Source organism: Lepeophtheirus salmonis, chromosome 2 (assembly GCF_016086655.4).
Source record: "Lepeophtheirus salmonis chromosome 2, UVic_Lsal_1.4, whole genome shotgun sequence".
NCBI classification, from domain to species: domain Eukaryota; kingdom Metazoa; phylum Arthropoda; class Copepoda; order Siphonostomatoida; family Caligidae; genus Lepeophtheirus; species Lepeophtheirus salmonis.
The window spans coordinates 27,122,403-27,244,298 of record NC_052132.2 but is presented as its reverse complement, the minus strand read 5'-3'; the positions used below and the strand labels follow the sequence as shown (position 1 = coordinate 27,244,298).

The 121,896-nt window shown below is 30.9% G+C and overlaps 6 protein-coding genes and 1 long non-coding RNA gene across 9 annotated transcripts; 4 read left to right on the top strand and 3 right to left on the bottom strand.

The window, feature by feature from the left end:
- Window positions 1-10,814: 10,814 nt before the first annotated feature.
- Window positions 10,815-96,370, bottom strand: LOC121113523 (uncharacterized). 2 transcript variants are annotated; one of them, XM_040707318.2, is made up of 5 exons: window positions 96,209-96,370; window positions 53,639-53,693; window positions 18,519-19,930; window positions 11,421-11,572; window positions 10,815-11,355 (listed from the first exon to the last, which is right to left on the bottom strand). In XM_040707318.2, the coding sequence occupies exons 2-3, from the start codon at window positions 53,688-53,690 to the stop codon at window positions 18,852-18,854; spliced, it is 1,131 nt and encodes a 376-aa protein (XP_040563252.1). In that variant the 5' UTR covers window positions 53,691-53,693; window positions 96,209-96,370; the 3' UTR covers window positions 10,815-11,355; window positions 11,421-11,572; window positions 18,519-18,851. The 2 variants fall into 2 exon arrangements, with proteins under 2 accessions (XP_040563252.1, XP_071742826.1); XM_071886725.1 differs by lacking the exons at window positions 10,815-11,355; window positions 11,421-11,572; window positions 96,209-96,370 and having other exon boundaries at window positions 18,705-19,930; window positions 53,639-53,850.
- On the bottom strand, window positions 26,372-30,188 carry LOC121113522 (sodium- and chloride-dependent GABA transporter 1). Its single transcript, XM_040707317.2, has 6 exons — window positions 29,764-30,188; window positions 28,509-29,085; window positions 28,131-28,449; window positions 27,782-28,054; window positions 27,429-27,706; window positions 26,372-27,369 (listed from the first exon to the last, which is right to left on the bottom strand). The coding sequence occupies exons 1-6, from the start codon at window positions 29,932-29,934 to the stop codon at window positions 27,086-27,088; spliced, it is 1,902 nt and encodes a 633-aa protein (XP_040563251.1). The 5' UTR covers window positions 29,935-30,188; the 3' UTR covers window positions 26,372-27,085.
- LOC121113527 (UPF0538 protein C2orf76 homolog) lies at window positions 49,329-49,706 on the bottom strand. The gene has a single exon (XM_040707322.2). The coding sequence runs from the start codon at window positions 49,704-49,706 to the stop codon at window positions 49,329-49,331; it is 378 nt and encodes a 125-aa protein (XP_040563256.1).
- On the top strand, window positions 49,845-53,620 carry LOC121113521 (alcohol dehydrogenase class-3). Its single transcript, XM_040707316.2, has 2 exons — window positions 49,845-51,841; window positions 51,902-53,620. Exons 1-2 carry the CDS (start codon window positions 51,406-51,408, stop codon window positions 53,512-53,514), a joined length of 2,049 nt encoding a protein of 682 aa, XP_040563250.1. The 5' UTR covers window positions 49,845-51,405; the 3' UTR covers window positions 53,515-53,620.
- On the top strand, window positions 69,496-70,413 carry LOC121113524 (uncharacterized). The gene is made up of 5 exons (XM_040707319.2): window positions 69,496-69,577; window positions 69,647-69,736; window positions 69,799-69,897; window positions 69,968-70,081; window positions 70,136-70,413. The coding sequence occupies exons 1-5, from the start codon at window positions 69,505-69,507 to the stop codon at window positions 70,258-70,260; spliced, it is 501 nt and encodes a 166-aa protein (XP_040563253.1). The 5' UTR covers window positions 69,496-69,504; the 3' UTR covers window positions 70,261-70,413.
- Window positions 71,510-72,879, top strand: LOC121113526 (uncharacterized). Of its 2 annotated transcripts, none has more exons than XM_040707320.2 (6): window positions 71,510-71,631; window positions 71,686-71,775; window positions 71,850-71,945; window positions 72,032-72,145; window positions 72,494-72,617; window positions 72,682-72,879. In XM_040707320.2, exons 1-6 carry the CDS (start codon window positions 71,574-71,576, stop codon window positions 72,689-72,691), a joined length of 492 nt encoding a protein of 163 aa, XP_040563254.1. In that variant the 5' UTR covers window positions 71,510-71,573; the 3' UTR covers window positions 72,692-72,879. The 2 variants fall into 2 exon arrangements, with proteins under 2 accessions (XP_040563254.1, XP_040563255.1); XM_040707321.2 differs by having other exon boundaries at window positions 72,494-72,627.
- A 17,210-nt stretch (window positions 96,371-113,580) lies between the features above and the next one.
- Window positions 113,581-114,291, top strand: LOC139904797 (uncharacterized). The gene is made up of 2 exons (XR_011779007.1): window positions 113,581-113,698; window positions 113,767-114,291. It is a non-coding gene; the product is annotated as an uncharacterized lncRNA (long non-coding RNA).
- Window positions 114,292-121,896: the final 7,605 nt, after the last annotated feature.

Genomic DNA, 121,896 nt, shown 5'->3' with positions numbered 1-121,896 from the left:
CGGCTTAATTTAATATACAATCAGGGTGTCCAAAAATTTATCTAATTTAATAGCCTGCCTATTGGTATATATAATAATGTTTTAAAAAAAATTTATATACATTTTCTTCTCGGTGCAAGTCATTTCCCCATCTTATCTCCTCTTATTCATTTTTATAATTTTAGAAACATACATTTCAAAAATATGATAGTTATGATGCTTTAAAATTAAACATCTTTCATGTTAACCAAAATTAAACAACTTAAACTGATTTAAAACAATAGTATGGTTAAAACATCTTACCTTCGCAGTGTGAATATGAATTATAACTATTCAACAGGGCCCATGGAATGTCTCAAAAAGTATTTGGGGGCCAAGAAAGAAATATTGTTTCCGTATTAAGCAAAAATGATTTAATACTGAGTTTATTCAATACATTTTATAGGAAAATCCATCTAATGAAATCAAATATATTGCATACATTACATGATAATTTTCGAAATGTTTTCAATAATACAGACCTCAAGGGCATTTGCATGATTATATATATATTTTTTTTTTTTGGAGGGGGGTCGTTGTTGGATTTTTATTCAAAATTGTTTATGGTTTTTTGACCTTTGAAAGTATGATAAAATGTAATTCTTACATGCAATAGCTACGTTTTTTCTGCAAGACTCACACTTATTTATCTATAATTGAAACAAGCACAAACAGATTCAAATTCCAAAATATACTCTTGGAACCGAGTTTACATGAGCAAGTATTAACATGGATCAATCTTTAAGTTATGTTGAACTTATCATTCCATATGTTGTACATATAATAAATTCTATAATGTATATTCAACAATGGTCGTGCTTATTCAATAACTAAGATTTATAAAAATAAATATTATTATCTTTGAAAAGTAGAGGGTACTGGCTCGTTATAGGTTTGTGCCTTGTTTGAACGAAAATTTATTGGGGCAAGGGGTTTCTCCCTTAGCACTGAGGGGTTTATTGGAGATAATGTTATGTTGACCGGACGTTCTCAATTTGTTCAATTTTGATACTGAATGAGGAAAAATGATGGCAAACTCAAACACAAGTTATTGGGCTAACCATTTAACGCATCACCAGTGAAATTTTTTTATGGCGTACAGATACAACAGTGTCAACAACAACGATCTACAGGTGACAACTACTTGTCCCTGTTTTTATTTCATAATAATGATATTTAATTATTTTCCCTGATTTTTATTTCAGAAATATGGTCAACATAGACTAAATTACCATATAAAAGAAGCAATTTCCCCTTGTAAACGTAACTTGCCCAATAGATCTCTGTATTAAAAGTTAAATGGATGAAAAAATGAAAAATGGATAACATCAAGTTGCATATGAGTTAAAAAAGTTTTCGAGAATATAATTTTCTTATTTATACCAATAGGAAGCCATAAAAAAAAGTTGGGACTAATTCATTAAATTTGATAAATTTTTGACACCCTAATATACAAGAACCAATATAATATAAGATAATATATAAAATAAAACATATGTGAAGAAGTTGTTGCGATATCATCATCCACTTAATCCATTTGGAGATAAGAATTGGGAAAAGAGCGGGGGATCAAGAATTCAATAAATCATATGATGATCAGGGATACAATACAATATGTACAAAGGAACAGATAAAGCTCATATTTATTTAAATATCTATTTGATCTCATGATCATTTTGTTTCGTATTACTTTTGAGGGGAGTTTGGTTCGTACATATGTACAATATAGATACTCAGGTGATCGAGATTATGGTTAGAATTAAACAAACCTCCCTATTATTGGATCAGTCATAGTACTATATAGATTCTAGGGATTTTAAATCCGGAACAAGTTTAAGCCTCAATATAGTCTCTGGCAACTCAGAGATCTATGCCCATGAAAGTATGTTCATCAGATTCAGCCGGCAAAACTGTATGAAACAAATAGAAAATTCTTTAGGGTTTCTGCGAATACACGTGTCTCCATTCGGGGTGTACGCCCAGAGACGCAAATAACTCAATAGATAATGATGCTAGATAACTTAAATTGATGTTAACAGGTCAAATGTCAGGCTAGAATTTTCAATTGGTGTGGTTTGTCACAATCAAGTAATTGGAAACGAGTTTAATTCGTAAAACCAATATTTTAAGACCTTTATGTTTGAGGCAAAGGAAATGTGGCCTCCTAGCTTGCTGGATCTGAAGCCTGATGTGGAGCGTCTTAGAGATAGAGTCCAAGACACGTGCACATAACACTGACGAAGGCTTACTCAAGGCAATGTCCAATATGGACAATGAATCCTTCATCAGGGCCTGGGCCAGTTTTAGGGCCCAGATAGAAGCTGTTAGTTAGAGGGATTGACTTCACAATTGAGCCCTACGTGCAAGAGTAAAATATTTGTGAATTGCTGAAATTTTTTTGGCATATAAATTGTAGTAAAGAGTAAACATCCTTAAATTTTTAGGATTTAAACTCCCCACCCTGTGCATCAGTATGCAGTTAAATAGATAGAATATTTAACACAAAAATAGTCTTGAATAAAAATCAAGGAAATTGAGAAATGCTCAAGTACTAGGGATGTCACCATACCAATATTTTTGAACCGGTTCTGTTAGCAATGGCTATTGGTATTTTGGTACTTTTCGACTAAAAATATAAAACCAAAAATGTATTCGAGCAATTGAAATGCACTTATAGGGGTGTCTGTAGAATTATTTATTGGGGTGGGGGCTGTCCTAAAGATTTGATGACTTTTTTTTTATTTTTGCTTTTTTATCAAAGACAATTTTGTATAGGAGGGGTAAGAAAATTGAGATATTTTTTGTCAACGGTGGGTCCTTTTTATTATTAGGAACTGCAAATATCGGTTCCAATATCTGTTTAGTTTTATATGCGTCAGTAGAGACGCTCGCAAAATTATATATGTTTATGGAATTTTTTTGAAAGAAAACAAAGCAAATTTTAAAAATTTTGGAAAAAAAAAAAATACATTCACAAATTCCCAAAAAAAATTTATTAAAAAAAATTCATACATCAAATTTTTCGTAATAAAACAATTATTCATTAAAACTCATAAAAATTGTATTTTTGGAGAAAAAACAGATATTTACAAAAAATGCCTTAGAATATTTCGGTCAATTGTAAACTTTATATTCAACATTTTGGGATATGTTGAATTGAAATTCAAAAGAGGAGGAGTTCTTATCTATAGTCCAAAAACTTTATTCGAATTATGAGACATCATTTGGCCTTGACATGGTCCCTTTCAAATAGATCTATCAAATTCTAATTTTTTAATTGTGACAATTTATTTATAACACGTCCAAATAATTAATCATCAAAATTTGTTGATTTAAATGGATGATAATTATTTCTTGAAGACTACAAACGTTATCCATCATTTTAGCTTGTATTTGTATTTTAGTATTGACGGCCCAAATATTTGATTTTTTTTAGAATATAATATTGGTAAATAAAGTAAAGATGGCGAACATCAGCTGAACAAAGTAAAATGAAAGAGAAATGATGGCACTTAATGGATTTGCCGAACAATTATTTCTATTAATATATTATTAATGATTTATGATAACAATGTTGAGAAATGTATTTTTCTTTACATATTAATTGATATATATTTTGATTTATCGACATTCATCACCTTCATTTTCATATTCCGATCGCTAATGAGTTTGCTAAATTAAGAGTCAAATCATTATTTTTTTTTTTTTAAAGAACCTCCCATGACGATCATAAAGGCTTCACTTTTTTGTGAAAGAAAAAATAATTAAAATATTCATCATTGTTTAATTATTTTTTTAGAAAAATAATTAATTTAAAAAAATATTATTATGAATGTACAATGGAAACCTAAATCACAAATACATACCTACATCATACTTGGGAATCTCATTTCCTGGGAAACATTTTTTTAGATTTTGGGATCCCTTTAGTAAATTTTAAATACTGTGTAAGTACTTAAGCTATCTCTTTTTATATTTAAAGAAGAAAGAATATATTTTAAGCTAGTCTATTTTGAATACCTATACCCGATTAGACCAGCTACAAAAAAAACCAACTTAAGTAGTAAGTCATGAAAGAGCTAATTTAGGTGAACCTGGGGATAGAGTCATATAATTGAGTAAGACAGTGAGATTAGAAAACTTGAGGTCCTACTGCGGCTCGACTTGATGTCACATTCGCGAATAGGCATAGACCTGATAGCTAAGACTGGCAACGACGACTCGTACTCGAAAGCTCGTTTATACGGAGCTCTACAAAGCCTCAAAACAGTCGCTCCTATATTATAATTGTGCAAATGAGATCAAAATAAGCCCGAGGGTTCTAACTGCATTCCATATAAATATTCAAAGGACTTGAACGGAACTCAATGAAAATACTACAGTGATACTGTGATTAAAGACTGGTTACTGGAATTGGAGTATAAGGACTTTTCCCCTCCTCTGGAAATAATCTGGCCGATCTGTGAGCTAAAAGTCAACTTGTCCATATCTAATTTTTTTTTAATTACAAACATAAGACATTTAAACTGTCACATCTCATACTGCTTCAAAGGCGGCACATATTATAATCCAAATTCGGAACGTTTTTAGCGATATGGCATAGTTTAAAAATCATATATCTGACATATGAATAATGAAATAATTATATGTTGGATTTTTCATAAATTTTTTCTATGTTTTAAATCCCGGGATCACGGGATATTTGCATATCATGAACCTATATTAAACTGTTCCATTTTGGGTTTAATAGTTTTCTCTTCCAGAACAAATATATTTTTTTAGGGACAATAGAAAAACTTATTATGACAAAGTTTGAGGCTTCTTAGGCCATTTTCGTTAGAATAATTGGTATTTTGGGTATAAATTTGCCATTTTTAGGCCTCTTATACCACCGTTCCCAATATGATGCTATAAGCCAAAAATTGGACTTTATATGTATATTTTTTAGTATTTGGTTTATCAGTTAAAATATAGTGAGGCTTATTTTTAATCATTCAAAGGGTTTAGGATGTGTTTCTAAATTATTTGCAGTTTCCCTCTTGTATCAATTTTGACCCAAAAATAACATTTAAAAATAAGTTAAAATGACATGTACCACGCCAAAGATGACCTGAGAGTCTTGCAACTTTGCCAAAATCAATTTTTTGATCGTCTCCAGCAGAAAAGGTATTTGCGCAAGAAGAGATCAATATCAATTCGAAAACGGGACAGTCTAATATACACCTTCAATTTCTTCGACTTGCATATTATAAATAAATCCCAAGAGACACTTAATTATATTTTTTTAAAATACATTTCATTATTTATGAATTGTTATTATTATTGCTATTAGACTAACTTGCTACTTTTTATGAGGTAACTATGTACGGCGTAGAGAAAGAGGTTAACAGAGAAAGGTGTAACTCAATGAAGAATTACAGACGAATGCTGTTGAAGACTCATTGCACTTACTCACTCCCCCTAGTGTACATACCTTGTTAGACCCCTTTCCGTCTACGTACACACATTCCATGATCGGGCAAATGAATCACACATCATATCATCCGGTCATTATGCAATGGAAATGCTTACTAATAAGTTTAAGAATAATATAATATGGATTCTGTCAAATTGCATACAACTAGAGTTGTAAATCGTAAGCATTTTCATTAAAGTAAAATAAATAGATACCGAGAATTAACAAGGTAACCCTAATATTTTGAAAAATGTTTCAGAGGAAAGCAGCTTAGCTGACATGAATTTTCATTAGATTTGCTATAACAGCTGTGACGAAGGGGAGAGAGGGAGAATGAAATACACACGGACACAGACAAAAATTACTCCAATGTCGATCGTCAACTCTACTCTGAGTCCTACGTCAGGAACGTCCACATGGCCTCTAGTCCCCCACCCCACCCCAGTAACGGATTTTTTGTCTTGGTGAAGAAAATCGTTATGAAAAGAGGAGTGGTATTCGTTTGAATATAGGAATTGATCGGAAAGATTATATAAACTGTCTTTGGGATCCGTAAGGAATACTCTTCATCGACTATATGGAAAAGGGTAAAACTATTACAGGTCCATATTATTCATCGTTATTGGACCATTTTAAAACCGAGCTGCAAGAAAAACGCCCACGATTGGCCCACAAAAAAAAATCATTTTACGTTACGACAATGTACCAGCTCACAGATCAGCAGTTGTGTTAGTAAGAAGGGTTCTGTCCTTCATCACCATATCATAGATTTTATCAATTATTTCTGGAGTAGTAACCTCAAGAAGGCGTTCAGAACGTTTAGCGTCACATGTGCCCATTTGGCCTCTCCGAATTTTTTTGAAACAACTTGTAAACTGTTCTAATTAAAGATGCAGAGTCCCATTAATGTTTATCAAGCTTATTTTTAGTCTCTTGAAGCGTTTTGCCTTTCCTAAAGTAATGTTTAATTAACAAACGAATTTATTTTTCGTCCATTCTTTGAAAATCACTCCACTTCCTCGATTCCAACGAATTCCAAACAGGAAGAGATAGATCGATCTGGCTGAGACTTGGTGTGAGTTCTTCCAAGAGATGCTACTACTAAACATAACCTCAATACGCGCCAGTAGTCCATTCACTCGGATATTGCATGGACTTTTCAAACATCACTTCGTATTTTTTTTTAATTTGAAAAAAAAATCTAAATACATATATTATTACAGAATCTAAATTAATTAGTAGTTTCATATTTTTAAAGAATCAAAATTACATCATTTATATATTGGCCATCTAATGGAAATTCAATCCTTGCTTTATCCTCATTATAATTATTGTATACTAAATGAAGTACCCATAATTGCTCGGAGTTATTAGGCGTCGACAAAAAGACGAAAATACAGATACAATTTGCTTATATTAGGTATATAGATAAGTACTTCTCTTTTCTCTTTTAATTTGACGCATTGAGCTTTAGCTGCAACTACTCGTTGCTACAAACATTATTAGTTCTTAGATCAAGTAGTCAGGTAGTTCTAAGAAAAAAAATGCACACTCAAAGATGAGTGGTAACACAGACAAACAGACAGAAAAACATTTTTTTATTAATATAAATCTTATTACTGTAAGTTGCAATTTGTACAAATGGCGAGGATCCCATGGATTGGTAGAGTCGTTAAAAGTGGGATATTTTTGGATTAGTTAGACTACAACTTTTTTAAATGGAGCTACTGAACTGGGGTAAAATCCCCCCAACAATAAATGTTAAATTAATTAATTAACAAAACTTAATTTAAAATTTACAAAAAGTGATTCCTAGCACCAGCTTTATTCAAACAAAAAAGAGTGGTGTATATTTTCACTGTGTCTTTCATTAGCTTACTAAAAAGTTCTAGCGATAAATTGTAACTTAAACGAATTAAGAGGCAGTATATACCATTTGGGATACAGAAAATCCTAGGTCACTAACAAAAAGTTAAAAAAATTGTAAACCAATTTGCAAGGCCCTTTCAAAAGTAAAATATTCTTTGTAGTTTATTAAAAGGACTCAGCAAAAGGATCCTGAAAATGGCTAAACCTTTTTCAAAAAAGTTCATTGAAATTATTTATTAAGGCAGTACTTCAATTTTTTTTAGGAGGGGATATATTTAACCCCCCCCAAAACGACAACATCAACCTAGCAGCAGTCTTGCTTACTAGTACACACTATATACATTACTATGAATATGTATATATTTCTTCAAATTCTGTTTGATTTCTTCAATCTAATGATCCTCATACCTCTCCTGGGAGTCTCTTCAATTGAAAACGATATTCCTACTTCCATTCATTATACGAGACTTATTTTCCCTTCCTTATTTGTGTCAATTACTTTTAATCACTCAGAAGAGCAATTAGGCTGATTGAAAGTATTCTCAGTTTCAGATGTTATTTTGTTAAATTATAGGTTTTTCCTTTTAAAAAAATAATAATGTTTTGTGTTGGTAAAGTTATATTTAATTAAAAAGTGAGGCTTAAGTTTTACTGAATGACCTTACCAAAATACTATGAATTTCGTTGCTGCAAAGCTCTAAAAAAATTGTGTAAATATGTAGTAAGATTTTTATGACAGTTAGGAGGAGTTGACGATTTATCTTTTTTTAAACTGAGTCTGTAGTTGTAGTTTAATTGGATTTAAAAGGGAGTTGAATCCTAGTTGTGAGTACAAATATTAGAATTCGATCATATAAAAAGTAAAAAGATGCTTAAATAATTAAGTTGAAATAAAGGATGTTTATAGTTAAAGAGCTTTGAGTTTTATCATTCCAGACTTTCAAAGTATTTAATCGTTCTACCCGGAGTCACAGTTCACTCAGAACTAAGTGAAACTCGATTCCCTAGTTCTGTAATTAGGAGTTCAAAATTAGTCATTTCTTAATTTGTGATATTAAACATATTTGTAAAGAACTCACACCTATTGACTGTATGTATTACCCGGTGGTTTATTAAAATCTGGACACTTAATAAATTAAATAATTAATGAAGGTTGAGTTATTGAAATTAATTCATATCTCCATATGAATAAAGGATAAACAATTAGTTACAAAACAAATCAAACTTGGAATCTCTATCTTACATACAAGTCGAGAAAATTACACTTGAAGGTGATCGATGAATTTCCATTCTTGCATGCTGGGCGTCTCCAAGACCACCGGTTACGCCGTCAGCAAGTATGAAAGGTGGAAAGAAAGAAGGGTTCTGTCTAAAAGCCCAAACTGTACCCAGAGGAGTTAAAGAAGACAACCCGAGCCAATCCCTTCAAGTCCATGAGGGCCTATGCAAGAGATCTCGGGGTTTTACACAGCAGACTGTCCAGAGAGCTAATACAAAAAGTGGTGGAAAGAGCACTTTGAGGGTGGAGAGACCAGCAATGAAGAAAAAAACACCTCCTCATTTGTATGAGTATTTTGAGTTCTTTTGAAGTTGAAGTCTACATGACACTTTTGTCCCCCAAGTGTCATGATGCCCGCAGCTGGTGCCATATCTTCGACAGCCACCGCATAGAAGCCATCATTGCACCTATGGGTGGATATCCTAGTAATTAAGAGAGCTCAGACACACATCTATTTATATTATTAATTTTGTTGAAGTTCTATTGTTAATTAATAAACTATATCTTGTTGAAGCTTAATATTTACAGTTTTCATATTTTAATGGACTACTTAGTATAATATGGTTAGTCAGCAACGATTTTCAATTTTGACTGAAAATTTACCAACAATATTGATGATGTCATTGGGACAACAAATACAAGAATATAACTATATATACTAATAGAATACTTAAGATACAGCGTTATTAGAGAAGGAATCAATGGAAAAACAAATTTAAATGACTACATTTTTTGAAATTTGTATGTATTACATTTAACCAAATAAATGCGCCTAATGACGTCACTATAAAGAAAAAGAGAGAGTTACTTTATAAATCTCATGTGTTTGTCCTATGATTAGATGATGGTTCTAATTAAAAAGATTAGTCGCTTTAGTTCTAATAAGTTATTACAAATAACATTGGAATATAGTTTCTTCTTGAATAAAAACGTAGTGACTTTTATAGTATCTCACAACCTCTCCTCCGAAAAAAGTGGATAGTTAGTGAATTCTTCCAAACTATGGAATTATTATTCCATAACCATCGTGAATTGTTCAAATCTTAACAATAACCAATTTCACCAATGCATGTTCAGAACACTTATAAGAGGGAGGAAAAGCTCGACACCTGAAATAAAATACAATTTACATTTTTATTTGACAGAGGTAACACCACGATAGGTAGAGATGAAAATCCTGTGTACGTTGGCTATGTTAAAAAAACAACCAAAGATAAACTTGATAACCCTGACAATTTGAAGAATGGATGAGAGAAAGAATAATGCTCACCACGTTTCATTAGATCAACTACAATCAGTTGTTACAAGAGGTGAAGGAGGAGAAAAGGAAATAGACAAAGACATTTCCTAGAATTACTCCGATGACGATCCCCAATTCCCCTATGAGTCCAACAAGGACTTACAATTATAACTCCGCAACAAATCCTCAGGGTTACACCCGTTTTTTATGAGCACACACTACTCAGAAATTAAATAATAATGACGACTGCAAAAAAAAAAAAAAAGAAAATTCATTCTTCAGATTACCAATTCAAAAAAACAATAAACAATACAACGGGCCGGCTAAAAAATTATAGGGATTCTTAACACTTCGTCATCTTCATTGTATCCCACAATCTTTCCTATAAGAAGAAGAGGAAAAGTGACCCAAAAACATTTAGTAGTTAGGCTATTCGTCCCAACTGTGGGATTATTATTCAATACTAGTTAAAAATCGTTCACATCTTAACAAGAGCCATTCAGATTTGCCCACTAATAAGATAATTTTTTGTTAGAAATATCGACAGCTGAGAACAAAATGGAATGTAATTTTTTGTGTTATTGAGTTAATGCCATTTTAATCCATTTTTCCCAAATCAAAAATATATATTGGGAATTTGGAGTATCACTTATTACTAAGAATATGAAATATAACCAATAGAAACTTAAGGGATTTTTATGTACATGTTATTTTCATCAAACACGAATCACAAACTGAGGAACATTAATACTCAAGTCATGATTTTTTCTATAATTACTCATTTAATGAGTCGTAGTTGGATCATTTCAACTTTTGCTCTTATATAACTTTTGTATATATGTTTGATTACTTAAACGAGATAGAGTTCGTTTTTCGTTAATACAAAGATAATGTATTTGATGTTTAAACATACTCTGACCCTCATAGTCGAACGGATTCTTCAACAAAAAGTATTTATAAACAAACAAAAATAGACATTTATTCAAAATATGCTGTAAAAAATAATTTTCTACAATGTATACAAAATATATAGACTCTTAGTAGATATTATTTGAATACTAGAAATATGAAATAAAAGAAAATGTATTAAAATAGTAGTTAATGGATACCTCCATCTGTTTAATAACTTTAGAAATTATTTCTTCATACATAAACGTATATATATAAATTTACAGCAATAAGTTAAAAACATAAAACATAATATGAAAACTCCTTTAGAAAGGATCGGTTGACAAGGTTGCGTGAGATACAAAATAAAAACTTTCCGTTTTTGAAATATTTAGTATTCCATGAAAAACAGGAAAAAGCTTTTCAACATGGCAATTTTTAAGAAGTAGGTTTGTAGATTTTCCGATTAATATTGTAAAATTCCACGGAGTTTCGGCAATTGACTTGATTTGACCAATTACAAACCAAGTATCTCTGATCAAATAATGTACCCACTGGGCATATAAACGTATTTTGTCGTCCTCCCACTTGGCACATGTGGAACGTCTATCATTTTAAAAAAAAAAACCATTGATTAATTATTATGAAAAGTAATATATGCCTATACTTACTTGACAGTTTGTTTCTAAATCTGCATATAAACCAGGATACTCCTGATTAGTACATTGAAAATTTGAAGGTGTGGAATAGAGTTCTAAGAGATCTTTATTATTGGTTACTCTTTGATCATCATTCAGGCCCTTTCCTTTTCGATATTTTTCGCCTATGAAAAATGAGAAAGAAGAAAAAATAGTTATTTTATAATTATGCTATTAAAAAATCGAGAGTCTTGAAAGCAAAAGCAGATTCATTTTGCATAAATATTTCCTGTCATTCTAAAAATACTCATCCGCATATAAGACAATATTAGGAAAGACAACGTATTTTCTAATTACTATCCTTGTTAAGCAAATATCTATTCAACTCCATTGTTAGTTATTAATTAAATCTTTATTTAAGCAATGTTTTAACACAAAAAGAGTTAAATTTATCTTATACCTAGAATCCATCAACTTTTGAACTTTTAAATGATCGTTATTATTGAGATTCTTCAAAATCCCTAATTCAAAAGCCTTAAAACGAAGTAATTACTTAAAAATTGGTATAAATTAAGTATTTTTGCCTTTTTACTGAGATCCCTTGATTTAGTAACTTTTGAAAATCCTAATATCTTTATATGCCGACTAAAAATTAATCTGTGAAGTTATTTGCAGCTTTGGTCACAAGAGAAGTTCATTTATTTGATTATTTCTCTGCCAATTTGAGGATGTCTTAAATATTAAAAAAATTTAAACGTACAATCACTTTTCTGAAATTTTTTATTCCTTACAAATAGAAAATATTATTTTCTGTGTTATCCAGGAAATTTAGGGAAAATATATCTGAATCTTGGAACATTATGTACTCATAGAATCAGAGAAATAGTCTCGAACGACAATGTCTAGAATTCCTGAACATAAGATCAGGACCATAATCCTCGGGAGTGGAAATAGAGACACTTAATACACCTAAACATTCACAGTAGTAGGATTTGTTTGCCCTATTAATGGTAATCATCCACAGTCACTCCAATAAGGTCCCCCTCAATATCAAAACCGTCATTAAAGCAGTGTAAGACTATGAGATAGGTTCAAGCCAGAGCAGGAAAACTGATTGAAAGTTAGGATGTTACATTTGTAGAAATTGCTTCTACATTGTTTTATTCATGAAAGAAGATGCAGTATCTTTTTTTTTTTTTTTTTAAGTGTATAAATATTGAAGTTTGCGAACAATATTTAACATTTTTAATTAAATGGGACGTTTTAATCATACAAGGATAGATAATGGATACCTTCTAACTTATATTGTGCTTTGAAATCTTAAATCTTCGCAGCATTACAAATATTGTAAACAAATCTCAATAATTTAATATTCAATGATTCCAACCTTGAAAAGAAATTTTGTGTCTTTTCTCTTGATAATATGTTTTCTGTGATTCGTTTGTTTTTGATGTTGTTTATTTGTTTGCTTCATATGAATAAACTAACTTTAAAAAATATTTGAAAACTATGAAACGAAAACAACAGGACCAAAACCTTTTACAGGTCTTAAAATTCAAATTGTTCATGTAAAACGTTCACTTTAACATTTTTGTCTATCAAAAGAAGTGTACCAGACATAGATGAATATTTATATTAATGTTTGAGCAGAGATCAATAGTACTTTGTCTAGATTTGTCAGATTGCACAAAAGGGGCAACATTATTTACCTGATTTTTTTTTTTTTTTTTTTTTTTAACATCCTGGAACAGTGCAAGATGTAAGATAGATTATTACTGCTTCTACCCTTTTAAGATTATACAATAAAAAATAAACAATAAAAGACTTGTTATAATAGTTTTAAATGTCTATGGTCCTACTTTCCTTCATATAAAGATTCCTTCACATCGAACACGGATCGACCAATTTTTATTTTCAATAAATCACGCAACTCTGATGAAAGAAATGAAAAAATCAGTTTTATTTAAGACAAATTTCTGCTTTGCATATCGACAAATTCTCCGTATATGTGCCTTGTTTCATTCAAACCAGTTGACATTATCTTAGAAGATCGTAAAAAAGACAAAAAGGTCAAATCGGAATTTTTATTTATTGATATAAATAGCTGAATAAATAGAAAATCCACAATTATTTAAATATATTTATATGCCGTCAATAGTTACTAAATGAGTTATTACTTACAAAACCGACTAAATAATAAACTCCAAAAACTTAGTAACAAATTAAAAAAAATTATGAAATAAGTTTTTCTTTTATTATGCCTTAATTATAATAAGATTTTTTTCTGTTTTTAATTTGACCTAATTTTGAAGTACTTCCAGAACACTGGAACTTTAACATGATGGAGGGTAACGGTTTTTGATGGTACAGGAAAAAAAAAGAGGAGGTAATTACCAACACCTAAACACATCTCATGATCACTGATAATTTTGAATTTGGTCAACTTAAAAAAATAGCGAACGCTCTAGTCATCGTGTTTATGTTTGACAAAAAAAAGTACTATGTCTGAAAGTGAGGTAACCTGTGAGTAATCCAGAGTAGGTAAATTATTACTTAACCAGAAAAAAATACCAATGAGTTTAACCAACTCATACACTATGCGTAGTAGTCAAAAAATCATTATTTTTCCAATAGATGGCTTTAGTAATATGTATCTAGCTGTGTTTACGTGCAATCTGTTTACACTAGATGGTGTTAAAAATATAAGATTTTGTACTAAAGAAACTGTATTAAACATTTTTCTGATTGTTTGGATCAGTATTGTTTGAGGGGTCGTCAAAGACGTACACCAGTAAAGAGAACATACACGGTATTCTGCAGAAAAAAAAAGCAAGCAAGAGAGTTGAAAATGTGAATAGTGTTTATGGGCCTGATATTGCAACAGCCAATGAAACACAATTTTGGTTCCGCATATTCTGTTTCCAGTAATTTTGATGTCAAACATGCAAGGTAAATTATCAAAAATGCACATCAAATCAGAGAAATTTTCAAATCCAACCGTCATATAAACAATAATTTAAATGGAAAGGAGATAAAAAATACTGGGGGGAAAAAATCGATTAAAAATAATGTATTTCTATTTACTGCCTTATTATTTGTTTGTTTTTTAAAGAGAAAAGTTAGATTAGGAGTGTTATGAACAATATTTGTTAATTACTTTTGACTAAATATTAATTGAAAGTTATTATCTTTGTTGTCTTATATAAAAACTTATATATATGTATAAAATATATAAAATTCTTTGCAATTGATTGATAAATCCTCAAATCAGGGGCATACTGTGCTCAACTACGGGAGTATCTTGACTCTTCCGCCACCCCTTAATATATTATTTGTTCTGAAAAAATGAAATGTCAGAAATAGAAATGTATTTTCTAAAAGAATATATATGTGTATATATCTAGGTATTGCTAATTATGTAGTTCACCTCCTCATAATAATACAAATATATATTTATTCTTTTAATTCAGTTGAGTGAAATTTAATAACGATAAGTTATAAATTTCATTGAAATAGATTTAATGTTTGTATTGACATAAATATTAGGGAAGATCTATAGCAATTTCAAAAAGTAACGCTCAACAACAAAGGAAATATTATTTCATTACCTTAACACACTCTAGAATATAAAATATGTTAAAATACAAAAGAGATTTAAGTAATCGATGTAGTAAAAAAAAATCTATTATTTTAATGGATTTTTTTATTCTTAGTTTGTTTGTTTTTTTCATTAATGTTTATCCCCTTGGCAATTAAAACAACACTGTTTTGATTGTTTTATATGACGGTTGAACTCGACAATTTCCATGTTTTTATGTACATTTTCTCATATTGGCCTTGCATCTTCGACATCAAAGTTACCAGAACTGGAATCGACGAAAGCAAAATTGTGCATGATTGACAGTTGGAGTATCAGGGCCATAAACACATTTTCAGCCACCTTGCTTACATTTTAGCCTTTATTGAAGACAAATTGTTAAATATGGCGTTTTTCTCTTTGCTGGTGTCCATTTTTGAGGACCACCCCAGCAATATTGAGTCAAACAATCACAAAACTGTCAGTTAAAAGTGTTTTAAGTACGAAATCTTATCTTTTAAAGTCATACAGCGTAACTGATCACACTTATACAACGTGAGATATACATTACTAAAGCCATCTATAGGAAAAACAATAGATATTTTTATCTAAATCTATTATAACTTTTAGCAAAAGTTTAATCAAAAGAGACTGATGAATACGTAGGAAATTTTTGGTTAGAAGATTAATAGAGCTTATATTATAAATGGTTAATTGACACACCTTCCATTTCGTATGAAGTAAGTACATAGACAGGAATTACTCCATTTTACTCAGAGACTTACAATCATAAATTCTCAACCAATCGTAAATATTACTTACCGTCTTTCATGAGCACACCTAACTAACGTCAAATATTTTAATTATATGTTTTCACCTTAAGAATGAAATAATAACGAAAACAGTTTTGGAAAATAAAAAACACTTTTATGATGGTCACCTAGGGAAAAATATTTTATGAAGGTCATATTTATTACAACTCAAACTAGTGAGATATTAGCAGAGTTGTGTCAAATATGACCTAGAACGAGTGCAAGACATTTATAGTTGCAACCTGATAGATTTTATTTTTATTTTCAAAAGCTTGTCCCATCATTACTTCATTCTTGAAGAAGGAACATCAAAGTATATGGGAACCAATTGAATATGTACTCGGTAATGACGAAGAGTAACAGAGATGATTTTTTGAGAACTTATAAGAGCAATACTCTAAGGGTTTCAGAGTATAATTGAAGTTGAACATCGAAGTAAATTGTTCATATCCTTTGTTATACATGGAGTGGGGTGTGTGTTTATTTCCTTCGTCTCATGGCTGTTTGTAGATAATCTAGTAAGATGTTATTGGAGCTAAGCTGCACCTCTCCAAAATATTCTTCAAATTCCCCGAGTTACTACGTCAATTTTAGGTTTCTTTTTTTAGCATACTGGTAGGTCATTCTGGATATTAGTAACAGTACTTGCAGTGACATTATATTATGATAACATTGGACCGCGGATGACGTAACCCCTATTATTCCATGTAAAAACCCTAAAACCCTTGGACATTCAAAACCCTATCAGGACCGTCCCTAGGGGGGACGGGGGGATCCGTTGAATCTTTGTTTCATAATTTTCTAGGGACAGCCAATTTTTTTCGACTCAAAATTACATTCCTTTTTTAGGAAAGACCATCCAATTTTCCCAACTCAAATATGGAAAGCATTTTTTTAGAAAATACATTTCCATTTCTGACATTTTATTTTTTCAGAGCAAATAATATATTAAGGGGTGGGGGAGGAGTCAAGATACCCCCGTAGTTGAGCACAGTATGCCCCTGATTTGAGTATCTATCAATCAATTGCAAAGAATTTTATATATATATATAGGTTTTTATATAAAGTGATCGTTACATCCAAAAAACGTATGAGCCTCCAAAAGCAAGTTAAAAACTCTTAATCTTTACGGAGGCAATAAACTAATACATAGGTACATGTATTGTTTCACATACGACTGAAAAAAAAAACATTTAATGATAATTAATTAGTTAGATTGCTCTATATGTTATAGAAAATAAATAAATGAGAAGTTTATGTACCAATGTCACAGTTCACCTTATTAGATCTGCAATGAGGTAATGTAATGATATATCATTTTAGGTAATGAGTAGGCCCATATCACGAACTATACAATGGCTTTCACGAAGAGAAATTTGACACATATTTCGATCTTGTGTAGAAAAAAAGTATTTCTAGTAATTCTTGACAATACCAAAGAAACGTGGACAAATTCAGTGTCTCATTAATTAAGTTATTAATTTAGGTATTTAAGAAACAGATAATTCAATGAGGCTCATGAACATCATCCTTTGTATCTTTTATTTTCTTATTTTTTCGAATAGTTTGAGAGTTAAAGACGGTTATAATATCTATTATGCCTGTACATACAATTTATTTCCTACAACTTTAGTCAACGTTCATACCCAATTAACAAAAACACTTGTTAGACAGTGTCTCTCCAGCTTTTTAATCCGAAACACTATACACGAGATAATGTTAAGCTTCAAGCAAACCATTGAACAATTAATTTTAGATAGCAGATACATAAATTTGACTACACACGTAGCTATTTTTTAGGACGCACTAATGAATTGCAGTGTAAACCAATGATATTAGAATAAAGTATTCTAGTTTGCATAAAAAGTAAGAATATCAATCTTTTTCTGAATTGAATCAAAGTTGCACTTCTGGGTATTTAGCATATTATCAAATCTTGCTATATTCGATCTAAAAGTATGTTCCATTAAGGAGAATTCGATCATTTCATTATGACACAAAGAGATACAATTTGAGTATTCAAAGACTTGATACAATTTGACTGAATTTTATTGTAACATCTATTTTTTTAGGCTGGCACTTGTCGTTAAAAAGTAAGATTGATTCAACTTAAAAGCTATCTAGAGAGTAAAAAATAATGTGTAGATGTTTAAAAATATATCATATCTCTATACATATTCTTGTTTTGTATGTAGTATTGAGGGTCTGGCGCTATATAGTGCTCCTTGATGTCCAATTTCCAATCATATCCAATTTTTCGATCTAATAAATAACGATATAGTCGTATTACTGAAAAATTGCAGAATTCTTACATGTAGAATCGAGCGTGTATAGAGGTAGTACTGCTTTTGTTTGCTTTTATTAGTGAGCGCTCTAGAGACTACAGTACTCGTCAGTTATGACAGTTTTTCTTTAACTCTTATTATTATTCTTTCATTCTTGAAGAGGGAACATATATGAATTGATATGGATATTGTGTATCTACTTGTAAGCGTGCACATGAAAAAAGGAAAAGTAACACTGACGATTTGTTGGGAGTTAGCTTCTATATTATTAAAGCAAAATTTGTCTTTTAGCCGACGCCAATGACTCCGGGTAATACCGAGTAGTACCCCGAGTTGATTAATAAATTTTGTTCAAACAATTTCAAAAATTAGATTGAATTGTTTTATTCCCAGGTGCATTAAATTACAAAGGAATTCCCTCCTAATTAAACTTATAATAAACTTTACTATAACTTACCTGAATTGGAAATACCATTTGTACTAATGAACTTTGGGATTTGAGTCTTAGGAATGATTGGCACACGAGGAACAACAGGTGGTCTTCGACCCGAAGTTACCTTGTTATTTGTTGCTCCTGTTCTAGTTGTCCATGCTTGTGTTGATGGAACAAAATTTCCTTCAATAATCTTAGGCGAAGGTTTGAATGGCTTGCTTGGAGTATCGGCATTTATCCTTGGAGGAGTAGGAAGTAGTGGCGGTGGGGGTGAAGGAAGTGGATGTCTTGGAAGATGATGAACCACGTTTCTAGTCTTCGAAGGAAGGCTTTTAATGGCTGACTTATGAGGTAATTTTATTTTCGAGCTAGTTTTTTAAACTTTTTAAACTGATTAAATGGCTTTGAAGAAATTATTTTTCCCTTTGATGGAGCTTGGCTTTGTGACCTTAGATTAGAAAGGGGGCGAGGGAGTTTAGAACTGAGGAAAGATTCTGAGGATAAGGGCAAGGTTTTGACAGAGTTTGTGAATATAGGATTTGTATCTATGGACTGAATTCCAATGAATGGCCTTGAAGTTGATGACGGATAAATGAACCTTGAAGGGGATGTCTTTTGGGATTTAGTAAAAAGAATAGGTGTTGTTTGTTGTCGTATATAATTTGTGGTCTTGATAAAAGGATTTGAAGGGATTTGAGGTTTGTTTGTGGGCGAAACGTTATCAGGAACGGATTGACGAATAATGGGAAGGGATGTATTTTTAGGGATTTTGACTCTAATTCTTTGCCGGGATGGAAGATTTTGAGGTTTAAAGCTTGGAAGTATTTTTACAGCAAGAGGAGTTGTGACTGGACTAACAGTTGTTGAGTGCTGGATGAACCGATGATGCTGTGGGGGTAGAGTGCGAATAGGTGGCGTTGACATTTGAATTGCAACTAGGGGTTTTCTGTGAATTTTGCTCGGTTTTCTTCTTCTCGTGCCCGTGAGTATTCTTTTCTGTCCAACCTGTGGACGTGTAGTGGGGGTGGGAGGCGTTTTCACATCTACTTTTTCATTTTCATCCCTAAGTCCAATCCGATTAAACACGGGATTAATTTCTTGCTGAATCGTTCTTGTATTCTCTAATCTCCTTGGCCTCTCATATTTTTCATAAACATCTTCCTCATGTGTCAAAATATTGTCAATTTTGACAAATTTGAGGGCATTGTGAAACATTTCCATCATGTGTCGAAAAGGATCTTTATGTTTTTGAACGGATTGGAGTCCTTTTTCTCGTGAAGGCTCATTGAGAATGCCAAAGGAGTCATTTTGGCGAATTCTAATATTATCATCCGCCTTTAAATTCTTATTTTTCAGTATTATCCGTTGCCCAAAGATATTCAGGTCTAAATCTACATTGGAATCAAGTTTATTCTCAGGTGAAGCAGATGTCTCACCTATGAAGATACAAATAAAATCATTTTTTTATTAAAGATGAAAAATTATCAAAGGGAATCTTTTAATTTAGTTTTCTCTTCTTTATTTGTTGTTATAGCAGAATAAAGATGAAGAAAAAAATAATAACGGGAACCCAAATGAAAGAGAGTAACAACAAGTATGGAGTTTTCAGACGACTAATAATGCTTTGTCGCATAAGTGAATTTAAGTCGAATATAGGATTTGAATAGAGAAATATAGATTGTTTGAGGGCACTGTTATTGCAGGATTTCATGTCAGCTGTTAAAAAGGAACTTTTTGATTTATATATAGAAACTAAAAATTTTTACTGTATTACAAAGGAAATAAAAAACGCGTGTTATAAATTCCCCAAGCAATAGCTGAGATTACAGAGACCAGAATTAAAAATGGAAAATGCAAGAAGCTTACGTTCCTATTTCAAGTGATACAAGGTTGAGTTATAAAAATGAAATATATGCCTTCTTAAAAAAAAAGTTTAAATTGTTGAAAAGAAAATGATATTATTCGCACCCAAATTCCTCAAAAGAACATTGCAGAGCTCTTTGGAATTGGAGGTTGAACTGTGGGCCGTACTGCGACAAACAAAATAACTGGTATAGATACCAGGAGAAAGTGCAGAACTGGTAAAACATGTTTTGGGGTACCTGGGGCTTTGGAGGAAAATTAATTGACCAATACCTAAATTTCAATCTGACAACGCTTCATATAGAATAACCTGTCACATGACATATGAAGAATAAAAAAAAGAAAAAATGCAGTTGATTTATGTCATTACTTTTAGCCCTGATTTGAGACTGAGACTGAACTGGACGGGTCTGCAGTCCTCAGTTCTAAATAAGGCCTCATACAACATTAGTGATTGATGCAAGGGTTCTTTTATTGAGTTTTGAAAGTGTTTAAGTAGATATTCAGTTCTGTTAAGTTTCATAGAAATAAACGGATCTATCAAAAAATTATTGCTGGCTGAATATTTTGCTGCTTTAGCCGCCATTTTTTGTATTCCACCCTGTAAATCATGTGATAACAGCGCCTCAAGTAAAACTTTGTCGTTCCATATACTTTTTATGGTCGTATGTATACAATACATTAATATGACGTTAAGCAAGATGTTAAGGATTTTGTAAATTTATGTTGCAAAATTAGGACATTAAATATTTATAGAGCGTGAATAATCAAATTTAAAAATTACTTTCTATCTACACCAAAGCCCAATTTATTTACAAATATTGTACATGACACGTCACAAATTAAAATCATATTTACCTATGACGTAAAAGAAAGCAACGGCAAGACGAGATTGGTCATGTAAGCAAACAATCTACATCGATTGAATATTTTTGTAGGGTTAATAGCATATTAACCCTACAAAAATATTCTTTGCCTTATTCATTTGACAAATTACCGTTAGCGATAGTAAAAACCTATATATGTATATTAAAAGATTAAAAATAGACTTTTTTGGGATTAATATTTTCCCACTACTCAAAGTACCATCACAAATATGATGCTATGAGTACAAAAAATGTGCTTTATATATTTATTACTCTTTTGTTTATCCGTAAAAACCATTCTACAGCTTGTGTTTAATAATTTAAGGAGTTTAAGATGTGTTCAATGATTTGTAGTTTCCCTGTTTTATCAAAGATAAAGAGAAGTAACATTGTAAAAAATATTAACCCCAAAACGGGACAGTCTATTCAACACACGAATAAATTTATTTGTTTAAAAATCCCTTTCCCAATATTTTCATAAGAATGTTATTTGTGATTTCAACGGAGATTTCATGTCTTTTTTTAAGCGTAAAAAACGATTTACTATTAATCGAAAATAAATATTCCATTCCTTGAATGTCTAGTTGAATTTACTAAAAGGCATTGCAACATATGGTTCCCAATAAATCTATAGACAAAACTTGGGAAATAGAAGAAAGCCCGGATATTTTGGTATAAAGAGGAAATAGCAAGAAAATGCTTTCGTTGTGAAAAGTTTTTTGCAAATGCGTTAAGTAAGTACCGAGTGATTCATTAATATCTAAACACTTTGAATTTTAAACGAGATATAATTTATTCATGAACAATATAATTTCAACAAAATTAATACTATAAATAGATGTGTGTTTGAGCTCTCTTAATCATTAATGTAGCTGCCCTTAGCGCCAATGATGGCTTCCAGGCGGTGGAAGGCCTAGCACCCTCTGCAAATGTAGCACTCTGTCATGCCCTCCCAATGCTGGCTGACAGTGGCATTGAGGGCCTCGGTGTTCAGATGACGGACACTACAGGTATGATAAAACTGACAATCATTTTCTTTTCCTTTCTTTGTTGGTTAAAAAATAAGTGAAAGCAGATGATATATAAAATCTGTCAATAATTATTTTTATTAAAATAAGTGCAACCAACATAATGGCCAAAACCTTTATGGCCTCTTTGCTATATACAATTTCGTAACGTTGTGTTTTATAAGAAAGTGGTTTTAATTTTTTTAGTGTGTATGATAAAATAATATGAAGATATCAAATACTATATTTATATCTTAAGTGCATTTACAAGAGAGGGGACGTACCTCCTCTTCGAAGGAGTGTGGACTTACTTGTTGACATATTTATTGGAGTAATTTTTTATATGTATATAAAAGAAAGGGCTGGACAACATTAATTTCATTCATGGCATTAATTTAAAAATAGATATACTTCAAATATTGACAAAAATCTACTTTTTGGACAACTAAATTTCATTTTAGATAATGGCTGCTGTCTTTTCAATAAATTATAAAATATTGACAGCAAAATAAATATTAACCTTATCCCTCCAATAGGCACGGTCTGCCTTCTCCCTGACTTAATGGGAGCCTCGCGAATCACTGTTTTAAAACATTTCAAATATATTAACACCATCTAATTTCCCTTATTGTTCTCGTTATTTTCCGTATTTTCTTTAGCATTTCTTGAATTTCCTTGAATGACAATGAATTGACTATTTGACTCAAACAAGGAGCTGTGAATGTTTCTTAATCATTCGTCAACAATTTTGTATCGATTAAATAATAGATGGATGGAAATTAGGATTATCACTCTGTCCAATTTTGTTCAAAAAGTTCAGGGTCGGCCTTTGTTCTGGTGTTGAGACTTGACCTTTAATACCACTTTACAACATTTCTTGAGGATTGGACAATATCTTACGTTGGCACATTTGGATAAAACATATTGGATTATATCCAATATAAACATTTAACAAATCTGTATAATTTATATTTTCTTGAAATATAGATTTTAATTACATAGAGTTAGATATCATCTTTTATTATCCGATTGATTTTATCGCTGGTTTGGTATGCGAGCACGACAATTATCGATTACTGATAGTATGTTTTGAAAGTTTTTCTTGTTTTTTGATGTGGCTAACTAGTCATTACAAGGCTTCACTCCCCTCTCTTGAATATATTAACAACTAAAAATGTTGTAAAAATATACTACAATTATATATATATTTGTAGCGAATAAGGGATATTCGCTTAGAATATACATATATGAACATTAATTGGTTGCAATTGCATCATACCGTCCGATTCCTTTGTTCTTGCATTTTCTTTGTTCCATATATATATATATTTTTTTTTTTTGCTGTCAGAATACCCTCATAAAAATTGATGGTTCACTGTTTTTTTCTTCCACGTTTGTCTTTTGATGTCATGTCCGAGCACCATTGTAAATGGGGTTAAAAAATGAATGGAGGCGATAGTTACTCATAACTTTAATCTTTTACACTATATTTACGTTCAATAGGAAAGTATTATCTTAAAATGAATCATCAAAATCTGATTGTTTTGAAAGTTGAACTGGTTCCATCTAGTGGCTCAGTTTGACAAGGAGATATGTTGTAAAGGAACTTATTTATCAAAGGGAGGGTTTTTATTAATAATATTAATTAATTTGTTTTTTATGTAAAACAAAAATACTAAAAATCGATTTAAAAAATAATCAAAACCTTCGATTGTAACTGATTTTTAAAAAAGGCAAGAAAACATTTTTGTTCTTACAAATGGAAAATAGAATCCATCAAAAGCCCGTGGATTTTGTTACCTACTCCCTCAAATGTGAGGCTCTGTGCCAGTGTGTTTGTGCAAAAAATGAGCCAAATCGGGGGTGGTCTATAAGGCCCATCGGGACTTATAGACTTTATTAAGGCCTTTAATAAATACAAGATTTCAAAACGTGTAATGTTTCTATCAAATTAAAGGTTTTTGCGTGAATAATATAAAAATATACATAATATGAAAAAAATCAATCTCAAAATCAACATCATACAATTTTATATTTGAGAATAGTTTGTAAAGTCCTGTTGAAGCTCAAAAAATAAATGAATAACTGGGCATCTAATTTGATGCACTATACATCAAATTATTTCACTAATTAATTTTATATTAATTTACTAACTATTATTTTACAATAAGCTCTAAGATCTTGATATGGGTTTAGTATATTTTCAATTATTGTAATGAAACCTAAAAAGAATAGATCTACAGGTTCTATGTTTGATTTAAGAAATGCTGTTAAGATAGAAGATCGTACATTGCCAGGAATCCACCTTACATTCTGCAGTCAGGCTCTGAAATGTAGTGTGTGGCACATACAGAAAGAGGTTGGAAAAGGAAAAAAAAATTAGCAACACAATTGGAAATCAGCTTGCACCGTCCTTATTCGGATAAAAGCTTTTTATGACAAAGCAAATATTCCTATGATCTCAAACCAACATTACTGCAAACGAATACTCGACCTTCTTAATGCTAATCAAAATTTACGTCAAATACCAGTGTCTCGTCATGCAACTCATAATTTATTGAAAAAATGGACATAAGAGCATTAGCGGCTCGACAGTTCATTCAATATATAGGCACAAGAGGCAATGAAAATAAAGGATAACGAAGAAAATATGGTTTTTTTTAATTATCCATGAAGTTTGACAGATTAGAATCGTTTGCTGCAGTCGACAGGATAAGGTTAAGTAAGGAACATAGAAAAGAAAAACAAATTGAAGAATATAATAAAACGTTATCCAATATGTAGTTCTTTTGATGCTCAAGGTTTTGCAAATCTCTCCTGATAGTGACCCCAGAATGTCTCGCTCAACAGGTGAAATCATTGCTTTGAAAGCTTTTGATAGGCAATTATGGTATATAATTTCAGAAATGGTAATAATGTGTCTTTTCAGCAACAAAGTTACCAAAGACTTGCAGATGCTTTACTAGCCATACAACCAGACAAATTGATATATACTCCAATACACCGCTACGATTCAATGTATACATTAAAACATACATTTCAGGATTCTTTGCTTACAAAAAATCACTTCAATCCAAATAAGACTTTTAAAAAAAAATATCAACACATAGCAGAAAAAAAAGAAGAATATTTTCAGGAACCAAAGTTAATCATTAACAATATCAATACTGTTAATGACCAATGAAGCTCACACTGGATTTTGATAAGATTCTACAACATAAAAACACTATCAAAATGTCTTGCAAGTAGTAAAAAAATGAACAAAAAATCCAAATATACGAAATTATGAATAAAAAAAATAATCATGTTTGTAATTATGAATTTTTGAACTAAAATAATGTTTAATGATTCTAATTTTTACATTTTGTCAAAGCTATTTTGAATATTTAACTTTAATTTGATATCAAACATGACTATTTTTAGTTAAAAAACAAGAAAACTGAGATTTTTTATGTATTAAATGGTTCAATAAAATATATTAGTGCTTGGTTTTTCCTATAGACCAAGTCCTATTTGGATTTTTTTTTTTTTTTTTGCATAAATACTTCACATTTGAATGAATGGGTAACAAAATACATGAACCTTTGGGAGTTTGATGCACCCTAATGGACAAGGGCTCTGATTTCTACACAAAGAAATCAAAACAATTAATATCATACATATAACTAGTAGTGGATGCCATAAGGTTTAAGGATATGTTTCTTTATTTGATCGTCTTAGAAACTAATTAAGGAGAAAAACTTCTTCTTTAGAAAGCCTTTTGAGATGTTTGCAATAAATTGTTTATATGCGAAAGCTTTGCTCAAAATGGGATATCAAAGAATTTGTATAAAGGATTTTTTGTTGCTCATACAAAGGATATGAATCATATTTGATAAATGAAGAAATTGGCACCTCTCCATTAAAAATTTCCACCATATCATTATGAGAATGGAAGATTTCCAGACATCTAAGTAGTTATTCAACTACCTTAGACTAATACTTCTAAATGAATATATCATATGTTCTTTCCTATGATACAAGGATTAAGTTCTGAGAAAGAGTCACTAAAATAACAGAGGCAAACTCATATTTCAATATTTTGTCTATAAATATACAATCAACAGCTATTAATTATTTTATAAAAAATAATAAATATATATAACAATGATATGACTACATTTATTCTGCTTGTGACATATATTTTACAGGTAATGAATGACAATGCATTTCTATCAAAAATAAACCACAACAAATGGTTTGATATATTTGTATACTTATAGAATGACAATTAAATAGGTGACCCGTCAACACAAAAACAAGCTACAGTGATTTTTCTCAAAACTGAATCCGAATTAAATTTGTATCCTATGTAGAATTACAATCTTCAAAATGATACTACTTAAAGTAGCCCAAATTGATCGCCGATTCATTGATAGACTTTGTTTGAAAGGGATCGTATGAGGGCCAATATAAGTCTCTCAAAGTAGACAAAGGTACTAAGCCTTAGCTAATTTTCTCGTATATCTTAACTTTGAATACAAATCCTATAAATTACTCATATATGTATATGAAATATTAGGCTCTAATTATGTATGAATTTAAAAAAATTAATTGGAATTGTCTCCTTTTCTTGTTTTTTGTTCAAGACTGTTTTTATGTTGACGTACCACATATGTATTTGAAAGGTAAAGGGTTTACTTTTTTTTATTTTGTGTGTGTGTGTGTTTTCTGCATTTATGAGTAATTTCCTTTTATTTCTTTCATGAAACAAAATTGAATATATAACATATATGTGTATAGAGATATATATAATATTTTTATATGACAGGATTGAGATCTATGTATATTAAAATAATATTGAAATAAGATATATTCAAACAGTATCCGGAATAATGTTTGTGTCGTCATTTAGAGTGATTTCAGGTCTTCTATACTGTGGAATCCAATTTCTAGAGCTAAAAAGCTTATCGATCCATCCTCGTAGAGTATTATCATCCGATTCATTTGGAGAGAGTAAAAGTATGAAGAAGTAGAGAGGGATTGGAAGGAGCGAGAATACAACCATAGTCCAACCTATATACTGAATATAATTTGGAAAAACGTAGTCTCCATAGGCGCATGGCGTAATATTAACGAAGTTCACGACCATGATTAATACTTGAGATGATATATATATATGTATAATTAGAGGAATGGAAGATATCTCTACTACTTACTTAGTGTTAATGGTGTGAGAAACTGCCACGTGAGTCCTAAATAGCCTCTAACAATACAAGGGATCTTGACTCCCATTTCTTGTATATTTATATTCATACTCCCGAACCCGTGTATAGCCATGGATATAAAGAGCTCAAAGAAAGAGATGACCATGAGGGACCAAGTAGCGGAGTACACATTAAACAACTGAAAAATGTACACTCCTCCATTTAAGCACATGGGCCATGCGCATAGGAAACAAAATAAACAAGTTCCAACTGTAACCCACTCAATACGTCTAAAAAAGAGTGTAAAAAAACACAAAAAAACAAGTCAAATGATACTCAAATCTCTTATTGTTATAAATTCTTGCCTTCTGAGATGTGGCCAAGTATCCAATATAGCCGTTATAACTGTTTCTGTGAATACAAACTGTGAGTCTAATCCCAAGAGAGCAAGCATCATGAAAAAAAGTAATGACCAAAATTGAGGGAAGGGCAATTGTGTCACTATTTCTGGATACACAACAAAAGTGAGTCCAGGTCCTGATCGAATGACTTGATCAATCGGAACTCCTAAATTATAAGCCATGTGACCCAAAATTGAAAATATTACAAATCCGGCAAATATTGATGTTCCACAGTTGCTGAAAAATGAAGGGATGTTAGACTACTAACCCACGTTTATTTTTTAAAAGATAACCCCGGAAAAAAATAGAATACCTGAATGAAATAACAATAGCATCTCTAAAACAATTATTGTCAAATCGATTATAGGATGCTAACGTCAATAATCCTCCAAGAGTAACTCCTAAGGAGAAGTAGATCTGTGTCACTGCGTCGATCCAAATTCCGGGCTCCATCAATTTAGACCATTTGGGAGTGATATAAAATAATATTCCATCAATGGCCCCATCCAGAGTTATACCTCGGACAAATAAAATAGCTAAGAGCAAAAATGGAAATAAAGCCGTGAAATAAACAATCTTCCCAGACGTTTTGATCCCTTTCATGAGACAAGAGCCCACGACAATCCAGGAAACTAGAAACAATAAAAATGTTGATGCTGTTTACAATCAGATTTCTATTGTATGGATTTACTGGTCAAAAAAAGTAGGGAGTGGGGCTGTATCGACCCCAAATTTTCCCAAGATGAGTCTTCTTCCAAGCCTAAAACGACTTTTGAATAATATTCCTCACTTGCTGACTTCCTTAGGAGTGAATCTATTTTAGTTATGAAGCCGGAAGTGGAGTTTAAACAATGGGTAGTATTCCATGATGTATGGTTGAATAAGTCACAACTCATGCCTTCTAAGGAGGTACAAGTTTTATTCCAGTAAATTGAGTAATTGCCCCTCGAGCATATAGCATCTTGTTCTCGAGTGAAGCAGGATGGAGAGCTCCAGTCCCCACAACTTTTCCATGGAAGATCCCCAAGTACAAGACTGCTGTACATGTAGTTAAATGTCCAAGCAATGATAACATTGTAATAGATGCAAATAAACAAAGAAATTATGGCCATGCACCATCCCATCCCACCTAGGGCTGGGCATAATAGATTGAAAATTTTGATGGGTCCAATATTGACATATTGGCCTAGTACAAGTTCCAGAACGAACAAGGGTAATGCTGTGATCAAAAGCATACAAACATAGGCAACCAAAAAACTACCTCCACCCTAATTGTAAAAAATAAATAAACATGGTGTGCAATGAAATGAATCATCTGAAATTGATGAAGCTTCATTCAAAAAGCATGCTGGCTTTCATTTCTAAATCATTTGCGCCGGGGTTCTTTTGTTTTCTTGCAAAATCCTGGAGACAACATCACATACATTAATTATCTTGAGTTCCATAAGCAGGCTCAATTTTAGAAAATATATAACGTGACAAAATGGAGATATTATATTATACATAAATCAAAATCTACTAGAGTTTCCCTTTTTTTTTTTTTTTTTTTTTTTTTTTTTTGCAAGACTTTCTTTTTCCTTTTTTAAAAAGCATTATGCGAAAGCCTCAAACAATAAAATATTGGTTGATACAAAAGGGCAAAAATGGAAGAAGGAAAAAAGAAGTAAGTCTGTGTCTGGGATAATTAATGATTCAATACAATTAGGTTTTGTCAATTTTGATAATTATTCAATTTCAAAATCCCAAATGGTTGTATTTTTGTGTGTGTCTGAGTTCCCGGCTTTTGTTTCTTTGTTGAAAAATTAAACTTTCTTACCTAAAGAAAGTCCTCGGACCTACTACCTCCTCCTCCTCCACCACCACAAACAACCCATGAACCAAAATAGAAAAAGCATGCACAAAAAAAATCTCTTGATGATTCATTTAATTGCACAATTTGTACGTACATGTTCATAGCAGAGATATGGAAATCTCCAAATATTTCCGAGCCCAACAGCAAATCCTAAGCAAGAGAGAAGGAAATCCCATTGAGAATCCCATTTCTCTCTCTCGACAACATCCTTTTTATTATTAGTAGTACAAATATTATTGTTATTACTCTTTGAGGAGCTACTCATGTTGACAGACAGTGTGATAAGTAGGATGGTAACACATACACAGATTTTATTTAACTAACTTATCAAGAAACTCTTTTTCTGAGATCTATGGAAAACTAGATTGTTCCAGACTAATTGAGTATTGTGAAGCTAAAGGCGAGCGATTACTTATTAAATTGTATTGAATATTACAACAATGATTATTTTGATGAAAAAAAAGGCAGAAGGAAAGAAAGAGGAGAGAAGTCTTCGTATCGTCGTCCTTCTCCGCTTGTAGGTATCGCTGAGGTGAGCATTGTAACTCTCAAACCCTTCTTGCTTTTCTCCTCTCCCTCTTTCTATTTTCATAAGATTACTTCCTTCTTGTAACCAAGCTAACCAACAACCTCGCTTTCATCCAAGCCTAAGGTATATTATTCTATTTCAAGAATCATAGACACCAACACTTTAGTTATCAATTTGTCTGTGTTCGTGGACTCAGACTCCTCTCAGACAAGCAGCGCAGTCATGGATTTACAAGTGGTGAAGGGGGAAATTATATTATGGTAACGTCATGGCCATATAACATGTTATAGTTGTATTATAAAAATATAACACTCAGTCTAAACAAGTGGGCTCAATGTCCCCTTTGACGTCTATAAATCCCAACTAGCTCAGACTTGGACTTGGGGACACATCAACTCAGATTTGCTGTCATTTGCAGAGTTGTAGTACTTTAGTCCAGACGTAGTCATTTTGCCATGGTCTCAGTACCACGTGGACTCAAACTTGACTTGGAGTCGGAACTATGTAAATAAACTCAGAATTGCAGTCATTTCAGTACTAGCATAGAGTTGTTTTTGTTTGAACATGGATATTTTGTGATAAATTTACGCTAGCCTGGATTATAGTATTTCTCATATACATATTCAACTATTCAAAAGAAATTAATCATGCTTGTAGTATATGTTCCGTTTTTATTTTTTATCCGTGGGGATTTAACTATTGGTGGAAATCAAAATTAAATATCAAATAGATTCAGTGGGTATATATTTGTAATTAATATTTGTTCTGGATGGTGCATTATCTTGGGGTTAGACGGAGTTGATGAGCTTATTGCCTTTGGTGACTAAAGAAATATTTGCTGGGACATATGCAGACAGATTTAACTGTCAAGTCATTGACAGCAGCCTTTCTGATCGTCCAATCAGAGACATTTCACCTCTTGCCGAGGTTGCTCATGATGGCTGTGGGCAAGTTTTCAATGGTTATTGTGATGTCGGTCAGGAACTCTACAGTCAACTTATCTGCTGTGTCTACCACTTCAGGTTTCCTTTCAGGCCCTTGTTCTCACATCAATAAGCTACAATGAACCTTGAAAAGGAGCCCAGAAGAGCAACTGAGAAGTTTGATCATACACCATTCTCACGTCAAGTAGAAAAGACAACTTTTTCTTTTTAGCACTCACTCCTACATTGTTACCCAATCAAAGAGATTTTTTTTTACAAAAGAAGATGTTTAATGTAGGTTGAATTGGCATGTAGAAATGTTCAATGATCAGATCCTTTTATTTCTTCTTACTAGAAACCTTGTAACTTATTTTCACATCTTAGTCTCACAAGCTATACTCAGAGCAGTAGCACTCGAATCTAACTCGCGCTGGACTTGACTTGGACACAAAACTAGATGGGGTTGGCTTAACTGTGTCTATGGAAAGAAGGTGGATTGCAATACAGCTCTGCTTAGATGTAACTTGGAATCCCTCATTCAATAAAAGTATCTACATCCCATGCATCAATAAACCGGATTTATCCCAATAAATGTTCCCTGCTTTCTTCTTTTTTTTCATAGAGAGTTTACGCTCTATGAGCCTCTTTTACTTTCCCTTCGAATGCATTTAATGGAGTAAGTAATGTTATCACTCTATAGCTAGAAACATACATTAGGACTCTACTTTTCAGACGACCTCATCCATTTTACACATGTAATGCGTCAACTCAAAAGCAATCTTGAACAAAAATCAAGAAAAGGAGAAAATCCCGATTTATTTTTATAACTTCATACATACATACATCCCAATGTTTCATAGACATATAATAAGGATTGTATTCACATTTGTGGGATGAGTGTAGGTATCCAAGAATTTTAGGTATACTTTAAAACCTTTAAGTAGATCAAATGTACTTTCAAATATATAGGAAGTGTGTACTCATGAATGACGGAGAATAATGTTAGATTTTTATTGGGGAGTAGTAAGAGTAACATCCTGTTGGACTCAGAATATAATTGAGGATCCCCATTGGTGTAATTTATGCCTATGTCCTTTCTCGATATGGAATGGGACTTTTGTATATTTCCTTCCCTTTATTAGAGCGTGTAGCTAATCTAATGAAACGTCATGCCAGCCATGTTTCTCTCCTCCCAAACATTCCTCAAGTTGTTGTCAGGATTGTTATGTTCATTTTTGGTTGTTTTGTTTTTTTACAGACCCAAAATGCTTACAATTTACAAACCTATGCATAATTCCTTCCATCAAGGATACAAATTCCAAAGGGTTTACAGATGAAAAATTATATGTAAGATATAATAAAATGTTCAAAGAATTGATCAGGTAGTATTATCATGATATTAATATGTGAGTAATTACATAGTTGAAGCAAATTCATGCCTAAAAGAAAGGTGAGTGTGTCTATAACGTAATTTTGACGTCATAACAATGTATTTGTGTATATTTCCATGAAGCAGTATGTTATTTTTTCATTGGAACATCAGTGTTAAAAATACTCATACACTTCAGACGTACATAAATGAAAGCCGTCAGATTGAGTATGACTACCTCGGAATGAGGAAAGGAATATTCCTTTGCTTTGTATTCAAATTTTGTTCTACTTTCAAATATAAAGTCGTTCAGCCATGAAAATATATATTGACGTACGGAATCATCCTAGTTTTTTTATACTTTAAAGACATGGATAATCAGACTTTGGATTTCCTTTTGTCTTCACATCAAGTCATTATTAGCAGAGTCTATCTTCAATATAGACTCTGCTAATAATTTTTCATTTCAATTTTATATCTCTCCTTTGGATTGTAGATATTTAGTTATAATACCTATGTAGTAGGTTCATATCAAATTTCAATCATTATAACTTATTGATTTTTTGTCTAAAAACGTTTCTGAATATAAATAAGGAGGTACTAGTGATGATGCGCGGGTGACCTTTTAGCCAATAGAACCATTGATTGGATTGTGTATTTCACAGATATTCAACCTGCAGTTACATTTGATCAAACTTTTCCAAATTGTTGATACAGAGGACCAAAAAAACTTAACTTAATATTTTTTTATTTTAATTTGTAAGTTCTATAATCATTTTTGAAAAAATGATTATAGAATACTCGATTTGAGTAATTCTTTTAGATCAGAAACTTTCTCTACTTCATTACAAATATGTAATCTATGGATCATTAAGTAGGAAAATTCTACTTTTGAATAGCGTAGTAAATATTAAGCATTTTTTGCGTGGGATTTTTGTTGCTGTTGTTAACAATCTCAATATTGTGTTATACTTTGTAAAGTTTTAAACATTATTCTGTTTATCACTCTGAAACCATGCTATGTAATTTCAGCAATCTTATATAAAATGTTTCATTTATTCAATGAAATTGTTACTGTCTACATATTGGCTGTAATGATATGCAATTCATATTATTACCTTTTAAGAAATATAATCATAGTAATATTATACTTTAATAGCTACGTATACTAGTATAAAACAAAAAATTTAGTGAATGTATCATCTCTTAGTTTAATAAAATAGTAATATATCCTTGAAATGTAAACTTTATTATATAATTTAAACCCAATAACACAGTTTAACATGGAATTTTAAAATATCGAACCTTTAAAATGGACTATCTACTAAATCCATCTAATAAATTTGACATTAATAATTAATAAAAAAACCTTCAATCTAGTGTCTAAAATCTAAATCTAAAACTTGCATCTTCTAACTTTAATATTTGCGAAGATATATCCCCCAAAATATTGAAAATTAAATATTTTAGTTCAAATTTTTGTGCAGATAATATGTTTGCGCTCTGGTTTAATGGTATGGTAAAGCATACTTTAACAAATGAAGTTCAATGGAGGAGTAATATTTTGGTTCAGTGATGAGACGAACTGCATAGTGAAAATATCTTCAAAATAATTGCTGGGTAATTGAAGTTGAAGGTGATGGCTCTCATATGTAAAAAATATATATATTTCTGCCCTACATCATGGCCATGGGTGTCCTTACGATCAGTGACAATGAGATAACTTTCTGACGACATGCTAAATGCCTTAAACTCTTTTTGATCTCATATTGAATGAATGATTGCTTGCAGAAGGTGATCGAATTATATTAATGTATAATTTTACGTCTACGCGTATATGTATCGTTCAGTATAATTTTTTGCACAATTTTCTTTTAATTATTATTAAGTACATGTTTAATATTTTCCAAATCTATCTAATTGATCATTTATACGCCATCTTCAATAAAGATCCCTTTTTCAACAAGTATTGATTCCAATAGATTAATAAATACAGCTCCTACTACAGATAAAATGGAGATGGGAATATTTCATTTTATCTAAAGGTGTAACAAAACTTATGGATATTTTAGTTCATTGATTTGTGAGTACAGTCATTATACATACTTGCTTACTTATCTATAAGTAGATGTCTTATTTAAGCATAAATTATGCCTTGCTTTTAATTTTTTTTTTTTACATATCCATGCTAAAAAAGTAATTTAAGCACACAGACACTAGGCTTCTTTTCCATGCATGCTAACATGTACATATAAAGATATAGTTGTATAAAGAAATATTATAACCTTAACATCTTCAAGTAACGGAAAATTCCGTTTGTTTTCCAAATAATTTAAAATCTTTCATCTCTATAATTTTTTTATTATTTTTACGTCATACTATGATTTTATTTTTGTTCGAAAAGTTGTACATTGTAATAGTGTAAAATATATATAGATCATATTATATATATGTTGCCAACTAATTTATTTATTCAAAAATAGAAGATGGTCCATTGAAATCTGAACACTTACTAATTCAATAATTAATGAAAGTTGAGTGATTAAAATTAAAGCCTAAGCAATTAGTTACAAAACTAAGCAAACCTGAGCTCTCTAGCTTACGTATCATTCGAGAAAATGACCCTTGAACGTGATCGACAAATTTCCATTCCGTCACTCCAAGCAGTTGAGCGGCTCCAGGAAAACCGTCCACACCGTCAGCAACTTCGAATCTTTGGAGAGAAAGAGGGGCTCTGTCAAAAAGGCCAAGCTGTACAAGGAGGAATTTAAAAAAACAGCCCAGGCCAATCATCTCAAGTCCATGTGGGTCCATGCAAGAGATCTTGGGATTTCATACAAAACTCTTCATTGAGCTAATAAAAAAATGTGCCAACCCCACCGACTACAACTTTTAGGTACATGTCTCCAGTGTTCTTCATCCAAGCACCAACGCCCTCAATGTCACTGTCAACTAGCACTGGGACTCCATGATAAAGAACTACATCCGCAGCGTGTGATAGGCCTTCCACTATGGAAGCCATCATTGCCGCTAAGGGTGGCTAAGTTCATGTTTAAAAGAGCTCAGACACACATCCATTTATACTATTAATTTTGTGGAATTATATTGTCGATTAATAAATTAGATCCTCTTGAAGTTTAAAATTCAAAGTGTTCAGATTTTAATGGATCACTTGGTATAATAAATACCTATATACCTATTTATTATACTAGGTATGTAAGTATATAATTATCTAAATATTACATTGAGTAGAGCTTGCTTAAGCCTGATTTATAAGGACCGACAAAATCTTTCTAGGTCCGTGACTACCCTCTCTTGACTAAAATCTTGTCAAACTTGTCGAATAGATAACGTTTTATGTTAAAAAATGAATGTTCATAAGTTGTCGAAGATGGATCTGCTTTAAACGAAGATCATAATTATATACTCTTTTATAATAACTAATTCGGTAATTTCCCAAATGTCACCTATAACTTAATTATCCGTATGAAGTTATGATGCCTATTCAGTTTTCACTGTAATTCAAAAAAGCCTATCAACATCTAGATGCAAATTACATGTTCCAATATTTTAATTACTAATGCAATTTTTCTAAGCATTAAAAAATTATTTTATTCGCCTAATTCAGACCTGATCGCAGTTAAAATGAATCACAACATCATTGATAAATGGAACTCTGGAATAAAGAAAGCCTTTTCTTTTTCCTATACCAGTCAATTTTTCTTATATGTGCTCAATGATAAATAAGATTAAATAAGAGATTAAGAAATTGTATTTTGCATTTATAAAAATGTCAAACAACAAATTTCAGAAAAATGGTCTTCCTTGCATTTTTTGTATTACAAATTTTAATTTTAACAATTTAAAAAAAAATAACCTTAAAAAGTTTGAAGAAAAAACTAATAATTACTTACCACGGATATGGTTAAATGCGTTTATTTCCTAAGAGTGCCTCCGAAAAATGTATAAATGTAAATGCAAATTATGCAGTAAGGATTATATTTGTATAAAGCTTATAAAAGATGAAGGATCTAGGACTCAATTGTGGAAAAAATGATGGTGATAGACTTCCACGTATTTAAAACTACATGAATGATTTTGGTATCAAGTATATGATGCATTTCTTTACTTCTTCATTTAGGGAAAACTTTCAATTCATATTGTAATTTCTATTTGTCAAAAATTGGCCATTAAAATATTTAAATAATAATATTTTTTATCATTCAAACGAAACGAAATGAAATGAGCTCATAAATATGAATGTACGTAGCAACAAACTTCAAGAAGCAAAATACCAGTCTTGAGACTCAGCTGATGACCGAATTTCTCCTTGTATTCAGTCTTATGTGACTCATTCTATAATAATTTGGATGGATATTTCCGTTCAGACTGCTATCTCATTTAAAGTCGGAAAAAATGACATCATGTCAACTGGATATTTTGAAGAAACAAAATCTTAGGACCGGACCATTACATAGGGATGCGACTTTCATTGAAAGTGCGAAAATATATCATGGAAGAGACCGGAGACTGTTGCAGCACTTTCTGGACAAATAGTCCATGTTTTTAGTCTAAATATAAAATTGTAATGTTGATTATCTTCCCATATCTCTCGACATCAACTGCCCAATTTCAATGCTACTCATAAGGGACTATAACTCACCACTAACCCATGATACAAAAGCTTATAACACATCCCTTAATGGGTACCCACTCTGACACATATACGGAAAGATTGTTAATAGACCCACGTAATTTCTGGTAAGTACTATTTTCACCGGCTCCCGTCAACTCAACTGACGATCTTCTTGATTCAAGCGCGTTGAGGTGGATTCATGTTGTTTCAGCCATTGTCACATCAATACGTAATAAATCATTTTTATTTCACTTGAATAGCTCCAAATAAGGCTCAAAATCGTCAATGCGTTGTTGTTTCTGGTCCGGTCTGAGCCAACGTGACACCTACTTCAATACTAACTTCTGCCTGCAAAAACTTTCATAAAAAATTGTAAAAACACTACCTTCGGATATCTTCAAAACAATTATGTGGACATTTCTTATGTTTTCCGAAATTGGACCATCAGAGCATTGAGCATCATCAGTGCTTATTCAACCACGTTAAAATGTATCATGTAGAAGTGAATTATATTTGATTTCGGTGGTGCAGAGTCCCCATAGTGCTAATCAAAATGCTGTTGATTTAAAGGGTATTTTCCTTATCAAAAAACACTGTATAATCAAGACAAAAAATGTCTTTATTTTGATTGTCTTAAAAATTACAAAACTGAGGTCACGACTATAACCTCTAAACTAATAGATTGTTATACAGTCTCATTCTTCTGAGGAGTAAGTTACATAAAATGACGTGGACAAACTCCTGAAATATATTCCTTTACATTCACAAATCACATTAGCTATTAATGGTATTTTCCAAAGGTGTTTTTTTTTTTTTGATATTTACCTATATTATGAATTGTATTATTAATTTGAGTCCTACTTTTATCAATAAATAAAAAAAGAGGTATGGATGTTATATACTTCTCTACTACCAACTACACTTGTTTACAGAATTGACCCATTTTACCATCTGTAAGCTTATGCTATGAGATCAAATGAAAAAACATCTTTGAATCTTAGATGATGCGATTTTTGCAAATATAAATAAAGGGAGTAAATCCATGAAAAAATATCAGTTCCCTCTCAACTGTATCATTTGATATAACTGGAAACATGAAATATCTACTACTGCTGATAGGAGTATTTGCCTTCCTTATAGACTCAGGCTGCGGAAAGACAGGAGGTAATGCATTCTTGTACTTTTTATTACTAATTTGTCGTTTTTAATCAATCACACGAGAAACATCCTTATAATCCCAAGTACATATTAATTACCATTACATGTATAACCATGTATCCACATGTAAAAGTTATTATACAGTGTGTAAATCCTTCGGGTAAGTGATATTCCCATTAGGTTGATCATCCTTCTTCCAAGGCGGCCTTCAACATGGATCATGGAAGCGTTAAATTTTTGTACCTCGATAATAATGGGACCTTTATTGTATCTATTAACAATCAAAGACTCGAGACTTGACATGGAATGAATAACTTGGGAAAATCCTTAACGCTGTGGACCTATTAAATAATTGTTGACTTGAAATTATATCCAAGAAAGTCTAAGGACTCGAACTGGACTCCGTGAAAATATTCAAGGATTTGAACTTGTGAGCATAGACTCGTCATGGACTTGCAGTACAAGGATTTTTTTTCTTATCACTGCTTCCCTGAAGATTCATATGGAAAGAGCTATTCAAAGATCGATTTTTTTTTACATAAGAAGTATATATAATTGTTACAAACGCTGTAAATTATTTTTTTTATGAAAGTGAATATGAATTTAAAGAAAATGATTATGAGTAATGACAAATAATAAAAATACTTTTATAAATTTAATTTATGACTTTTGAAATTTATTGTGTCTGCCTCGAAAGATTGGAACCTATAGAAGTTCTGGAAGAATGAGAGTGAAGTACATAAATGGTTTGCAATTTCTTCGATATAGTCGAAATATACTGTTAATTAAATGGAACAATTATTTTGTTTTGAAACCCTTTGGCAGAAGACGTAAAGATGAGCAGTTTTTTCCCCACAAACTGTCATAGAAAATCTCTTTTTAATAAGATTTTCTATGTAAAACAAATAAATCTCAAAGAAAATTTCTTAAACATTGAAAAGATGCTTTGTTAAAGATCTCAGTTCATCCCCTTTTCAATTAATGGCAGAGATTCCACTTCAAACCCCTAACATTTGAATATATTTTGAGGACTTTTTTTTAGGCTTTTTATTATTTTTAACGTAGCTTTTTTTTTTTTTTTTCAGCAACCCCAATATTTTCGATTAATAATTTTTATTTTATTCTAAAGTGATTAATTTATAACCGCCAATAATATTTTTTTGTAAAAAACAATTGTTGATTTCTTTTTGAAGTGAAATCTAAGAAGATAAGAATATTTTATCTGATTTTTATCTTAAATCAGTTCAACGATTTTTACTTTATAAGTTATTTTGAATAAGAAAATCGAAATAGAACAAAGTTGCTAATTTTAAAATAAGCAAGTTTAATATTATACCTGTAGCTAATAATTAAAATTAATTGGAAATTTCTCCCCTTATGATTTTTTTTCGGATCCGAGAAGAATCGGGACTTACTCTTTTGAAGAAGTTTGGAAAAATGAACCTTTTTTTTTTGTCTACGAATTCACTCAATTATCAATCTGCTCCATAGCACTCCCTCAAACTTAGTGTCGGATGTTTTAGCTAGTTTTATTTTAAACTTATCTATGTAATGTGCTAAAATTTGTAACTTTTCGTCATCATGTATACTATTGTATTTAACTATAAATAAATTGAAATTTAAAAAATCCGAACTTTGAAATTCATGCGGCTCCTTTTATTTTCATTTTGTTATAGAAGAAGTCAATACCAATGTTATTTATTTAATAAAAGTCATTACCATATCTTTGAAATCTGTTGGAAAGAGGCTGAATTCTTGTTTTTTACATAATTATGCATTTGGGCAAAGAAATTTGGAAAGATTGTTTTTACGAAGGAAATAAAAGAGTTCTAACAAATTCATTGAAGAATGAACAGTCCACTAATCTTCCACTAACGAGCTTATTCCTGTTTTCAGAAGCTAATAAACGTTTGTCAAGAAATACTTTTGGGTTCATAGTATTGGTAAAAGCAGTGTGTGAGGGAATCATGAGTATAGAATAAATTTTGTTGATTCAAATATCATTCAATGTTAATTTAAAAATCCATTAAAACTCCATAGTCTACCTATTTTTATATTTTGTATTTATTGTTTACTTTTTTGTACAATATAATCTGTTATCAAAAGATTCTAAAAATATTAAAATCAAATCATATAGCTGCTAAACTATACATATTAGAAACAAATCCTCTTTTTTAAATAAAACATCACTTACTCACCTTTCAAATAAACTCTTTCAATTTAAAAACAAACTAAAATTAACTTTTGTTTTCTGAGGATTGTAAAGTCATACATGAAATAAAGTTCCGTATAAAAAATTGGTAAAAAATTATTCAAATAGTATACCCATTTTATTCTACATTACTGATTTTTGTCTTATGAAAAAAGTTTACTCAAACCTATAAAAAGACTCAAAATTAAAATCGAAAATTACCAAAAACCCGTTTTGTTTTGGAAAAAATCATTACAGATTCGTAATCAGTGTGTCAAGTATGTACTACTATAGAACTTCAAAGATATTTGAAAAATTAAAATTTTATTGGCTTGTACTATATTTGATGATCTTCAAAAAAAAAAAAAAGAATTTTTTAACGGAAAAAATTTCTGCGATAATCTGTATAAAGTTCAAATCGTGAACCTAAATTTACACAAGAGAAAATTTATAGAGAACTAAAAGAAGTTACTAATCGTCAAATGATTATTTTGGTCACAAAAAAAAAAGGAAAATATATTTTTAGATACGTGCTAAATTGTATAAGTTAAATAATGTGACGTATTACATTTATCATAAGTTCATAGAACTTAAACTTAAAATAAAAAATACTCAATATCGGAATAAGGAATTATAATCCCGGAAATACAAACTTTAAAGTGATATCAGCGTCATCATAAAGTATCGGAAATGTCTCACCCCTCCCCGCCCCCACCTGAAACCCGCCCCAATGGTCACTTTTCCTTACTGGACCTTTTCATTTCATTTCGAATCTGTAGTTGGAGCTTAAGTACAAATCAAGTTCAAGTCTTGGTTTAAACTTTGCATTTTAAAGAGTTTTTTTTTTTTTCGAGTTCGCTTCAAGCCTCGAGTCTGAAGTCCCAATTTAATGAGACTATATTAAACAGAGTTACTTTTTACACAGAATTAATGATAAAATTTCCATAGGAGACATCATATTTCTTATCCGGGTCGGAATAAGTAGATTTATTCCTCGTTTGGTCACAATTTTTGTTTAAATCCGAATAGGACTAAAAGTAATACATAATTGTTCCGAAAGTGTTGCCGTCTGTACAGTGCCTGAAGCACGATTCAATTTTTTATAGTAATTTCGTACTAATTTGAGTTAAATCTTTAAGTCCAAGTCAATTGTGTAGTTTTTAACGTCAAGTTTGAGTCGAATCGGGAGTTGTAGTTTATTGAGACTTAAGTAAGATTTGAGTTTTGAGTAGCCCTTTATTGTTTTTGAGTCATTTTTTACAAGTTTGATTCAAGTTCTGAGTCTTTTAACTGGAGTTCAAGTCCTCGTATAAAAGGAAGGGAATATATATGCCTAATATATGCATAGTTTATACATAATAATATACAAAGAAATGGAGTGGAAAGAAACACAGATAAATGCAATTTCTCATGTATGTAGATATAGCCTCTAGCTAAACTATATGTACAATATACATATGCATTGTATGGAAACAAAGTTTATTACATATGCACAGTTAATAAATAATTAATTCAAAGACCTCTTTTGACAGTTATACTAAGGATATGATCCACAATTATTCTTCGTAATTCTTTTAGTAATGATATACTCTAGTTGCTTATCACGGCGTTACCTCGCAAAGATAAAAATACCTGATGTAATTTCATTTGATACGTCATGGCTATTTCATGATTGATCCCTTTTGATAAATACCAAGGACTAAATACTTATGTTCCTGTCCAAAATGACAGGAATACAATTTCTTGTTCGGAAGCAAAACGTGGACTGTTAATAAATGCTAATTATGTAACTAAAATAGAGAGGTTTTGTGATTGGTTCCTGCATATTCCAAATCTCCTGTCCTTTCTGCATAAGTAAGCAAAAATAAACATTTCTCAAATCTTTTATCATGAGTGTGCAAGAAGCAAAAACGCAAAGGAGATCAGACATTCTGGATACCAAAATTGAAGTGGCAGAGATTATGGACATAGTGAAGTGCTCCAGGAGCCTCATTTTCAAGGTGGCCAATATGAAAAAGGATGTAAAAGACCTCTCAAGGAAAGAAGGAAGTGGGGACACAACTTGAAAAGGGATTCTGAGTTTCTGGGGACCTGAAGAAGAAGATCAAGGGGGACCCCACAAAATCCATGAATCGCCTCTCTAACAAGTTGTGCTGAGGTTCACCATACCACGATGGCTCAAGGCCACCTACCCAAAGGAACACTACGTGTGGACTCAAGATGGTGCACCTTCACACACATCAGCCAAATGCCAGAGGTTCTGCGCCAACAACATGGCTGATTTTTGGCCCAAGGACATGTGGTCATCATTTTTGCCGGATATGAACACGTTGGACTTTTCTGTGTGGGCACTAAGAGAAGAGGGAGACTCACCGGACATCTCACTTTCTGAAGGCCACCATTGTGAAGGTATGGAACAACTGGTCCGAGAAGTTCATCATCCACTCGTTCAAGGCTTTTCGCCGCCGTGTGGAGGATGTAATTCCTGCTGAGGGTGGCCATATTGAATGAACATGCTCACAAAGGTTGTGTCGCAAAGTTTTGTTTAAAAAAATTTCAAATTATTTCTAAAATTAGTCATTCAGTCCACATTTTGCTTCGGAACCCTGTATATATATCGATCATGGAATATAATGTATACTTGTATTATGTAGTTCATTTATAAATTGTGGAGTAATACTATGATAATCAAACTTTGGGGGTACTAATGAGATAAATAGCAGTTGGTATAATTGACTAATTTGACTAACAACCATATGATTTCGCGCATTTTTCTGTTTCTTTTTGGAGGAAAGATTGTCTGACAGAATAAAGGTAACGACGTGTTATAGAGTGTTTTTATATGACGTGAGCCTGGTTGATATATATGCCATTCTGCGTTTTAGAGTGAGGGGGCCTGGAGCAAAGATAAAAATGGGGGTCATTTTGTATGATTTTTCCAAAAACAAAAATAAAAACAATCCCTTCTCCCCCCCACACACACACAAAAAAAAATCATCGATTATCGTGAAAATAGTTCCCAATTCAGCTTATTATGTTTTATAATTTTTTAAAGATGACGTAAAATTACTCCACATAAATTAATGTTAGTCTGAGAAAAAAATATTCATATTATTAATTACAATGCAAAATAGTTGAAAATATAACTAATACATATATAACTTGTTGCAAGCAATGTTTTTACATTTTATACTATTTTCCTTCTGCAAAACATGATTCTTTATTTTAATTGTATTTGTCCTTAATTTGGAATGTTACAAATTAGAAAAAAAAATCTTATTTTTAGTCGTAGTAGTGTTAACTTTTCTCCCTAAAGAAAGCATTCTGACCTATCTTTGGTGTAAATTCTTTTAAAAATGCTTAATAAAATTAATATATATGAATTTAAGTATAATTAGGATATTTTCCCTACACTAATGCTATTTTAAATGTACAAGGTACTCATAGTGGTAATTCATTTTCTCGTTCAAAAATTATATAACAGGTAGCCAGGCTTGGACATTGAACGAAAAATCGAACGGCCTTCACTCTTTCCGTTTATTTTTTAAATAAATAAACGACGAACGGAAAAAATGAACAATGAACAGGGAAAAAATATGAACGGCGTTCATTTTCCAATTGTCCATAAGATATAGCTTTTTCAATATTTTTTCCAAGATTATTACATCTTTGTTTCTTGATTATGGGTTTAATTATAGTTATTATCTTTGATGGCGGCTAAAATATAGGTTATTTAGTTTATTTTTTAATGCATTGCAGCGTTTAATTACACAATTCACTGGAAAGTAAGTCACTTCAAGATAGCCTTCAAAATCACATATGTGTTGTAATGGATCAAATAACAGGTATACTGGACGGTAATGCATTTATTCATATAGTATTCAGTAAAGTTTTTATTTAATTTGTTTGTCAAAAGTACATAAATTTTGACCCGACATTAGCACCTTTAATTTTTATCACTGCACAATATGAAAGTACTTTGTCTTAATTTTGAACATTTTTTTTTCCAATATCTATCATTACTTGTCTGGAGAGCGGTGGAAAATATTCATACACTCGAATTTCATATTATACAATTCAATTGCAGGTATTTAAAAATATTAACTTTTACACAATACTGTATTCTGTAATTCCTGAAAATTTAATTCAATTCTCTTGATGTTTAAGAAAGTTGTGTTTTTTATTGAAATATCATATTTTATTAGATCACAGATTTTGGTGTAGGAAATTCGAGAATACGAATATCTTCCTACGCTCTCCAGAAAATAAATGAAAATTAATGGAAAAAAAAGAAGAGTTTAAAAATTAAGACTAACTACTTTCATATTGTGCAGTAACAAATATTAAAGGTTGAAATAAGGATCAAATTAAATGGAAACTTTACAAGATAATATATAAATAAATCTTTTTATGTCCAATATAACTTATTTTCGATCCATTATACTCAATTTGTAATTTTGAAGGCTATCTTGAGATGCCTTATTTTCCAGCAAATGGTGCAATTAAACGAAGCAATGGATTGAAAAAAAATTAAACTGGAGGAAATATTAAAAATTTATCTACATTAAATATAAAACCACATGAATTTGATTTATCCCATTTAAGTAATGAAATAATCCCAAAAACACTTCTATACTACCGTGTACACCTCCTGCAAGTTTTTTTCTCTCCATTATCGGCATTCTGTAATATACCTACTTTATTTGCTCTATTTTGGGGAAGGTATTATATGTAATTGACACTTACATTTAGATTTTCATCTTGAACTCCAATTCAAGGTAATTAATTTACTGAAGCTCCAAAACACTATGAAATTAAACAGTCATATATTTGGGGAGCTTCACAACAATAATTGTGTAATAAACCTAGAGAGACATATGTTTTTAAGGCCCGGTAGCATACACAGCTTGATGAATGGGCAGAGTAAGCCGTGGAGGATTTATTATTGCAATATCATTTGTGTTAAACTATAATTAGCAGTTGCAAGTCTTTGGGTACCTACATAATTCTAGTCGATTTTATAGCTTCATCTTCGAGTTAGTTAGATTTAATTACTCAATTATGGACCTCAAGCAAAACCAGTTGAAAAAAAACAAAGCGAATGGAGAACCTTAGACGCTGTCTGGAGATGTTAACACTATAGACAAACTTGGACCACTTTGGGTATATCAGAGATGAACTCGCAAAAGGAATTTTGAAAATTTTGAAAAAATCAGTAAAGCAATTAAAACCAATCAGAGGCTTCTCCAAAAAAATTCAGGCAGAAAATAAAAAAATTAAATCCGACTGGGCCTGACAATTAAAAACTGACCAGACCCTAGTTTTATCGGCGCAACTTGGCCCAACTACATTGTAGGAAAAATTATGCTTGGCCTGAAAGTCGGGTTATGTTCGGGGTCACTTTTTTTTCTTTGCACTCATTATGGCACCCCTGAATGAACAGCACACTTAGCATTTGCCTATATTATCAATGCCACGGGTCAACCTTTCCATTAAATAAGGTAACTCAGTAAAAATATGTCGGTTCAGCTGTTTTTTAAAGGAGGGAGGCTCTTGAAAATAAATCGAAGGTTGCCTTGAATTAAAGTACTGCCCCTACTTTGAGGATATTAAAAAAAAATGAAACAATTTGAAAAAATTGGACACCATTATATAAAAATTGAGAGTATCATTTTAGAAACCCTGGAATCGCCTCTTTTTTTATTGTAAGCTACGCCCTTGAGGCTCATTTTATGTATTACGAAACAAAAAGGCCTTAATATATTAATGAGTATTTTTTTAGGTTGTACTTTTTATCCTAAATAAATATCAAATGAATAAATAAAAATTCAAACATGAACGAATGAACAAAAAAAAATATGAACGGCAAGTTTTTACAAAATTAACGATTGAACAGAAAAAAAGAGTGAACGGGTGCAAACCTGCAGGTAGATGATATCACCAAAGGTCTTAATGCAGGAGTATTATACGTCTCGCTCCCACCTTCCTCTCGAGATGTTATGTCAACTCTTATTTTTGGTACCTCTTACTTTTTTTAACTACATAATATTTCGGTGAAAAATAAATCGAATTTAAGTTCTATTTAATTATTTATATACCTAAATATGTACTATGTAGAGAATCATTCTCAGAATATAAAATATTCATGAGAAGAAATTAAAAGGCTAGTACGAAAAAAAAGTATTTTATCCTTATCATTTCCTAATTAATAATAGATCCCTCTAAATGTAATAATACTGATTTAGCTATAAATTGAAATCACATACAATTGCCGTAGTCATTTTGCTAGTTCTTTTCTTCGTATGAAAGAATAATTTATGTCTTGGTCTATTTGAGCTTCTTCCTCCCTAAGAGTGCCATTTGAGCCTACAAAATCATGAGCAATATGGTCATAGGAGAGGGTCTATTGAACATCTGAAATGAGCATTAAGCATAGATTGTGTAAACGTAACACAATATTGAACGGCGTTCTATAGAATGTGCGTGAATGAACGTAACGCTGTTTTAAAGTTGAATGTTAAAAATGAGATTTTAGCGTTCCGTTCCAATAGTACTTACAAAAAATTCAAGAAATCAAGGTTTATATTTTATTTTTTAAATATGATTTAAAGGGCTGATAAAGCAAAGATGAACGCATTGGAGACCTATTTTGTGGCTGTGGCACAGGTGAGGGTATTTAGCTCGTCGACGCTGGGAGGGGGGACGGCACAGGCAAAACTTTCGACATAGCCCCAGATATCATAGTCGAAAGGTTTCATGTCGGGCGAGAAGGAAGGCCACAAATTTGAAAAATTCTCCTTTTACCATTGATGCGTGTTCCAGGCCTTAACCCCGGGCGGAGTCCTGCTGGAACACATTTTAGTTTCCCTGTGGGTAGTTGGACTTCATCGAAGGCAAAACCACCTCCTTGTCGACGGCCTGGTACTTCTTGTCCCCAATTTTCAGTCCTTTCGGGAACCAATACCGGGATATTGGTCTTCCCGTTTGACGCCACGACTCCCATCATCACGTGGAGGCTGAGAACTTCGTCTGGTTGACTGGCTAAACTTCATCGGCCGCGTAGGTGAGATAGCGGTCGTTCTTGGAGTTTGACAAGTCCACAGTCTAGCTTTTCTTTTCTTGTTGATGTGCTGGGCGCAAATCCAATCGGCTATAATTTATGTGAATGAACCAATTTGAGTCAAATGTAGCTCATCTGAACACTAATATCCATCGGATTATTGTTTTAAAAAATCTTAAAACCAAGTTCTCAAATGAGGCCTCTCTCACTATCAATGTGGAACTCGGGATTTGGTGGCGTACATTGTATATAGCTCTACTTTACGATTGGATCGCGGAACGGAAATAGTGGCTGAACGGGAAAAAATGAACAGAACGCCAAAAAAGCGGAACACTCACAACCCTGGGTGAAAGTAACAGTGACTAGTGGGTTGTTATGTCTGGGAATTTTGCGTCTAAGTTCTACTCCAGTTACCATGTCTAATTATTTACAATAATTTAATACCATTATTTTAGGATTAAACTATATTTTTTATTATAAAAGCAATGTGGTACAAATCAAAAATAATACCTATGATTTAATTATTTACATGTAATTTACCTTGATTAAGTATATGAGCAACCAGAAATAAAGGTTCTTAGCATGAAAAGATGACCAAGTACTTGAATGGTACTTGAAATAATTCAAACTTGAAAATTTGTGTACAACTATAGATCCTAAAAACTGAATCGTTGAAATAGAGAAGTCGGAGGGAGCATCTGCCTCTCCCTGATACCTCACGCTCAAAACTTTAATTATTTTGATATATAGAGCTTTTTCACATGACGTCACCATTGTTGATGTCGGCTATTTTGGGGACCTAAGCAACCAAGTTTTACAACAATGTAAACCCTTTTTTCAGTAATATTAAGGAAAGTAGTGAACTACTGGATGTCAAAATGGGACCAACAAATAAAGTGACTTAAACCTTCCTTTCTTTTAAAAATCTATCACTCTAATGCCTTGTATTATTATACATCACTATAAAATGTATTCAAAATATATCAATATACAATCTTATTTTCATATTGTAGATAAAAAATATTATAATGGAAGGAATTATATATTTTTCTCTTATTATCCTACTTTTCTCGTCCCTAATCAATAAAATAAAAAGTACAAATCAATCTATTTTTAGTAATTATTACTTTTGATTTAATTCAAATATCACTGTTTATCATAAAGTAGTCTTCAATGCAGGTTCTTTTAGGTTTTTATTCTTTTTGTACTCGTAATGCTATTAGATGAAGTTTCATTGAGATTTATTGGAAATTTGTCTATTTGATGTGGTAAAAATACCAACTTCGACCCTCCAAAATGGCGTCTCGTTCCATTATGATACAATTTATGACGTCAGTGAAACAGCTCTATATGCCCTTCCTGCTACTTAGTTTGTCCCCCCCCTGACTTTTTGTCCATAATATCCTAGTCTTCTCGACTAATTATATTCGTAATATCTGTATGCACTATGTATAAAAAATTAGCTTACGCTAATAGGCCCCATCAAAGCCATATGACCAAAATTAAATGCAAAATAAAAAAACCAGTAATAAAATTTCTAATTGTTATTCTAAAGAAAAAATAGATGTATATAATAATATAGTCATGAAATACATCAATAGATCTTAGGTAATATTCAGTCATCGTGGTTATTCTTTTTTTTGAGTGCCAATTTAATTAATTCATTCTCCTTCACTTTTGAGAATCGAACTCTTCCTTTCCATTGCTCTACTGTATATTAAAAGACAATCCATTACTTGTGCCCATTAAGAAGACTCCACCACATTAGAATGTCCTAAAGGAATAAACTTCTTTCACCAAGAAAGCGATGGAGATGAAAGATACTCTTTATAATCTGACATTTTAAAGAAGGAAATCTCCGTTTCGTTCAAAATTAAGGGATATTCCTTGAGAGTCAGATCTGGGCGGGACAATAAGAGTTTATCATCGTCCTCTCTGTTGATAACAGGATCATTTGTTTTGGCTCCAAAGGCATTGTGCTCAATTTTGAGTGTATCAAATGAGTATGTTTTGAAGGGTGGAGGAAGTCCGGACTTCTTTATCTCTTCAATAATAAGCTTCATGAGAGAAGAAACAGTTGTGGTTTCAAAAGGAACGTTATGAAGTGTGATATAACGGATATTCCGATGTTGAAAGGAGCGGATGATTCGTATTCTAAGCGTGTGACTCATTTTTGATGATGATTAATTGAGCTGAGGGAATATTGTCACGTCAACGTACTAATGTTTTTGTTTACATGAATCAACAGCTGATCCAGAGGCACTTTCATTATAATAGGATCTGGAAAGCACCAGCTAGAATAACGCAACCTTTTACTTGAAAACATAATTACGTGGAGAAAGAGCCAAATTGTCGTAATTCAACTATTTACTTTACAGAATTTAGCATGGAAACTCAATTCTATCATTACGAATGATGTTTTATTACAAATATTACTACTATTGTCTATATGTGATCATAGAAGTCTAATATTTAATGTTAAAACCTAAAGATAAATATAAATGATTCTCAGTGAAAATTTGAAAACACCATTATCATATTGAAAAAATGGAGTTGCCAAGGTTAATCAAGCAAAATTGATATTTCAATTTCCACAATTTGCCTCTTAGTCCTCGAATTATACAGCTATAATATTTGTACACGATAACATTCAAAGATCAATTGAGAGTAGAATATTTCATAATAATTTATATTTGAATGAAATTTGCAACATAATAATCTTGAAAACGAAATGAACTGGATACTTTATTTTTGAAGGGCAAATTCATCTGATTAAATCATTAATTAAATAATTTTTTGAACAATTACTTTAGAAAACCCTTTGATTTTTGACTTTGATTCTGTCAATTCATAATTTTTTTTTTTACTCAGGATTGGGGATTTCAAATATTACACTAAAATGTAACCATTGATTTTAATATTTGAAAATACAACTACGACTCAATTTTTTTTTACTTAAAAAAACAGAATTTCCCATCATAAATGAAATGTTTCACCACAAAGGTTTTGTGACTGGACTTAGTGATTCTTTAGATAGTATTAAAACTCATTGGCACGCTGTTTTTATTATTAAATTGTACGTCCGGCCGTACATCTACTCATTTTCATGTAAATTGAATGAGTACATTGTCGAAAATTATAAGAAGGTATATAATAGACAGGAATCTTCAAATTAAAAAGCATAATCATATATTAAATTTGTGTTAAATATATTATTATAATCGTTGACAAGATGAATTTTGTTAATTAGCGGAACTATCAAATTGAATTCGACAACTAAACCTCTCACTTTAAATTCTCACATTTTAATTTTTGTAATTTTTATGTATATTGTGTACTATGTCTGGCATATAATACATATATTAAATCTACAGATCTTAAGCGTAGTTTATAAGTAATATAACAATTCAAAAAATTTATAAACCCTGTCAAGTCATGGGACTGTAGTCTATCTCATTGTGGTGTTCAGTAGACAGTATTACATTTATAGGAGTACTATGTATTGAGAAAGTTGTCTATAAAAAGACTTAGAACCTGCTTAAATAATATGTTAATTATAGTGATATGTCATAAATAGGTTCGATATTATATGACTTATTATGTCATAGGCAATGACTTATGATGACAATATATTGTATAGAATAAAAATGAAGCACTTATTTTGACGATAATAATATGATGCAAAATAAAATAAAACTCAATTCCATCTGATGAATACAACACTAATATCCTACTATCTCCGGCTATCTAAGATCAACATAATATTTCCCTTTTGTTGATAATCCTGTTTTTATTCATAGAGCAGTTAGTTACAAGTTTTATTTAAAAATAATTGTTATTGCATTGGTGTTCCCTTTTTGAGCAAAGGAAATGGCATCTTTGATCTCTGAATTCGCAAAGACATCTGGTCAAAAAATCAAATGTGAGGCGGCCGTAGCTTTGAAGGCCAATGAGCCGATGCAAGTAACTCCGATCTACGTGGATCCTCCTAAGGCTGGAGAAGTGCGCATCAAAGTTGTTTCTAATGCCCTTTGCCATACGGACGTGTACACACTCGAAGGACATGATCCTGAGGGGCTCTTCCCTTCCGTTCTGGGACATGAGGCCACAGGGATTGTGGAGTCTTTGGGAAAAGGCGTGACATCCCTTCAAGTGGGAGATGTGGTCATTCCATGCTACACTCCGGAATGTCGATCTTTCGATTGTATCTTTTGTGCATCCCCAAAAACAAACTTATGCCCCAAAATACGAGCCACTCAAGGCAAGGGGCTCATGCCGGACGGAACATCCAGGCTATCTACTCTAGGTTTGTTTGTAGCACTTTATTTTCCCCTCATACCTTTTTATTAATAGTATTATATTTCAGACGGAAAACAAATCTTTCATTTCATGGGATGCTCAACTTTTGCAGAATATGCTGTCATTTCGGAAATTTCTGCGGCCAAAATCCACCCAGGTGCAAATTTAAGAGAGATGTGTCTTCTTGGATGTGGTGTATCCACTGGATGGGGTGCAGTAATTAATGCAATGAAGATGGAACCCTGCAAATCTGTCGCTGTATTTGGTCTTGGTGCTCTGGGTCTAGCCGTTATTCAAGCGTCTAAAGTAGTTGGAGCTTCTGATATAGTTGGTATCGATATTAATGAGAAAAAATTTAATTTGGCTAAAGAAATGGGTGCAACAAGATGTGTTGTATCGGGTGAGGATATCAAGGATCAGCTCCTTACTGCGAAGCACAAATGGGGATATGATTATACTTTTGACTGCACTGGAAATGTGAATGTGATGAGAACGGCTCTAGAAGTGGCTCATCGAGGATGGGGAGAATCTTGTGTAATTGGAGTAGCTGCGGCAGGAAAAGAAATTTCTACTCGTCCCTTTCAACTCATCACTGGACGACAATGGAAAGGATCTGCTTTTGGAGGATGGAAATCACGTTCAGAAGTACCTAAACTTGTTCAATCTGTAATGAGAGGAGAATATCCCTTAAAACCTTACATCACACATACGTTTGATGGTCTTAAAAATGTTAATGGTGCCATTGAAGCACTTCATGGAGGCTCTTGTTTACGAGCAGTTGTAAATATTCATTTAGGTGATCTTCCTACACCAATTCAGTTGCCTACTTTGGAAGGAAATGTCAAATTGGAAGGGGGGACCCTTCAGCAAATCAAGCATTGGAGTTCAACTCTAAACTGTGCAATGAAATTCAGTATCTTTTTACCCAAGCCTGCCATTGATAGGACATCCAAGTCTCTTCCTCCTGTTTTATATTATTTGTCAGGCCTTACCTGCACTGACGAAAACGCTCGAACCAAGGCTTCTTATGCATCAATTGCTGCACAGCACGGCTTGGCTGTTGTTTTCCCAGATACTTCCCCTAGAGGTATCAATATTGAAGGTCAAGACGATTCCTGGGACTTTGGTTCTGGTGCTGGATTTTATTTGAATGCAACGGAGTCTAAGTGGTCTGAACATTATCGAATGTTTGATTATGTTACGAAAGAGCTTCCAGAATATGTTAATGGTCTCTTTCCCGTGGATGGTTCTAGAACAAGTATAACTGGACATTCTATGGGTGGACATGGAGCTCTAATTTGTCACTTTAAGAATCCGGGAAAGTATGTTTCCGTCTCTGCTTTCTCTCCTATCTGTAACCCCACAAAATGCCCTTGGGGAGTAAAAGCCTTTAAGGGATATCTTGGATCTGTTGACAATGGCAAAGTTTATGATGCTACAGAGCTTATCAAAACGTATTCAGGCCCTAAGGCACCTATTCTAATTGATGTAGGAACGAAGGACGGATTTTTGGAGAGTCAACTCATGCCTAAAAATTTGATCAACGCCGCTGGTTCTGTTGGTTATCCTATTCAATTACGTTATCAACCTGGATATGACCACTCTTACTACTTTATTTCATCTTTTATGAAGGATCATGTGGAACATCATGCAAGGGCTCTGAATTCCATCCACGAATAATTATTATGTTTTATAAGTTTAAACAAAATTCATGGAATCAAAAAAGTCTTCTTTTTTTTACATTTTTATTTACGATTTTCAAATAAATGTTTAATTTTTATTAAAATGAAGTTGTTTCACTTACCTTTCTTGGAGGCCAGGAATATCAATAGTAGAACAAACTTGACTTTATCCATAATCTGAAATATCAAATATAAAAACAATCCCATCAACAATTTTAATATTTAATAAAATAAAATATAGCATAAAAATACTATTTTATAGTGTAGATAAAATCGGATTAAACCTTGATTCTGCTACATTTAATTTTTTAAATAATATTGAGAGGGACGTAGCCTAATAAATGGAATAGTTAGATTTTATGGACTAAATACTCTTAAATCATCTTGTTCTATTTTTCGCATATTAATCCTTTAGAATGTATATTAAACAAGGTTGCTTGTACCTAAATATATTGGTGTGGTAGTTATATTGGCTCTGTTTCTTGAACCGCGGCCAACAAACGAACAAGGAAAAAAAAACTTGTTGCCGAATCTAATAGAAACATGAGAATAAAATATAATTATTTCAACACTACTAACGGTCTTTTGACTATTTTACAACTTATTATTACTAACCTTGCAACTTATCATATTTGTACTTACGTAAAACAATCACTGATTAGAGAGTAATAAGTACTTGCCATCACCGATATTACAGCACTACTAGCCTGTCTAAACGGGTAAGGCGGTTCTGTACTATGAACATAATTCGTACACCTTAAGTAACGTTCGGTACGGTCCCAGATATGAGATAATATATATTACATTTACAAAACTTAATACACTAAAATATTTCCCCTTTTTTTCACGACACTTCTAAAAGTAATAAATAATAATACATAAGAATTGGAAATTACACTTTATTTTCCAATTGGTTCCAGAAAAAGCCCCCGATTCCGATTAATCGTCACATCACTTCTATTAATGTATATGAATAAATTATGACTTATATTAGTATAATAGTTTCCAGTTATTTCAATACATGCAGTAAATAGGTATATCTGGATGGATAAAAAGTTTATATAGATAGTTATGTATATAATCAAGTCTAAGTTAAGTTCGACTTGCAGTTTGTCACTTCATAATTCATGTTTACTTGGAAAATGTAGCATATTATATAAAATGAGAATTCGTTTTCTATTAAAAATTATGCTTAAGAGTTGAAATATTGAAAGTAGATAATATTCTATAAATTAGAAGATGTATCCCTAAACAACCCACCCGAATATATGTAAAAATTATCCTATTTATTGACTAATCAGGATAAATGAAAAAGTGTAGGGCAGCAAACCACACCTCTAGTTTGAACCGATACCTAGACCCAGGAAATAAAAGAATCAAGATCGGAACCGTTGAATCTGAAACGGGTACAACCTTGGTATTATATAGTTTTTTAATTAATGCATCCTCAATTTGTCAACTAGATCCGGACTCATATTCTAAACTTGTGTTTCTCTTAGTAGCTTTAATTGATAAATACAATCACTTACACCTGAGCCTTTTAAGGGAGACTAAACTATATTAATTTGTACTTAATAAATTATTTTTTATGTATGAGTGATCATGGTTAATATTTTAGAGTAATATATGAGTTTTCGAGTTCAATGGATTTAATAGGAACCCTCCATAAAAATAAACCAAAACATAGTTCTATAAAGATCATACCTAGTCAATAATGTTCTGACCTTGGATTTATTGTCCTCGATGATTGATTACACTGCACATGTTGATCTCACAAACTATTGGTATATTTCTAAGACAAAAACCTATCATTTATTTAATATATTCCATATCAAACAACAACACCCAGAGTGATCCCTAGGATTTTTCTTTGGGGTTTAAAAAACTTTTCATTTTATTTCTGTCATTGAATATTTTAACTTTTTAAAAACAACACACTAAATATTATAAATTTTCCGACTAACACCCCATTTTTTTTAGTGACATATACATATCCGTCAGAACGGCCCTAAGAACACCAATTACAGAAAAAATATTGTATAATCTAGTCCATGACATATTTTATATTCATCTACGTGAAGAAGTTCAAACCGTTTTAAGTAGACATGAACTTTAAAATTGTACACCATATGGACGTTACTCATTCATGAGAATTAACTCTCGTTTTACCTTTGAGGGCCGTTAAGCAATGAATCATTTTTAATTAGCCATAATTAGTATTTCAAGGAATAAATCAATTCAAGTTGTAGATAGGTTTGATATGACCATACATATTTTGTATCAATTTCTTTCAAATAATTTTTACCACCATCCCCCATGTGGACTTACTGGGTGATTTTCTTTTACCTTCTGTACAGCAAGGTGGTTGTTAGTTTTTTTGTTACACCCCCCCCCTTGCAACAAAATAGTAATTAATTTATATTTTTATATTTAACAAATGATAATCTATTTTTAAACTTAACTTTTTTGAAGCTCTTGTTATGGCCTTTGTAAAATAATTTCATCTTATGTATATTTTTATTATAAAAAAATATTTGCTTATATTTCTTAAAGTACATTGTTTTAAGACTCTCTTTCTATTTTTTCAAAAGAAACAAAAAACAATCCCCTGTTCCCTATGACGTTATTTATGGCATCTTTACATATTATTCATGTCACTATGGTTTTAGGTCTTACCTTTTTCTCATCACTGGACTTTAGGGCAAGGTCTGTGTTTAACCAATATATAATTCATAGAAATATATATAAATATTTTCGTAGAATAGGTAATAGAGATCTAATCAGTTGTAGAACATTATGCTAATTAAGCCATTATTTGTAATTTAAACATTTTTATAAAAGTTTAATATTCATGGTAATAAAAAAAAATAAAAAATATATATGGTACTTAAAAACGTTTCATCCGTATCAAAGATGATCAATCCATGGTGATAGTGTATCCAGTAATAATGACTTTGTATCTGATGTAACGCAGGGGCTAAAAAGTCCCGGGGTTAATAAATAAAAAAAAACGTTTTTATTCGTTCAAAATTGTCTTTATTCATCAAGAGCAACACAATCATTCCAGCGCCGCTCTAACATTTCAATGTCATTTCTATAAAAAGCTTTATTTTTTTCCTAAAAATAGTCCTCAGTTTTCAGCGATAACCTCTTTATGGGAGTGATATTTCTTAGTGGCAAACATTTTTGTATGTCTGCGATCAGCCAATAGTCACTGGGAGGCAAATCAGGAAGTATTTTTTTGTAAAAAAAGCAAAATTTCGTGTTTTTAATTGGAAATTCGTCTTTTGATCATTAAATATAGCACTTTGAGGACGTATAAAGGCGTTTGAGCAAAGAAATAATGCAGAAGCAATCCGAAGTTCAATTCATGCAGTTTTGCCAATGACTTGTTACACGGTATATTATCCTGATTAAAGATTACTTCTTCAAATGAGGCCATCCTTTCGTGATTTCGTCCTTCAAACATTCTAATAACGCTATATAATATTTACAGTTGATGTTATTTATAGTCTATCAATATTATGACACGCACATCCCAAAATACTGGGGCTATAATCCTTCCACTTGGTTGTTGTGCATTCGGGTGATTTGGACGAAGTTCATCAGTAGCTCTCTACTCAGATAATGATCCTTTTGATTATAAAGTGACGTCATTGATCAATGTTTCATACATTGTCGCATACTGACACAAGAATTCCAGTTTGTTACGTTTAAATATGGCCAAATACTGCTCAGAATCTCATCAGCACGTGTGGGTTTTTTTTTTTGCCCAACAGTGAGGAAGTGCACTTTGAACAGAGCATTCTAATGCATAATTACTTATTAAATAACAAGGCAACACGTTCTTTTGATATCTTTACGATGTCAACTAACTCACTCAACCTCCCTTTCCGTTCATTAAAAAACCATTTGATGATTTTTTTAAAATATGTTTTCTGTTGTTACCCCTATATATCAAAATTAAGGGTGTTTAGATCATGTAAAAAGGGAGGCCTTAATGTTGTGTACCAAAATACATTAAAATATTACTTTCCCTTCCTCTGCAGTCTGTTCTGGGTACCTGTCCTTGTATTGTAATATTTCTGAATTGGGAAACGAAATATCTATCTTAATTGCATTAATTTAAAGTTAATGGCACACTAATTATAGACCACCCTATATATTTAATATATGTATGGATGTGTTTTTAAGTACATAACACGGATGATTTATTCCTAACTTTTAATATGTTTATATTTGTAGGAATATTATATTTTCTTTTCAAATGAATATTCCTCAAATGTTTTGATTTATCTCAAAAGTAATTTTCAAGGAAATAAAAAAAAACATTTCTTCAAATTAAATAAAAACAACTTATTTTTCTAGAATTTGAGGACAAAACACGTTAATACAAACACAAGATGCACCATTACCCCTCAATCCAAACCAACAATTATTACCACATTTTAAATAAATGTATTAAAAATAAACTTCCAACTGTCTGAGTAAATGTTCTTGGTAGTGTTGTGTCCAATCCAATCCAATCCAGTTATAGGATTTTTCCTTAAGACTGTCCTTCCTTTGGACTCTTAGTACAAAAACTGATTAAACAAATAAGAAATAAAGCTGAGTGACGTCATGAAGGACAGACTTTATAAGTTTTGAGGACTGATTTGAAGGACTGAACTGGACTGAACTGCAGCCTTTAGTCCTAAATAAGGACTGGCCAAATACTAGTTTGGGGTGTCCGCAGGATTGGAGGTACTTGGTTTTTGGATGCAAAAAATTTAAGATTTGAATTTTTTTCCAAAAAATTTATATTTTAGGGAATAACTATGGATTATTGAATTTTTTCCCTGTAATTTAATATTTGAGATTTAAAAATATATATATATATATATTTTTAATATGGGAATTTTGATATGTTTAAAAAATCAACCCCACCCCAAAAAAATAAATATATATATAATTTTGCTGACGTCCCTGAAATTAAATATATGAATTCTAAATCAATTGTAGTACTAGACCAGAAATTGTCAAACTATAACAGAACAAAGTTTTATTATGAATAACGATGTTAAAGGTCATTTAAAGCATTGTTGCATAGATTAACTTTATTTTACCAAATGTTTCAGGGGGGTAGCACATTTCTTTTTAAAAAAAGAGGAAAAATCAATACCAAATTCATCTTTTATTTAAAAAAATAACAAAAAACAAAAACATTTGAAAAAAGTTAAGAAGCCGCAAATTTTCTGTAGTCTAGGATTGATAATATTAAGAATGGTTCTCTCTGTGAAAGTTGTTCATGGCCACCCCTGCATAAATCCCTTTCCATACAATATCAATTAGTTATAATTAAAGGAACGGCTTATATTTCTAAATAATGCTGTATGTATGTCTCTTTAGCTTGAAGTAAATTAGAGAAATATACACAAACTTTTCAATGATATTTATAAATGTTTTAAAATAGTAATATAATTACAAAAATTAGTGTGGACGTAACATCGTTATCAGGTTAATGACACGAGTTAATAATTATAATTAATATACTACATCTAAATTCTTCCAACTCAAAAAATGTTTCTGATTTGCAAGTCATCACTTCACAAATATTTTCGTTTTGAAAGTGATTGAGTGTTCATATTTCTTAATAGAAGAAGATTTTAAATACATTATTTTTTGTATACAATATGTAAATATATTTACATCACGAACCTAAATCATTACCCAATTTAGCAAATATCTAAGTCTTTATTTATGGAGAAATGTTTGTATGTCTATCGACGCTTCATTTTTGAGTGTTTACTTAATATCCTAGAAATGTATTATTATATTATCCAAGAAATATCCATTCAGCCAAGAGCCTGTCTATCTTAAGCTTAGTGCATCATATTTAAACAAAAACAAAAATTTTGCATGCTAAATAATTGATAGTATTAAGGGTTTATTTATCATAACGCAAGGCGGAATTACTAAAAATATTGTTTAAAAAAGAGTCTTGTTATATTTGTGTTTCTAATTTTTAATAATTTTTTAGATTGATAAATTAAATCTTAAATGAATTTTCTGTAAAAATAATTAAACGTTTTGTATACGTACTTGCTTAAATTTAAACTTAAGCATAATTATTTTCATAGAGATTTAAATAAAGTGAATTAATGTGGGTAAGAAAGGCATTGGAAAACTTTGAATTATATTTTAACAAGTAATTCCAAACAATACCGGCTACTCCATAGTGATAAAATACTTACACAAGTCGGAATGGATCAACCAAGTGACTACATAAAAAGTAATCGAATTCGCATAGATAATAGTCATATTAAGAATCCTGACGTGATCATCTATACGGACGGGTCTAAAGACGAAGACGGAAACACTGGGACTGGATTGGCCATCGCCAGAGGTGATGCATCAATTTGTCATTCAATGGCTTCATTGAATAAAGAGGCTTCTGTGCTTCAAGCAGAAATTTTGCCATAACACAAGGTGTAGAAGCTCTTCTCAAGTACGAAAAAACACTGAAAAATATAATAATCAGATCCGACTCCCAATCAGCAATTAATGTAATCTTCAATCCACTTACTACTTGTTAAGAAGTTTTAAAATGTAAAGAAACCATCATCAAAGGAATGAGTGAGAAAAATATACGTCTAGAATGGTGCAAAGGACATTCTGACATTACAGGAAATGAATTTGCAGACCAACTTGCGAAGAGGGCTACTGAGAGCCAAAACCAGTTTACTATTGGGACGCCTCCAAGCTTCATAAAGAAGGTAATTCATTACTTCTTCTATCAATATTGGTGTGAACCATATAAAAAAGATCAAAGTAGGAAACATAGGCATACTATACTTAATAAGCCGAAGTTGAAGTATATTAAGCTCGGAAGAGAAACATTGAGACTCATTGTACAAGCCTGCACTGGACATGGCCCTTTTCTATTCCACCTAAGCAAGTGGAAAGATATTAGCTCAACGTGCAATGTCTGTATGGAAGAACTGCAAAGTGGAGACCATCTCATCAATAGATGCCCTGCCCTATCTTACAAGAGACATCAAGCAATGAATGAGGAAAACGAAGACTTTCGTTTTTTTAAATTTATGAAATGTAAAAAATTAAAACTATTATTGAACAGAATTTTAATGTAAACTAGGTTTTAAAATCTACTTTAGTAGCACAAATACCCTGTTCTGTAGTTGTGTTCGTTGCCTTATATTTGTACAATAGTATTTTATGTATATATGGTAAGCAGTAATAAATATTTAACTAATTAACTATCTCCCTCTGAGTGTTGTATCAGTCCTTATTTAGGACTGAAGACAACAGTCCGGTCTAGTTCAGTCCTGAATATCATTCCTAAAAACTTATAAGGCTTGGTCTTTGATGAAGTCCCTCAACTTTATATATTCTTTTTTATAATCAGTTCTAGTACTCACACTCCGAAGGACTGCTCCTAAGACTGGACTGGAATGGACCAAACACAAAAATCCTCCACCTCCACTTGTACCAAATATATTTAAAAAATTATCTATATAATTTTCCCTTAGTTTAGTTATATTGAATGACATATAAATTATAGCTATAAAAATCCACAAACTTTTATATTAATATCAGATAATGTGAAGTATGTAGGTTTATTTAGGTATATACAGGCCGTAACTTTAATTGTCTCTTGGTTCTATATTACAACTTTTATAGATAATAAAATTTCAATATTAGACCTTTTTTTTCATTTTTTTTCTCGTTCTTATACTTAAATACAGAAGCAATTACATAAAATATAAACACAAATAAACATTTTAGTTTAAAATTAAAGCTTCGGTGTAAGATTACATCGCAATGTTACTAAAATTTACAAAAAAATACGAACATAAAACAGTTAAAATTAATACTATCGGAGGGTAAAATAATGCAGCAATCACAATAGAACTAAGATAATTTATGAAAATACCAAAACAAGTATCAAATTTAAATTGTACGGATCACCTACCCATCCATCAATGCTGTGAAGGCTGCCGTGCACTTATAGTAGTATACCATGTACAAGGACTGCGTCCAGAGGGTTTGCTCTGGCTACAGATGGAGGTTGGCCATCATTGGACCACACTAACAGCTCCATATAATAAGATAATGAATAGTTTGGCAAAAACTCGATTGTGGGTATTATTTCTTTTTCTTTTAAAAAGAAAAGTTAATATGAAGTGCGTCCGTAGGCACTTCTAAAATAAACCATCAACAATGCTTTGTACTTAGATTCAACTGAAAAAAAGGAAGCTATTTATCTCTACATTACCTAATTATGTAAGTTGTTTCCGGCACAGTAATGATATATGATTACAAAAATATCATACTTTAATTCATTTATTCTAAAATTACAGAGTCGCCGAGTAATTACATCTATGATTAATTTACAAACCCTTTAAACCAACAATCCATAAATAAATTTATCATCTGTCATGACCTAGTTATAAATTTATCTATAGGAATAATATTTATACACATACAATACCACTGCTTTATAGTTTTTGATGATAATTATTGAGTTAAACTTAAACTATGTTGTAAATGAAAATATTAATTGATACAATTAAATCTCAAATGAATCCCTCTTATTCATAATGAATTTGTAATTTACGGTAGTTTTCAAACATAGAGTTAATCATCTCGCAAATTGAACTAATAAAAAAGCAAAATTATGATAATAATTTAACACTCATAATATTGATGTGAGATAAGAGTTTCAATTATGTTTTGATTTGAAAACCCCAAATAATTGCAGTCGTTGTTTGAGCAAAAAATTAATTTATTCTACAATCTTTGTAAAATGGTTTTAGTGAAATATATTAAAATAGAAACAAAAATACACTTATTTGTTCGTAAATAATTTCCCACAAAAAATGGTCCAACTTTTGAGGCTCATTCTGACAGTAAGACAAAAGTAGTTAAGTATTTCTTTGATTTAGTGATACTTTCTATATTTAGACATGCGTCTTACAATATTGTGGATTTGGTTATATTTTTTAAACTCGATTAAAATAAATCATGATAAAGCATATATTACCATATTTTATGGATTTTTCAAATTGTAGATACAAAATTTCAAGGGTCTACCTTCAAGCGTTTTGAAATTATAGAGTCAAAGTCAAACACCACTGTCAGTAAAAGTGCGCTTCGGCTAATATAATTTTGGAACAGAAGAGTAAAATTATAATCACAATATCAGAGTTGAAAGAAAATTAATTCTTCAGATTACCAATTCCCAAAAAAAAAACAGGCAAGATAAAAAATATACATGATTTACATCATTACATACCGGGTGACCGGAAAGTCCTGACTGATTTCTAAATTCCAACTTTATTAAGATCTACAAGGACTAAAAGTAGAGATACAGAGAAATGTTTTTAATAAAAAAATATCGCTTGGTTATAATCTATAATATGTTTTTAACAATTTGGCCTTTAGCTTCCATAACAGCCACAACACGGGGACGGAAGGAGGAGCAGGTGTTCTTGATGTAGGTGGGGTCCATCTTGGTCCAGCCCTTGGTGATACTGGCCTTGAGAGATTTGGTACTGCTGTGGCGTTTTTTGCAAGCCTGCTTCTCAATGTGCGCCCAGATGCTGAAATCCAAGGGGTTCAGGTAGGGGGAGGAGGGGGGCCAGAAGTCCTTAGGCCAGAATTCCACATTCTCTTTCAACCACTTCTGGGTGTTCTTGGCTGTGTGTGCGGGTGCCCCATCCTGCTGGAAACACACCCTCTTGCCAGGATACTCCTTCCTGATCCATGGGACCACCTTGGTCTTGAGCACCTTGATGTAGTCCTCCGAGGTGAGCCTGTAGCCCTCTCGGAAGAAGACTGGAGGCATGGCTTTACCACCTGAGCCAACAACTCCAAGCATCATGATGCTGGCTGGGTGCTTGGTCATGGATTTTGCTGTTGAAGACTGGATCCACTGTAAAAGTTTTCTCATCGGAAAAAATGAGAATTCTGTCCCCATTGCTTTTCATGTTGTTCAAAATCTTCTTGCATCGGATGTATCTGGCCTCCATATTGGCCATGGACAACATGGGACGGGTAGTGCGGACCAAGGACTTGCCCCCAATGTCCTTGACAATGTTGGCAGCAGATGCTCAGAAGAGGGTTTATCTAGATCTGGGTTCTGATCTTCTTCTTAGTGGCCTTGGTGGCCTTTAAGACAGGTCTCCTACTTCGAGGCTTGTCTTCAAGGCCTTCCCTCTTGTCTAACCTCCTCTTGATCCTTCCAATGGTGCTGGCAGACATGCTGATGGCCTCAAAGATCTCCTTGTGGCTGATTCCTGCACGAAGCAGAGCAGCTACTTCATGTCTTTTAGCCTCCCTGTCAAAATCAAATATGAGTTTCGAAATGTTATGTAAACAAAACTTGTTTATCTTAAAACGGTCTTTAACTTTTATTTACACAACATTTATTTAAAAAGTCTCTAAAATCTCGAAAAAAGCCATCGGAGGTACTTTCGGGACACCCGGTATATACGGTAAAATTTTATAGATATATTTTAGTTAATAATAGCCTTTGTATTCAAATTTGTGGGATAAGTTAAGATACACAAGAACTTTAGAACCTTTATTTGATTTAAGAGACTTAACACATCGTTCTAAGAAGTAAAACTCAATATTTTAGCAAAATTCAACTTTCCCAACAACGCTCCGAGTCCTCAACACGTTACAGTTTTTGGTCGACTGAGAGCAAACGTGGCACCCAATTTGAGGTTACCTTTATCATAGATAATTTGTCATGCGAAATAGTAAAACCATTGGTATTTGATATTTTTAGGATGTTAGCTATCTCGTGAACCTTCATTTTACGATCTGACAAAATAATTTAGTGGAATTTTTATATGTTTTGGGAACAACTGCAGAATTTGGGCGATCAGAGCGTTCAGCATTATCGATGTTTGTACGGCCACGTTTAAACTCAGCAAACCAACGTTCCACAGTCGTTTTTGATAGAGCAGATAGAAGCAGTGATTTATCAACAAAAGAAATTGGTTTGAGTCCATTTTTTAGCATCACTGTAACTTGTAAACAAATTTGACAATATGACGCCATCTGTGATATTTCCTCGGGACTTATTGAACAATGTAATATATCGGTCCCGATATAGTCCTTTTTAAATAAAATATGACAATTTCTCGTTATTTTATTATGATAATCATTTATCCAAAGTGTCCAAAGAGTTAATAACAATTTAATAGATATATTTGAGTAAATGATAGCCATTGTATTCAAATTATTGGATGAGTTAAGATACTTAGGAATTCTATTGATTTAAGAGACATACCTATATTGGCCCCCTAGACGGTCTTTCAAATATAAACTTTTAATTTAACCTTTTTTTATTGTGACAATCAATTTTGGCTTCTTCAAGTGTTATTTACGGCGTCTCCAAAGGATTAATATGAATAATTTGTTCATAGAACGATAATTGGTAGAATTATACAAATGTAATCGGCAGTCTATTTTGAGAAAAATATTGCAGCTTCCTTTTGTCGATATATATATATATTTAAATGTTACTCTAACCAACCAAATATTTTTCATTAATTTGTTTAATATTTGAACCTTATTTATGCACCTTTTTAAAGCAGAATAATTAACAAGCAAATTATTTATTTTCGTTTAATTAATACATTCAATAGTATGTTTTTGAAGTTCCCTCTTGAAATTATTTTATATAATTTTTACTCTTTTTTAAAAATGATTTTATAAAAACATTGGTCATTAAGATCAAATCTTTCATTAAGGTTTTTCATATTAAATAATCACATTTATTTATTTCCTTCTTTCCTTTAATGAATAAAAACAATATTGTTTTCATGCAAAAATAAAAACCATAATATCAAATGCAAATATCATTGACAAACAAGAACCAAAAACAATTAAATGAATTCAAAGACAAATAAACAAACAAAAAACTTCTTTTGTATGACATGAAACAAATTTTAAAATACATTTTGTATTGTACAAAAAATTAATGATCAAAAGAGTGCGAATCTAGATGAATATCAAGTAGATATATATATATATATGCATGTGTACACAATTAATTGTTAAGAGGTTAGTCATTCAAGGCCTGGTGTTTATTAAGAAAGTAAATACAATAGATTTAAATTGGGAGGATATATGTACATAAACAGTAGTATTGATTTTTGGTCTGAAAATCATAGAACAGTCTGAGCACATCGCTATAATAGAGTAAAACAGATTTCAATTGAAGATTATATATAGTATAAATTTATCTCACCTTGTACCGGGTTGATCCTTTGTAATGGAACACATTTTATCATTTTCCATAGTAAAATTTAAAGAGAGGTTTTACGAAGACATTTATGGAACAACATCACTTGAAATAGTGCTAGGCACAATTTTTATATTATGTGTGAGCCCTCAGCTCCAATAATTGCCTCAATACGAGGACTAAACTCCTTGTAGACCTTGACTATGGAATAAGACTCGAGTGGCGTCTCCACTCCTTCTTGATGGAAACCTCTAGAGACTGAACACTCCTGTGAGGAGTAGCACACACCCTGTCCTATAGACGAATCTAGATAGAATGGAGCAAGGGGTTCGCTTCTGGAGAAGTTGGCGGCCACATGTTGAGATCCCAAAAGTCTGGAAAGTTGTCTCAGGAAGGCTTGGCTCTGAGCTGCGGGATGACAAGGAGCTCCGTCTCGAGTGAAAAAAAAAGTTGTGCCCGAACTTTTCTCTGGCCCAAGGTATCACTTTTTTATCCAGAAGTTGGATTTAAGCATCTGCATTGAGCCGCCCTTCCTCTTCACAACGCCCAAGACTATTATTCCGGTTATATGTTGCTTTTTTAATACATAAATGTCTCACTGAAGCTGAGAAATTGTATGGATGTTCGATTGTGATGTAGCGGCTGTTCTGCTTTTTCAACTATTCATCAGAAAAGAGGAAAACTTTGCCGAATTTTTATTGCCTTAGGAAAATTAGAATCTTTTTTCCTCTTTCCAACTGTCTCAACAAGCTCGATACATAGATAAGATGTCGTGTTGTCCCTCTGCGTAATTTTACACCAATGTCATACTGGATTGAAAATAATAAAATGTGAACCCCCAAATAAGATCAAAACAGTATATAATTATAGATAATTCAGCTATTTAATAACTATGTAATAAAATAAATTGTTCAAATATCACTTCTGTTTAATGCCTTTTCCTCACGTAGTAGGCATGAAAATCTTATTTCATAATGTTGTCAAAAAAATTCCAACATTAGTAAAATAATGATAATACTCCCTGACTAAATAAAAACGTTTTTTTTTTTAAATTAAAATTTGAGGACAAATATAATGTTGTGATGAGAGTATTTATAAAATATTCTTTTTTTTGACAAAAAAAGGAATCAATTTTATTGAACATGAGAAATTAATGTGTAAAACATGTTATACTTGGGATTTTTCACACTTTTTTTATTCCAATGATTAATTTTCGAATTTTTTTATTCATACATAAAAAGTAATTTATATGACATTAACCGTTTTATTTCATAAGCTTTAATGTATAATTGAAGGTTATTTTTTCTGCAGCAAAACAAATTAGCATCAAATTGGAAGTTAATTATACAAGTCAACAAAATATTAATATTTCAGAATCTTTTATATTTCATATTTAATTATTGTAGTCAGGAAATACTAGATTACATAGTAAAGTATCCCCTGTTGTGGTACTTGACACGCTGATTACAAATTTGTGATTGTTTTTTTTTTTTTTTTGCAAATCTGGTTTTTGATCATTTTAGTTTGCAACTTTTTGAGTAATTTAACCCACTTGAATAAGTTTGATCCAACGTTTGAGCATATATCAGAAATTTGCTCTATCTACACAGGCATTTTCATCTGGAGTATTTAAGTGGAATCGAATACATCTCTAAAAACTTATTATAAATGTTTATGAAATATTATAAATTAACATTTAATATTTTGAGTAAAATTGAAAATGGACATGTTTTATTTATTTTTTTGAGGTCAAAATATTTCCACGTGACCCTATGGGTCAAACTCATTTTATTGGCTTAAACAATAAAATACAATAAAAATATAAAACAATTATCTATCGAAGGGCTTTTGAAATAGATTTATATCTTCAAAAAGATACAAAATACAGCGATTTAAAAATAGGGTAGGTAGCGTCAAGGCCAAAACTTTAAAAGCCTCCAAATCCTGAACCAAAGTACCAAAAAGTCCGGAATTCAGAATATTTGAGTTTTTGGTTTTTGGCTGTTTTTTTTTGGTTGTATGGTGTTATATACAATGACTTTCTAATTAATTTTAAATAACGAGTAGATTAATAAATATGCTAATGTATTACTAATGTAAAATTTTGTGAAAAAACAAAGTATTTTCCATTTTTGTGTTTAATAGTTGGACTAGTCTACAAAGTTAAAAATGGTGGAACTAGAGGAAGGAGTCCTTGGGCGTATTATAGCTGGAGACCGACCTATTGACATAGCCAGCCGCTTTTGCATCTCCAAATGTACCGTTTATAATATCAAGAAGATGTATGAGAAAATCCACAAATTTGAATAAGATAACTAAAAATATCGGAAATGACAATGAAGAGACTCTTAACCAAAGGCTTGAGAATTAAAAGCAGAGTTGTCGTGCCAGTTTATTCCTTGACACTATTAAACACACAGAAAGGTTGGAGAAGACGACCATATTGAATTGATTAAAAAACAAACCGTAGTCAAACTCACTCAACTTCCACGTATTGACGCAGATTAAATAAGAAGCTTTTAGGAATAAACATGCCAATATTTCAAGTCTGAATAAATTTGTTGAGAAAGAATAGAACAAATTAGAGAAGTCCAAGATTGAGAAATTTTGCAAGGCCTTCTCCATAGAGTGAAGGCTTGCATCGAGGCTAAGAGATAAATATAAAAATGGAAACCCATTGATAATAATGTATTAAATAAATTTTCTGTTTAAAAACTAATGAAGCACCTGCAGGATTATACATATATATATATATACCGGGCCGTGCAGAATTATTTACCGATTTTTGTTCAGAACATATCGCGGACAATAATGACATTTCGAATGACTTCAGACACAATTTATTCATACATTTTTAGAATAATAAAATAGTTTGCGATCAAATTTAATCAATGTAGCCACCAGTTGACTCAATGACACTGGTCAGGCGACGTCTGAAGTTGCCACAGACTTGCTGGATGTAATCGGCGTCCATGGAGGCCCAGGCCTTGTATGACAGCAGCCTTTAAGGCATCTATGTTCATGTGTAGTTTTTTGCAGGCCTTGGTCTCCACGTGCGCCTAGATAGAGAAGTCTAGTGGGAATGAAAGAAACCTTTTGTAGAACTGTTTTGAATGAGTCTTTTGAACTCTTTTTTGACACTTTTAATATCCCTACAGCCCCTCGACTACACTTTTTGGATGTACATGGAGGGAAGACCTGCAGTGTCCTTCATCCAAACATCGAGGACCTTAAAGCCACTGGCATCCAGCACTGGGACTTTATGACAGAAGACTACATCCGCAGCGGATGCCAGACCATCTGCCGCCTCCTGAAAGCCATCATTGCCGCTAAGAGCAGCTAGAATAACGATTAAGAGAGCTCAGGCACAAATCTATTTATAGTATTAATATTAATTAACTCTATTGTTAATTAATATATTATATCTTTTTGAAGTTTAAAATTCAAAGTGATCAGATTTTAATGGACCACTCGGTATTTAACACAAATTATTCTAGCTTGCTTTATTGTTGACAGGCCACACATTTTTTTTAATAACATTCATACAACTATTTACAAAATGAAATATGTTATATTTACTTATTTGCACAGTTAGAAGTTCATTAAATTAAACTATGAATAAATGTGCATAAAATTTGCATAAAATATGTCCAACAACATTACAGATGTTTTTACATTAATGGAAAATATATTTGCTACATTTTACTTCGTTTTGAAACGACCATTGGAATGGACTATACAAGGATGAGGCTGTTTGCATTTATTATACTTATTTTTCTCATCGATTGGAGTTTCACAAAAAGTATTTAAATTGGGATTTTAATCATTTAATATTCTTTGAAGTGAAAATAAAACAATTATTTTTAATTAGAATGTACAGATAAACACAATAAATGTGACTATGAAAAATGTATGGAAAAAACATATAGAGAGGAATGCCAAAATACTTGTGGAGCCTGCGGTACGTTAACTCAATTATCTCATTTAATTTTACAAAAAATATTCATCCATAAATTATTATAGAATGCAAGGATCACTTACACGATTGTGGATCCAAAGACATGAATTGTAGCTTGTCGAGTGTCCTTTTTCAGTGTCCTTACACATGTCAACTATGTGAAAGTAAGTATTGATGAACTTTTTTTTTTCTTAAAGGATGCAACAATTCCTAGACAATTTTTATTCAAAATAGAGGACTATTGTGGAAACATAATGCGTGATAAATATTGTAAAAAATTAAAAGAAAAAAACTTGTGTGAGAATGAATACATAAAAAAAGTCTGTAAAAGATCCTGTAAGCTATGTGGTAAGTTTGAGAATAATAAGTTAGACGGATCCAAACTCTCTCTTTGAAATTTAGCTAAAGAATGTAAGGACTATGGAACTAAGGTGCTTTGTGCAGGATATAATGGAACAAATCAGTGCAAAAAGTCACATTATACAAGAAATTTGTGTAGGAAATCATGTGGCTTTTGTAAAAATTAGCAAACGTCTACATATACACTTCAATCATTTTTATTAATTTATAAATATTTCCCTGGCAAATTTTATTTACAATACAGTTTGATTGAAAACTTTTTATTTTAAATTTTTATGTACATAAATCTATGATAATAAAGCAAAGTTTGTCCATTTTTCTATGAAGGCCTCATTTTGAGTGTGTCTTTAATATCTTAGAGCTGTGTTACTATTTGTTCTAAGAAATAGCAATGTAGTAACTAGCGTGTTTAGCTAAAGCTCAGGGTGTCATATTAAAAAGTAAAAATAATGGAGCATTTAGGTTGTTCCAAAATGATTGAGACAGAATCGGTTGAAGGGAAAGGAGAATAGTTAGCTACAAAATTCCACCAACATCGACTTTCTCATCAATTTTATGGAGGGAAAATACTCCATAGTTATCCGGAGATTGAATAGTTAATACCTATATACCACATTTGGACACATTTCTCAATGCCAGCCCTAGTCGTCTTTTGCTGGGCGTTTGAGATCCGGGATGTTTAAGCTCGAGAAAGGTGTCTCATCAGGACGTCCCCGGGAGACAAGGACACCCAACAACATTTCTCAAATCAAGGAAAACCCCTGATTGAGTGTTGGAGAGGTCTTAGTGGTGTTTTTCCATCACTACTGTGGTTTTGGAATCCTGACTGATAATCTCCGCTTCAGAAACCTCCTCAGCGTGTGGGTACCCCATTCTCTCTCCCAGGCCAACAAGTATTAGCAAGTGAAGTGCAGTTCTTAACACGGAGAATGGTGGAAACGATCAAACAGACTACCTACACCCCCATTACAACTTAATACATATCTATGTTATTAAAGCACAGTTTGTCTGTTTATCGACACCCTAAAACTCCAAGCAATGCCGCTTGAAAGTAATAAATTAATGGCATTTGTATTATTAACTGTTATCAAATTCATTTTCAGTTCAAATTTAGTATGTTAGACAGCTTATCAATTTATTTTTTGATTCATGTTAACTTCAATATATATTTAAATATTTATTTCATAGAAAGAACCGCACCAATAATGAAATGAAGACTTCAATTACATATTTACATAACATACTTAGATGCTAAAGTATATATGCTGTATTTGTACAAATATAAAGAAATGAAATAAAATATGATTTTTTATATTTTCCACACAACGAAACTCTGAGTAAATATTTGTTATAAGTCTTAAAAAAGGGCATGACTTGTGGAAAGGTGTATGTAGGTATTTACACGTATGATTTAACTTTTATCAAAAGCTTTTCAAAAAGTGTTTTTATTAGTAGTCAAATCTGAATACGATTTACAAGGATGAAGTTGTTAGTTCTTATTTTCGGATTGACTTTAATCAACTTGACTTTAGGGGAAAGTAAGACGACATTATACTGTATTGTAGAGCTAATATGAATTTATATTTGAACAGGCTGCAAGGATATTGATGATAAATGTGATTTTAAATTATGTATAAAAGAAGAGTATAGAACGAAATACAAAGAAACATGCGGAGTTTGTCGTAAGTAGATATATCCATTTTCGATAAATATTTGTACATCACATATAACTTATTCACCATCATATTTTTGACAGAATGCAAGGATTATGATATGGACTGTGGTTCCAAAATATCAGACTGTCACAATCAAAAAATTTACACACAGTGTCAACAGACTTGTGGTCTGTGCGGTAAGTACAATTTAGAGTAGATCATAATGAGTAATGTTAAAAATAACAATGAGTCCTTTGGGGCAATCACATCAATCCATATTTAGGTGACTTTTGTGGAAATAAATTACTTAATGAACATTGTGATCATTTCCATTCGAACAATAAATGCAGCGACGATTATGTAAAATCCGTATGCAAAAGATCTTGTGGAGAATGCGGTAAGTTTTATTTAGCTTACATTAAAGCTATGATTAAAGCGGCAAAATTCCCTTGTTAGCTTGATCATATTCCTTGGCTATGTAAAATATTTTAAATTTGCAAGATGTCCCTTTATAGGACATCAGAGATACGTCGTTTCTTTATCATTTTCCCTCGTGACGTAAGCAAGTTTTTCTTCCGTCCCTAGAATTTACCTAGTTAGTTCAATTGAGGGGTGAATTCATGGAAGTTGCGTGGTCAGTGACCTCAAGTGGATAAAAAAGAGTTACTTTGCACAAACATTCGTTTCCCCTCTTTGCTTCTAGCTTTGGTTTATATTAACGCCTGATATTTATTTTTCAATTTAGATAACATTTGTAAGGACTATGCTACTCAGATCCTCTGCAAAGGATATAAAGGGGCAGGAAAATGTAATCAGTATGATTATACTAAGAATGCATGCAGAGAAACCTGCGGATTGTGTTCTAATAAGTAAATACACGTAATGAACCCTTTGTGACAATTTTATTTAAATTACTAATACATTTATATTTAGGGAATTTTAAAGAAAGAAATATTGGATGAATCAAAAATTAGAGAATCAAGAATAAGCCATTTCTCAAACAAACCAAAAAACACACGATATTTTAGAATCTAATGAACACACAACTACATATTACTATAAAAACTTGTATAGTTAATGTTGTATGTTATATTTCAAATAAATAAATCATATTCTAAAATGATACTTTTACTTCTAATTTTAAGTTATTTGGTATTAAAAAAATCACACTTTAGGATAAAAATAATGCTATAAGTAACACATCATGGGCATCCGCTGGATTGCATACATATTATTTTATTTTCGCCACATAGTTCCTTGGCAAATCCGGGAATTCCTTCTTCATCTGACCAATAAGTTTTTCTTTGGTGTTGCCAGGGGCTCGGTTGGTTTGTTGTTCGATCGCACCTCATACAAAACAAACTCACTGGGATTAAGATCCAATGAGTTTGGAGGCCAAAAAGACATTTGAGACTTCTTTATTTTTGAAGTGTGGTAGGAAACTGGGTTCCAAAAATCAACTTTGCATGCTTCAAATTCTCTCCTTACCTTGCAAACGAACGTCTCACTGAGTCTCAGATTTCGAGCAATGGTAATGTTATAGCTCCAGAAGAGGATTCATAGGAGGACTCCATGCCATTTTTCAAATATTTGGGATAACGAATTCGTCAATTGATTCAATTTTTTCCAACTTGTGCAAGATTGAATAAGCTATTTCAAAAAACCAACTGCCTAAGTGCCTGTGTTTGCACAAGAGAGCACGCCAAATTAGATGCCTATATAGCTTGTGCAGTGTGCACTCTGTATATTTAAGATTAGCGTACATAAAAAAAGTGGAAATTAAAAATCATATTTGTTGATATTAATGGTAGTAAAAATTTGGAAGGGTTATATATCAAATTAATCATTTAATAAAGATATATTATTTTGGTTCCTGACTGTGCTTGGATCTAAAATTATGAAAATACTTATCCATTTTTGAAATCATTTTAAGGTTTTGTTAAATCCTAGATCATCATATTATTTAAAATGTACGAATGTTTAAGATCCATCATTCTTAACATTAAAGAGGGACCCCTAATCGGCATTTTTGTTCATACTTTTTGAATAAAATATCCAAATAAATACATTATGAAATTGTAAAATAAGTAATTACAATCTGTTATATCAGCTAATGAATATAATAGCTGTTGTAAGTTTGGCTAAGATTCCATCGTATCGATTGAATAGCTCCTGATAACTTTCATTTGTGTTCTAAAGAGGATTTTGTTAAAATTTCTGCAATTCAGGGCAAGTTGTGTTTAGTAGGAATTTTTAAAATGCTGAATGTTGTTTTTCCTTTGATAAAATTTTGTTATGAAGAAACTGTTAACTATAAAACATTCTGCTCGATTTTACTGAAAATTAGCTATTAAAGTACGTACATCAAATGTGCCAATAATAATTAAGAGAGAGCCATAATACGTGCAGCTCATTGAGCTCAGTGTCGTGCCGACTTGAGTCGATTTGATAAATTGGAAAAGGAAAAATATCGGAAAAAATTTAATATTTGCCTACTGCCCATTTATTAATCTATTTTTAAATATACACATTCAGTGTTTATTTTATGCATTACTTATATATTTTTGAGTTATTTGTGAACACTAATGAGTTTAAAATTTATAATAACTATAAGGCGTGCAATTCGTAATAAAAATGTATTATTATCTATATATAGTCTGTCTTTTCAGAAACTATCTAACCTCATAAGAAATGCATTAGAAAATCACTAAGGGTACAGTTCCACAAAACGCAAAACATTCAATGAGGTTTAGTGATTTAAATCAAGTCGACTTAATAAAATATGAAATTGACTACAGTTTTTTTTTTCAAATTTGAAAATGGAATCACCCTTTTAGTCGAATCACCATAATACTAATTAAGTTTATTTCAATGCTTCCAGTAATTATCAATTATACGTAATTGTATTTTAATATCAATAAAAAAACGATAATGTGAGTTACCGCATCTATCATGCATATACACGTGATATAAAAAATGTATTTCTAAGATGTTGCAAATTATAATCTTCAAACCTCAAGAAATTTTGGAAGCATAAACATTACTAACGTGGCGTTTTCTCTCATCCATACAAGACACATTTTAAATCGTAGAACTTCTTTATTTTGACAGGGAGAGCTGTTGAGGTTTGAAGCTTATAATATACAAAGTTATTAGAAAATAAATTGTGTTTATATTACGAATGATAGATAAATAATGACATGTAAAAATATGTAGATTAATTAAAATATTTATGTATAGCATCTTCACAATGTATACAATCGTAAAAGTTAAATTTTGTGGATTTTTTTTTTCAAAACCCGTGGTTATTCTCAAAAAAATTAAATTTTTTGCAAAAAAAAATTCCATAATCCACAGCTATCTACAAAAAAGGAATATTTTAGAAGAAAAATTTACAAAATCCACAACTGTTCACAGAATTGTTAAAAAAATTCAAATATTAAATTTTTTGGAAATTCTTTTTCAAAATAAATAGTTATTCATAGAAAATTATATTTTCTGGAAAAAAATTTGGAAAAGTAAATTTGTTTAAACAAATTTTCTAATGTATTTATTATGTACTTTTGAAACGATCAGAAGCAGTTTTCAAACATGATTACAACATAATATCCTTTGGAAAATGACAATTCAAGTCTAAGTGCCAAAGACAAAACATTGAATTATTTTTATAAATGTGCTGTATGTAACCTTGTTTATTTCACCCCTTTTCCGCATGTTTTCTAGGAAACACAATCTTTAGAATGTGTGTGTCTAGTAATTTCTATTTTGATAAGATCTTAAATGAAGATAAATATTTCATTTTGAAAAGACAGAGTCAAACACGTAGCAAGATAATGAGAATAATACCAACGAAAAAATGTTTCTAAAAATTATTTGCTAAATCACTACACCGAAATTGTGATTAAATAATTTTTTAGCAAATTGAAGTATGACTTTGTCTACGAGATTGTATCCACAATTATTGTACATACAATGAATGTACGTTTTGTGAACGCGGGATCTGGATATGACTAATTGCAAAGTATTAGACGTAGAAAGATATATTGGTCCTACAAAAGTATATAATGTCAACAAAAAAGCAACGTAGAACTATTTTTCACAAAATTGAGTCTGGAGTACAATCGCAAATTATACTAAAAGTTGCCAAAATAGATAATCCCAATGAAATAATTATAAATTGATGATTTTATTTGAAAGGGGCGATATCAAATTGGAATAGAAGCCCTATAATTGTCTCAAAGTTGTCTCTGAAATATTGAGCAGTATGTACCGGGTGGTTCATTGAAATATGACACATACTAATTCAATAAATCATAAAGTTATCATAAGCATAAACAATTAGTTGCGTGATCGACGAATTTCCATTTCTGCACTCGAAGCAGTCTATGCAGCCAGAAAGTCCGAAACGTTAGAGAGGAATATAAGCTCGTCAAAAAGGCTAAACCGAACCTGAAGGAGTTAAAGAAAACAACCAAGGTTTATCCCTTCAAGTTCAGGAGGGGCCATACAAGAGATCCAGGGTTTTCATAGGACTGTCTAGAGAACTATGAAAAAAGAGCCTTCTGAGAGTGGAGAGGCTACTTTTGACACCAGCAGGAATTAAAAAAACCCATTTCTTCCGTTGCAAGTTTATTTTGAATGAGCTTTTGAGATCTTTTGTAATCATTTTTGAAACTTTTGCCCCCCCCCACCTGAAGCCCTGATGCTAACCCACTCGACTACACCTATTGGGAAGGCATGTAGTGTCCGTATTCCGAACAACGACGATACCCTCAAAGCCACGATCAGCCATCACTGGGACTCCATGGCAAAGGACTACATCTGCAGTGTATGCCAGGCCTTCTTGATCAAACCCCAAACCTTCAATATTGAAACTAATGTTTTAAAGACTATGTAAGAAAAGCACACTCATCAAATCCTACCACAACAAAATATGAGTACATGCAAGACGAAAATAATCAAATTTAAAGAAGACAAACAAACAAACACAACAACTTTTTTCATCATTATCAGTTAAATACTTACGAATTATGGAGGCTTCAAAGATATTTTTCATATGTTCTGATTATTTATTTATCCCAAGGATGAGTATTAAAAAAAAGTAAAGGGTTTTTTTATTCCAAATACAACATGTCTTTTTTTTGTAATAATGTAGTAATTTAGACATAATCTATCCTACGCAGTTTAATATTCTTTACGCCAACTATTATTTTAGACTATGAATTAACAGGTATTAAATATTGTGGCAAAAGGTATACAATTTGTTCATTGGTAGTACGTATCATATGTAGGGTAGTCTCAGTCTTTATTTATTTGGTCTGGTCCAGTCTTAGGACTGGTACTATCAGTCCTTGTGACCGTTCCTTCGGTCTAGTAGTACTAGAACTGATGAAAAAAGAAGAAATACAGTTGAGAGAATTTATCAAGGAGCAAACTTTATCCGTTTTTAGGACTGAACTGGACGAGACTGCAGTTTTCAGTCTTAAATAAGGATCGACACAGCACTAGTCATATGTAATAATTACAACGAGCAAATATAGTTTTATATTGCTAAAATATCTATTTTAATACAATGGGGTGGCTTAACACCCCATTGTATTTGGATTTGAAGAGAAGTAGCGGGTGGTTAAAAAACAGAGTTTCACGATCCATTTAAGCAAAATTGGCTATATGTACGTCTGAAATCGGCTAGTTTCAACAACAAACGGACTAAAAATCGATTAAATATTTTTTGTAGTTTACAGCTTGAGGGTGTATTTTTTTAAGGCTCCTTTTATTACCTAAACCTACTTGAACATCCTCCTACCTACCCTAAATAAAAATATCTGGAAATAATTATGTTTATTTAATACATTTAATGATATATGTGCATGTCTTAAAGCAAAATAATCATTGCTTTAATTATGATGCACCAAAAAGATTTATATATATTTTTACTCATAGCCAACACATTTTTTATTGTCTAAAATGAGCATATTTTTTTCAAAAAAAAAATTAATAAAAAAATTCCACGATAAAGGAAGTTAATATCTGGCGCTAATTTTAATAATGTCAAATTAATAGAGCAAAAAAATAATAATATAAAACCATTTATTACACAATTGTATTAATTCAATTCACTCTTTCATTAAATGGCTATAAAACTCTTAAAATAGCCTTTATTTTGTCCCCCAAAAAAAAAAAAATGATTATGTGTTTTATGTAAATAGTTTTTTTTGTTTTTGGACACAGCCTAGATTAGACTGTTATAAGGTTCATTCCCCGTGGATGTGTTGTGATTTATTACATTGAAACTTTCAATTTGAATATAGTTATCAATTTACACAATTTTTTATTTGGATTTCTGACATTATTAAAATCGGCATAAACTCGGCTAAACTATTGCAAAAATCAGCTAAACTTCCCAGCTATCAGCTAAATTATATTTTTTTCAGTTGTAGAAGTCAAAAATCAGCTAGTCTGGCAAAACTTTTAATTATCTCACTCCGACAAATTTATTACAAAGGCACTTCCAATGACCCGAAAAGTACGTAATGATGAATTGAAAATGAGGAGATTACTCTTGGAATAAAACATTGTTTGAAATCCTAAAGTGCCACATCGCTTAAAATATTCTAAAAACACTTTCCTATCTAAATATTTCGTATGCTTAAAATGATGATTCATGTTCAAATACCTGTGTTATGGATTTGTTGCTGAGATAAATTTCAAATAATAATAAAAAATATCGATGTTTACTCATTTAAAAATATTATAAAGGTATTTTAATAACATGTGGTATTCTTATATATTTTTACTAAGTTAAGCAAACATTGTTAAGAGTTCAGAAATGAAGAATTCGTAGAAGAAGAAGAAAATATTTATTTGACATATATTTGTGAAATTTATTTTTTTTAAATGGAAAGAATTTTGTTTGCATTGGATAAATATTTATAATTAATTAATGTGCAGAATACATTTGCATCGAATATGAACATTAGAGTGTCCCGTTTTCGGGTTGGTATTATTTTTTCATCTGCAGAAAGACTTTATCTGCTGAACACTATACAAAAAATGACTTTGGCAAAGTTTGAGGCATTTCAAGCAAATTTTGCCGTTGTTCAGGCCGTTTTAGTTGTAAAAAAAAAAATATTTCCGGGTCAAAATATTCTGTTCAAAGTTTGTACTAATTATATTCTTTAGTATTTGGTTTATTAGTAAAAAATAATTTAAACCTTGTTTTTAATAGTTATATAGGATGTAATAAGATGTGCTCGATAATTTACTAATGAAGACTAACATATCAAAATTGAACTGTAGTTGAATTGTGATAGTTGTTGAACAAATAAAAGGAACATCATCTTGTGTTTTGGTTGGTAAAACAGGGTAACCGTATAATAGGCCTCAAATTAAGCTAAAATGAGTTATTTTATAGTTTCAAGGGAGATAAAAATATTATTCCGAAAATCCGGACAATCTAATGACCATCCATTATTTTCTTATTCCGTACAATGAACTGTTAATTATAACTATTTTGTCCATTTCTAAAGGAATATATTACTAAGTAATTTGTACATCGTTTAATTATTACAAATTAATTGTTTGGAATTTCTAAATAAATATAAAAATATTATTTACCTTCTTATTAATGATGTAACATCTAAAAACTTTTTTTTTTCGTTTTTCAAAGCATTGTGGCTAGCTAAATTGCATATTTTGTTCATATTAGGACAAATAATAATCAAAAAATGAATTCGAATTATTTGTTTATTTTGATGACACCTGTTGCTATATTGCCCCTGTTTCTTCGCAATTATATCCTCAAAATATCAAAAATTCATATGATATTTTCGTATCAGGACAAAAAATACCGACTGATCCACTAAAATCTGAGCACTTTGAATTTTAAACTTCAACAACCTATAATTTATAAATTAACAAAAGAATTTCAACAAAATTAATACTATAAATAGATGTGTATCTGAGTTCCTTTAATTATTAATGTAGCCACCCTAAGCGGCAATTATGGCTTCTAGGTGAAGCAAAAGAGCTCACACCCGCTGCAGATATAGTCCTTTGTCATGGCGTCCCAGTGCTGCCTGACAGTGGCTTTGTGGTCCTCAATGTTTGGGACGACAGAATTGCAGATCAACATTTATTCAAAAATGTAGTCGGAGGAGGGGTTAATCGGGCATCAGGTCTGGGGGCCAAAAGTGTCAAAAAATAATTCAAAATATTCATTAGTAGTTATCTTGTCCGAACATATCAGCTGTAGATATGAAGAAGAAAATTTTTCCCTCCAGTATTATAACTGGATATAGCATGGTAAATAGAATTATCTGCCAAGCTTTAGAGTTTAAAAGAAATAAAATGAATATTTTATTTATTACATATAACCATATTATTACCATTTGATCAATGGTTCGGCTCTTAGTTAAACCTATACATTAAAATTTATATTTTATAACGTGAAGTCAGTCATTTTTATTCTCTATGAATATTTTTTTCAACTAACATGTCCAGGAAAGTGCTCAAAATTCATCTTATTTTATATAAATTCTATAAGAACTTTAAAATGATCAAGTCTTTATAGCAAAAAAATTATGAAATATCGAACTAATGCTTTTTAGTTTTTATGTCCATCGGCGGGTTTATTCATGGAGATTTTGTCCTACTTTCAGGATCATCAGGAATGAGTCATATGAAGATGGGAGCATATACATATGCCAAATCAGGATTCTCTAACAAAATCTGAAATTCCAAGCTTATCGAGTCTGTAAAGATCATTACAAATAAAGATCATCGTATCACATCTCATATAACATTAAAGCAAATCTACTAAACATTTTAAGTTGTTTTCATGAAGATTTTGGTCTCCAAAACGTTGTACTAAATGGATACCAATAATTCTTTAACCAAAACACTAAAATGAGATTTGGATAAATAAGAGTATCCAAACTATAGTCCAGATTTGGCTCTAGGTGTCTTTTTTTTTGTTACCTGGGTCTTTGCAGGAGGTCAAGAATATCTGAGAGGGAGCCATAAAGAGTCTAAGATCAAGAATATTTCATGAAGGCTGCAGCAAATTGGAAAATTGCAGGAAGAGGTTTTTAAATTAGTGAGTGATTATATGGTAAAATAATGTTTATACTTCATTCAAGTTAATGTATATTATTTTCATGTTCCTTTAATAAATCAGATGGAATTGCACTGATTCAATTATAAGTAAACATTCTGGTATATCAATTAATCCATCCGCCCTAAGAATTATCTTTGAAGCCCATGTATGTACGTGTATTTTATGAATATTTCCTTCTCAAGGAGTGACCGTGAATATAACCAACTCACATTGAGTTATGGGGAATAATTTCTTCAAAAATCGTTGTCGACTGAGCTACGTAGCTCCATTTTAATAAATTAGTCGTTGACTCACTTTGTTACACTCGTATGTAGGCCAGTGTTATGATTTCTCTTTTTCTTTTTTTGGGGGAGGGGGGAGGAGAAGACAGGCCGATGCCCCTTTCCATTAATCCCAAAGAATAAACGGTTTTCTTGATGAAAAATTTTCTTCGATATTTATCGAATTACGTTTATATTTAATGTTTCATGACCTTTTAAGTTTTATTTTTGATAAAGGTCAACCATTTTTGGGGTTCAATTGGTAAACTGTATAAATATTTGATTATTATGTCTTAATAGTCTATAAATGAATAAGTAATATCCAAATGATTAATTATGTCATGATAATTAAATATATTTCCTAAAGAACATTTGTTATAAGAAAAATGATATTTACCTTTTTTGTATAATATATGCTTGATTTGTTTTCGCAATTACGTACAAAGATTGCTTAAAGTTAACATAGGTAGGTCATTCGCCTATCTTATTGTTACATTCATCCTTTGATAGTGTTTATCGTGACATTTATTTAAAAATAAATATGTACTATTTTTAATCTAAAAGCTTTGTTAAAATCCCTTATAAAGAGCCAAATTAAGATAATAACATCTTTAGTCTTTGCGAACAAACTTTTTTTTCTGCTTCTTAATTGGAAGGAGTTAAATCTCCTACTTTTATAAATAGTCAATTAAGCCATTAAAACTCTCCTTCACCCATTACAAGACCAATCAACTAATGGCGTAATTTTTTTTTAAATATATATTTTTAAGTCATCTTTTAACAAAACTTTATATACATAATTGCAAGATGCTTTGTTCTTCTTTTCAATACTCTGAGGCAGTAGTTCCTTTTATTGACGTTAAAATACATACAAATACTTCCTTAATTTATCATTTGTGGTGGGTCAACATAAAAAAAAATCGCGAACAAAATCATTCAGAGAAGAAAATCCAAATTTAATGTTTACTTCATATACATGTCAACATTTTATCGACATATTGGAGTCAATTATAGACTTTTTATACAAATTTGTGGGACAAGTTAACATTACCAATAATTTTAATTATGGTTTAGAACGTTTGTTTGATTTCAGAGACTTATATTGGTACCAATATGGAACCTTTTAAATTTATTTTTTACAATTTTCAATTTTTTTATTATGACGATTAATTTTGGCTACTGTAAGTGCAATAAGCGGCAACTTCAAAGGGTTTATAAGAAGTTGAATATAATTTATCGTGAAAGAATACAAAAATAATCATCTACACTTTATTTCGAAGTAAATCCATCTTTTTGTATGTTATTGAACCACAATGGTGTACGGTTCAATCAACTTCACAATAATAAAGACAATTTAATCATTTAAGGGATATCTTTATATATATTATTACTACATAATTAGTTTTTTGGTATCAAATAGGGGTTTTATCTGATGTATTGTATCAACTGCTGGGTAAGACAGGCAGATTTTGACAAAACAACCACTCATTGTCTATGACGTCACTATTGCAAGAAGTTTCAATTTAATGTATCGTTCCCAACTGCTGGGCATTTTTTATGATAAATAACAAAAAATCTTCAATATAATACTTAAATAATAAGATTTCAGAACTAAAAAGACTTCTTAAACAGTTTCGGGAATTATTTAACTCAGTATTGTTTGAGCGAGCGTCAAAGATGGACACCAACAAAGAGAAAATACGACTTGTTTTTCAGTTTTTCTTGCAAAAATGCATGCTAGGTGGCTGAAAATGTGAATAGTGTTTATTGTCTTCTTATTTTAACAGCCAATCACGCGTAATTTTAGTTTAATCTATTCCATTTCGATAACTTTGATGTAAAAGATACCTCAGGCTCTGGAAGGCCAAAAGTATAAAATGTGAATAAATCAATGGCAATCATGGAATTAGACAAGTTACTGTTTTGATTGCCAAGGAAATTAACATTAAAGGGAAAAAATTACAAATAATGGATTTCTTATGGACTAATTTTTACTAAATTTTATATTTCTATGATACAACTTTTCCAGATAGATAAATAAATAGGCATTTTTGTAACTAAATAATAATAATAAACTTTTTTTTACTATTTATTCAATTAACTAATGAAATATCAACTTCTTGACATTGAAGCTATTTTAGACTTAACCGAAAAAGCAAATATTTTATGTATATATATATATATATTGATCCTTATACTTTTGGAATATATTACATGATATTATAGATATAACATTCGTTGACCTTTTGCTCTGATAGGAATCTGATACTCATTTTTTGTTCATTTAACCCGTGACGATAGGGTCAATAGACACGGATACTAACGAAGAGTTTCTTAGGGATTGCCGTATCCTTGAGGTTATGATTCATGGTTTATGTTGCAGGGATTAAGACATCAATAAATATTTGAAAAATAGATACAATAGATAATATTTCGATTGGCAATTCGGATAGTAAACCTGTAGTAGATTAAAATCTTCAGTTTGCAGCATTTAACGTCAGCAATGTCAAACTGTAGAGAGAAAAAAAACAGTAATACCTTGAGATACGAGTTCCATAACATAAAAATTTTATTAAGATACCAGCGGTCGAGAGTTAGCAATGGTACTCGAGAACAACTTCATGCTTATTTGTAATTTAGTTAATTCCTTTGGAATAAATTAATTTGATTTACGAACTCCGTTCCAGGAACGAATTTAACTCGTACGTCAGTACGTCAAGGTACTGCTGTATAGTTTTTTACTTCTGTGTATAAAGTTTTTTGTCAGCTGATACCTTTGTTTAACCATTCGTAACTCTTGTCGGCTTTATATATTTATTTCTCTATGGATGGGACGACAAGTGGTTAAAATAATTCAATTATAGGTATATGTATTATAAACAAATTATAACAAGCGATGACATTGAAATATTGAACAAAGGAAAAACAATTATTCAATGAGAGCATCGAAAAAGTATATTATTTAGAAAATAATGAAATCATAATAGCTCAATAGGAAGAGTAAATTAGACCGATTAAAACATTTTAAAGTCAGGTAGTTTTAAGATCACCCTTGAAAAAGAAAAAAAGAAAAATCCCCAAAAATATTTTGATTGGTATCAAATTTAATCAAAATGCATCTGCGTTAGAAAAACGAACAATATATTTATACGTATTAGTTTCTTTCATTGACCTTAGATGTGATTTCTTCTTCAAGGTCTGTTTGGACATATATTTATATGTAAAATATGCATATTACATGAGGCGAATTATAGACACTCTTCACGAAAAAGAAGCGCCTATAATAATTCATCTTCATTGTGTAAGGACTTTCTTGATTTATGTTGCACTTTACGTAATTTGAGTATAAAATGATTATTGGAAACTATGAATAAAGGCATATTGATTACGTAAGAAGCTAATGAGTGAAGATATAATAGTTTCTCTTTAGCATAGGTGTAGGAGACGAGGGCAGTTGTAATTAGCAGGGTCGCTCTGGACTCGGGACCACCCGTTGAATATATTTATTAAAAATTTAATTATTCTACTAAATTTTAAAAAGAAACTGATATATACTAAATGAATAAAAAAAGTGATATATACTAAATTTGATAAGGAAAGTGATTGTACACTGTACATAGGTGTGATTGATGTGCTTGTCTGTGATGTATTTGATCTGTAAGAATCAAACTTTTTAACCCCTCTGTATATGTTATGTATATGTGCAATTTACATGGTAGGTACTTCCTTTTTCGATTAGGCTAACTCCTTCAAATTCATCGTCATTCTTTTTTTCTTTTCTTTGATGCATTATGATCCTTGATATCATCTACAAGAACTGCTTAAAGTATTCTTGCGAAGAAATAACTACTGTTTCATAATTCTTCAAACAGAGTTTTAATTAATTATGAATATTTTATAATGTAAGTTCTAAAACGTTTACTCAACATGATTTGATGTTATTACAATGGAAGAAGAATGGGAAAAGAGACACAACATTCAAGAGAGTCTGAGTGACGTAAATAAACAAACAACGCTCATACCCAATGATGCTAATGGGTGCATTTTGGGACTATTAAAATAAGAAGCTGAAAATTAAAATGGTAACCATGAGAATTTAAAGAATGTTTTGCAGGAGAGCAGCTTAACTATTATGGCGTTTCCTTAGATCATCTATAATGGGATTTTATGGAGAACTAGAAATAAACAAGGACATACGGAAAAATTACTCCGATATCGATCCTCAATTCTACTCTGAGTCCAACAAGTCCCTTATAACTACGCAACAAATCCTCGGAGTTACGAGCCTTTTATGAGCACACAAGCATGTTCAATCCAGTTTCATATATGTATATCGATGATAGGTTGTATGTAGTGGAGGAAGTGCACTCCTCAGGAATTAAGTAATACTGAAAACACCTTAGGAAAAGAAAATTAGTTCTTCCGTTTGCCAACTCCAAAAAAACAGTTGAGCTTAAAAAATGCACATGAATTTTATCCCTACTCTTAATATACTCAAAGCTACAAACTAGGATCCTTAATATGGGACTGAAAATTGGTCTTGTCCCACGTTTTGTCCCATTTATTGGTCCCTAAAAACGTATCAATTTTTGGGGACACTCTACACGCCCTCTTTTTCACTAATATTGTGTTAAAGTATCTGATTTTACCATTTGAATTAGTCTTGTAAAACTTAAGTAACAATAATGCATTTGAATATTTTGTCATTATTCTGAACTTAGGCCTAGTTAAAGTCTAAATTATACTTATTAAAATTATAGAATATTGATTTATGATGAAGTCGTTAATTAATAATTTTTCTATAAGACGACTTTTTGCATCCGATTCAGACGTAACAAAAAAATTTACGGGACGGGACAGGAGATTGATGAATCTTGTATAGTTCTCTTTTTCGATACACTTGGGAAGATCATCACCACATAGCATTTTTACTAAGGTCAAAAATTGCATTATAATTGAAGGAAACACCATTTCGGGGGTCAAAGTTGATATTTCTACAAGATATATAAACAAATTTTTAATATATCTTGAAAAAGTTCATCAAAGGGATTTAAAATAAACACTTAACACCTGCATTAAGTATACTACCTATTTGATCCCAATAAACATAAAAGTAAAACGTATTCAAAATCCTACTAAAATGGCTAGATTTGTACAACCAATTTTGTGTTGGATCGATTAGACACAACAAGAGTAGGATATTGTACTAAATATATGATCCTTGCAAATATAATACAGTCGAACCTGGTCTAAGGGTCACCTGCTCTAAGTGTTTTCAAATTTAAAATAGTTATAAAATAAGAAACCTTGCTTAAGAGGTGACCTGGACTAAATGATCGCTTTTTCAGTTTCCCTTGCTAATACTGGTTTGACTTTAGTTAATTTATTTGTATAAGGATGTAATAACATATTTTAAATAGATATTAGACTATAAAACGCAATAAAGCTAAAGGGTTTTATTCGTATAAAATTGTTTATTTATAATTTCAAGATGGCCAACATACACAATAATGACGTCACATAAAAACGAAAATTGATTCTAATTTCAAAAAGAAAACAAAAAAGAATATAACGTCTCTAATTCAATTACAACTAATTCATTATAAGTTCATACATAGAATTCATTTCGAGTCCTTGAAAAGCAAAGTGTATGTAAAAGATTTCATTTCTTGATTTCCTATTGTTCAATACGCAGAAACTATCTGTTCTTCTTACTTACTTAGTATACATACATTTATCATCATGAAGATCAAAAGGGCTGATATCACATTATTATTGTTATTAGAAAAGAGATAGAAAATCCCGGAAGTGATGGAGCCTCACTCGTAAAATTAAAATATATGCTCACACAGACTAAAAGAGGGACATTCCTATTTAAATAATACTAATAAAAATATGACTTACACGTCATTTTATCGTAATTAATTATACTAATGTGTTCATCGCTTTTATTAAATGGATTCATTAAAACATTTTTTTTTCTTTGTACAGAAATAGAATGTTGGAAGTCGTCGTATTCATAATGATAAACGTATATCCTTGGTAACAATGACAAACCTATTAATTTAAAGTGAATATTTTCTAATGATTATAAATTACTCATTCCTTTTAAGACAGTTGTACCATTGTTATGTATGAGTAAGTTCTATTATCATGGATTGAGAAATCAGACAATGTTGCTTAAATATATTCTTTTGTTAAAAATTACAAATTAGTGTTGTCACAATTCCAGTACAAAAATTGGTATCGGTAAGCACAAGGCTGTTAGTTTTTATAAATGACAAATTTGACAAATAAGATCTTTAAAAAATTACAAATGACAAAAAAAAAATTTTGGAAAGGCAAAAATTTGAAAATAAAACTTTTTGAAAAATGTTATAATTTTTTTTTCTTTTAAGAAGCAAGGTTTGACAGTATCACCTATTTTTTTCCAATTATAATCTTTGTCAAAAGAATATATCTCACCGTATAATCTTTATTATTTAAGTCCAAATTTAAAGAGATAACTTTTTTTGATCAATTTATCGAAAACAAAATTTTAAAACATACCAAAATTTCAAAATTGTGACAACCAAAAAACAATAATTAAATGTTTTCATTCCGAGAAATTTGACAACACGCTTAAATCAGAAGGAGGAATACCCCTACCCCCACAACACCACCCCCGTAGTCACAGACCTGGACATGTGATACTTTTTCAAAGATACCCACATAACCCAAATGTTGTTAACAACAATTCACCTGCACTTACAAGAGTCCCTCAGAGTTTTCTGGGAAGGGGATTGTAAATTTACGAGAAAGGGAACTGCGGACATTTGGGTTATCTTATGTGCCACAGCATACTTATCATTGAGTAATTTTCATCAAAAAGTACCCCATTAATATATCAACCATCTACAGCATATTCAATTATTGTATCATTCTTGCATATTCTTCGTCTAAAATTATCCATATCAGTTTTTGGTTGCAACATGTTACAGATACATAAAATCGGAAATCGAAAAAGAAATAGGAAAATGACAGCTGACAAGAAAATATATATGTAGAGTAATGCTGTGATATGGGATATATTAAATTAATTTTGCTTTAATTGTCTTAGACTGGCATTTATATAATATATATTTCATAACAAATTCCCTTACTTTAATCGTAGATTTTGTTCAAAGTATTCCTGAAGAATTCTCAGGATTTTTAGTTTATCTGAATCCCAACAGACTCAAACACTATTTTAGGATCCAATAATGTAACATTTATATAAAAATACATAATTTATGAATCAATTGATTTTGTGGCTAATTACCAGTGATGCTTATCGCTTGCATTTTTTAGCTGCTCACCTGTTTTTGGGAGTCGGAAACCAGAAGATTTATTACTTGATATCTGAGAGTGAACTTCATTTTCTACTGCATACAATATATCATTGTTATTCCAAGTGTTCCATTAAAATATGAACAATTTAAACTTCAACAAGAAATAATTTATACAATAGAATTTCAACAAAATTAATACTATAAATAAATGTGTGTTTGAGCTTTCTTAATCATTAATGTAGCCACCCTCAGGTGACAGTTCAAGAGAACAATTTATCTTAGTTTCATTTCAATAATCTACAGATTAAATTAGATGTAAGAGGAATCAATAATAAAATAAGGATTACAAAATGATTCGACCAGTTTTTCTAATACGACATCGTAGACAATTTATACTAATTATTGAACAACGTTTACAAAAAACATATAGACACAACAACCGGAAGTAGATTTTCGCATGGATAATTTTACAGAAATATGCTAGGTGGGATTTCTAATTAAGTGCATACGTATATAGACATGAGGTTGATTACTTTTGACTTGATTTGAGTCAAATATAAATAGGGTGGCCTTTAAAAATAAATGTTTTATTTTTAATTGTCTCACCCTTTTATTTAGTTCATTTCACAACAAAACTTCTCTAGCCAAAATATTTTTGACGTTAATTAATATTAAATGGTGTCCCAGACTTCTTAATGCTTTGGCCTACATTTAAAAATTTGCCAGGAAAAATTTCGATATTTTCAATTTTTCCTAATAACATAATGTTACAACATCAACTTTGACTGTAAATATAAATACATTTTATCCCAATACCATTACTACTTTTAGTTCTTGTAGCTTCAATATCAAACCTTTTTTAACATCTATTAGATTATTCAATATTGTTTGTATTTAAAACGAATTTTGTTATTTGTAACGAAAGTCCATTATATAGTCAAAAAGAGTCGTATTTCAAGTATTGGCATGTTAAAAGTTAATAATTACTCAGAAACAATATTGCAAAAATGTATAATTGAAAAAAATCCGTATAATTTTGCAACTCAAAGTTGTTATTTTTAATCAAGAAACTTTATTATATCTTTGATGTTATTTTCTTGTACGAATTGTCCATATGATAATAGAGAAAAGTTTACCTTCAAAATAGGATTTATTAACATAATATACCAATCATTTATATAAACATTCCCATTAAAGTTTTTGATTAGTAATTGTGATAATATCTATACTGACCTTGAAATCGATTTAAATAGTTATAATAGGCTGAATTAACAATGAATATTATTTATTTGAAATCAGGGTCAAGGTTTGTTTACATTTATTGTTCACTCAAAAGTCATATTTCAATACATTTTTCCAAAGGTTGCGATATTTTGTTAAAAAAAGAGGACAGTATTGGTTTTATGGGAAAAGGGTTAATAGTTTAATTTGAGACAAAGTTAAGAATTAAATATAAATAAGTTTTTATTATTACAAAAAAAATGATTTTGGTTTTTCTATCTTTATTTTTTAAATCGATTGAAAAAAATACTTAAGGTATAAAAACTAAAAATTTCATGAGTTTATAATACATTAACCGGACACTCCGGGTAGGGTGTAAAAAGAAGTCTTCTCCCATACAAAAGAAATGTTAGTCACTGTATAATATTAATAATTATACATATTTCCATACTGCACACATTATATTTATTTACATTTGGTTCAAAGGTTTATGACGCACTGTTCTAAATCCTTTCAACGTCTTTATCCGTCCATATTTTATATGACACTTTTTCCCACTCAAAAGGAGTTTTAAGTGAACTTTTCAAAATAAGGAATTACTTAATTAATAATTTTACTTTCTTGAATAAGTATTTTATCAAAGATTTTCAAGAATAATTTTAATATTTATTTATTTGTTTTGAAGTTCTGCTTACAATAAAATGTTATTTACATCCTATCGAATTATGTTATTAAGTATCAACATATTTCTTTTTCATTGCTTTATTTGTGCTTTAATCCAACAGTCGACACCCTTTATATTTTCATTGACGAGTAAGTCTATAAAATGTACATGTAATTTTTAAGATGGAAAAACCATACATTATAAATTAGTATCTACTATCTTAAGAAAAGGTCAATTGAATAAAAGTCCTTTCAATATTTTATTTATGTAAAATGACGTTTTTTAATTGTTTATTAGCACATGTGCTTCTCAAACTTTTTATATACTCCAATGAGCGTTTATCAGATTAACAAACCCATGGAGGACACTATAGAATAAATTACATACCATTATGCCGTGTATTTGGCAACCTAAACAATGTGTTTTTTTTTATTAATTTCTCCAGCTGTAATAATTCTTTTATGATTCTTGTGGAGAGAAAGTCTAAGCATTGAGTAGCTGTGTGTGAGTGTGCTCATAGAAAACGGAGACTCACACTAATAATTATTTGTGGATTTTATTAATAATGCAAGTGTATATTATTAAAGCAGCATTCTTCTGTTCGTGGACACCTAATAATGCCAAGCAATGCCATGTATCATTGATTGTTTATAAAATGTTAAAAAATGATCCAAGTGTGGACACTTTTTATATGTATGTTCTCGAATACTTTGTAAATAGTAATTTTATTATAAACAAAACGACACCAATAATAATAGATTTTCAAAAATCTAATATATAATCTATATAATTATTTTGTATTCATCACAAATAAACATAAATTCTCCCTTTCTTTTTTGCAGGGGGGGTGCAACTTAGGTAATAGTTAAAACTTATTTAATAGTTAAATTTAAGGTATATTTAGCATATTAAAGGAATTATTTATTTTTGTTTTTTCTGAATAATTCATCAAAATGTAAGACATTTTGATTTCCAAAAAAGAAGGCATGTGATGCAATCAATGTTGGCTCTAGGGGGAGGGTTTAATATTTTGAAATTAGTAAAATTTTATACTTTAATTTTGTTCTTTCTTTATTTTTAAATTAACTTTTATTTTACGTCGATTTAAAAGTCTACTAAACCCATGTAAACCAGAGATTTAATGAATTTATAAAAAGTTATCATACGCTAATAAAAGAGCATATCCAGGCAAAATACATGTTATATTGGTATGTGCAGGAAAGAAAGTAATCTCAGAAATATGTTTTTAAATGTCTTTTTTTTTAATGCATATTTGTGAGTGAGATGATTTTTTTAAGTCCGTATATATTTTTTATGTTTATATGTGGTAGAGAGTTATTAAAAGGCAATTGTATCCAGTGGCGTCGCGAGCTCACTCCTTTCTTTTGGGGCGGGGGAGGGGGGGACGAGCCCCCTAAAAGTTTCTAAAGTCACATCCCCAAATTTTTATCATAACTTATATATATTTATAAGTCTGTTTTGGGTGTTATCAGAAGTGGAATCCAAGATGGTTGAACAGATCAAACCGAAATTTAGCAAGTAGACGTATAAAATGACCAATCATGATCTTATTATATATTTCAGTGCCTCCTTCATTAAAATCCTCTTTTTACGGAAATAAAACCTCATTTTTCTTCTTTCTTTCTATATCTCTCTCTTTCTAAATCCCCGCCTCTTTCCCTTTTCTTCTACCTTCATTCTTTGTTTCTACTCCCTTCTATTCAGTACTGCAAGGGAGGCACACTCTGCTAATATATATATATATATAATATTTATTTAACGGTGTTGATAATTTTCGGGACTAAGCCCTCCCAATAGGATAAACGCTAGCAACGTCCCTACTTTTATCAAAAAAAAAGTTATATTGATGATTTTTAAATACGAAAAAAAGTTGATTTTATCTTAATTTTGCTCATATTTGTATTTACCTGTAACTATTTATATTTTCTATCTCAAATCCTTTAAGTCTTTGTTCAAGACATGAAGGCCACCCATTCCACACTTTTCTTGTTTAAGGGGCTATTTAGTTTGTAGTTTGAATTTAATGAGGGTCCTATTTTCAGGCAAATAATGTTCTTTTAATTATTAATATATTAATTAAACCTCCACTTCCTTGTCCTTCGAAGAAAACACGTAAGTAAGTCATCATTCACTACTTAAATAATAACATTCAAAGAATGTAATCTATATACAACTAAAACAAAGAATTATTACATGTTACGTATAAAAAATTTCGAGGAACCTGTAATTACACTGCTCTAAAAAGAATCCTTGTGAACTAATACTTAATCTTCATGTATATTTATTTATTTATAAATATAATATAATTTAAGCATTTTTAGAGAACATTTACAAACGTGCTCTAAAATACAAACTTTACAAACTTGCTTAAAAAGCGACGTGTTTTTTTAATTGTACTAGCGGTAGTATCCAGGATTGCTCAGAGTTATGAGTAACACCCTAACAAATCCTCGCCGTTACCCTCCGTATCTTATGTGCACACTCACACGTAGATACTCACTCAAAAACTTAGACATTCCCTCCTAAGGAATAAAGAAATAATAATAATAGACTAGCAGAAACACGCCATCTTAAAGATAGCCAATGAAAATTAAAAATATTTTATTTTTATTTAGCTTATGTATGGTAAAATTCTAGACGAAATCGATCTACCATAAACTATAAATTTATAATAGGCAAATTTCTATTATAAAACCTCGTTTTATGCAAAAAAATATTGTTCTTGTCCATTTGATGTAAATATAATCAAACCTGCAACCCCTTTTGACACTCTTGAAAATGCAACATTTGGTAAATGGAGAGCAATTTTTTCAAATATTGAACCCTCTGATTTATTTATTGTCATTGTCATTGCTAACTGGCCATGTTCTTTCTTCAACCAGAATGAAAATAGAAAGTACATACTGAAATTAACTCATCCTCTCATTAATTCCCTTTTTTAGTTAATATTTAATATACGTGTTCATAGTACAATAATTCGTTTATTGGATTTTTTTAATATTTTTGTACATTTTCGAATCGATAGCTCATAACTTTAAAAAAACTAATAGGCACGGGGAATCGATCTGGTTGTATGAAAACAAATCAACTTATTAGCAACAAATCAAATTTACTATCCAGAACACCGGAATTTGGTCTGATCAGAATAAACATAGCCTTACTTCCGCGACTCAAAATTTTGAGGAACTAAAGTCAATATCTGTCTCTGTTTTTGATATCAACAGTTGATACTGTAATTGTCTTTCTTTTCCCCCTTATCAGTGTCAATTAGTTGAATTCGTATACTTATCAGATGGTCAGATGGAGTTGCACTGATTAGCTGTTGGTAGACGTTTTTGTAGTACAGTTAATGCATTTGACTTTACTTCATGAACATATCATGTGTATATTTTTTATCTGGGACAGGGATTCGAAAATATGCATATTGTTTTAATGAAATTAACTTCTTCCAACCGTGTTGTCAACTAGTAATTAGAATTAGGTATTGTAAAGCTGTGAACAATTCCCAACAATTACACTACCAACTGATTTTGGGTTGTATTTTTCCGAATGTCTTTTTCTTAAGCAACAGTAACAAGAAATAATAAAGTAAGGCAAATGTTTATTCATCAAATCCACAAAGTTTCGTTTTCAGTTGAAAAATACTTAATATTAAAATAAGCGTATTATAATTTTTTTGAAAATTCAGGATTATTTTTCAATGAGATAGAAAATTGATTATACATACCTTTTTTAAAACATCATTTTATGTAAAACTTCAGTCAGCATGATGTCAAAAATATTGTATGTTCTTCTTATGAAAACCTTATGAACCTTATGAAAATTTAGCTAATTTATCAAAATAATATTGAAAATCATCATTAACATTAGAGGAGTCTATTTAGTGGTCAATTTGAAGTAAAGGAACCTCTTAATTAATAAAAATGAACCACAAGAGAAAATATGTGGCCCGTCAATAAAAAAGCAAGTTCAAATGATTTTTTCAAAATTAAGTAATGATTACATTTGTATTCTTTGACAAATTTATCAACAAATAATTATGATCAACCTTTTGGGTGTGCCGTAATTTTCTATCTTAATATTTTGAGTAGACAAAGTAGGCAAAATAGATCGTCACAAATAACACTAAAAGAATGATAAATTGACGTATTTTATTTGAAAGGCCAATTTGAGACCAATATAAGCCTTTAAAATAAAATAAAGTTTTTAAACTATAGCTAAAATTCTTGGAAATACAATCAAATTGACTCAACTAAGTCTATGATATGTTGGCCTCATTTTGTATATATATATATAAAGTATCGGATGGGTCCATTGAAATCTAAACACTTACTAATTCAACAATTAAGGAAAGTTGAGTAATTGAAATTAATTCATATTCCGATATATTAAAGCATAAATAATTAGTTACAAAAAAAAAAAAACACATAAGCTCTTTAGCTTACGTATAAGTCGAGAAAATGACACTTGAACGTGATCGACGAATTTTCTTTGGCGCACTTCTTGACTCTGGACGTCTCCAGGACCACCGTTCACGCCATCAGCAAGTCCGAAAAAAGGGAAAGAAAAGGGCTCTGCCAAACTAAATACATATGAGTTAAAGAAAACACCCCAAGCTAATACTCACAAGTTCGTGAGGGTTTATGCAAGAAATCTCGGAGTTTCACATAGACTGCCTAGAGAACTACCAAAAAAGTGGGTGGAAAGAGCCTTGTGAGGATTGAGTAGCCACTTTAGAGACCAGCAATGAAAAAAACCATCTTCTCCGTTGCAAGACTCTAAATTGAATGAGTCTTTTGAGTTCGTTTGAACTATTTTTTGACACTTTTGGCACTTCTATAGACCGTCATCCAAACACTGAGCCCCTCAAAGTTTCGTTGAGCGAACCCTGGAACACCATGACAGAAGAATACATCGTCATCAGGTTCTAGACCTTCTCCTGCCACGTGAAAACCATCATCGCCGCTAAGGGCGGTTACATTAAAGATTAAAAGAGCTCAGAGACACATCTATTTATGGAATTAATTTTGTTGAAATTCTACAGTTAATTAATTAATTTATCGTATTAAAAGTCTAAAATTTAAATTGATAAGATGTTAATGGACAACTCGTTATGTAAAATAATAAATGAGATTTTTTATTTTTCTTAATTTTTGTTCAAGATTGTTTTTATCCTGACACTCTACATATTATATAATCCTTTAGCTCTAAATGATAAGAATTGTTATTAATTTCAAGGAATGTATTTTTACTGTTCAAAGAAATGCTATTTCGGGTTTTGCGTAAATATCTTTATTATGATTAACTTCCTTTTTAAAAACCTAATTGTTATATAATTTTCTGAGAAATTGAACAAAATGATATATTCCAATTTTTAATTATAACTATTTTTATAACGTAGTGGATAGATTTAAATGATGGATTCACAAGGGGGTGAAAATATTAAATATTTTAGTATTGAAAGTATTACCAATTATTTTCTTGATATCGATGCTGATACTTTTTATTACATATCAGTACAGTAAAATATTCAACATATATATCGACATTCGTCTCTACATTGAAATGAATGATCTATGACTTATATTATAATTAGTTATCCAAACAAACTTATTTTCTATTTTCAAATTAATGATATTTAAGTCAAATTTAAATTAAATTAGTTTTAAAGATTATTATCCAATATTTGAATGTTTTTGTATGCAAGAGATGCCCTTTAAAATATTATTAATATATACTAAATAATTAATCATTGTTTGTTTCTTAATTATATCTAAAAATATTGAGCAATAAATGCATATTTAATACGTATTATTTAAATATATGCCAGAGGACTCATGAATGAGTGAATAAAAAGATTACCTACCTTTATTCAAAACCGAAAAACCCCAAGAATGTTATTTAGGTATGAATGTTTTTTGTTGTTTTTTTTTACAAAAAAGATATACAGAATATTGATTGTATAAATAATGCACTTTTTTTTTATCTTCACTAAGAATCACGATTCACCAAGTGTAGAAAAAGCACTAAAATCCCTCTTCGACTTTTCTTTAATATAATTTTAAACGAGGGTTAAAAATGAAGACGATTCTACTCTTTAATCACACAAATATAATATGTTGTTTTTATACATTTTTCCAAATATTACATTTGTTAAAAGCCCCGTCAATACTGACGCACATCCATTCGGCGTGTACGCTTTTTTGACGCATTATTAAGTAGACGCATCTATTAAGATATGTATAATGTCTTTATATTATAATCTGTTCCAGGTGGTTATTTATTTTAATACTTCATAATTACGGATATAACCAAATACCATTTATATGCACCTGAAGAATGTTATCAAATTGCCTATATTGTATGTTTGATCAATATGATAGGTAAGATTTTTTATAAGAAGTGGCCTAGGTACTTTTGCATTAAATTATTCTCCCTTAAACCCATTTTCCCTCAAGAATATTTCGCCTTAAAATATAAATAAATGAGGTTTACGCGTAGGGATTTTTTATTTTTATTTAAAATTCTTCTCTTTGAACTTTGATAATCAAGATAAAACGCATTAAATGCTTGTTTTTTGTTGGAATATTGATGGAGTTATGTACCAAAATTTCAATGTATACATACTATCGAAATTCAATATTTTGAGTTCGAACCAGAGAAAAAAAAGATAGAACTAGTGTAATAAACAAAATAAAGTTGAAAAGACAGTTCGAACCGAAGAAGTGCTAATCCCTTCTCCGTTATTAATTATCATTAGACTTGATAGCTTATTCATGTTAGAAAATACTCATGGATAAACGAACAATCATTATGTGAAGCAAGAGTCTAATTCCACCATTTTCCAACAGAAAACAACCTGTTCCAAGTGTTTTAAAGTAATAAAAATAATACATATTTTGATTTTAAAATCCAAAAGGAACATCAATTTTAACCAGAAATGAAAAATCCCAACGTATAAACCTCATTTAATAATGTTTTAAAGAAAAGTATTAGTGTGGGAAAATGGCTTTAAGTCGAAATTTCATAAGACAGCATGGATTTAGGCAAAATAGTTTAATACAAAAGTACCAGGGCCCCCAGGAAGGACAGCCAATATAGTATTTGGTTTCTGTCCGGAAAAATATTTTTTTTTAAATATAAATTTGTTTTAAAAAAGAAGAGACTTATTTCGAGCGGTCTGAGACTTTTAAAGTTTTAACTTATCCGATCCGCATCACTTTTTTTAAATATAAATTTGAGAAAGGAAAATGATGGTTGAAAAAAGAAGAGACACAAATGAAAATGATAGTTGAAAAAAGAAGAGACACAAATATTTTATTAGGCAAAATCTCGAAGAGGCGAAAACGTATGAAGCAAAAATACCTAACCCATGCAATTACCTATATTCAACCATTTATTATTTTATTTTGAATAAAAATCATCAAGGAAGTGAATTATTCATGGTTCCGTTGCGTTAATGTAATTGTACATTAATATATTTATGCAATGGAGTTCCAATAATAAAGTAATTAAACCATTCGTTTCATTATTTTTCGATTAATGAACCCTTAGAGATAAATTAAGTATTAATTACGCTATCCTTGATCTATCAAGGAAGCAGCCACCTGATCATCCGGTTTTGAATGAATATTAAGAAGTCTTTTTTTTTTCGATACAAAAGAATACAGATGATATATTTCTATTCTAAATCTAATGTTGTAATTTGTCCATAAAATCCTTGCTCATTGTATCTCTCAACTTTTCCTACAAAAAGAGAAAATAAAGTGATATTATTTAATTACTAGGAAATGGTTTACATCTTAATTAGAGCACATTTGTCTTCAATCAATTTACGTTTAGTAGCATAAACTAGAGTATTGTGTAGTGAAGTAACACTATAATAAAAAGATAGGCATAAAATTAGGGAAAATAACTGCTCCACAGTTAAAAGTAGTGATGTAAATCTTGTGTATTTTTTAGCAAGTCCGTTTTTTTTCAAATTAGTAATCTGAAAAATGAATTTTCATAAGAATTGACATAATTATTGAACTTCGAAATAGTGAATTTCCTTTCTTAATACATTTAATTATATTCAAAATCGGATACTTGAACATTTGTAATTGCTCATAAGAGACAGAGAGTAAAATTGAGGATTTGTTGCAAAGTTATGAGGGTAAGTCCTTGTTGGACTAAGAGAAGAATTGAGGATCAATATTGGAGTAATTTTTCCTCTCCTCAAAAACATTCTGAAAATTGTCATTGATACCATTTTAATTTTCAGGTTTTTTAACATGACATTATACAATATGCATAAATAATTAAAACTCAGAGTCTTCGCAAAAAATACCTTAGGGAGTTTTTACACTTTTATATAGAAATTAGTATATTGTAGATGATTAATGTAAATTTTTTTTTTTTTTTTTTACATTTCCAAAATACAGACAACTGTCATCACCAGTTATAAGGGCAAGTTTTAAATACATGTAGATAAAAACTGGAATATAAGAATGGTCGAAAGGAAAATCTCAGGAAATAGTAATTATGCCTGAATTCTTAATTTTTAATCCATTTTAATCTTGTTTTTTCCCTATTTATCATTTTGTATCACTAATATAACCTAGTTTATTAATATTATTCCACAGCAGACTCGATTTGGGTATCCTGTACAAGTTTGCCCGCGCGTCATACTTTCTCTTTCTATCTCGAAATTGGTGAAAGCGACAGAAAATAGTTGAAATTCAATTCTTGCAACCTTTTTATAATAAAGAAATAACTTTTTTACGTCAAGTGTAAGGACGGACAGTGAAGATAACAATATATTGACTCAGGAAGAGGAGACGGATCTGGACTTTTTCGAGTTATTCCGTTAAATAGCACTTCGAAGGGTCACACAAGTCGATTCAAGGTCTCATTGTAAAAGCAAAAATTATTCAATTTTTTGTAGGAGGGTGAGCTACAGCCCTCCCACACTACCCCCTGCATTTGTGATGTGTGGCATGGAGAGTATTTTGAGTCCATACCCAATTCCAAATCCCATAGAAGTTGTTGAGAACAGGAGTAACATGGTGGGTCATCCTAGAGTGTTTTTAAAAATATATATTTTATTAAGTAAGTAGATTCGGATCAAAACATGAATTTAAAATAAATACATGGTTGATTCAATCAAAATACATTGTTTTTTGAACGGATAGAAAGTAAACAATTAAATATTTTCAATGTTTGTGAGCGAAAATAGTTTGCTTTATTGCTAGCCATTTTCCCAATGTCATTCAACAGTTTTCTAACAAGTATAATTGACAGTTAGACCCCACATCATAGCTGATTAAGGATACTTTGACCTTAACATATATCTAACACGTGGGACTACATCCTCCTGAATACTAACGATGTACCTGGTGCCCTCCCAAAATTGCCCACGCCGTCTACAATAAATATTTTAAATAAAAAATGAATTATCTGCGCATTTAATTTGTTTCACTAGGTCAGACATATTAAAATAAATTTGACGTTTATTGACATAGAAAAACAATTAAAGCAAATTATTATATTCAACAAAAAAATTCCAAGGTTTATTGTTAATAAATGAAAGAATACAGAAGTTTGAGTTGTTTCAAAAAGTGAGGGCGCGATATTGAGATTTACTGTATCTGCATTGTACGCATATATCTCATAAATAAGACATTCATTAAACATAATTAATCATCTATAATGCTATTTAATTATAGCGTTATTAATTTTATGCATTAATTATAATGATCAAAACATTGCAGCAAATATTTAGTTTTTAAATCAAAATGGACTCACAATTAAAGTCCTTGTTTTCAATTATTTTTTAAAAAATGTTATGAAATCCAATCAGAAAAAAAGTATTTCCGTATTTTTCTTTTATCCATTTTTTTAAATAAAAATGTTAGTACTATTCGGTAGGCCGATACAGTAGTGGTAACAAGGCACTGACGCATTTAAAACGCCATTATAATACCAATATTTGCAGTGGCATTACGATATAAAAGTGTTGAACAAACAAAACAGAACTTGTCTCCCAATTCATGACCAACACCCACATCCAAAATTAAATAAAGATTGAAAATGGTATTTAAAAAAGTTATATAATTAAATTTCTGTACAAGTCCCCAAACCAAGTAAACATCTCGAGAACGCCCCTGAAAGTTTGTCTGAATTACTCTTGACAACATTTATTATTTATTTATTTCTACTAGCGGCGATAATCAAAGCATATAAAGGTCGACATATATTTAGCGTATATAAAATATAAAAAATTATCATATATAGTAAAAGTGATGCATTTAAGATACGAATATTAAAAAATTTTAAATGACGTGACAAAGCAAAGGAAAAATTAACATAATAAAATAAACCCCAAATGTAAATAAAATATATATATTAACTAAAAATCGTTTCAGATCAGCTTCATTTCCCTGGTGAAAGCATTAATGTATAGAATTCTTACAGACTGGTCGACCTGTAATAAAGATTAAAATTTAAAATGTCAATTTTGGTTTTGGGGAGGGGGGTGGAGATGTTAGCAGAGAGTTTATTTTCATGGAAGAAGTAACCTTTATTTTATTATCCAGGGTGAGAGAGATAGGTTTATTTTTTTGTTTAAAATTTAATTATATTTAAAGTCTAAAAAGTATGGCGACAACATTGAACATTCTGATATAACTAGAATGTGCGTATGGTAAAGTGCAAATCTCCGTCTAAAGGCATTTTTCCTAAATGAAATATTATTTCTTCTCGATGTTAAAATCAACAATTTGCGATTTTAAATTAGATGAAATTTAGTATCCATTGCATTCATACTTTATAATTATATTGTGTGCCTCAAAGACATGATTTCAGCTTTTTATCTCAATTTGTTCAAAAGTGAGGGTTGATTATGCGTTTTTGATTTTTTTGTGACTTTGACAATATATCTTGACCTTGAATTTTTGGTTTTGTAAAACATCTTTATTAAACCAACATAATGACACCAATTTGAGCTCTTTACCTCAATATATTAGCCGGTTACTTTCGATTATGTATTTTTAACGTTTTGCACTACCTTGACATCTAAGAAAAATTATGACCTCTTAATGTGACCATAATATTCAATCAAAGTTACCAAGTTAGATCTATATCGATTTGTAACTTTGGTCTTAATCCTTAGGTCCAACAGACAAACATACAAAAAAGCAGTGGCAAAAACATAAACCCCGTTCAACTACGTTGGTGGAGGTAATCATTGATTCACTGAAAAATATTGACTAATCAAAGAAACTCAAAATGAAACTTATATGTAGATAATTTTGATGGTATATTTAATATAATAATCATTGTTGATCAAAATATATTTTTTGTATTGAAAATTAAAGTATCGCGAAGGAATAAAGTCTTGAGACCCTTTTCAATTACATTTTTTTTTATAGGCTCCACCCTAACACCATGACAGAGGGCGGGTGCTTGATCTTGGTGGCATTTCTAAGATTTCTGCTAGTATTAGAAAAGCAAACAACCAGGTAATTTTGATAATTGTAGCCAGGAACCTAAGTGAATATATTTTCATTATAAAATTAATTATACAATTTTTTTTTTGTATTTTAAGTCATTCAGAAGTCTCTAACAAGGCTCCTGACGGATTAGTTGGGGTTGTTGTAAGATAAGGGGCCTTTCAATCTTCTTGAGTTACTTTCCTCCATCCTTTTTACAGCATTACCAACCGTGGATCGGTACACCTTCTTTTTCTCGTCGAACTTCATAGCCGGGATCATATCATATTCATAATTTGGATTTCTCCTTCAAAAAGTTTGGCAAGCACCTGATTTCGAAATTGTAAATTGTACAAATGCATGTTTAAATTTATAAAAAAAGGATCTATTAATTATACGATCAATGATAGTTATGTGTAAAAGTTATAAACCTCACAAAACTAAAAAAGGGTACTGGAGTATCCTCAGTCTATCCTATTAGTTTTTAATTTGCTAGAATTGAGTTCAACATCATAAAACCCTTTAAAAATCTAAAACGAATCTTTTAAATGGATTTACTTTAAAGTAAAATGAGATATAATAACGAACGGTTTTCGAAAGTGAATAATAAAAAGATTGACTTATATACTTATATATAAATATATCCTCATTTATTCATAAAAAAGTAAAATTTAACAGTTAAAGCCATAATAACAAAGACAATTCGGAATAAAATCAATACGAAATACATCAAAAAATATAAACCTAAACCAATAGTTTAATTATTTTAAAATCTTTTTTTAAATAGAGAAAAGGCCTTGTAAGTCAAAAATATGACAAGAAATGGATCTTTTCCTGTTTCTTTTTTTCTTCAAAAAACTTGTGGGTGTTTTCTTCGGAAAGAAGAGTTGGAATAGATTATTTTCTTCTGAGAACGATTACATATATATACAGGCATCATCCACTTAAAATGAATTACTCAAAAAGAATTCACAAGTCACACACATTATCAGAAGGTTTATGAATACCCATTATACAATATGTTGGTATGTATGTACATAATGAGAGTCTAATCATATTTATGACTTTCAAAATATAACGAAAAATGTCTCCATAAAATCTTATAAAAGATGTTCAATCATAGAAAACTGATTCAATAATATTCAAAGATGAGAAAGGATTTGGTGGTTTAAGTACATATTTATCATAAAAATAGATTTAAATTGTTTTGTTTTGTTTCTTGGATATTCAATTTTTAAGTTTGTGAATAATTAACCTCTATAAATATGTAATACTTTAATAGTCCTAGACTTATTTTATAAAATTAAGGTCAGGAAACTGTTTATTGAAATGATTGATCTACAATGTCAAGAATTATTTTATTGACCTTGAGGAATTGGACAATTATCCCCATGGGTTTTTGAACCCTTTAACTGTAGTTTATATAATTTTTTAACAAACATAGTTACACTAGTTAACCAATAGACTATTTTATTTTTTGACTAAAAACTTGTGGTAGTGCCCAATTGTAGTGCTAGTTGTAATTGGGCGTCAGCTAACAGACAAATTTTGTTTTAATACTATAGAAAATAACTCCCCATGAAATATTTAGTGTTACTCTCCGTTTTTTATGAGTACAGTCGCTCAAAACTTAGACTTTATCTCCTCCAGAATGAATGAATGATAATAAGAGTTCGAGAGATTAAAAATTAATATGATGTGATGAGTGATGGGTAATTTAGTTTCTAGAGCGTGCACTAACAAAAGAACACACACCCACGACTACATTGTTTTATATCAAAAATATGTGTATACTATACATCAGGGTGCACTATTCAATGCTATATTCACGCAGCAGCAATATTTCATGAATGTGACAACATTGTTATTTATTAGATCAAAGTATGTTTTGGTATACGTCAGAGAGCACACTGTACACCCTGCAAATTTTTTTTAGACATTAATATATAAAAACTTTTCTTTATTAATAACACAAGCAATATTACACGGCATTATTCCGAGATTTTTGGCGTTGATGACAGACAAGCTTGGCAATTAATAATATGGAAGATAACAAAAAACATTACTGTTACTTTCCATTTTTCATGAGCACCCTCAGATGAAAGTTATTAAGTAGTTTTAATGAATATAATCGTTTTATTTTTTCCACTATTAGATCTGCTTATCAATACAATGATTAAATATAATATAATGGAATCATTTATCTTTACCAGTGGGGTCACTACACCTTTTCTACTCAGTGTAGCAAGAGTCCAGATGCTTCCCAAATTTAGTATAAACTCAACATACAAACTTTCCCTTAAAAAAATTATCCCTTCTCACTCCTTGGTGCTTTAATATATTAGCAACACTACTGGTTACACCCCTGATTTTGACAGTTTTTAAGGCGTGTTCACATTATGCAATTCTTCTTTTTCATGGGTAATTTAATGTTTTTGTGTCTAAGTCAACTTAAATTAAATTTTAATTGAGATATCAAAATACAATACATGTGTTTTTAAATGTATTAAAATATCCACTAATTTCGTAACAATCAATAAATGAAATATATCAAATAACATTATCTAATGGAAAAGTTGATTAAAATACGTGATATGTCTATCACATCACAGCAACCACAATATAATTTATTTGTATAGTTGTTTAAAAAATCATATTAGTTTACCAACAATATTTTATATTAAAAAAATGATGTTTCTCAATCCAAGAAGTGGCTGGTGCTCTTCATTGCATAATATTAACTTAATATTGCAAGGGCTCTGAGAATAAATGAAATGGCTGAGCATAGGCTCCAGAGCATTTATATGTACTCAAATTGTGCTAATACATTTGTAGAGAAAACATGTTCATACGTCAACTGTCGTATTACAAACCTCAATAAAAAAAAGCTTACACTAGTTGGTAGTAATTATATAACGGATTCACATTTTTTTCAAATCCGGGTCCTTTCAGATCTAACGAAGTAAATATTCGAATACATTTCGGATACCCGAACTTTCAGATGCAGAACCGAGACCCAACTTAGACAGAAACTTGTCTCCAATTTTATGAGCATTTTACTCCAAGTTCAAACCTTAATAAAATAGGATACAAATTACATTGTTGATAATTGTTCACAACTTAATAAGAACTATAGTTTATTGCTCACAAAAAAACGACTAGAACCTAGAGTCGCCACAGAACTTATTCGTATACAAACAATCAATATTAAAAACACTGATTACAGCAAAAGAAGAAGAAACATCAACAGCTGACAACCAAATACAGTGTACATTTTTGTGGTAGTGATATAAAACCTTTTTGGAATCATCAAGCGATGCAACTGCTTATATAGATGTGGCTCCAAGCCCTAATCAAGATAAATAAAAATATTATGTACGATAAAGATAATATCTTTTTTTAATAAATAAGATTAAGTATTAAGTAATACTATAAGCTTTTTAATATCCGGAAAATCACTGAGATCTCTTTTATGAACTAGAAAGGTTTGATTACCCGGGTTTCGGATTTTGAGATAATACAAGTTTACTATACTGTACCCCTTGGAACCGGCTCTAAGGTATGTACTATCTCTAGTTGTTCAAAAACAATTAAATTTGTATCATCAAAAATAATTACATATTTCTTCAAATAAAAAAACTCCCAAATTAAAGAAATCAAATCTTTACAAAACCTAGCAGCTATTTGTAAATTTATTATGTAAAACACGTGCAACAATAGAACCCTACATCAGTCTACATAGGAGTTTTCCCTGCTCAAAAAAAATTACACGTTTAAGAAGAATGATGACGTCATATGTAGGGAAATAATGAAAATGAAACTTTAATTATTATATTTAGATTTTAAATGTTTAAGTTCCGATTATTTTTGAATAGCTTAGATTCCATGCCTTTGATTGATGCACATGGTATAAACAAAAATTATATATATATATATATATATAGGACAGTCACCAAGACAAAAAATCTGCCATCTTTGTTGATTTTGGGGGTTGTGGATCAACTGGATAAAAAATATCTCTAATTTGGTTTGCTGTTGGATACCAGCTACACCGACTACATCAATATTTATTGAAGGAAAATGGGATCCCATAGATCCCAAAGACTATGAAAAAGTCCAGCAAGGCCACTTACGTATTTCAGTAGGATGGGACTGCGGCTCATACTGCTAATATTGTACAATAATGGATGAGTAGTAACATGAACTTCTGGTCCAAGAACCTTTGGCCCTCTCAGAGCCCAGATCCGAATTCAATGGATTACTCCATATGGTGGTAAATTGAGAAGAAGGTCTTCAAAGTCCGCCACCCAAATATTGATTCCCTGAAGACATCTGTTAACCAACAGTGCAGGATCATGAAAAGGATAATTGCCAATGTGTGCAAGGGGTTCTGGAGGTGGTTGGGGGCTATCATTGAGGGTGATGGGGGCTAGATTCATAAGCAATGTGATTCGTTATTCTAAAAAAATTTATGAAATAAAATTAGCTATGTACAACATCATCCCGATGAGTTATGAGTATTTTAATGACTACTTGGACGCAGGTCTCAGTCCTTTTTCTTCACCTAGTATAGTTGGGAAGAGTTGGCTGATTACAGATTGAGTATAAGATTATTATTATTATTTTTTGAAAAAAGGTTGAAAGATACAACAAAGGTACCAACACGTAAGTTTACAATCAATCTTATAATCAAGGATTATTTAAGATTACTGTACAATAAACTAAAAGATCTACAAAAAGTAACAATCTTTAAATGATACATTTTTTTTAGAATTTCTACTTTCTTAAATTAAATATTTTGTTTGTTAAAACTATTTTAATAAAAAAATATAATTGTCTTTTTGTTGTAGTAAAATCTGCTAGAATAACTTCAAAATGAAGATGTAGAAAGTAAAACCACATGGGAAGATTTCTCTTGGAACCCTCTCAAAAAATTACAACTATGAAAAAATATAAATATATGATTCATAAGCTATCTCTCATTTATTTGATATAAAAATGATCAAATATTAATCAAATCATACTTGACCCAAGAATTGTTTCCGAGAACAATTAGCAAATGGTTAAAAACATGAATTTGATTGATATTTTCTAATAGTGTAATGACGATACCAATATTTTTGTACGGGTTCCGGTATCGATATAGTTATCGATATATTGGTACATTTTTGACTAAAAATATAAAACAAAATTTAATTTATTTTAAAAGACAAAAAAAGAAAATTTTTAAGGTCCTTCTTTTGGATTTTTTGAAAGAATATATATATATTTCTTTTTATTTCTAAAATTTTGCTTCCCACTTGTCGGGTAATATCCCTTTAACTCTCCTGGATCATCCCAATTTCTCCAAGTTAATTGAAAAATATGCCGGGAACTTCAGGTCGATGGGTCGTTGACAACTATGCCGGAGAAGTATGTCATCAAGTTTTGAATAGAATAAATGATGAGGTGGAAGAAAAGGATATTTTCGTTGCATTAAATGAGATAGGAGATCATCAAGGTAGGTTAATGACTGCAATTTTGGTTGCCCCTTTGGACGGACATTTCTGTGGGAGACCTTACCTTATTGACTTGATTGATATTCAGATTGCAAACACAAGCAATGTAAAGAACATCGCCATGAGCTCAGCTTATAAGTTATTGGGAGAAGATTTTGTCCCGTGTAGTCTTAAAGTTTTCATCACTGATGGCGCCTTCTCGGAATTGATTCAGATTACATGTGTTGCTCATGGATTACATAGGGTGCAGATATGGTTCAACAAAAGTTTCCTCTAACGAACGAACTTATTTCCAATATGAAGAAGATGTTTTTGAATTCTGGAAGAAGAAAGCAAATATTTACTATTTCATACGAAATTCACCTCCCTTCATCACCAATTATAAAAAGATTGGTAGCTTGATTAAAAGCAGTGGAGTACTACTACCATTACTTTGACGTCTTCAGAGAATATCTAAACAGCCTTGATGAAGATTTGCAGCAACCAGAAAAGCAAAAGAAGTAATTAATAATGATTCCATACGAGAAAAAATCGTATTTAGACAGGAAAATTTCCGTCAAATACCTTAGGCAATAAGTGCGCTTGAGGAAAGATTGCCTCTTCATACCTGCCTAACCATTGTAGAAAATTTGACTCAAGATTTGAAGGAAGCCCTGTTCCAGACCAAGTTAAAAGAAGTGCTCAAAAGAGCCCTGCCTACATAAAACTAAAGGAACTCTCAACATGGGAAAAACTCCCAATTGTCAAGCTGAGAGAGGCATTAGTATGATGAATATGATCAATACAAAATGGATGTCCAAACTAAGTACTAAGAAATTGGAGGAATTATTGATCACCAAATGGAATGAATGTTTTGTAAACATTTAATTGTCAACAGTTATTGTTAATTATTGCCTCATTTCTATTCTTTAGATTTCGTGCTAAAGTTATCTATTCATCCTCTATGGTCAATAAGAAGTAATGAGTACACTTCCTATAATGATGGGTTTGATGTTTTCTAATTAACTGGCAATACATTTTGTTTTGCATAAATTTACAGAATATAATAAGTAGGTATTTATACGGAAGTTAAATATTAATAATATACAACAATCCCTCTTCCTTCATGTGTAAATAAATAAATAATTTAAGTTAAAGTTATATTCTAAACGATACTCTTTTAATTAGGTTGGAATCGATATTTACTTTGAACTCTTTATCCAGCGACAGATACAATTGAACCACTGTCATATGTAGCTATTATATTTGTGAAGTAATTCCCATAGACATTCAATGTATCGATGGGTAATTTATTTAGTTCAAAGTTTTGAATAGAGTTGATGATCGAAATAAATTTTTCTTTTAGACACCTGCATACTCTTGCATAGTGGCCTTTCCTACGACATCTTGTGCATTCGAAGCTTTTTGCACTGGAAACTTTCTCCTTCATACGAGGAAATAAGAAACCACACTTTCTACAAATTCTTTCTTGAATTTTGTTCCACGAACTCCTACGGTTTTAACTTCTTCTTCTTCAGTATATAATGAGTCCCCTTGATATTGTACTTGTGTTCACACCCATTGATCCACAATCATTTAGACAGTTTTGATTATTCTTTGCCGTTTCTACTATTCTCCATTAACATATGTATATTATATTTCACATATTTTATTTGCAGCATCAAACATTCTTAATTGTGCTTCTCTATACTTCCGGACTCTAGTCAATTTGATCTCCTTATTAGACGTCATCCTTGAAAATTCTTTCAAATAGGAGTTCAAACACTACCATTGCATCATTGGATAATATGATACTCAAGTTCTTCCTCGCAAAGCAGAAGTATTTCGACCAAATTTAAAACTCGTTCTCCCTTGGACTTAGAGTATCGTAACAGATTAGTCTTTATCTTAATGGTTTTACGTCCCCATGTAACGAATGAACATCTACAACTCCATGCAAAAATTATAAAACTTGCATTTAATTTACTCACATGCTATTTACGATTCTTTATATCCACCTTGTAGATCGATATTCGTTACTTAATTTTTCTATTATGATAAAGTCATTATTACCAAAGTTTATTACCATTTTGGACTCATAGTTGTTATGTAACAGTCGTTTAAGTGAGTTGATGTGAGTGGTTTTGTAAAAATGGACAAATTAAAGTATCAAGCTGTCATTAAATATTTATTTTTTTGGAAGGCAATATGCCTATGCTCACTCAAACGACTGTTACATAACAACTGTGCATCCAAAATGGCTGAAATTTTAGGGACTAAAAGTCAACAAATGCTATATAGACGTAATTAACTTTTATTTTGATGTCAGAAACTTTCCAAAACACCTCATATTTAATGTAATTTTGAATTAGTCTCTGTTGGAGGAAAAGTTTTTTCGATTTGTCATAGACTTGAAATACATACAATTAGATTTAGTGGGTACTACTTCATATACAATATTAAATTATAGCTTTTTTAATTACATATGGAATAAGTTTTAATTTAATTATAATTATTTCATGGTGAGTATGATTTATATATCCTACTATAAATCAAATGGATATAGTAAACGAAGCAAGAAAACCCCCATGTTATACGTAAAAAGTGACTACAAAGTGCGTCAGTATATTGCAGAAAGACCATTAAACCAATTTTGGAGATTTTGTAGAACAGAGGTTTTAAAGTTTTGAATTTCAGCTTTCAAATGATTTTTTTGTTTTGATCAAATCAGACTACGACATGTGTTTGAAAGGGAATAAAAAAATAACGAGTTGCTGACTTGCTCCGCGCTGGAATACCAGTGCCTTCCATTTGTGAGATTATCTCTAGCGGAGAGACACTTATTTATGAGGTGGAAAAGAAGATCAATGATGGGAAAAGTTTGGAGAGGAAACCGGGGGTTGGAGGATAGAACAAACTGAGGACTGATGAGTTTTTGGAGCAATTAGGGGACACCATGGAAGACAATCCAATAAGGTCAATGGGAAAACTTTCATGGGAGTTAAGTGTCTCGGAGGATACAGAGTGCTGCAGAGCTGTGGGGGACATTTTGAGAAGTTAAAGTTGAAGATATAAATAATTAATTGCATTAATATTGATTTTTTTCGACCACACTCAACGAGGTATTGGACTAGGCTAAGTTTTTTTCCCACGATTCGGTGTCGTGTACTGTACATATATAAAGCTTAAATTATGTGTTGCTGTAGAACCAGAATGCATCTACTTATGGCCCATTTACAATTTTCACAGGAGTCCAGAGAAAAAATAAATGTGTGGGCATTTTTCTTTCTTTTATTACTTAAATTTATTATCCTTGTTTTTTAAAGAAAGTAATTTCGAATTCTCGTTTTTTATAAAAAAATAAACTGCGGGTATCTTTTTTTTACTCTAATTTCTGTATTTTTTATAATTAGTAATATATTTTAAATAATGGTATAATTTAATGAACATTTTTTTTAGTTGGGTATTTCTTATATATTTAAAATATCTATCCAGGTAAATTCTGGAACTGGCATTTACAGTTCTAATACAGGCACAATATGTTAATGGCCCATTATTCTACAGTAAGTGTATCTTACACTGACAAAAAATATGGAGTATTCCATATATAGTGATGGGTTGTAGAGATTACGAAACAAAAAACGGTTTATGCTATCGTTCTATTTTTTTTATTCTTTAATAAACTGTCATGGAGTTAAGCTGAATTTTTTGGACCAAAGTTGTGATGGTGTTATATTGTATTCAATTTGTTAGTATATTCAGCTCCAGGCATAAATGCACAATTTATATAATTGCTCGCAGTAGTAACTCCTCGGCAAATGTTTGAGGGTTTCTTGACTTTGTCGATCGTAGAGGCACCAAATAGGAAGTTTCAATACCTGGGATATTTTGCTGCCAAAATCATTTTTTTTTTTTTTTTTTTAAATTACAAAATCAGCTTTGTTCTTAAGATACTGGACATCCGTGCCTGAAAGTTAGGATGTTTAGCGTGGAAATGGCATTCCATTTTATTGGGCTTCCTCAATTTCGGATGACATCATTTCTTTACAAATGGAACATTGTAGCTTTTCAAGTCCTGTTTTTACTATAAAAGTAAAACCATACTTCAAAAATTCCTTACTATATTTTTTTCCCCTAATACTTGTCTCATGGGCAATCTAAAAATTTACAAAATAAATTTTAGTGTACTTTACTACTATAATTAATTAATATTGATATAAACACTAGAATAAACAACAACGTCATTCGGTATCATATAACAACTTTTGAGTAGGGCCTTCGGCAACCCCAGTTAAGATTGTAACCCACAGGTTTGGAGCCACTGATCGCATACTTTTGATCATTTATCTTTAGTACATATTGAAAAATGTATTAGTTTAGATATGTTTACAATATTTCTCCCTCACTAATGCATATTTTGTTAAATGTACCGGGGAATAAGAAAATAAGTATAATTTTTTTACTCAGTCAATTCAGGGGTATAAAATATGATTAAAGCCTACCCTTTTAGATATTAGGAGAATGCAATAAAATAACAGTATCTAGCCCTACTAACGAGTAGTTATTTTTTTTTTACCGATTTATCCATTTACATACAATTTGATATGAAATATGTTCTGAGTAGATCAATAGGAGATATAAGCTGATAGAGCAGTTACATTATTTATCAGGTCAGATTTGTATTTTATAAAGTCTGGTTTAACGAGTATTCAACATTAAAGCTATCGAAAGATGTAAAAGTCGACAAATATTATGACGTATTTAAAGACCAAATAAATATATAGAAGTCGTAGGTTCTTTCATTATTGAGGGGGAACATCAATGTATAAAGTGTCACCCCGAGTATGTGTACTGCTCTGGAAATGAGAGAGAGTAACACTTAAGATTTGTTGGGGAGTTTTAAGTGTAAATTGCTCTCGGATTCAGAGTAGAATCGAGGATCGACATCAAATTCTAACCTGCCTATGTTTTTCTTGCTATGGAGTGACCTGATAACAACTGATTACAGTGTACTGACATGACAACTTTGCTGCTCTCCTTCCAAATATTTTATAAATGGTCAAGATGACCACGTTAAGCTTCGGTAACTTTTTTTTTAACTTACCAAAATGATGTACCCTTTAAAAACCTATCTATAGCATTATGTGGTTTTTGTGAGTGAAAATTTAAAATGGGTTCGTACGATCAGCAGTCTTTTAGTTGGATATCAGTTGACTATGTCATCTATGCCCACTGTAAAGATATAACATTTTCCGCGTATTTCATTAGTAGCCTACCTGTTGGGCAGTCTGAACCAGAGCAATAATAAAATATTTGAATGAAATTTTTTAAATTGGGTATCGATATGGGCAAAAAATGGTTCACATAAATTAAATAACTCATCCGAGGAGAGCACAGAGATATTTGCAAAAGAGCAGCAGGACCAAAACCTTCACTGATTTAACTCTACTAAAAGTAATTCTATAAATGGGAAAAGAAGCATTTCAAAATTGCTTCCTCCCTTCTCCTCGCCCTCTTACACAAATCCCATCTCTAGGCATTAAGTATACTAAAGTATTTGAAGGCATATTCAAAAGCCCAAATCCAGTCGTTCACAGCTTCTTTAAGAGATGTAATTCATATATATAAGACTGGGCTCTTTATCCAATTGTCAATGGTTTTAGTCCAAATCTAGGCTGTGAGCGATCTCTTTTAGATCTAGTTTTGTAGCAAATTATGATTCGTAAAATAGAATGAGTGTTTCGCTAGATATAAGTACACATTGTCATTTTCATTTTCAAAAATATTAATCTAATGGAAGTTATTTGCAAATATTTGTCTGTTGACATAAATCAACATTTGCACCTGCACATTTGATTTGTCCCCTCCTGTCTGCAAAAAAATGGATCTTGTGCTACAGACAAGTGTAAAAAAGATCCTTTAATATCCATTGAAAAAGTGTTAATAAAAACAGTATAAATAGTTTATGAGTGCGAAAATTCATCATCAAAATAAAAAATACCTTGATCGAAACATTATTCAAACTCCAAGATTGAATAATGTTTATACAACACAAACATTATTTGTGTATCTTGCATGGCTAAACTACTACCATTATAGTCCTTGAGACTTTAAAGTCCGTTTTTAGATTTCGAATGTTTCTCGTGTTATGATTTGAATTGTCCTTTTTTTGTATCCTGAATGATGTTAATTTATACTTATTTTATTTCAGATCCAATTTACCGCCAGTATACTAAAGGTGAGATCTGAACTTAAATTATAAACCTATAAGGCTTCTTCTAATATCTGTATATTTAGACTGCAAGGATTTTTTCAAGAAACACTGGTGTGGAAATCAAAAGTTTTTCCTAAAATGCTACACTTCTCGAGATACCCAATATAATTGCCGAAAGACTTGTCATTTTTGCGGTGAGTAACATGCAAATGAACATATGAAATTGACTTTGTGGTATATTTGTTGTTTAAATCCATTTTAGGGCCAAAATGTAAGGATGCAAATATAAAAAAGTGCAAACGCATGCATAAATCATGTAGTAACTTAATGATTAGTGCTCTTTGTAAGAAAACTTGTCACTCCTGTTATGATGATGAATATAACAATGAATACAAGAATAAAGAAAATAATGACACGAATAATGAACACAAGAATGAAGAAAATAATGACCAGAATAATGAACACAAGAATGAAGAAAATAATGACCAGAATAATGAAAATAATAATGGCATTAATAATGAACACAAGAATGAAGAAAATAATGACCAGAATAATGAACACAAGAATGAAGAAAATAATGACCAGAATAATGAAAATAATAATGGCATTAATAATGAACACAAGAATAAAAGTAATAATGACCTTAATAATGAACACAAGAATGAACAAAATAATGGAAATAATAATGTCACCCTTTTGTCATTGAATAAAACGTCATCGACAAATATGTAAATAACATTAGTATTAAGTCTCAATTTATAAATAAAATTATTTTTTGAAGCGTGAATATACTTTTATAATTTCTTTCATTAATGACATATCTTCTTACAAAAGTTCCATATCGTTCAATCGGCATTATCCCACTAACATACAAATGTACACTTTATTATTATCAGCTATCGATTCTTCAACTACTCATACTCAAGATCCTTTAAACTTTAAATCAAGTAGCGAAAGGAGGGCCCGTGATTATTAGCTGATTAATAGTGTTTGTGCACAGAAACATTTTTTTTTTCGCTAGAGGTAGTACTTAGTTATTTTCCAGATATAATTAGGATTTGTCATTTTATTTTATATATAAAAGATGCTCATTTTAGGCCCGGAAGACGGACTTAGCTTTTCTAGAGAAGATGTTTATAATATGGAGTTTTGCTAACCCGCTAATTTGTTTATTCGAGTTCAAAGAGGATTATGTTTATTAGGCATTATTTTTTCATACATTTCATAATTTAAAAAAATATATATTATAATTAAACTATGGAGCCCATGTCAAGTCTCAAGTCCAAGTTCCCACCTATAATATCTTGGTAATTAAGGAAGATGTACGCGTCCACGTTGATAAGTAGACATGTATATTCTGAATTTAAGAAAAGGAAATATGAAATACAGCTGACAATAAATATACTTATATATATAGTGTCAAAATAATAATAGCTACCTTTGACAATAATTGATCATTGTATCTTAAATTATACTTCTATTGTTATACTATTAATTATCATATTGACAAGGGGTAAATCACAAATGATAATTAAATGTTTTAACTCCTCTTCTCTTTGGTAGGATATTCAAAAAAGGAAAAATTAATTGATAAAATAAATTCTTCTTTCCCGACAACAATTTTAGAGTGTGAGACGTGCTTCATCAATTTGCCAGTCTACGTCATTAAAACAAAGTGACATCATATGAAAAGCGAAAAAATCTTAAAACGCTGCACCATTGTATCTCCTCAAGCTAACAGTTGCGTTTCGTTACTTGGTTTAAAGCTTTACAGATACTTAGAGACAAGGTATATCAGAGACTCTATTTTCATAACAATTTCAATGGTAAACACTCCTATTCTATGACGTAATATATCTAAATCTTATAAATATAAACAATCATATTTAGCATTTCTACTTGGGAAACAAATTAGATCACTCTTTGATTTGATCAAATTATGCCGTATGGGTGGTGATTTATTAATTATTCGAACAGATGAGTATTTATTTGGGACTATATCTTATGTGCTCATGAGAAACGTTCATTTGCTAAAAGGAATCCATCCATAGGTATTTTTGCTGTTTTTTTAGGTTTTTTTTCTGTTTCTTTGGAAAGAGTTCTTTGAAAAGTTTTGACTAGCTCTCATCCTCATTTAGAAGGCGTATGGTAATGTTAAAGAAAATAAACCCTCAGAAATTGTCTTTTTAGGGAGAAGGGCTCACTCTCAAAGAGTTCACACCGGATCTTTCAAGACAATATGAATAAATATAGTGTGGGGCATCTGCAGGATTATATGGGGGGGGTCTTGGTTTTTGGATTTTTTTTTTGAGAAAACTTTAAAAATTAAAATATTTTGGAAACAAATTGATAAATTAAATTTAGGAACAAAAAAATATATAGCATGATATGGTATCTGAGAACCTTGTAGTAGACGTCCGTGTTGACTTTATCGTTGTCCTTGAGAAAGTGGGGAGGCATCTTGCTGCTGTCAGATGCCACGACGCCGAGGACCATGAACTGAGCTGGATGTTTGGGCCTGAAGGTTCCCTCGAACAAAGCTCTTGATTCAGCCAAGAAGCTATCGTTTTTCTTGTTCAGAACAGTGTCCACTGTGAAGATTTTCTTGTCGGAGATCGACTTGAGCGCGAATGAGATCGCACACCCTCTGCCGTTTTGTTTGTTGCTCGCACATTTTTGAAGCGGCAAAAACAAAACAAACATCAAATTGTGGTTTTTTATTAGTTCTTTCGAGTGAAGCCAAGTACAAAATTGTCAGATTTTTAGAACTAAGGCTAGACACCCTCGAAGAGGATTCTAATTTTTGAGTCCTCATCCCAAATATTAAAAAAAGTAAAAGGTTCCATACATTATTACTATCCACTTATAATATTTAGATAGTGGTTGAATCTAGTGCAAAAGTTATTTCCTAAAAGTAAATGAGCTTTTGTGCGGGCCCGACTAGGGATAAAGAAGTGGCTTGGGCTGTATTTACGATTCATTTACAGACCTAGCCGCTTCATATGTGATATATTATTAAACAGAGAAGTCTTTCTTAAGTTATTCATAGAGGATAATTGATATCCTTGAAGAAAAAAATTAAATTCTTAATTATTGTTATTACCTGAAAGTTCTTCATAGTGAACTTGATATGAACCAAAGCTATATTATCCAAATCTGACGAGTCTCAGTTCAAACATTCCAGTTTATTGTGCTTCCGGATTTCATAACAAATTATCATTGGATTTTACTCGATTAAAAGTTATAGACACCCTCAAATCCGAATGAACCATTATTTATTCACTCAAGCTATCCATCTACTTATCACTGGAATGAAAAATATACTTCTGTTACGTATATGCGAGTAGCTAAACTATACTAAAGCATATGACATTGTTAATGACGTAACATAAGTTGAAAAGGCCATTTCTCATATTTATTTAAGTATTTATTGGATTTAAATAGTCAAACATTTATATATTAGGGCTTGTACGGTAAGGGGTTGTAGCACGGTTCGGTTCGGTACGACCCTTAGAGTTAGGTACGTTTTTACCCTGGTCTCGGCACGGTGAGTATAAATATAATCACATATTAAATATGTTGATGTTATAAAATTGTGGTTATTTTTTTTTATCATTCTTAATTTGGTTCATATAATATAAATAACATACATATATAAATAAACCAGAGCAATTGCTTTGGTTTTTGTTTTTTTTTAAACATATATTTTGTGTCATAAATATCTATTGTGCCTTAAATATTCCCTTTCGCATCGTCGGGACACTGGTGTCCCGTATTTTCATTCCTTCGTCCTTGCATTATTTTTCGTTATATATAAGATATTTTTAAATTATTAGAAAGAGTACAAATAGATCTTTAAAATTTCTAAAAAACATTTTATCATAGAACTTTATATTCGTCCTATATACGTCTTCAAACTATATCATTTTTTGGAATTCCATACAATAACATTCTACCTATCATATGCTTTTGATGTATGGTTAATTTAATTTTTTTATTGATGTTTTAATATTTGTATTATTATTTATAATTTTGCCATGTTTTGATGAAAAATGCAAATGTTATGGCTGTTTAAAATTGTTGGTAATTAAAGGTAATTTTTTTCTCTTTTTATTAGATTTTAAAACTTATTCAGGATGAGACATGTATCTTTAGTTTTTGTCCTTTTATTAGAGTATTCATATTAAAGTACTCTTTATTAGTAGACAAAATTGCAAGTAATACATGTGCATACAAATATTTTTATAAATAATTTATTATTGAATGTAGAGTTGTTCATAAATGGAAAAAAACAAAACAAAGAATAAGATATTTTAACCTTTTTAGCAGCACTATTAGTAACCAAATTTATAGTATTTTAGATAAAGAAGACAGTGCTGATGAAAACGACATTGACAATTCATTATATGATTCTAATTCTTAAGTTATAGCTGATGAAGAGGTTACCACAGAAACGAATGTACAAGATGCTTCATTGACTCTTGAAGCCAACGTTCCCGTCGTTATTATGATACTTCGAAATTTTCACTTTAATCATAATCTTCTAGATGATTAGAGTGATAAACCATATAAATTAAGACCACTTATAGTTTATCTGAATGGAAGGTTCACAAAATTTTGTCATACAATTGTTAAGCTCTACAACACCTTCATGGGGGAGTCGATCTCATAGATCAAAGGACTGCTTCATACCACTAAGAATCAGTCATCAACACAATTTTATCTAAAAATCTTATGCGATCTTCTAGATGTAGTATCCTATATCACTTATAACATTAAATATCTAAATAAATTATGGCTTCTTGACTTCAAAGTTGTAATTGACAAGAGTCTGTTTAAATATTATGAGGGGCTTAAGAGGCAACCCAATCGTCTAGACCAACCAAAAGAAAAAATGTATCTGTTATAATGGACAATCATAGTTGTCATTTACGGGAGTTTGAACAAAAAAGAAAAGGATGTGCTTACACTGTGCAAGCAAAAATATAGAAAATCGAACTTTGGTCTTTGTATGGCTCTTAATCTTACTTTATAGTTGGTGAGAGATAGAAATTGTTTCATCATATTTCATATGTAAAGCAGTTATTATAATAATTTTAATCAAAGTTTCATATTAGAAAAACTCAATTGAATTATATATAAAAAGTATATCCAAATAATTAAAAAATGTTAAGAAATCAACTCTATGACGTAACTTTAGTATTTTGCTAATACATAATAAAAGGTTACCGTTCACACCCATCAAATTCGTGAGAACCTATTGAAGTTATTAAAAAAATAATTCTAATTAGTTCTAATATGATCAAAGAGATCAAGAATTGACTATAACTATTTTTAATTTTCTTTTCAATTCCTTGTGGGCCTAAAATCGTTAAATATTGATGTAATAAATAAAACATTATCCAAAAGAAACATGTTTTCAACAGCTAACAATATTCTTATTTATTACCAGTAAATGTTAATAAGCTCATCTATTTGCAAAAAAGAAAATAATAATAACAATAATTCAGGAATTATAGTATTATATAACCCTTTGTTTTTCTATTGAAGTTAAGTATATTTAGGATTCATTTATTTATACAGAAAATAAATTATTAAAGAATAATTCTACTAATATATCGTTCCTAAGCTTGTACTGCAGTTCGTACCGAATCGTGAGTTTAGCGTACCTTCCCAACCCACATACTTATATAAAAAATTAGGCCTGTGAAATTCATAAATCACAATTTTCATGAAACTATTTAATTACAAGCCTATCACAGGCCTCTTTTGAAGGTATAACTTATATGTATACTTTCGACTATTTGATTCTAATAAATGTGTTGTTTTTTTTTTGTTGTTTTTTCATATAAATATGAAAAATGGCTCATTGTTGTAACTTTTCGGTTCTTCTACTCAGTCTGTAGTGGTTGTGCCTGATCCTTCGCTGACAGGTTTATAGTATTATATCCCTAAAGAAGGGTTGTGTGTTAAGAAACATATGTTAAAGCTATTAGAAAAAGAAAAACAGTTGATGAGATTGCTCTTTCTTCTTTTTTATTCATTATTTAATTAGTCCTGGGTGTGCTAACATCTCCCTTTAAATATATAATTATCGCTTATCTTGGGTGTAAATTAATTTAAAATAAATATACTTATATGAATTTGAAAATAGTTGTAATATTTTCCCTGGACTAAGACTATTTTAAATGTGAAAGGTTATCCTCTGTATTGCGGTAATTATTTTCTCTTCTTTTTGAAAAAGGTCAACTCATTTTTTTCGGGCCCTTTTCCTAAACTATGTAAATCTATTTGAATTAAGCAAAGTTTATCTGTATGTATGTATGCATGAAAAACAGTCACTGTATATATATGTATATCATATACACATACAGTCGTTTTCTTTATATTTGGTTGAAATTGATGTTCCCTTTGAATTTTAAAAATCCATATATCAATCATTTATTACTATAAAATTTATTAAATGTTTGTTTTCTGTTGGAATAATGGTGAAATTATGCTCTTGTCTCATATTATGCTGGTTCGTGAATCCATGAACAATCCCTCATCTCTAATGATAATTACTAATAAAGAAGTGATTAGCAATTCATCATTCGAATCGTTGCCCCGTTTATTACTATTTGTTTTTCTTATCATTCTACTTATATTACCTTCTTTGTCTCTAGTTTGAATTCATTACATTGATTTTGAGGTTGTGTTGGTGTATGCATTGAAATTTTGGGGTATATTTCCATGGTTTTTCCTAGAGAAAATAACCATTTAATGTGTTTTATAGTAATGCACATGACATATCTGAAAAATTCCAAGGAACATTAATTTTAACCAAAATGAACTATAAATATCATTTATTTATAAATTAACGCAAAATATCCTTCATTTTAAAATGTCTTCAGGCGAAATGGTTTAAGGAAAATTGTCCTGAGGCAAAATTACAAAACAACATTTCATTTTATTATTTAAAAAAAGGTTAATTTAAAATTAGGGGGATGATACAATCGATTAACATTTCACAATTAATATCTGTATCATGAGAATTTATATTTCTAGAGGCCGATGAGATCTTCTGGAGACTGACTTTGGAAAAGAAACATTTTACTGTGTACTGCCAATTCAATCACATGTACTTTTACTTTGAGTATCATTCTCAAAGTCATACTTATCATAGTTCAGGAAAAGTCCTTATACTTCAAGTCCAAACTGAGTCTTGCTTAAAGTCCTTTTATATTTTTATCTACTCCTCAGATTTCGTTTGAGCTCATTTTAAGTCCATAATTATCATTATAATTGTATACACCCTTAAGACTTTTGTTGAGTTAAATTTAAAATGGTTGCCGTTCTAAATCGAATTATGAGTTATAGTTGTCGAGTTCATGTAAAGTATCGTGTCTTTGATTTTAAGATAGTCAAGTTGCAAGTCCTCAAAATATGGAATCAATTATAAATTGAGTTGCAAGCCTTAAGTCAAATTTCCAACCCATGGCAACATCCATAAATTGGTCTTACTTACTCTGGCAATGCACATTCTATACTTTAAAGAGTATTCAGTGATTTTATTGTCGCATCAATCCTTAATTATTATTGATATTGTTATTAGTTAGCTACTTCTCTGTAGTAAGACAACTTTTACACCCAGAGCTTAAAAATAAATGGATGGGGAATGAAAATTAGATTTGCTTTTAATCTATTGATTCGCTTATATTTCAATACATATTTGAGTATAACTATTTATAGTACAATAACAACACTAATTAATTATATATGAGTAATAATAGATGAATACATTTATGAGGAATGTTTGATTTTCAATTAAGGAGAATAAAAAATAATTTTTATTTTTTCTTGGCATTAAATATGAAGTTTAAACTATTAACAATATTAACATATAAATATTTTATCTATAAAAAAATGATTCATATAACTAATTTGATAACTAAATTATTAATTACGCTTACGAAATAGCGATTGTTTCAAACACCTTTGGCTTTTTACACCTTTGTTGAAGTCAATTACTCCATCCCCTGAAGTATGTTTGACCAATAGATGCCTCTTAAGAGTTCCTTTGTACTTAAAGATGCACTTACATAAAGCACAATCATAAATACGCTTACTTTCATTGTAAAATTGATCTAATTCAGAATTAGAGGTACTCACTCCCTTAGAAAGGATGGTGTTCTTCTTTACAACTCGTAGATTTACAGAACCATCTGAACTGGACTCTTTATGAAGCTCGGTATTCAGTGCTCCATCCGCTCTTTCGACAGCTTCTACATAACCTCCTGGAGCCTTTAATTCTGTGGGGGATATAGAGGTCGAAGAAGAGCTAGACGATGAAGAAGTAGTATGTTCAGTAGGACCAGAAGATGATTCATTGAAAGAACTCATTGTTGCGTGA

What these genes read in the sequence shown, in the direction of transcription:
- LOC121113521 (XM_040707316.2), top strand. Translation starts at nt 51,406, where the DNA reads ATGGCATCTTTGATCTCTGAATTCGCAAAGACATCTGGTCAAAAAATC. An exon ending in ATCCAGGCTATCTACTCTAG is followed by an intron (nt 51,842 to 51,901) that starts GTTTGTTTGTAG and finishes ATTATATTTCAG; the next exon opens with ACGGAAAACAAATCTTTCAT.
- LOC121113523 (XM_071886725.1), bottom strand. Translation starts at nt 53,723, where the DNA reads ATGGGATTGTTTTTATATTTGATATTTCAGATTATGGATAAAGTCAAG. An exon ending in ATTCCTGGCCTCCAAGAAAG is followed by an intron (nt 19,931 to 53,638) that starts GTAAGTGAAACA and finishes GTATCTTCATAG; the next exon opens with GTGAGACATCTGCTTCACCT.
- LOC121113522 (XM_040707317.2), bottom strand. Translation starts at nt 29,934, where the DNA reads ATGAGTAGCTCCTCAAAGAGTAATAACAATAATATTTGTACTACTAAT. An exon ending in CATATCTCTGCTATGAACAT is followed by an intron (nt 29,086 to 29,763) that starts GTACGTACAAAT and finishes TTTTACAATTAG; the next exon opens with GGTGGAGGTAGTTTTTTGGT. An exon ending in GCTATTGTTATTTCATTCAG is followed by an intron (nt 28,055 to 28,130) that starts GTATTCTATTTT and finishes TTCATTTTTCAG; the next exon opens with CAACTGTGGAACATCAATAT.
- LOC121113527 (XM_040707322.2), bottom strand. Translation starts at nt 49,706, where the DNA reads ATGAGTCACACGCTTAGAATACGAATCATCCGCTCCTTTCAACATCGG.
- LOC121113526 (XM_040707320.2), top strand. Translation starts at nt 71,574, where the DNA reads ATGAAGTTGTTAGTTCTTATTTTCGGATTGACTTTAATCAACTTGACT. An exon ending in AGAAACATGCGGAGTTTGTC is followed by an intron (nt 71,776 to 71,849) that starts GTAAGTAGATAT and finishes TATTTTTGACAG; the next exon opens with AATGCAAGGATTATGATATG. An exon ending in ACAGACTTGTGGTCTGTGCG is followed by an intron (nt 71,946 to 72,031) that starts GTAAGTACAATT and finishes ATCCATATTTAG; the next exon opens with GTGACTTTTGTGGAAATAAA.
- LOC121113524 (XM_040707319.2), top strand. Translation starts at nt 69,505, where the DNA reads ATGGACTATACAAGGATGAGGCTGTTTGCATTTATTATACTTATTTTT. An exon ending in AAATACTTGTGGAGCCTGCG is followed by an intron (nt 69,737 to 69,798) that starts GTACGTTAACTC and finishes AAATTATTATAG; the next exon opens with AATGCAAGGATCACTTACAC. An exon ending in CACATGTCAACTATGTGAAA is followed by an intron (nt 69,898 to 69,967) that starts GTAAGTATTGAT and finishes TATTCAAAATAG; the next exon opens with AGGACTATTGTGGAAACATA.